The sequence below is a fragment of the Zingiber officinale genome, chromosome 3B (genome assembly GCF_018446385.1).
Source record: "Zingiber officinale cultivar Zhangliang chromosome 3B, Zo_v1.1, whole genome shotgun sequence".
Lineage (NCBI taxonomy): Eukaryota > Viridiplantae > Streptophyta > Magnoliopsida > Zingiberales > Zingiberaceae > Zingiber > Zingiber officinale.
The window spans coordinates 126,336,704-126,480,405 of record NC_055991.1 but is presented as its reverse complement, the minus strand read 5'-3'; the positions used below and the strand labels follow the sequence as shown (position 1 = coordinate 126,480,405).

The following is a 143,702-nucleotide window of genomic DNA, read 5'->3' as shown; positions in this document are numbered from 1 at the left end:
ATGTTCCTCTCACATTGAGATATCCTTTCTCAACCAAATTACAGTAGTAGAAAATGCAAACTGTGTTTTTGATCCAGAGAGAGAGAGAGAGAGACCCATTAATTTTCCCTTTGTGCTGTGAGTTATTCATATAGCCTATCACTTAGCGGCATAAAGACTTGGTTGTTGTTGTGAGTTATCAAAATAATACAAAACATAACTATGTCCCTTCGATGAAGAATTGCCCCTGCCCATATCTTTTTTTGCAGTATTACAATTTTACTAAGAGATACAGACTATGGCAAGTAGGTGGGCCAGATGGAATAAACATTGCTTCATGATGATGATTATGATGACACAGAATCCAGCATAGGTCTTTAAGATTTTAGAGCTTACCCAGCTTTAGATAGATCTTCATCATCGTGTAAACTGACATTTCCAAATTCTGTTGGAAAAGAATTTGTAAGCAAAAAATGATATGAACATACAAATTGGTGTGAACTTCCTTGACAATGAGATAGTAAATTGCAATTACCGCTCATAATTCTTGATTCCAAGTTCTTAATAATCTTCTCCATGCATGTATAGGTAAAATATCTGCAGAAAAAATGATAAATTTTAATTTGCCCCAAAGCAGTCTAAATATGTGATAGTTATGAATCAACAGAAAGTATATGAATTTTCAATCATTGGAACAAATAAGAAAGGAGAAACAGTAATTAAGATATACGAACAAGAAGGGAAGTGTATACTGTCACTCAATGTGAACATTTAAAAAAAACAAATATGTAGACCAATTAAAATCGCTAAATAACAAGCTACAAGTTCAATTGTTACAACATGAAAACAAGTGCAAATCATCACCATCAATATCAAGAACAGGCAAATAATAACCAAAAGGAGGAAAATAACTCTTAATAAATGTACTTTTGACTGTATCTTAAAATTTGTTCCATTTCTCTAATTTTCTTTCAGTACTGGAATAGGGACAGAAAAACTCAAGATAGTAAAGAACCTTGAAAAAAATGTCTTCAAAATATTGTTTCTCATGAGGACCAAGACAAATTTCAAATGACAACCAAAATGAATATGGTCGGTCAGTAACTAAGAGGTTGGTTGACAGACCATTTGGATGATAAGGGAGCGTTTGGTTTGTTTGCATTTTCATTTTCATTTTCCAGAAAACCACATTTTCCAGATTTTTGGAAAGTGACTTTTCTGCATTTTCCATTTTTTTAGAAAATGCTCTCTTTTTCTAGAAAATGAACGTGGAAAATGCAAACCAAACGCATTTTCCATTTTCTCAGAAAATGAAAATAGAAAACACGTGGACAATACAAACCAAACGCTCTCTAAATTTTTCAGCAGTATTGAGGTGAGCACAAACAAAAGTGTCGGCATTGTTGTTGTCTTAACTATATATACAACAATATGAATACATCTTGCAAAATAAGCACGAATGATTATCGTTTATGCTTTTTGAATCTCTAAACAGATGATACATGGTAAAATTCTAATATATGTGGACTTCAGACAACAAATAAGAACAATCATCAGCAAAGCTTAAAGGCTATACCATACCGAATATCTATGTACTTGAAATACTTCGATCCAAGCAAGTCTATTAAAGGGTCAACAGCTGATGTAGAACTTACCTGCAGAGAATTTGAAATTCTAAAAATTAAAAAAGGCTATGTTGGTTAAAAGAGTTTCAAATGATGCAGCTTTGTCAGACAAAAAATGATGAAACTTGAAAATTGGGCACTAGTTAGCACAAACAGTAGACATAGACCAAACTACAGCATAAGAAGTGAACCGTGACAATGTTTGTATGCTTGATTTGACAATCAAAATTCATTCACGATTTAAGAAACCTACCATCACAATGCACGCTAAGAACAAAGTACTACTTAAGTATAATCAAGTTTTTATCAATCAAACTCCAAAAAAACAACCAAATTTTTTATCTTCAAAATACTATAAGAATTATCTTCCAAATTATTCCTTTTCTTGGAATATCACTTGCATGATCTAAGGTATATGTTATTTGGTAAGGCGATACTCAGTAGAATCTTCTGACAATAACCAAAAAACAATCTCATGCTTATTTCTGCTGCTAATTATGGTAAGAATTTCTATTTCAGGCATACCAAACTGAAACTACGATAAGTTCTGCAGGTGAACTTATATTTCCACTCAGAAGCCTCCAGCCTAACTGGATTGAGATGTCTGCAGATAGATTAATCAAGAGAACAGAGGTTATTCAATGTTTCACGTGTGGCATTTGCATGACCAAACCCAGCAAAAACATAGTCAAATGACAAATACCAAGCAAGGAATGATGCAACTTTAGAAATATAACTAGATAAATATTAGAAAAACAGGGAGAACTACCAACTTTCTGATAATTAATCTTACTATGCGCTCAAAGGGACTATAAATTATCTGAGTAATATACAGTTAAAATCAATTTTCAGAAGTGAAGTAGATCAGGGAAACCGACTTACAATTCCATGCAGAAACCTGTTATAAACACCAAGCTGGAATCTTCCGTCCTTTCCCAACTTGACAAAATTCATTATTGCCTCCAAAGCAACATCCTGATGTGAGTCCGCAACAGGAAAAAATCAGACCAAACGCGTTGGCTTCTATACAAGCACTATTTACGTAATCCATATCGAAAAAAGGTGATTACCCTAACGGCGTCTGCAGATTGTTCTGACACGGCAATCTCAATAAGCTTGTCCACGAAATCATCCAACCTCTGCCTTATCCAGACCTTATAAACCGACTCGGGGTCTTTCTCCTCTCCATCAAATGTGCGTGTCTCGGAGCGCTTGCGCAAGACGGACGAGGAGGATGGAATCTCTCGGAGAAGTGGGAGGAAGAAGGACTGCAGCGATACGAGGGACTCGATGGCGAGGTCGAGGGGAGCTGCAGGGGAGAGGAAGGAGATGAGGACGGGTAGGTTGTTGATGTGAGCGCGGGAGGAGAGGAGCTGATGGCCGAGGGCTTTGACGTCGTCAAGCGATAGGGAACCACCGCTACTCGAATTCTCTTTCTTGGATTTCTTCTTCTTCGTGCTCTCGCTCGCTTGGGGCTTCGTCCGCTTCTTCGACGTAAGAACGGGAGCCATGGCCGACGGGAAGAGAAGGAGCACGAGCACCGCGGAAAACCGAAGTTGGGTTTTTTGTTAGGGTTCTACGATACGCTTTGAAGTAATATTGTAGACTGGGTCGTCCCGGCCGCCGGTTTTTTATCACCGGTTCAGTAACTACCCTCATATTTATCACATCCATTTAAAATAAAAATCCTTTAAAATAAAAAATAATATTTAATCCCTTTTCATCAAAAGTCCAATTTAAATAAATTTATAAAAGATAATTATATTCTTATCCTTTTAATTTTATTTTTTTATAATTTAAAAATAAAGTATATTAAATTGATATAGAAAATAATTATATATATTTTCGAGCCTATTTTTTTAATTGTATCCATGTTGTTGTATAGGAGAAATATATATATATAATAAAATAATTTTTTATCCTAAATTATATATTTTTAATAGAAAAATTGGTATGAATGATCTTAGATCTATGATTGATATTGATGCGTTCACTCTCGATGTTTTACAAAACAAAATTTGTCAGTTTAGAATTAAACGTTATCAATGTTATCCTTTTTAATGGTCAAAGTCAATCATGAGAGACTCATGTATATATATGAAAAAATAAAAAAGCTCGAAGAGAAATTTACCTTAGAAAAGAAAATTATACTCTCTGTTTTGAGAAAACCTTATATAATAATTATTGGAAGAAAAAAATAATTATTAGACACAACCTAAGTGACCAAAATATATATTTTAAACTATTTAATTTTATTTTATTTATTTATATAATTAAATATTAATCTTTATATATTATTGAAGATTACATATATTTTATTAATTTTAATTAGTAGAAATTTTAAATTATCTAGAATTAGTTTCTATATCAATAAAAGAAACAGAAGTAAATATAATTATCAATAATTTTTTTTTCTGAAGATTATAAAAAAAAAAGGTAAAATACTAAAATATTACATGATTATATTTTATAATTTTTTTTACATTTGAGTTTGATGAAAGGAGAGTTAAATATTATTTTTAAAATAAAAGGTAAAATAGTAAAATATTACAATAGAAAATACAAAGATTAAAGGTATTTTTCACTTTATTAATTAAATAAATAACATGTCAATTGATCACTAGCTTCAACATTTTGATATCATTAAATTACTTCTTTAAATTCATAAATCCTTTTTAATTTCTTTCTTCCATTCCAAAGTGTTGTAGTGGCTATCCTGGCGATTTTTTTTATAAAAAAAATATTTTATTAAAAAGTGAAAAATTATATATTTTTTTCCCATTAATACCGCGTACTGTAATTGTTCTTATTTGAAATCAACTTAAAATAATATTTCTCTCATAATTTCTCTCACCTCATATTTTATTTCTCATCATATTATTTTTTCTATAACAATCTTTTGACTTATGATATGTGTTCAAGTTACAAGAGTGGATCATTCGTCAGCAATTGAAGCCCACAAAGCCCATATTTAACGAGACATTGATACGATCACTGCCGCAATACAAAATTTATGCTTTGGACGGTAGAAAGCCGTCGTTCCGCTTTATAATGAGTGCTAGGGTTTCTTGTTCTATCTATAAATACCTACTTAATCCTTCAGTATCGTCGTACAACTCGATTTCGTGTCCTAACTTGTTCTGCAAACTAGGGTTTCCGGCTCGGCTTCCTTCGTTCTCGTAGTCGTTATCCTTTATGGCAAGCGAAGTTTTCTCATCATTCAGGTGCAAAGATTTCGTTGTTCTTTTTTTTCCGACTTCATAAATTCGCTATTTTTTCCGTTTGATGATATGGAAGATCGATTGAAGTTATCTAGTGGATGTGATGATCCTTTCCCCAAATGATCGACTGTGAACACAGTGAGCGTCTTAATCTTTTCTGCTCTATTTTGAGTAGAAAAACCAAGCCAGGATTCTGATCCCTCTTCCTAATGCTTCTCCGTCTTTTAATGTTTTTCTCCGATGTCCAGATAATTATAAGATTATGGTGAGATGATGAGCCTTTCCCCAGATGATCGACTGTGAACATGCTGAGCGCTATTTTTCTTCTCCTTTGAGGAGATCAAGCCAGGACTCTGATCACCATATACTTTAAATGAATGAAAATCTTTTCAAATTCGATCTTTTTTTTAAACAAATGTTTGTGTAAATTGTCGATGATCGTCATTCAAACCGAACATCCGCCTTGATTGTTTATAGCAATGTCATTGGGCGTAAGTCTTTCTTTTTTTTTTTTGAAAATTGCACACGTTCATTTAATTTGGTCTCTTTAGACAATAAGACAAAGGACACTATTTGGTGACGGAGGATATTTTTCCGGGTGAAAATATCCTCTATTCGTTGGAGCAAACAAATCATGTTTGTATATTCCAGAGTAAACGTCACATAAAGAGTCTTGGGATGTTGATGGATCTTCCTTGGTTTCCTAGGAGTGAGTTCCTCCCTCTTGAGACGGTCTCATATTCCATCGCCTGGAATAGCAGCGTCGCTGCCATTACTTCTCGGGATTGGCCATGAGACATATATTTCTATCAAGACTCTTTTGTTCTTGGGTTTAAAATAGATTAAGTTTTGCTAAGCTTTTGATGAAACATCCAAGATTTGATTTTCCTTGCCCCTTTAAATTTCTATATTTCTAACCAATTCATACATGCACTATTTTTTCTTTGATGCTTTTGTCTCTGTTTTGTTATTGTCCACCTTGGAAAGATAAAGCCGAGGTAGGCAACAACCAAAATTGATGGAAGAGGTTGTTCTCTAATTTTTGATTCAGTTTAATTTCTCGGTTGTTTGTTCTTGTTCTATGTTCGACAGGGTCTGTAGCAGTGCCTCCATCAGAAGATGAAGGCTTTTGTTAATCAATTCCCTTCTGTTCTCGCTGAGTGCAATATGGAATATTGCTAGTGTCTCACCACCGCCCTCATCTGATGCATGTAGCGTCCATGTCGCCACTCAAATTTCCTGTTATTCTAATAACTACTTACTTGAGTGTATTTTCGAGTGATTTCAAAAAAGTTGTTCTATTTTTCTTTTGACAATTGATTGTTAAATCCTCCATCAATCTAAATGTTCTACTAGAGCAATACACTCTTTTTCCCACCAATTTTACTCAGTTTTTGTGTGTTGCAATAAGTTGATTGTAATGGTAACTATGTTAAACATAGATTCTAATTCCTGAATTGAAGCAGCTTTCAAAGTATAAATTTAATAGTGGAGAAATTTGTTCCCTCCATGGTCTCCAAAAATATAAATAAATAATTGATTAATCTTGCCTACTCGTGTATAATTGTTCAAACTCACCTAACTATGTGTAAATAGTTTAAAAAATCATTGTTAATTAGGAAAGTAATGAAAGAATATGAATTGTCATCTTCAAAAATTATTATTATTATTATTATTATTATTATTATTATTATTATTATATATATATTAAAATAAAAATGAGTAATGAAGCCCTAAATATGGAATTTATCTTCAATTTTTTTTTTAAAAAAATAAAAGGAATAGATTGATTAATGAAAAATAAATATTACATAGTAAAAATGATTTTCTAAATGTAATAAAGTAGGTGATTATCTGAAATTAAAATGTTTTCACATTTTAATTCGTGAAAAAAATATATAAAGTAATATTTTTAAATTTTTACATAAAAAATAAATGATAATTGTATTCATTTAATTTCTTGTAACAACTATCTAACGTTTGAAATTTTTTTTATAATAATATATTTAATGATTTCATTTTAACATGAGTTTATAGTTTGTAGGAAATATTATACTAATTCAATTCGAAGCAAATCAAAGTAAACTAATTTAATAATTTTAATTTTATTTTATTAGGTTTTATTTGATTTTAAAAAATTAAATAAAAAGATTTAGTTGATCTATATTCCATGTAATTCAAGGGTGTCACAATTCTAACCGAGTTGATTTAAAAAATATCGGGTTTAGATTGGAATTTTTAAATTTGGGTAGGGGTGTTTCCAGGTTAACCTAAATTTACGATTTAGTATATTTTTTAAGTTAATTAAATTTTATTTTAAAAATTAACTTGTGCGATAATGATATCTATTAAGATAAAAGTAAAAAAAATACTTTTAATCCGATTATTCAAGTTAATCGGGTTATCCAAATTCATATTTAGAATTTTTAAAGTATGTTCTGGTTTAGATTGAGATTTTTTTATCAAATATTTGTTTCAACCTGACTCAAACTCATCCAATGTATCCGAATTAGTACCCCTATTTATTATGATAAACTGAGGATAAGTGGATATAATTCAAGGATGGTGAACTGACGATAATCTTGAAACTATGGTGTGGCGATAATAATAGGTGTGATATTGAGGATAATCCTAAAACTATGGTATGGTGGTAATAATAGCTGTTATATGCTCAGTAGAAAACTTTTGAATCATCCATTATGATTCATATGTGTTTCTCAATTTATTTTAGTGTCTGTTAAAAACTTTTATATATATCTAGAATTAGTCGGACCCTAATAGCTGAACTTAAAATTTGAATAGAATTAATCGGACCCTAATAGCTGGTCTTAAAATTAGAATTCTAATGTATAAACATGACAATTTAGTGGGTTATGTGAGAAAAACAAACAAAACAATATAAACTAAATTTTTTATATAAAAAAAACCCCCAAAAAACCTAAGACCAATCAGGAACCAATCATTATTGGGCCTGGAATCGTCCTAAAAGGGATGCCTAGTAGGGCATCAATAAATCGACTCCTTGCCCCTCTCCTCTTGTCTCATCGCAAGCGCTCCGACATGGCGAAAAAAGACGGCCGAGTTTCTTCCACCGCCGCCCGCGACACCAGCGTCGACCTCAAAGCCCTAATCGACACCCACTCCCTCTTCTTCGATCGCCTCGTGGAGCTCATCCCCGCTCGCTACTACCTTCCCCTCAACGAGGACAAACCCTGGTTTCATGGCCTCTCGAAGATTCAGAAGGCCGCCGTCAAGGCAGAATCCCGGGAAAACATTAAGAAATCTCGCCGCGCTCGTTTCGACCCCGCCAAGTCCACCACCACCACCCTCGATCACCTAAAGAAGAGTATAGATGCCGCGAATGCTGCTGCAGAAACTAGCGAGGGTGAAGAAGATGAAGAAAGCGGCGAGAGTGAGAATGACGTTGAGAACCCCCGTCCGTCCATCTTCGAGGGTCCCTCCCTCACGTACGAGGAGCTCCGGAAGCGACTTCACAAGCGCATCGATGAGCTTCGATCTGGTCGCAATACCCGGCCACAGCTTCTGATCCAGCAGAGGCCGGATAAGGTGGAGAAGAGGAGCAAAAATAGGAAGAAGGACGAGAAGGAAAATGATTCAGCTTCTGATAGAAAGAAGGAAGAGGCGACTGAGTCCAGCAAGGGGAATACGAAAAGGAAGATGGCAAACCGTGATGGAGGCGCTTGTGCTCCTGATATCTCATTTGGGAAGATCAATGTGGGAGGCGAGGACAATGATAGGAGGAAAAAGAGGAAGCTTTCTAAGAAGCATCAGCTGGAAAAGGCCAAGAAGTTGGAGGAAGCCAAGAAAGATCCTGAGAAGGGAGCAGTGGTCTCCAAGAAGCATTCTTGGAAGGCAGCTGTGAGCAGAGCTGCAGGTGTTAAGGTACATGATGACCCAAAATTGTTAAAAGAGAGCATGAAGAAGGGCAAGAAGAGGCAACAGAAGCATGCGGAGAGCTGGAAGGAGAGGATCAAGATCATGGAAAAATCTAAGGCTGAGAAACAGAAGACAAGGGCAGCAAATATAAAAGAAAGGATCCACCTGAAAAGGACGAGGCGCATCGAGAAGAGGGAGAAGAAATTGATGCGCCCAGGCTTTGAAGGTCGGAAGGAAGGATACATTAATGGATGAGTCCTTGGTGAAGGAAATGGGCGACTACTCTTTAGCCTTCCTTCTTGTATTAGCTGGAGTATAAACATCTTGCAATGTTCCCTTTCTACCGGTTGATATTCATTGTCCATGTTGAAGTGATTATTATTTTCCTGAATTTGACTGCGCCTTCACGGTTCCTCAGTCCTAGATTAATTTGTAGGACATCCGTGGATCTCCATGAGCATTTTGTATGCACAAACATATTTAGAGTTAAAGTAAGTGTTTAAGAAGCAACCTGAACTCTATTCCTTCTGTTAGTTTGGTTGTTTCAGTTTGCATTTTTTTTTGTTTGGACTGCCATAAAATTTCATTCAATTGTAATTCTTCCACTCCACTGATTTAAATTTGTTTGTTTGCCTTTTTTTTTTTTTTTTTTTTTGATTCAATCATATTTTAAATCCACTGTTTGCAGTTAGATAGCAATTTGCTTCAGAAAGTGCACAACTCAGCATACCACCGAAGGAAAATGAATTGAACCATGATTGCAGAAGCAGTGTGTCGATGGGAATTGAACCATGAGTGCAGTGCGTTGATGGAAATTGAACGTTTAGAGCATTCATAGCGGGCAGTGATACTTCTCTTTGTGTTCCCTATTTTTGCATCACTCTTTAAATATTTTACTATTCAAATATCCTTTTACATCACTCTTTAATTTCATAATCAAATATTTCACAAACCAAATATTTATGAATCACGTAACTTACATTTAATTTTAAGAAAAATACAATAGAAGACATACAAATTATAAAATATATATTACTTCATACGAATACAAATATTTTATAAAATTAAAATACAGAGGTACAAATTATATTAAATTAATAAAACATATAACGATAAACCATAGAAATTATAAATTACAATTAATAAAACAAACAATGAACGGATAAAGTAAACGATAAAAATTAACTACATGTTCAATTTTTTTTTCAGTTGTTCACATATTGTTAGATTATTTTGAAGTTTTCATCTGTCAGGACTTGTGTGTCTATTACGAGAAGTTAATGTGCTTGGATGAGTTAATCCACTTTCTTACTGTTATTATACTCTTCCAAATGTATCATTAACTGTTGCACAGCCTGATTCAATTCATCAATTAGGCCTACACTTTATTTACCTTTCCTCTTTGTTGTCTTCTGTCCATTAGACTAGATCAAACTTCTCTATTATCTAGATCAAGAATTATGTTAGGATTAGAAGAGTCAGTATGTGCACCTGATGATTTTGATATTTTTGCTTTCTTTGTAGCTCGTAGCTTTGAGGATTGAGAAGCATATATCGGACTATTTTTCACGATCCTCCACACATGTTCATATTGGAAATTAGTTTTAAAAGTACTCTTGTATTCTTCATGAGCTTGCACCATCATCATTCCATCTGCTTGGTCGATCATTATATCATTTATTGTAGCTTCTATTATATCTATTCACGATCTTTTTAAGCAAAGTCCAATGTGATTTTACTTTCTCCATGATTCACTTTTTTGCTCTCTTATCTCGATTGGTATTGTAGTATATTATCACCCGTTTTCAAAAAGACTTACTTTTCTAGCCATTACCAACTACTGAATCTTCACTCATAATTGTTTAGGCCGCTGCAAGGAGTTTATCATATGCTACTGTTCATACTATTCATTTGCTATGATCTTCATCCGATTTGTTACCCATCTCTGATGTTTGATTTAGAATAATATTGTCAAACCCTATTTCAGATGAGAATTGAGGAAATTGTGAATCGAGGGCTACAAAAAGTATTTTTGGACCTTTATCACTGTCAGTTGCATTAACACTAGTTTTTTTTCAATTCATTTGATTGAATCTCCAGTAATTGAAGCGGATTAATTCCATAAGATGAGACTTGCATGAAATATTAACTACTTTGCCAAAATATTCTGGAGGATATGTATAAATCGGAACTCGAGGGTCACCACTTAAAGAATTTGGATAACTTTAAAAATTATGGTAATATGGCGATGGATATGGAAAAGTTTGGAAATTTGGTGGGTGTTGAGTGAGAAATGGAAATTGAGGATTGAGAAAATTAAGACGAATTCGAGAACTTTTTTCACTAGAATCTTTGTCAATATTTGGATAGTTGAACAAATCCCTAAAATAATAACTGAAATTTTTATCCAGTTCTCTTTAAATTTTTTGTATGCAATGAGTATGGAAATAATGAAAATATATTAAAGGAATGTTGTATATATAGGGGAGAAACGAACGTTGTCCAACGTTTGGAAAAAATGAACATTGATTAACGTTTAATTTGATTTTTTTTTCCACGTTCGATTTTTAATTTCTTTTCCCTCTAAAAATGTCTAAAAATAATAATTATTTTTTAAAAAAAATATGGTAGCCCACCTTTTGGTGGACCCCACAAAAGAGAAATCACCCAATAAATATCCCTTCGGAGAAATATCCTTCCTCTCAAATATCCCCCATTTGAGATGCTCTTAGGAGACTCCATTACCATAGCCTTTAGAGCTGTCAAAGTAGATCCGGGTTAGGCCAATCCATGGCGAGCAACCATTTGGTAGGGTGGAGCGGACCAATTCGTCATTTTGGTAGATTGGAAAATTCTCAACCCAACTCAAGACAAACTGGGTTAGGCGGGTCAACCCGCAGGTCCACCAAAAAATAAAATAAAATAGTCCGCGACGGTTTGGGTTTGCCCGCATGTTGCACAGCTAGTTAAGAGAAAATGTCCATGAAAGAAAATAAATTTAACGTCTATTACTTGGGAAAACGCAAGTTAAAAAAACGTACCATAAAGATGCTTATAAACCAATCTAGTAGTCTCAATTGCATTAATGTACTGCAAAAAGAGCAGTAAGTGTGCTCTTAGTTTTACTCTCAGGGCTATGGTGCAGCGACAGGGTATCTAGGATGTCGCCTAAATACCCATGGTTTGATTTCTAGCTATGGCGAATTTGCATGAATGTTTCCTCCAAATGGGGTGTGCAGCTAAAGGATATTGGACTTCTTGGCCGCTCGTCGTGAGTGCTTTTTGATTTACCCTGGTGGCCGATGGAAAATTTTCGTGGGGTCGAGTCGATCACTCTAATGACGACAAAGATAACAATTCAGGAGATTCAGAGATTGATTTAAATTATTAATGATTTACCATGTTTAGATTGTAAACCAAACCATATTTTTCATTATTTCTATATTTATTATTACCATATTATAATAATATATTTCCATATTTATCATTATATTTTCCATATATTATCTTGACAATATGTATAAATAGGTGAGTTAGCATATGACAATGATCAATCAATAATAAAGAAGCAATTGTCTTTTCTTTTTTTGTCTCTCTTGTTCTTTCTTATGTCTATGTGTTTCCACATTATGTATTTCAACATGGTATCAGAGCCATGATTTTTAATTTCTTCCCATCAATTTCTCTTTTTTTCTTTGCTTAACAACAAAAAATAATTTATTTTTCTCCTAATTTTTCTTCCCATCAATTTCTCTCTTCTTTATACTACTGCTAAAGTATCTAGCTCTTCTTTCTTTCTATATTGTTTCTTTTTACTATAATGCATGTTGCAACCTGTTCTCTATGATCATTTTCTTCACCATAAATTGCAGATCCATACGCAAGTTAGCAACTAGCCGAGGGTGACACCGAGTGTAGCACCCATGGCAACAACTCCTTGTTACAAAAGTCTAGGAGTCACCGTTTTTCCTTAAAAATTCACCAACTCCATCGCTTTCTTCTTCATAGGTTGAAGTTCACTTTATGACACCTCCTTTGTCAGCATCCCCTTCTCTTGGACTTTCTTTCCGGCCTCCTTATAGTCTCTTATGCTTTCTTAGAAGCTTCTTTCTCCTCTCATTCCCTTCCCTCGTTGTTTTGGCTTGTAGAAACTATTTTTTATTTCCCTTCTCTTGTTGTTTCCTTCTCAAAAATAGTCCAAAATTATTTTTCTTATTTTTCCTCATTAATTTTCCCCTTCTTCTTCTTTCAAGTTTTGATAAAAACCTTCTACTCACAATTGTTTTCCTCTTACTCTTTCTTTCCTAAAATCAATAAGTTACTCTAAAGTTCCTCTCTCTTACTCTTACTGTCCTCTTTTATTCTCCTTCCTAACTTCTTTTTAGTGAGGTTCAATTCCTCCTCTTTTCTCTTTCTATTCTTGTTTTTCTCGTAGTAAGAGTAATATTATTGTCCTTCTTAATTTCAAGGACATCAAATTTCATCCCTCTTTATCTTTCTCTCACTTTCTTCTCCTTCTATCTCCTCTTTTACAATAACAAGTTCATTATAACTGTCTTTTCTCCATAACTATTGTTTCTTTTTTAGACGGTCAAATAGCAAGCTATTTTCATTGCTCAGCACATAATAGCATATTTTCTTCTTCTGCTCCAACATATGCAACCACCAAAATGCAGCATTCTTTCTCTGCTGCTTTTATTCTGGAGACAGATCAGATTCCAATCGTCAAACAACAACTTCTCATCTCCTTCTATTTGTTGTTTTCTTTCATCAAAAGCAAAGTTCAACAAAGCTGTCATTTCGTTGATCGTATTGGTGAATTTTGCTCTAGAAGATATGATTGGTTAACAACCAAACTCAACGTTCAAGTATCTCCCTTTGAGTTTGTCGGGGGATAATGAGGACAAAGATAGCAATTCAGGAGATTCAGATATTGATTTTAATTATTGATGACTTACCATGTTTAGATTGTAATCCAAACCATATTTTTCACTATTTCTATATTTATTATTACCATATTTATAATAATATATTTCCATATTTATCATTATATTTTTCATATATTATATTGACAATATGTATAAATAGGTGAGTTAGCCTTTGACAATGATCAATCAATAATAAAGAAGAAATTGTCTTTTCTTTTCTTGTCTATCTAGTTTTTTCTTATGTCTGTGCTTCCGCATTATGTATTTCAACACACCTCAGGGCTAGTTAATGAGACTAACTAATTTATCATACATATAAATTTGCTCTTAGCTTTGATGAATATGAGAGAAGTGTCAACAGACCTCAACGATCATTTAAAGTGCATGAGCGATTGCTTCATCATTTCCTCAACTCGTGGGTCAACTCAAACCCACCGCAGGCTGACTTGCATGAGTTATGGGCCCAAGCAGGTTGGCCTGCCTCGACCTACCTTTAAATGAGTTGATAAAATTTCAATCTAACCCGTTTTAATTGTTTGGTGAGGTAAGCCAACCCGACATATCCAACCTAAATTGACGACTCTAACCGTCTTTAAGAAACTTCTTATAGACAGAGGAGGAGAATGTCAGATAGTGCATGATCATTGTTCATTTTTCATGAAATTTTATTCGACAATTACTAAAGGATGCACATAGGTTTCATAATTGACTAAAAGACGTACTATACTTTTGTATTTATCAAATGATGCACTCAATTTTTTGCTTTTCCCATTTTGCCTCTCTAGTCTTTCTTTTTCCTCTTTCTTTTCTTTTATGCATACAACCTTTTTTTATTTTCTCTTCTCTTCTTTTTCCTTTGTTTTTTGCATGCATGTATAACGTGGTTATGATATAATTCATATTAGGCCCATGGGGTTCAACGTTTAACTTATTATTTAAATAACATCTTAATACATTCGAATAAGTTAAAATAAGTAATGGAGAGTAATGAAGAACTCTCCTTGCAATCTAAAAAAATCCACAGGACCTTAAAATATGTCAAATCAGACTTATTTAGAGGTGCAAATGAGTCAAGTCTCTCATGAACCGCTTGATTAAAATTAGACTCGAGTTTGGATTTGACCGAGCTTGAGCCAACTTGATTAGAAATCAAGTCGAGTTTAAGCCTAATTATTACTGGCTCGTCTAGCCAAACGAGCCAATAATACTAAAAATTTTTTGAGCTGAGCACATAATTACATGTAGAGCTCGAGCTCAACGTTACAAGCTCGAGCTCAAGTCGAGCTAGTAAAAATTGAGTTGAGCCGAGCTCAGCTCGACTCGATTTGTTTACAACTTTAAACCTGTGTAAGTCTATCAGTGAGTTTCAACCATATCTGGCGCACAGGATTTATAGTTTCACTGATTCTTCGAATAACATTTTAACATATTTGATGAAGTCAAAATAAACAATAGAAGACACCATTGGACTGGTCAAGATCCACTAATGAATTTAGATAGATCCAATTAAACCATTTAAGATCCTATGAATTTCTAAGAATATAAAAAATCTAATAATATCCTCCATTATTTATTTTCAACTTAATCGGAAGTAGTAAAATATTATTAAAAGAATCAACTAAATTCTATACATTCTGATAGGGTCAAAGAGAGGTGGGAAGAATAGAAAATTATGTAATATAATATGTTTTTGATCAATTCGCAAACTGCTTACGCCCTTTACTAAATTGACGATTCTTATCACCATTTTCTTTTAAATTCCTGTAATATTTAATTCTTGTTTTCATATATTCTTTTAAATTCTTGTAATATTCCATCTAGCTTATTTATTTACTTGGAAATAAATTTTCTTTTGTTGGCATAGTGGAAGTTCTTTTGAATCATTCTACATCATTTAGCGTGTTACTTATTAGGACTGTTAGTTCATAATCAAAATCATCTATACCTATTTATTGTTCAAACATCTTTATGTTCTTCACCAGAAGGACAACTATTATCCAGAAAGAGACCAATAATTATAGTTTTCTAGCATGATTTTTTTATCACACTTATTAAAATCTTTGGTCGGAATCAATTTTATTAGCTTAATTTGAATGCTATTGCAAATAAGATGCATTTTTTTTTTAAAAAAAATATATATTGCACTTGCAATGGCCATCTAATTTTTCTCAAAGGATTTTTTAACCTTTTCTTTTCTTTTCATTTTGAACAATTTAGTTACAATAATTTATTTAACTTGAATTGAATACACCCTGATATTATACAACAAAGGAATCAGAGAACACTTCCTCCAAAATAGCATTTAGAATAACATCTACTAAATTGTATGGCTGCAGACGGTCACAATGAAGTATAACAGGCAACAATTACAATAAATTTGAGCGCCGAAATAGACGGCAACGGGCTTCAGTGATGGGTGATGGAGACTACCGATGTTGAGGAAAGACGCAACAGCAAATTTCTGCATATTTCACTGAGCGCGAACACAAGCGTAATGATTCAACAAGTGCCACATCTTCTGATGGAGGGATTGTTACAGAGATGATCCAGCTAAACATGAAACAAAATCAAACAACCCAAGGCTCTTTATGAGACCGTCCGCGAAGAGGCCAATGAACATAAGCAATTTTCGAAAAAAGAAGAAATCACGGCCAATGATATTGCTACAAAACAATCAAAGCGGATGTTCCATTTGAACGGCGACCTTCTACAATTTACACAAACATTTCTAAAAAGGATCGAATTTGAAAAGATTTTTTTTTTTCATTTGAAGTATATGGTGATCAGAGTCCTGGCTTGATCTCCTCAAAGGAGACAAAAAAAGCGCTCAGCATGTTCAAAGTCGATCATCTGGGGAAAGGCTCATCATCTCATCATAATCTACTGATTATTTGGACATCGGATAAAAACATTTTTTTTTTTTAAAAAAAAGAGATAGATTAGGAAGTGAGATCAGAATCCTGGCTTGGTTTTTCTACTCAAAATAGAGCAGAAAAGATTAAGACGCTCACTGTGTTCACAGTCGATCATTTGGGGAAAGGATCATCACATCAAATAGACCGCTTCCATCGATCTTCCATATTAACAAACAGAAAAAAATATGACGAATATCTAAATCCAAAAAAGCAACGAAATTTTCGCACCTGAAAGACGAAATTTCGCTTGATGACAAATACGAAAACGAAGGCTGCAAAGCCGGGAGCCCTAATTTGTAGAACAACTTAGAACACAAAATCGAGTTGAGCGAGTATAACAATGGATTAAGTAGGTATTTATAGAGGGAACAAGAAACCCTAGCACTGATTATAAAGCGGAACAACGGCTTGCTATTAGTCCGATAGAAAGCAGATTTGTATTGAGGCGGCGAAGCTTAAAATATGGGCTCCATGGGCTGCAACTGAGGACAAAATGGCCCAATAGATCTCAGGTCCATTATACTAGTAGGTACGGTAACTTCACCGGTGGTCCGACAAGGAATTGGAAATGGAACGCCATCTCAAAGTTGTTTCCCGCCTTCGCATTCCCGCCATTTCCATGTTAGGGTTTCAATCTCTGAATCCCGTCCATCGAATCGCCTGGTAGGTTTTCGATCTCGGCGTTCTCTACCGGATCTCTACTGATCCACCGACCTCGACGATGCACATCAAGGAGATATGCCTCGAGGGGTTTAAGTCTTACGCCACACGTACGGTGGTCTCCGGCTTCGACCCTTTTTTCAATGCCATCACAGGTCTCAACGGTTCCGGGAAGTCCAATATCCTTGATTCCATCTGTTTCGTCCTCGGCATCACCAATCTCCAGCAGGTACGGGCCAGCAACCTCCAGGAACTCGTCTACAAGCAGGGCCAGGCAGGCATCACGAAGGCCACCGTTTCCATTGTTTTTGATAATTCCGATAGGTCTCGAAGCCCGCTAGGCTATGAGGACTCCTCGGAGATCACTGTCACTCGACAGGTTCGTTGAGTCCTTTCGTGCATCTTGAGCTTGGTTTATGCAATCCTACAAACTGTAAAATATGGGCGCTTGAAGCAGCCATCGTGCCCCTTAATATTCTGTAAAATCCATTGTTGACACAGTGGATGTGTAGGTAAGAAAAGCAAAATCCTAATGGCGGCTAGTGCCGTTTATGGCCTAAATTCTTCTCTTCATCAGCTTTAGGAAACTACTGCCTTCCTTTATGTCGGACGCAGGGGGAGCAGGATGAACCTGCCCATCCCATCAGGACGCCAACAAGGGAGCAGTGGTTGTGACTATTAGATGATTAGTTAGAAGGAAGTTTATGATATTCTACAAGAAACTATTAGATTTCCAATTTTTTTATCTACTTTAAGTTCTGTAATTGTCTTGCAGAATTCTACCCAACCCTGACCCTCCTAACATTTAGAGTTTCTATATAATTCTAATTGTTTAATCCATTTTTAATTTATTAAATAAATTGATTTGACTATTTGTAATGGTGGTGGGGCGAGGCAAGCTGCACATAGGTGGCGATGTTGGCAGGTGTTCAGGTGTATATTTGTGGGGAGTGTATGGGAGTCCCAATCTCCGCTCAACCCCACTATCACTAGTATTGTTTTGGTGATATTCATTGACTTCTATATCAAATTTCATTCATCAACTTTGAGTTTTTTTTCCAAACTGTGGAAAGTGTTTTATATGAACTTTATCTTCTAGTTATCTGATTCCCTGAATGAATGATCACAAGCGTGGTCAATAATGATGTACATTGGTTGATTGCAATCTAGTACTTATCACTTTCATGTAACCTTTATCTCATGAGTAAATGTATTTTTGTAACAGATTGTGGTTGGAGGCAGGAATAAGTACCTCATCAATGGACATCTTGCCCAGCCTTCTCGTGTTCAGACACTTTTTCATTCTGTACAGCTTAATGTTAACAACCCACATTTTTTGATAATGCAAGGTAGAATCACAAAAGTCCTGAATATGAAGCCCCCTGAGATTTTATCAATGTTAGAAGAAGCTGCTGGTACACGAATGTATGAAATGAAAAAAGAGTCAGCCTTAAAGACACTTGAGAAGAAGCAAAGCAAAGTAGATGAGATAGATAAGCTTCTTGACCAAGAGATTCTTCCTGCACTTGAGAAGCTCAGAAAAGAAAGGATGCAGTATATGCAGTGGGTCAATGGCAATGCCGAATTGGACTGTCTCAAGAGGTTCTGCATTGCTTATGAGTTTGTTCAAGCAGAAAAAATACGAAATAGTGCTTCCCACGAGATGGATCGGGTTAAGAGGGGGATAGTTGAGCTGGATGAAGTTACTAATAGATTGAAACTTGAGATTCAGGAAATGGAGAACACAATATCCTCCTTGATTGCTGATAAAGAAGCAAAATTAGGTGGCGAAATGAAAGATTTATCTAAGAAGGTGGATACTCTTTCTCGAGATCTTGTGAAAGAAACTTCGGCAATGACTAATCTAGAAGAATCTTTGAGAACTGAGAATATGGCTGCAGAAAAGGTGCTGTTTTTATTCAATATTCCAACTCATGATTAATATTCAATATAACATTCTTTTTGTTATCTTATAATTAGGAGTCAACAGTTAGCTGTTAAATCATGATAAATAATAAATATTTCTCTTGTGGTTCTTTTGCTTTTAATAATTTGTGAATGTTACAGTGTTGTTGTTGCATCATTTAATCTTCTGCTATGACTTTCATTGACAGATCAGTTCAAACATTGAAGAAATAAAAAGATCAATAGCTGAGAAGGATTCTGCTGTGAGAAAATCTGAGGATGATGCAGCTGATCTAAAAAAGAAAGTGGAAAATCTTCATAATGAATTGGAAGTGTCAGAGAGAGAATGTGAGGTACTCTTTTCAGTTAATTTTATTTTATTGAACTTATGAATCTATAAAAGGATTGTCCAACATGGATGTTTTCCGACCTAAGTGATGTAGTTATCTTCAGGGTGTTCTTGCTGGCAAGAGCAGTGGAGATGATGAGAAGTGTCTTGAAGATCAACTAAGGGATGCCAAAGCTGCTGTTGGTGATGTTGAATCAGAATTGAAACAGTTGAAGACTAAAATTCTCCATTCTGAAAATGAACTAAAAGAAAAGAAGGGGCAGCTATTAGCAAAATGTGGTGAAGCTGCCACTGTGGAAAATGAGTTAAATAATCGGAAAAAGGATTTGGAGGCAATTAGATCAGCCATAGAATCAATTTCATTTGAAGAAGGCCAGATGGAAGCCCTGCAGAAGGTCTACATAGATATGACATTCCTCATATTAAATTTCCCCTTGTAGTTTGACAAAAATTGTATATCTTCTTTAACTATTATTTTTGTATTTTTGTCATTAGGATCAATCTGCTCAGTTAGAGGCAATTCAAAAGCTTAAGGATGAAATCAGGATTCTTTCAGGACAACTTGCAAACATTCAGTTCACCTACCGTGATCCTGTTAGGAATTTTGATCGATCAAAAGTTAAAGGAGTTGTTGCAGAACTCATTAAAGTGAAAGATGCTTCTGCAATGACTGCCCTAGAGGTTTTTCTTTCTTCATATTTTTGGTGGCTTTGATTCTTTATTTGACAGTTGTTTCTTTGTTAAATATTTTTTTCTTCTGATTTTTATTATTTGGTTTGGAATGGTTTATTGCAGGTTGCGGGTGGAGGCAAGCTATTTAATGTTGTTGTAGACTCTGAAAATACTGGAAAGCAGTTGCTCCAATTTGGAGAGTTGCGGAGAAGGGTGACAATTATTCCCTTGAATAAAATTCAAACTCACATTGTTCCACAAAGAGTTCAACAAGCAGCTGCTAGACTAGTTAGTTTCATTCTATTTGCTATATTTTGTTTTATCACATGATTTTTAACTACTCAATTCTTTGAAGTTATGGTTACTTGTAGGTAGGTGAAGGAAATGCTCAATTAGCTCTTCTCTTGGTTGGGTATGATGATGATGTAAAGGTAAGACACTATGCATGAATGTTGTTTTGTAGTTTCAATTATGTTAGAATTTGTTTTCTTGCATATTTTGTTTTTTATAGTGTCTAATACGTGAAATTTTGATGAATATGGTCAAATGCTCTTTTGTTAAAGACTTAAAGGTAAAACAACACAAGATGGGATATGTTTAGATGGTTTGTTTTGGGAGGACTCAAGGTGATATGTTCAATTCAAAAATAGTTTTGCTTAGCTAGAACTATATGCATTTTGTAAATACTTTTTAGTCGCATCTCCATTAGTTACTACTACTAATTTTCTTTTGTGATATCTCTTTGTATCATGATTGATAATGGTTCAAAACAAACTATAATATTGATAGTTGTTATCATTTGAAGCGAATGGTTGTGCACTATATAAAGAAATGGCCATGGTGATTGCAAATGGTCATTTTTATATTGCTTTATTTAATCTAGTCATTGTCAGGAATAATTGCAAAAATAGGTTTTTGATGTTGATCCCAGGTTGTCACAATGTATTACATGTTTTTATATTCCTATGCTCTGAGATGTTTTTTGCAACTAAAGTGAAATTGACATAGCACCTAAGGTGGGTATAATACCGCTCACCACTGACATGTCTTTTGTGATTGCAGAATGCTATTGCTTATGTGTTCGGATCCACATTTGTTTGCCAGAGTACAGATGCTGCAAAGGAGGTATTTGGGTGTCATTGTTATTATATTATTATTATTATGTCATTCAATCTACAAGTTTTTGTTGTTCGAGGAAATTCTCTTTTTTACCTCTCAATAATTAAGCAAGTTTTAAAGTTTCAACATTTTATATATATATATATATATATAGTGTTATGATCTGCTGGGCTCCCACAGTAGATCACCTCTCTCTCTTTCTATATATATATGTATATATTGGATTGATAATAAGGAAATGCTAAATCATTGGCTGATTCATTTATCTTATTCTACACCTGTAATGGGTTTCCTTTCTTTTGCTGTTAAGGTGTCATTCTATGTCATGTAGCAATATCAAGATTAGGTCCACTGGCACTTCTTTGTGCAAAAAAGAAAATATGCTTGCCAGAATTACCTTATCGTATATTGTGTTGAATTGAATGATCCATCTCATCACTGTAGTTAAATGTTCATGGAGATAGTACTTCCCCACCAAAAGTTGGAAGTTCATTGCACATCCTATGTTAGATGTAAAACAATACATATCAATATATATGAACCCATATTTAAAAGAATCATGATGATTGAATTCCAATTTAATAGGATTGGACACATTTTTATAATTTTGAAAAAGAAAGTTTGTAAAAGTCCAAATCAAACCTATAAGTAGGGTTGGAAAAAATCCCAAAAATCCCGACCCTTCCCGAATCTCATCCCATTTCCGACCCGAAAATATCCCGACTCAACATTTTCCTGATCTGAAGGTTCGGGATTTTTCCCATCCCGATCACTATCGGGAAATTTTTTTCTCCCGACGAATCCCGTCCCGACCCGATTATATTATAATATTATTTTTTATATTAAAAATATTATTTTTTATATTATTATTTTTTTATATTTTAAGCATCTAACCATTATGTTTATTTTTTTTGTCTCTTCATTTTTCTCATACTTCATCATAATTTTGTTTCTAAATAATTTATTGGCAATGTGTGAAGAAGATAATCAATTAGTTTGTTTTAGCATATGAAAATTGATAAAATGATATAAAGAATAATTTTTGTGATCTTTTTTTTTGTAGGTTGAATCCAAGCATTTCTAAGGACTAAGGTCATCATATCATCAATTCATTATTGATACAATGGCTGACATGATAACTTTTATTTTTGGATTTTCTTGTATTAGGTATAAAGTATAAACTAAGTAGTAGTTTTAGTTTTTTTTTTTTGATTAGTTTTAATATATTTATGATGTCCTAGGAAGATATTTTAGTTTTTAATGGTTATGTACCACGAAATCGTTTTAATTTATTTGTATTATACTAAAAAATTGTTTGAGTCTCCATAGATTTTTTTTTTTAAAAAATATTTTTCGGTATATTCTTACGGGTCCTTACCCAATCCCGAGTATTCGGGATCCCGAACATTCAGGTCCCGACACTTTTCGGGTATGGGATCGGGAGAAAAAAAAAATTTCCAATTCTTATCAGGACTGGTATTGGATAAGGGGGTTACGGGACGGGTCCCGACCCGATCCCACCCCTCCCTATAAGAATAAAATATGAACCTTTTAAATTAAATTTGATCCGTTGGAAGGTAAACCCGACTTATTATGAAGAATTTAAAGGTGATATATTTTGTTACATGATAAAAATAGATAGGGTGGGGAGGATGGCCATCTCATAGTGGACGACAACAAATAATACCAAATCTCATTAAGTGGAGACCTGGGGTGAAAAGTGAGGATTGAGTCGACAAATCTTGTTGTATTGTGACTAGGATTCAATGTATGAGGGTGAGTATCATCATGTCAAATCACCTTCCTCTTTTTCCATGTACTATCAATTTGTATCATGTTGTGTAAACTTTTTTTTTTGTATCAATATATAGTTATAAAATAATATAAAACTATTTAATATTTTTAAAGATGATTTTATATGGTCTAAAGTTAATTAATTTCTTTAAATAATTAAGTTATATGGCACAAAAAGTTATTATTTTTTTGAAAATTCACTAAACATGTTAGGTCATGTCCTATTACTTTCAACTTTCTGAATTTATCTTTGTTAATCATGTTTTGGTTTAAGTTGGGTTGTGTTTTGTCTAATACTAATAGCCCTATTCTTATAATCTTTCACTTTCTCTCGTTTACCATGTTGATGTCATCAATACTTGAAATTGAAATTTGTGTGATGATTGTTAATTGTTCGAGTCACTTGAAGATGATCTATTATGTTTTTTGTTTCATTCCAACATTTTGTTTCAATCCTAAATGAAATGAAATAGTCGTTATCTATTAATTGTTTCTCTTTTCACTTGAATTTTTGGAAAAGATTATGAAACATTTCCATAAAACAAACTCTTAGTTATATTAAAGCTTTTCTTCTAAAAAGTTGAATGGGTGTGACATAAGTGAAGTGAAATTTTTTAAGTATGATCAACCCCGGTTAGGATATTTTCAATTTCCTCCAACTTTGGGGTTAGAGCTTTTACTTCACTCTCCATTCTCTGGATTGGAGTTTCTACTTCACCCTTCAACCTTGGGGTTGTTTCATGTTAAGCTTTTTGAATGGAGTTCATAAGCCCATTTTACTGATCTAGGATGATGCTTTCTATTTGTCAATTTTGGGCTTATACTTATTTTCCACTCCATTCTTCCAAGCAAACACAAGTGCCTTAATTAATTTCTATTTGTCAATGTTGGGTGTGCATGTCGAGGTAACTCAATGCTTTTTGCGTATGATGTTGATCTTTTAACTTGGATGCCAATAGTCAGATTCACTCTTGCGGAATATAGGACATCGGTCTATGAACTTTTGATCTTAAGATTGGAACATAGGACTGTAAAATTCTAAAATTTTATAAATTTTCTTAAACTGAGTATGTTAACATTTCAAACAGCTAGCATAACCGCATAAGTTGTTCACAGATCACTATCCATCAACTAGCAAGCATCAATTTCAAAATTGTCAAATAGCATAAAATATTCAGCAACAATCAATTATAATTTAAAAGTCATCTGTGGCATCATCAACATCCTCATAATCATCTTCTGTTCTTGCTTCTTCTAGCAAGCAAACACAAGTGCCTTTATGCTTTGAAATGCATTTGTGATAAAATCCATCAATTTTGTGGGAGTTTGTATTTCTCTACTAATCAGCAAAAATTCCTGCACCATTAAGACTTGGCAGTCAGGAGTTTTGGTGTTCTCTAATAGGACAATGTTGCATATGAATGACCATTTGCTGCATATACCATAAGAAGACTCGTGTGGCTATACTCTTTTAATTGCTTCATTTATTTGAAACAAAACCCATTTTATTTGAAGTTCATTATTCCTGATCATCTTGTTAGATATGAGAAAACATGCATCATTTTTTCAGTTCTTTTCATTTTATATTGCACAGCTTGAATATTTCAGAATTAAATATGCTCACACATGCGATACATGCAATGTGGACTTCCAACTGTGCTTTTGATAATTGTTTTTCATATCAATTGTCTTTCATTTTTTTTTAAAATTACAATAAGTTTACAACTTGATTTTAGTAGTGGCTTCTCTTGAAGTGCAGCCGAGCCTTAACCCTCAGTGCTTTCTGTACAACCTTGTTACCTTTCCTTCCATACATACTTCCAATATATTGTGTAGTATACAACAACAGCAACCAAGCCTTATCCCACTAGGTGGAGAATTTATTGTGTAGTATAGGATACTTAATTCTATGAGCCATTCTCTGAAAGTAAGTGTTGTTTGCAAAATTATAGGATTTTTATGCTTTGCATCATTTCTATAGGTTGCCTTTAATCGGGAAATTAATACTCCTAGTGTGACTTTAGAAGGTGACATTTTTCAGCCAAGTGGTCTTTTAACTGGTGGAAGTCGCAGGTGTGTTATCTTGTTTATGACAGCCTAGCTGCTTTCCACCATACTAATTTTGTAGTTATGTTGTTATTCCTTTAGAGGTGGAGGTGAATTGTTGAAACAACTTAATACATTAGCTGAAGCTGAATCACAACTCAACATTCACAAGAGAAGGTTGGAGGAAATTGAAAAAAAGGTTGGATATTTTTCTGGTTTAGTTTGTACCTGAATTTTTAAAATTTATATTTCTCAATTATATATTTCTTAGTTGTTAGATTAATATCATGTATTCTTGGTTGGAAAGATAATCAAAGCTATTAATTCATTTGACACTATTGCCTGATTATAACTAGGAAATGAATAGGATATTTTGTGAACAAATTTGATACTTAGCTCGATAAAAGCTATTTATGTTTGTTCACCATAAGAATATATAAACTAAAAAAAGGTTTTAATACCTATTAGCTCAATTTGTTAACTAACAAAACTTGTTAAACACTCGTGAATAAACTTGTATACAAAATGGTTTAGTAATTTTCTCGTTTCTTTAATTTCTATTCAAATAATTAAGCAATATAACTTATATATTAATGATACTATTTGTCTCTATTAAACCACACATGAACAAACGTAAAGCCTGATAAAAGTTTTTTTATATTTGTTCAATATAAAATATATAAACTAAAAAGAAGGTTTTACTTTCTATTCCTAACTTTTCCTATAGTTTGCATGACAGTCGTGCTTTTACTTTCTGTTCTTAATTGCATATGCATAAATTCCGTGTATCTAAATGAATCCTAGTCTTAGCAATTAAAATTGCTACATACTTTGATTAGGTGCAGATCCAGTTGACTATAAAAGGTCAACATGCCCTCAGCCCATTGTTTTCTAACTTCTAATCCTTTTATTGAGGTTCCAGATTGCTGCTCTTATGCCTTTACAAAAGGAGTTTATGCAACTGAAGTCTCAACTTGAATTGAAATCCTATGATCTTTCACTTTTTGAGAGCAGAGCTCAGCAGAATGAGCACCATAAGGTTGCTTCTCTCTTTTTGAGTGATTGCTTTTTGTTCTCCTGAATGTTGATTTTCTTTTGATCAGGTTATCTATAGAAAAATGGTTTTATATACTTTTTAAGTGCTGCTAAATTTGTTTGGCTTTCATATTTAGTTAGGTGAGCTTGTGAAAAAGATAGAACAAGAACTGCAAGAGGCAAAAATAACAATAAAAGAAAAGCAGCTTCAATATAAGAATTCTGTTTTGGCTGTTTCAACACTCGAAAAATCAATAAAAGAAAATGGAAACCAGCGAGAGACCAGACTGAAGAATTTGGATAAGAAGATTAAGTCACTGAAATCTGATATGCAGTCAGCTCAAAAACAACTCAAGGTGGCTTATTTCTCTGTTCTTAATACCAGCAGTTTCTCACTTATTTATACATTTTGTTACACTATCCTTCTTTATACATTTTGCTAGTCTTTACAAGTACTCATTTGTTTGTGTTTTTGTAATGCTACTCAAATGGTGTTTGAGGCAGGCCATTGTGATTCTTATATTTTTTGTCATCATATCATCACTTTTATCATGCTTAAGTTATAATGAAATTAACCAATGATAATTTGAATAATCTGACTTCATGAGTATTTATGGAGTGAATTTGAAATTTATATTGACATTTCTCTAAGTTTTTGAACTCAAATAATGCTCGCGGGAGCAATATTGTCATGATTATCTCTAGATTTTTGCTCCATGTAGGGCATTGCAATATTTATTCATGTTCATAGTTAGGTCAAACACTAAGCATGGTTTCCTTGTGAATAAAATATATCATATAATTTTTGATAGCACACAATGGGCGCCATTTATTGCAAGTAACTAGTTAATGTTTAGTTTTACATAACTTTTGCACGTCTAGAAAAACTGTGGTGAAGAAGCTGTTATGAGAAAGTTGTTAAAATCAGTGATGAATTTGGTAAATGGATGAAGTAAACATTTGATATAGTAATAATGTAGTGCTTTGAGATAATGATTAATGACGTCTTTAACCATATTATTTATTCTCTTATTTTTTATTATTAAATAAATTACATTTCATATGTTCAATTTTTAAGTAAAGCATAACTTAAAACATTATTTTTTTTTAGAGTTTTCTCCATAATTAGAGCTTTGAGCTGAATCTATATACGCTTATCAATTAACATTATATCAATTACTAAAATCATACACGAGATTTATCTTAAATATGATTCTTCTGGTGATTCTTTAAAGTCTTTATAGTCATATTTTCTATAAAGTGTTCATCAATCATATTTTTGTATACCATCAGGATGAACTTATATTATATACAGCTAATATAGCATAAATCTCTACATTTACTTTGCCTATCTTTAACAATAAGATAAGTCCTTGTCTGGCTTTCTCCCTATTTTTACTTTCTAGATTGTCATATTATCACATTTTTCAAACTTTTCTATGATTATATATTTTTATCCTCAATTTTGCCTTCTTCGTTCTTGATCAAATTCTCCTTCTTTCTATAAGTTTCACATGTTGAAACTTATCTTGTTTAAAATAATAGTTAACTTTTCATACAGTTCATTCTCTGGTATGCTTATATATTTTTATCCTCAATTTTACCTACTCTGCACGTGGTCAAATTCTTCCTCTGTCTATAATTTTTCCATATAGAAACTTACCTTTAAACTAATAACTTTTCATACTTTACACCACCGCCAATTACTTTATAGATTACACTTCAACATTTAATCCTGCCATATTTGTAATTCTATTTGCTATTAAAGTCCACGTGACATATATATTATCAAACTCTTCATTTAGAAATTCTTTGTTTATATTCTCATGAAAACTCTTGCATTATTGTCCTTAAAGTTTAACCATCTAGTTCTAAAAATTAGGCAATTCTTTTCTTACAATTTGTAAAAGTTGTTGATGTTGATTAGTTAGCATTCCTTAGGTGTTATCTTATAATTCTTACTCATTATTTGATTTAACTTCTATCTACCAATTCTTATCCTTTATTTAAAATTATTCTTGTATTTCGAGTTGCAGACTTAATGCTAGTAATAATGAACTAGCTTCTTTATCAATATTGCTTATAATACAAAAAACATATGATATTTTGCATTATATCTGAGCGCTAATATGATGGGTCAATTCTAGGAAGCCTCCTATTTCACCATTTGTATGTCAAGGTTAGCTTTACAACAAATACAATATTAGTTAAAATCAAGGTCATAGGTCTTACAAAATTTTGAAATTCATTGTTACAGCCCTTGACCTTTGTATTCGAGCTTGGGATTGCCATTGGTGTTTTTTTCCAAAATATATTATCATTAATATTAAAATGTGTGATATTAATTTATGTAATTTACAACTGAAAATCAATATTAATTATTATTGATAATAGACTTCAATTGTTATTTGTACTAATTTATGAGAAGTATGGCCTCATATTATGTGTAATGTACTCTTCAACTAGCCGTCCAAGTTATTTACGAGTGGGGACATGCAATATAAATTTTTAAATAGCGAAAGGTAAAAGTGTCTTATATTGACTGAAAAATTTTCTTTTAATCCAACCTAATTTATTTGTTTCTGTGCATTTCATTTTGTTCTGATGTGGTTGCTTAATATTTTGTTTTGGAATGGAGCCTATGGGCATACCGGCTTATTATCTTAACTATGTTTTACATAAATTTTGCTGTAATATGCTAGGTTCACGAAAGTGAAAAGGAGAAGATTATCATGGAGAAAGAAACAATTGTACAAGAGCTTGTTATGTTGGAGAGCCAATTTGTTTCTTCAGAAACTCAAATTAACACTCTTACTAAAGATCTGGATGAACGAAAAAGCAAGGTAATTCGTAATTGACGTGAACCTCATGTTCACTATGTTGTTATTTGTGGTTATCTACTGTGGTCCGTGTAGGTATGCTCCATCAAGATGGACTATGATCAAGCAGAGTCTAAGTTGAATGAAAGCCGCTCAAATTTGAGAGAATGCGATACACATATAACTAGGATGACTGCAGATCAACAAAAATTACAACAGAAACTTAGTGATTCTGCAGTAGAGAGAAAGAAGATGGAAAATGAGGTACTTCATTGGAGTTGCGTGCTTCTTTCTACGCTGGTGTGGAAGCTTGATTTTATTTGTACTTATCTCAAATCTAGGTGAAGCGCATGGAGCTAGAACAGAAAGATTGTTCTTTGAAAGTTGACAAGCTACTTGAGAAACATGGTTGGATTGCTGCTGAGAAACAATTATTTGGGAAAAGTGGAACTGACTATGATTTTTCAGCTCGTGACCCAAGTAAATCGAGGGAGGAACTGGAGAAACTGCAGGCTGAACAATCTGGGTGAGTATTCTCTCTCGATACATTCAAATAGTGTCCAATAAATCTTTAATCTCTGGCTAATTTCCTTTTATCATTGATAGGCTTGAGAAGAGGGTTAACAAAAAGGTGATGGCAATGTTTGAGAAAGCAGAAGATGAGTACAATGATCTGATTTCAAAGAAAAATATTATAGAGGTACGTACCAATTTTGAAACTAACTCTTTCTCTGTAATTCTTTCCTTATGTAAATTGGTAGGTTTACTGGCTAATTTTTCCTGTCATGTTAGAATGACAAGTCAAAAATCAAGAAAGTGATTGAAGAGTTAGATGAAAAAAAGAAGGAAACTCTGAAAGTAACTTGGGTCAAAGTAAACAAGTGAGTAACCAACCTTTATCTGCTCTTTGGCATCCTTCGTTTGAGATTGCTATTTCGCTGTCATTCTAAGATTGTCCTACATTTATAATCTCGTCTTGTTCCTTCATGTTGTGCCTGAATAAAGTTTCAAATCGTTTGCACAGGGATTTTGGGTCAATTTTTAGTACGCTTTTACCTGGAACGATGGCTAAGCTTGAACCTCCGGAAGGTTGCAATTTCTTAGATGGGTTGGAGGTTCGTGTTGCATTTGGTACTGTTTGGAAACAGTCTCTGTCAGAATTAAGCGGGGGACAACGTTCTCTTCTTGCACTTTCTCTGATTTTGGCGTTGCTTCTTTTCAAACCAGCACCTATCTATATACTTGATGAGGTACTAATAGTTTCCTTAAGTGCATACCTCAGTTATTATATCCATGGACTTATATTATATATAGATCATTTCTCACATGTGACTTTTCTGCTTGCTGATAATATCTCGTTTCTAATCACTAATCAGTTTGTGCCTGAAGGGTTTTTAGACTAGGAATAAGTCAATACTTTTCACATGATAGTTTGAACTTCAGATTTCAGAATATTCATTTTCATGTGCCTTCTTACTTGTATATGCCAGCTAGTGGTACTAAAAACAGTGAAACACATAACTGCTTAGAGCAATATTAGTAAATGCAACACTGAAAGTCAACTATTGAAGCTCTTAATAATAGAAACTTCATGAGCTCTATACTTTCATCTGTGCTTGGCTGAATTGGCCAAATGGTTTGATCACCTTATTAGAGTCATCATGTTCATTTTTGCCACTAGGTATTTGGCTCTCGTGTAATCATCAACTTTATTTGTGACCAAAGATGACTCATTTAACATTGTAACCTGCTTTTGTGACTTAACAATAATTGAGAATTAAAAGTCTCATCATATTTATCATATTGATACCCAAAACTATAATAAGCATGAAACTGATGGTGACTTAGAAGGCAGTCTTATTAAAGTAATCTTTTATTCCACTTTTCAGATGGTATGGTCATCGTTGATCTTTCTTCAATTGTCTTGAGGTTTTGAGTTGACAACGATTTTTCTCTCTCAAAAGCATTTGAGAATGATACTCTACTTGCTCATTTTATTTCAATTCGTAATAGAATAAAATAACAAGAATTTGCACATGGTAATCATGTGAGATATAAACTTATGTATTCTTTTATGAATCTAACATTAACTTCTTTCATTTGTAAAATATTATGAATTAAATATAACATTATATTATTTTACATATTGTAGTATATGAAATTATTTCAAATAAAGTGGATTTCTATTTAAACATAGTTGATTATTCTATCTGACTTTTATGATTTGATATGATTTATGATTCAAAAATTCTCCACAAAATAATTCACAATTAGAAGTCAGTTTGACAACGTTCATACTGAGAATTTAGATATGTTATGTGGACTTGGTTAAGTTGGTTCCTGCTCTGAGTGTTTTATCTCTAGTGTTTAGAATTACGAAATTGCTCAGTTTCAAATCATTTGAAATTCATGAAATTTCTATATTCTTCATCATACATGATTATGCTTACCCCACCTAGTGGGATAAGGTTTGATGGTGGTTATTGTTGTTGTTCATCATACATGATTATGATGGTTAAATCATGTTTGTAATTGGGCATGTGTTCTCATTCACAGGTGGATGCTGCTCTAGATCTTAGTCATACACAAAACATTGGAAGAATGATCAAAGCTCACTTCCCACATTCACAGGTTTTGCTTTCTTAAGTTGTCTGTTTAATGTTTTTCTTTCCTATATATAGCATGATTTAATATTTCAGACCAAATTTTTTGAGAAAATAAAATTTCACCTAGAAAACTGTTTTATTATCTGAAAGCTGTTAGAGTTTAAAATTCAGATTATTTGCAAAAAAAACAACTATGCTGACTTGGGTAGTACTAGTTCACTAACGTTAGGTTGTATCACATTTTAAATGATTTTTCACTTAATTTTTACTTTTTATATTTTTATCCGTAATTAAGGTGTTTTATACAAGAAGAAAATATATTTATTCATGTCATCGTATGAACTCAGCTATTTTGCTGTGCAGTTCATGGTAGTTTCACTGAAAGAAGGCATGTTTAATAATGCAAATGTCTTGTTCCGGACTAAATTTGTTGATGGTGTCTCTACTGTCACTCGAACAGTTGCCTCGAAACAAAGATAGTTCTCTAATCTGTCTTCATGGCTGGTAAATAATCCTACTCTATATGAAAAAAATTCTATTAAGGAATGGTTGAATCTTGTCTTGTTATTTTGCTGGCTTCATTGAGTTCATATTCGATGACATGCTGTTTCTGATCTTTGATGCGTCAGGTACACTACATTTCTAGCTCTGATATGGCAAATTCTAAGGTATTTGAATTTTACTTTGCTTCTTGAGCTTGCTATCACTTGCAACTCTGTATTCATTTGTATCTCTTGCAAAGCTAGTTAGAACAGGCCCTATATCAAAGACTTTTGGGTGTACTAATACTCGTTAACAAGACTTGTTGTTTGCAGTGTTTTTTCCCTTTGTATGTATCATAATTTACCTCTGATTGAATTTGTTAATTATGATGGTTGATTTCACAGCCTTGCATTCACTATTAGACGATGCAAATTCTAAATAATTTACCTCACAGAAACGTTCCTGGTTCATTGAATTTAGATCTGCAAGCACTTTCAACTTAGATATGTACAAGGTCATACTTTTTCCTGTAAGATTGTGTTTACTTGAGTAGCAAGGTGGAAATTGGAGCGGGAGAAAGAAGGGAAAATAGCATGAAACTGATTTGCTTCATATACAATTTTGTAATCCTGTTTTCTTTTTGTCTGATTCAATTTGAAAATTAACAGATTTTAAAGACACTTTCTTAGATTTTAATGATAGCTGCCCATAGAAGTTTATAAAGGATAGGATTTGGCCTATGGATAGAAGAATAAATATGAAGTGGCAAGGGCAGGGAATGTGTTAGGTTGGAGATTATAGTGCTGTTTTTTTATTCTTTAGAATTCATTATTGTTATTATTTTTTTAATCATGATGGTGGAGTTTGAGGCTTGGTGCTTGTCAAGCGTGCAATTGATTATACTCCGAGTGGGCTACTTGTTGATTCATGAGAATGGAGTGGGAAAAGGTGAAAAACGAAAAGGCAAATGGAGTTCCACTCTTTAAATTGATTTCATAGTGTTAGTCCATTAGGTTATGAGGAACGCATGTATATTTATTTATTCATCTGAAATAGAAAAACACGAGAAAAAGAAGTCATCAATTATAATATTCTTCATGGCTGATGCAGCATTAGTCAATATATTCCTTGTTTTGGTGTTGAGATAAAAATAAAAAACAACGGCAAAAACTAGGATTCAGAAAGAGTGTTAGAGGCAAAGTCAGGATTCAGATTGGTTGACAAATAACATTGGCCATAAGTTATTCGTAATATAAGATCCCAATTGAAACCTAGATATGTCATTGGCAGAGCTTTGTAATCCTATCCACATATATTATCCACTTTGGTTTTCTTTTCACAGCTCAAAACTGGTCTGATCCTCAAATTCCAAATTCTGTTCTTGATACACTTTGTTGAATTATATCTCCTTTGATTATTTAAGATCTTGTGAAAATATCATGAGTTCTCTTTTCCTTCTTTAATCTAGCATACCTTGTGTCTTTGTTCCCACTATGTCCTAATCAAAATTTATTCTCTCCGATTTCTGAAGACTCCTTTGCTTCTGTAATTGCATCACTTGAAGAATTTCACCCGACAAGAAAATCCAATTGCTAATCCATGTAAGTACTTTATTAATGCATCACACCCGTGGAAGGAAAACATAAATTAATTTGATAATTAAGAGCCCTCCTGCACTAATAGTCAAAGATAGTGAGAACCAGTACACTTGTCAATTTGAGTTGCTTCTCGAACTAAAAGTGCACGAAAATTAGATTGAATTGCAAATTATGAAGCATTTTGAATAAGTTTCACCTAACGACAACAATATTTGTACAATGTTTCTTTTTCCTAGTTAGTTATGGTGTGGTAAATAATGAAAGTAGAGGTATTTGTTTGATGGTGGGCTCCCCACCTCAAACCCTAAGCCTCTACGTTTGTGACATGCAAATTCCACTACACCCCATTCACTTTAGGACAGTTGTTAGTTTATTTCCCTCTCCATTTGAAAATCCACTCCCCCAGGTGTCCTAAATGCATGGGAGAGCTTCACAGGTAGCTAAGGTGGTAAATTAATAGAGATTTATCATTTAATATCAAAGGTTGAATTTTAAGGTTGGTAGGACGTAATTTCCTACAATTTATATAACTTATTTTCTCATCAATTTGTCTCTTCAGTTATTTTAATTTATTTTCTCCCTATTAATCTTAGGATGAATTGTTAGGGTGCGGGAAACCCATTACTTCACCTTATTACTACTTAATGCATTGGAGCAAGAACAGAAGTTAATGATCATATTCATGTTTAATGAACATAAATACTTAAGATGAGTATAAGATTGGTTATCTTTAATTAGGTTAAACGACAAGGACAATGCTTATTATATTGTCTATTTATCCCTTAATTTTTTTTTATATACTTTTACAAAAATGCCAATGAACGTTTAAAGAATCAATTTACTTTCTCCATAGTCTAATACTTCTTTTAATTTACCATCAAATAAAATTAATTTTACTAATTAATCGATCCATAGATCTTACTCATTAAAATTTGAACGTGACTTAGATTAGATAACAAAAGCCATACCATTTTTCGTACTTCTCTTATATCCAAGAGAAGGATATAAAAATACATTAACCTTCCTAAATGATTTATCAACTTAATAAAATCTATTGAGGAAAATGGAAATGAATTACAAAAGTTTAATGATGAACAAATTAATAGTTTTGAAGTCTAATTAAGGGGGTATTTTGCTTAGAAAGTTATGAAAAGTAAAATCAATTTTTTTCTATATAAAATCAAGCTTTCATTATCATGAGGTTGATTAATTAACGCAACAAAAAGCTTAAGGAGGCAATTATTCCATTAAGTGGAATATTTTTTTGTCTTCTAGTTCAGCGAACAGTTGGCTAAATAAAGACTTCTTTTATATAATTAAATGGATAAGACAAAAAAAGTACCCTTACCAAAAAAGCATGCACTCAAAATTACTCAATTTTTTTTTAATGAAAAAGGAGAGTTTAATCAAGTTAATCACTAACACACAAGGACGGCCTTTTTTTGTTTACTAAGCATTGTTGACCTATTCTTAATGGCTATATCAACACATGCAAAATTTCATTTTGCCACCCAAAAATTGACACCTACAAAATCCTTCCCAAATTTTAAATCATTCAAAAGTTTTCCACTGAAGTTTTTTTTTAAAAAATATATATATATATACGAAAGATATGTTACCAAACTAGACAAATCTTCTATAGTAATAATATATAAGAAGAATAGAGGAGATTTGTTTTACCTTTGCTTTGCATTGCATGCCAATCTTAACTTTTTGAAGGCAAACCCAAGTTGAAACTCTATGCATGGCATGCCCATTCCCCACTAAGCATGGTGGGAGTGGGCTCTCCATAGGCTTGATGGCGACAACAACTAATGGGTTTCCTACGTGCACACATATGTGTGCAATGGTTGGTAAAGGAGCTTTAAGAACAAGGAGGTATTTTTATGTGGGAATGGAATGGTGTTCAATCAATGAGGTAATTTGTCAACGGAACAAGCTAAGGTAGTCCTTTGGGAAATAATATAGTGATGTTGCTCAAAGGGTTGGCGAAACAAAGCTTTTGATCGATCGAGCGAGCAAGAAGTCAAAAGCTTTGAGGTGATGATGATTCAAGTTTGAAGTAAATGTGAGTCAACCATGGATTGATTGGAGATGATGTTACAAGTGTTTTAAGTTTATAGAGCATGTCTATCTAAACCCGTTCGATATGGAGGGAGATAAATATAGATATACATAGGGGTAGCTATTCGAAACTCGATTCGATAAAAATTCGTTTGAGCTTGTTTAATGAGGCTCGTTAAGATAAACAAACAAAACTTAAGTTTCACAATATTCGGCTCGTTAGCTCATGAGCATGTTCGTTAAGCTCATGAATCAACTTTTAAATAAAGAAATAATAATTTTAATATTAAATTTATATATTTTACACTCTACTTATAAAACATATAGACAAATATATTACATTTATTTATTAGAATAAAATTATAAATTTTAATAAGAATATTATAATTTTCTCTAAGTATATAATTTACTTTTTAATGAATATTTAAATTTATACTAGTGTGATCGTGCACACGTTGCGTGTGTAATATAATAATATATAAATTATTTGGGTGTAATATAATAATATATAAATTATTTGGGTCTTTGAAAATCCAAATTGTTGTGGATTTTCTAGCGTCACCTTTATAAACCAAGAATTAATTATTTAAAAGTAAAAACTACTATAACGGGTTTCCCTATGTAAAAAATTATTTTAATTTAATATTATACTTATCTTAGTAAAAAAAATCAAGAAAAATATATTTTTTTAATATCGTCGGCCTAAAATATTTATAGAAGCTTCTTTGATTATAGTGTTGTCAATTCTAAGATATGGGACTAAAAAGAACTATATTTTTTATATATATAAAACAACCAGAGAAAATTAATGATGAGAAAAATTCATAATAATACGCTGTAGCTGAGTCTTGAATTCTAGATCAGATTGTTTCGCTTGTGGAATTACTAATAAAGTTTGGAATTATTTTTAGTGTAAATAGAAAAAAGGACATTAACGTAAATGCATTTTAGGCTTCACCAAAGTTAATTAGTAAAGGGGGGAGATTTTTAATAAAATAGTAAGATTTAGTAAGTTCGTTTAAACTTGATAAAAGTTCGTAAGTCATGAATATATTCGTTAAATAAAACTCGAATAGCCAAATTCAAATATTCAAAAGTAATATTCCTAGATATACATCCATTGAGTATATGATAGGATAAATTTTAGATTGTCTTTCCTTAAAATTGACCAAATATCATAATGTATATATATATATATATATAAAATCAACCACTTAGTCGACAAGGTGACCTCATGACAACGTTGGCATTGGTGGTCGTCCCTTATTAACTGGCCATGGAGCCCCGGCGAACGTCGAGAGAGCACGAATTGTTAGGAAGCCATATCATATATAGTATCGTTGCTTTGTCCATGCACGCTAATATCATCATGGCTCACGGAGCTCCCCTTCTCTCGCCGTCCGCCACGGCACCGACGACCTCTTGGTGGGAGAATATTCACACAAACCCTTTACGCTGGCCGCCTCAGTCGCCACCGTCGGTCCGTCTCCGCCGCTCGTCGTCGTCCTACGACGAGTCCTCGGTCTCCAACGCCGCCGCTAGCCACTGCACGGCCCTCAGCATGGACTCCTCCTCCGGCGGAGAGCCGGCTGACAACCACCACATGTGGAACCACCTCCTACTGTGAGTCGATCGTCGCGTTCTTTCTAAATTTCATAGTGCAAGACGAGTCAGCAAAATGGTTAAATCAGTGCATGAGCATACTTGAATGTTGATTTAATTTGGACGCTTATGGATTTCAGAAATGGTGGAGAGGCATCTAATTGCCAGGACGATGCAGAAAACTTTGTGGAAGTGTTGAGCTCCAAGAAGCTCTCAGCTGATCAATTTGACCCTGCTTCATGCCATGGCTTGATGCATCCATCCTCACAGCTCAACTTCTTGGGGATGCAATCGAACATCAATAATACTGATAACAGGTGGTCTATAGCTCCTCCAAACTCACACCTGGATCATCATCTTGCTCCTTCCATGTTCAGTGCTTACATGCAATCTGATGTTTCTCATGTCAAACATGAGTTCGATCGTCCAGTTTCACCACTGTTCCCTAACAATGAGCTTCTTCTAGAAAAAAACACTAAAAGGTATAGTATTTATTTATTTGTATGTCTGAAAGTTATTTTCCTCTAAAAATTAATAATTGATAACATGACCAGATACCAGACTATTGGTCGTGTTGAATCTGTACTGGATCATCCTTGGTTTAGCCAAAGAAATTTGATGGATCAAATGCCATTTGGAGGATGCTTGAACAAGCCAGACGCCATGGAGTTCAAAACTTCAGAGCCTTATTTGAAAGGCTCAGATTTGTGTGGTGAAACTAAACAAGGATGCCAGAGTTCATCAGTAAGTCCCCTTTCTTCTCATTGTGTTCATAAATCTCAGATTTCGGTTTCTAAATGGTTGATTCTCCCAAAAAAAAAAAAAACACAAAGCCTGACCTACTTATTGCTTGTAGATGAGAGGGAATGGTAGGTGTGGTGGAACAGCTGAAGGGAAGAGGAAAAGACCTGAAGAAAGCTCAGAGAAGCACTTCAGGAAGAACAAGAATAATAGCCAAATGATCCCATCAAATAAGGTTAGGCCAAGTTTTTCGTTCATCACTTCATCAAATAAGAATCATATTACATTTTTTTTTAAGAACAGTTGCAGGTGCCTAAAGCGAAAGTGGCAGAAAAGATAAGTGCTCTCCAACAACATGTGTCACCATTTGGGAAGGTAATTCAACACATTTGCTCAGGAGAATTAAGATTAAATGAATTAGTCGATCATTCATTTTTTTTTCCCATTTTTTCAGACAGATCAAGCATCAGTGCTGATGGAGACCATCAATTGTATCAGAATCTTACAAAAGCAAGTACAGGTAACACCATCAACCTCTTTATATCTGTATTCTACTGGATGCAATTTAGTTTAATTATAATTTTTTTTCTTTTTCTTTTATGCAGTTACTAAGTGACCCATACCTGAAACCTAGTCTGAACAAGGTATATAATAATCATATTACACTAAAATAAAGAAGATAATTTGTGCAAAATGCATTTTAGTAATTCAGTAGAATTGGTTGTTCATTGTTTCAGGAACGCAATTGTTGGGGAGAAACTGAGAGGAAGGAGAAGGCAGAGGCAAGATATGATCTGAGGAGCAAAGGCCTTTGCTTGGTTCCTGTTTCTTCCATTCCTCAAATCCACAGAGAGAGCATTAGATCTGATTGCTGGATGCCGACTTTAAGAGGTTGTTTCTTGTAGATGATTATTTATTTAGAAGACAGCAATTTAGAATTAATAGACTGCTCTTTCCATGCATTAATTCACTACTTTGAACTGTTTTTGTTTCATGCACAAGTTGTTACAAAGTTTGTTCTACTTATAAGAATCTAAGTTGACCTAGTTAGGGTCTCCCCCTGAGTTGCCTTAACAAATAAGCTGAGTTGACTTACATGTTGAGACTTCTAAGTCAACGGAAAGAAAGATTGACTTGGGTTGAAACAAAATGCAACTGAAGAAGTTTGATTGACTCAGCAAAACCTTAGGTTGACCTAGCCTAAAAGAACTCAAAACTCCAAGAAAAACACTAGATTTATTCTAATAATACAAAAAAAAAAAAGACTTTGACAAACTGTGGAGGTCTACTAAAGTTTCAGTGCCATAAGTCAATCCTAACATCTTACAAACTATGACCTAGTTTATCTATCAGCAACCTTGTTTTAGGTTTTACTGATCCTATGAGATATGCTATCGACCAAACAAACTTTTGGCGTCTGAGATGTGAGAGGTGGTGACCCTGTTGTATGTGGCAACGAGCAAATGCACCAGAGACAGACACTTTCGCTTTGGCATCTTCTCTCCTGGACCAACCAGCAACCCCAAAAGCTAAAGGTAGATGCTTCTTCCCATCGCTCTCTTTGGAGCTTTCCTTCAACCTTTGTACAAAATCCAAAGGAAACAGAGGAGTGCCTGATTCCTACCGAATGCAGAGGCTTACTTTGGCTCCCTTCACAAACACATATGCCTGGAATCTTTGTCTTTCTTCGTGAATGTGTGTTGCAGGGCATGTGGGGGCCCTGATTAATATCAAATTCTCACTGTCACTTTGACTCATCGGCTCACTGCCTCGTCATCGGAAAATTAAAATTGACCATATTTTGGGAAAGCCTTTGACTTAAGCAAAACCATTTACACTAAAATAAAAAATATCATGACTTAAAATATTAAATATTAAATTTTAAAAATAAAATATATAATAATAAATAGATAAATTAAATCGTAGAATATGGAATGATGACACTAAATTAAAATTAGATCGGATTCGAACTAAATTTAATAGACAACAGGTAGACGTAGACAGTAGATTGGTTCAAATTGGGATTGATTTGAAATTGATTTGGTCAAATTACGATGGAATCAAGTTTAAGGTTAATGATTTCTTTATTCTTTTCATTAATTGAAGAAAAGTTGAAAAGTATAAATTTTATTTTATTAAATTTTTAATTAGGATGATAATTTAGATTGGAATGGAGATCTCATAGGTAAAAATATTAAATATTATGAAGAAGCGAGATCGTAAATAATTCTTCGACTTTAAGTTATAGATAAATTTTGAGAATCAATAAATATTATTTCAACTAGAACTACAAATTAAAGTCCAAATTTTTAAATTTAAATTTGTTTTCAGTTCTTAATTTAAAATTTAGACTTTTAAATTGTGAAAATTCATGTATGCTAATGTTTAGAATTTTAAAAAAATTTCAACATATATTTTTTAAAGTATTTTTTAATTTTTAGGGTTGGATAATTCAATTTTATGTTGTATTGATTTTTTTTTTAATTTCTTGAATTTGTCTCTGGTTGAAAATCCTGACTACGTCATTGCATGTGCATACTTGATTTTTACTGAGAGTTAGTACTCAGGTGATATAATTGCTTAATTGAACAATGATCGATTCTCAGAGAGTTTATTCCTTTGAAAATTAAATATCCTCTCACTTAGGAGACCGTTCGATACATGATTTATCTTTCAAAATCTTACAATGGGGCCAATGATAAAAGATACTTTAGATGAATGAAATCATTTTTTGCTTCGTTAATTTTTGGTTGAGAAGTTTATTTAATTTAAAATCTCGGTGTTTATTTTTTTAGTTGGTATTGATATTCAATTTATATCGATTAATTCTGTAGATGATTAACCAGGTCTTACATAAATTTTTCATCAGATATCATGATAAATTAAGACGCAATCACAACGGATGAACTAAGTATGATAGATTTATAAGAGTATGTATTGAATGCTCGAGTCTTGAAAAATCATGAGAAGACTCCCACATAAACAATGATAAAGTAAATAACATTGAAATATACGATCCTACGAAACTTTTTGATCGGCCGCTAAACTCCAAGTAAGAACCTATTCGATATATAATTACTCCCTCTTAACCCTATCTAATTTAGTCCCTACAATCGTGGTAGGGTGCGAGTGGCGGATTTTTTATTTTTATTTTATTTTTTATTTTTAAGAATACAACCTATGCAAATTACAGTAGCCAGCCACATGCGTTCTCCTCAACGCCATTATGACGACTGAACGCGCCCACAGCTTTATCCACCATGGCAGCACATGCACGTCTCTTCCTCCAGGACCCACCTCGATTTTTATAATTATAATAAAACAATCTTTGTATATTAGTTAAATCAGGGGGGCTTCTGTCAAATAAATTGTGTGTTTTATTTTTCTGTTTTCCCCCTGAGTATTTTCGGCAGTTCTATTGCCGTGAGGTGAAAGGTATGCCTTCGAATCCCAGCCCACTCCACTGCTTCAGTCTCGGTCTTACCTCGATAAGCCAATGCCTCCCGCCACTAGATTTCTGCAGTCCAACTCCAGCTTTCTACCGGCGGCCGCGCCGCCGGAGCCTCTCTCCGTGGACTCCGACGTGGTCGTCATCTTGGCGGCGCTCCTCTGTGCCCTCATCTGCGTGGTCGGCCTCGCCCTAGTCGCCCGCTGCGCCTGTCTCCGCCGCTCCTCGCCAGGATTCCCCGCGCCGCCGAGAAAGGGGCTCAAGAAGAAGGCCCTCCAGGCGCTGCCCAAGGTGTCGTACACCGCCGCCGCCGTGGGCGGCAGCCTCGCGGAGTGCCCCATCTGCCTCGCCGAGTTCGCGGAGGGCGACGAGATCCGCATCCTGCCGCACTGCGGCCACGGCTTCCACGTCAGCTGTGTCGACACGTGGCTCGCGGCTCACTCCAACTGCCCCTCCTGCCGCCGTGTGCTCGTGGTCGCCAGCACCGGCTCGGCAGCGACGCCGGTACATTGTCGAACATGCGGGGTGAGATCCGGCGACGGCGCCGACACCTCCACCGCTGCCGTCGATGTAGCGGCGTCGCAGGAAGCTTCAAGGGCTACAGAGCTAGCCGGCGCTACTAGGTTCCTCCCCTAAACCCTCTTTGCCTCCCTTTCTTGTCACTTGTAAATAAATGAAGATGATAATTAGGCTTGAACCAGTGAGTGGATTAGACTTCTTGTGTTGTAACGTGTTGCCTCAGGGTTGCATCTACTGCGGAATTCAAACAAAAGATTCACCTTGTGATACCTTTCATTTGGATCACTGATAATAGATGATCAATCAGTGCTTTTAGTTGAAGAAAGAAAGTAAGGTTGCCACTTTATTTTAACTTTGAACAAGAAAGGCGATTCCTTCACCATTGTCAGAGTTGGAGGTGGGTTTTTGTGATTGAAATAAAGAGAAGAATGAATGGAGTAGCAAATTAGAAATTGTAGGTTGGAGCTTGAGGTCTTGAAATGCCTGCTTGTTTTGGTTTTTGATCAAATTCAATTTTCTTTTCCTTCTGATGAGAGTCTGAGAAAAATGGGCGAACGGAGCATGTTCGAGTAAAGAGTAAGTGGAGACAGTTGAGGGGAGGTATCATCCATCAATGAAGGCAGGTGGAATTTGACACTTTTAGTACTTGCAGTAGGACAGTGTTTATTTTGCCTGTTAGGTTACTTAATGGTGCCGTTTCATAGCTGGGGAAATTATAGTAAGGCAAGTTGCAGAAAGGTGAAACCCTGTCAAATTTCTAGCTTGCAGACCACTTTAGAACAAGACTGAATTGGTGATTAAATATTGCATATTGTAAACAAATAAAATAATTTGCTTAAGTTACTGGGATCAATCTAAAACGACTATCCTTAAAGAGTAAGATCGAACAACTCGCTCATCCTATTTTGCTTGCTGTTTATTGGAGACCTGAAGGTCTGTTTCTTTATGAATGGTTAACTGTGAAAAGGATATCCTTCCATCTCATAAATGCTCAAGGAAAGATGGCATTGAAGGTTAGCTAAATTCATGAGAAATGGTCAAGGCTTATCATGATGAATGCATTTGTGTACTTATCTCAAAGAAGTTACTCTGTTGTTTCTTGCATATATGATTTGGCACTACAGAAGTGATTGTTTTTGATACTCTGTTACGGGCCATATGGTTTGGGTTCCATTTAGATCGATATTTAGGAAAAGAATGTCTGTAATCAGAATTCGATTCTGTCTAGAAGGCAAGAGTTTTTTTGTGTCCTGGTGAATATAATCAAATGGTTCTCAATCTTCATTCAATGATGCATGATTTAGTTAGAGCATGTCTGTTGCAGCAATTCACCATCAAAAAATATTTGATGAATCCATATCCTGTCTTGCCTTTTGTAGTATCCATGAAAAGTGTGACAACTATCTGCTGTAAATCACTGAAAGCATGCCTGCCTTTTCCAAACATCCTGGCTACACTTGTATCTTTCATGGCCCAACCTTCTTCCATTGTATTGGTGTATTTCCAAATTTCCAGGAGAGCAAAAGCTAGGGTGATGTTCTAGTGTGGAGAAAGCAAAAGCTAGGATGATATTTTTGTTAAAACATGGTTGAGAACAAGGCTGGTACTAGAAAATTCAATCAATAGAGCTTTCAAGAAAAGGCCTTGAGGTTTGTATAGCATGCTGAGGGTCCAATCCCTTGCCACAATTTGCTTAAACAATGGAAGTGGAAAAGACGAGAATGAAAGAAGTGCATTCCATTAGTTTCGGCACGAAGGGAACTGCCTTTTTACTCGACAATATATTAAGAAAAAAGAGTTCTTTTTACAGTACAAATAAGAAGAGGTTCAAAAAGATAAATGAGAACAAAAAATAAAAACGTTTTTCTCGACACTAGTTTGGATTGTGTAGAAGAAGATTAAGATCAATCCAGGTAGATCAATATCTAGTAGATATTTTTTAGGATAGGCTTTAATATTCACAACAGCGTTTGGTGAACCATAGCTTTCATGACTTTGATTAATTGGAAACCACATGGCAGTCTCAAGGACATTTGATTAATTTAAGATTTCTTTTTCTTTTCCTTTTTTTTTATGGATGTGCGTTGACGTCCAGGAAATTGTATTTATTCCAATGGAAATGTGTCAATTCTAGCACTAGTGGACGGCTGCTTCCAACTTGGACTCCGTGGAAACGCCAATAACGTAACTGAAACGGAAAAAGCTAAAGAAAGCTGAAGAAGCTGTTCCGGAGATATTAGCAGCAATGAAGCCAACGAGTATATAGAGTATTGTAAGCAATGCCTTAGCAAGTTTTTGTGATATGGAAACATAAGCTTATAAGAGTGAAGCACAAGGTGCAAAGGCCTGGACCCTGGTGGCTAAGGATTTATGCATGCGAATGGAGAGCAATGTAAGCTTGGGTGCAAGGACAAGTGGTAAAAGGTGATTCGTTCGTCCCTAACATCTAGTTAGTTCGTCTCAAAATTAACACAAAAGAGATAAATCATGATAACTAGAGAAGTTAGTGCACAGTGGGAAGAGATATACAAGGATCAAAGAATTACGCCATGACTATCCCGAAATTCGAATCTACGCTCTCAAATGACAAGTTTTTATGCACTAATTACTCCAGCTAAGTCCGTAAAACCTTGGGTGCAAGGACAAGCCTAAAGATGAAGAGGTCAGATCCTCTCTCCGATCTCGAAAAATCTCCTATTTTTCTGTCTCATTTCATTATTATTAAAACTTACGAATGTATAGATTTCAGGATTGAATTATGAAAAATAATATACACAGATAAAATCTATAAAAAAATGAAAATAATAGGTCATAAAATTATGTGGGTATATCATTGCTCTTGAATTATAGTATTAAGTGTATAAAAGTTTTCAAATTGATTTTTTTTTTTTATGAAAAATGGCACAAGTAGGGACGAAACCAGGGGATCGATGAGGACGACTGACCCTTCTCAATTTATAAATATAAGAAATGTAAGAAGTATAAAAATCAAGGATGAAAAAGATACGAATGGGAGATAACGATATGGTTATCTTCCCTAAACATAAATATATATATTCCATCCACTCAATATCAAATTTTTAATTCAGAGACACAAGAATTTTATATACTTAATATTATAATTCAATTTCTAAAGAAATTTTAAAAGGTAAAATTTTATTGGCTGAATGGAAAATTTATAAAAAAAAATTAAAAAAAAACAAACTGAATGGAACAAAGACAGGGGATATTTTGGGACCGAAGATCCGATCACTGGTTGGGCACCTGTTGCAATCACGTCGAAGTGGGGCACTATATCACCCCAAAAAGCAATAAAGTGTAAGGCTATGATTACCAGAGAGGAAAAAATGGGAGGGAAAGGAGGAGAAGGAATGAGGGGGGATAAAAGCATGAGCTATACTAAAGATAAGAATTGATTCGTGGTACTCTTGGACGAGCATTCCGCTGTCTTGCGTTGATGAGCCTCAATGAGTTGTTGGGCCGCCGGTGCTACTGTTGTAGGCTATGCGGCCTACTATGATTCCCAGATTCAATACTCAAATCATATCAAATTTAAAATGAATTAAATTGTTAAAATAATTATTTAAATTTGGAGTGATTTTTTTCAACGATTATTTAAATGTTATCAAACTTAGACTTATTTAATTATTTAAAATTTTTATATTTTTATTTGAATGGTCACGAGTTTAATAATATAAATTTATTTATTTATTTATTTTGAGAATTTATTTGTCTATTTATAAATTTGATAATTTTTTAAAATAAACGTGCTTCATAAACATTCTGTGTAGACATTTGTTTTAGGAACCATTTATAATTTTTATTCATGACTATTCATTTAGTTTAATAACTTATTTAAATTTGTGAATTTAATTGATGTGATATATATTAAATAAATATAAATAAATTTATATTCATTCCCATACTAATTTACTCATAAACAATTAATTCATTTACAATACTATCTATAATGGAAACTACACATTTTCCTTTAAATAGAACTTATAATTAAGGAATACTGGACTTATTAGTCATCTGCCATAAATATTTCTTGATTTATAGTCAGTTGAAAACTTCCGTTGATTTAAGTTGTGCCCTTCATGGTAAACAATAGTTGGATTGTATTAGGACGGGCTTAGCCTATGCTATAGAGCAGTTCAACCCATATGTTGGGCTAAGCAGGACTCAACATACGTGTTAGGACTAATCCATATACTTAAAAATAAAAAATAAAATATATTTTCTTGAAAAATATAATAACGAACAATAATTATAATTATTATTATTTATTTTAATATTATTTAAAAATAGATTTGAGCCTAAGCCCGAGCTAACTCAGGTACGATTAAACTAAGCTCAGGCCTATGCTGGATGGCTGACCTAGAATCCCAGGATTTTTACACCCGCAGAACAAAAACTATATCGGTCGATTGAATCCGATTTATTTTATCCAGGGACGTCTCAAGATTCCTTGAGACCCTAGGCAAAAAAAAATTAAAAAACAAATTTTTTAATATATTATTAATTTTTTTTAACATTTTTCATTTAGATTTGAGACCGAAAATAATAATTTTAAAAAAATATTTTTAAAATTAATTATTAAAAAGAATTAAATATTATTTTTTTTAAAAATTAATTTTTGATATAAAATTTAGTTTCCTGACGGATATTTTGTTAATAATTTTATTTTTTATTAATAAAATTATTAAATTATTTAATCCTTTTAGTTAGAATGTTAAATAGACTTTATTAATTTTAATTTTAAAAAATTAATTTTTGTAAATATATTTTACTTTGTATTTTATGATAAAAAAATCTCTAATTTATATTATTATCAAGAAATAAAAAAAAAGAGCAAGGAAGAAATATTATCGGCAAAGGAAGAGAAGGACGTTCTCTGCGAGTATCATCGGTCAGGAGGGATAAACATGCAAAATCGTTGATGAAAAAAGAAAAGGGCACAATGCACTGATGAGCGAACTATTAGGATTTTTAAGAAATATTGAGGAGAAAAGAATTCATTAGGTTTTATAAGAATAATATTATTAATTGTAAAATAAAATGTGAATCGGAGTAATAATAACAAAAGAAAGAAATATGTCAATTTAAAAATGAATTATATTTAAGGCAGAATAAAATCTCATATAAAATTATGATAGACAACTAATGAGGAAATAAAGATAAGTGAATTAATTGAAAAGTGTCATTAATGAATTAATAAGACATTTATAATTAATTAATATTAATGATGCTAATTTAATTTTTTTAATATCTTTAATTAATTAATCAATGAGCTTCAATAAAATTGGAGCAGACATAGATCTTAATGGACTATGCCTTTTGAGCCGAGCCTGATTTTATCTCTCCATTTTACCTTCCTCTGTAGTAAACAAAGCGAAAGATAAATGAATTATTCTTCATCTATCTATTTATTCATCTGCTCATGCTTATCCATCGATTTTTTTTTTCATGCTTTGAAATATACAAACTCTTGTTGTTGTTACTTGGTCAGCTTTGTTGTGTAGCCAATATATTTAAGGTTGTTTTTGTTGGCGACCTCTAATGTATATAAATTTTTTATAATAATTGGTAGGATTATTTGATGAGAAAATTTATATTTTTTCATTCCCTAATCAAATATAATGAATATTAATTTATCTAATTATCCTTGATATTTTTAGATATAAAAATTTAAAAAAATATATAATTCTTTTTAAATTCAGCACATTAAATTAGAATTTAATATAATTTTTTTTATCAGATTGAACACTACATTTTTTCCACCCGATTGAATGAAAAATATACTAGATTTTTTTTAAATGATACTTAATTGGATGAAAAATATACTAGATTTTATTTAAATAGTGTTATATTTAGAAGGAATTATATGAAGTAAAAAAAAGTAGTGCTAAATTTGATAGAAAATATACTCAGTTGAATTTAATCGAAATTATACTTATTTTTTGACTTTTTGTATCTAAAAAATACGAGGGATAATTTTGATAGAAAATATATTCAATTTTAATTTAAAGTGCTGAATTTAAGAGGAATTATGCTTATTTTTGAACTTTTTGTATCTCAAAAAATATGAGGACAATTAGAAAGTCTTAAAATATGAGGGATAATTTTGATAAAAAATATACTCAATTTTAATTTAAAGTGCTGAATTTAAAAGAAATTATATTTATTTTTAAATTTTTTTACTTAAAAAATTTAAGGAATAATTAAATAATAATATTTATATAAGACGAAGTAAATAAAATTTTATATATATAGAATGAAAATAAAATTTTTTAATATGGGATAGAGGACAATATTGAGTGGCCTTGATACTGGCTCGTTGCCTAGTTAGGCCATGCATCGTGGTCATGCCCAATTTGGCCTGCCTTCCGTGCCGGGGCCATACGTGGCTCGGCTGGCACGACCAAGTCAACTCTGACCAAGTCGGAATGCGCAATTTGATCCAGCTGTCACCCCAATCTGCCGTCCAATTGTTCCCCGTCTCGTCTATCTCACCGTTCACAATTTTTGAAATTATTTTTTCTTCCCTCGGGTATATAATATATTCTATGCGGCTTTTTAATTCTTTTTTCATCAGCACCCCTCCTTATCCCACTCCCCACGGGCCACGGCGTTGAGGAAAGCCATGGCGACGGCGACGGCGACGGCGTCTCTCTCCTCCAGCGTCTTCTCCTCGCCTAAATCCCTTCTCCCCACCGCTGCCTCCTCGCTCTTTCCAAGAGCCCCAAGGTTTCGGCTCGTTCTCCAGTGCCCTCCACTCAGGGGCCTCTTCTCTTCGTCAACAGCAGTAGCTCCCGCCGCCGCCGACGACTGCCGTCTCCGCTTTTCCGCCGCATCCACCGCTGAAGCTTCCACATCATTATCCAGTTTGTACTTCTCAGATCCCCCTCAGTTGCCATCAAAAAGTTGGTCTTTTCGGTTTTGATTTTGTTTTCTTGTTTCCCTCCTATTGTAGAATGGGTCGATTTTGCGCAGCGGGTCTCCGGAGAGTGGGATGGCTTTGGAGCCGACTTCACTTCAGAGGGTGTTCCCGTCGAATTGCCAGAGAATGTTGTCCCGGACGCCTTCCGCGAGTGGGATGTCCAGGTGTTCGACTGGCAGACCCAGTGCCCAACTCTCGCTGATGAAAAAGGTTCTTTTTTGCTAACGTACAAGATGATCAGGCTTTTGCCGACTGTTGGATGCGAGGCCGACGCAGCCACGAGGTATAGCGTCGAGGAGAGGATTGTCGGTGGACCAGACAACCAGACCTCTGCTTTTGCATTTGATTCCAGCGGCTCTTTTGTAGCTGTTTGGGCTTTGGATGGACTGGGTGGACAGAAGATTATAGAATTGGAGCATTGCTTGGTGGATCCTCGGGATAAGGAGGTGAGGATGAGAGTGATTCAAGTGGTTAGAGTTGAGGAAGGGGCGATGAGGCTGGAGAAGATTAAGGTTTTCTTGGAGCACTGGGACGGCCCATTTAGGAATGGTGAGCTGATGGGTGGGTGCGCCATCGGAGAGACTGCATTCGCAGCTTCTGTGAAGGTGGATGTCTCTGAGGTTGTTGGGGTTTGGCATGGCATTACGGCTTCCATTGCTAGATTTCAGAGTGAGCAAAGGGTAAGTTTTTTTGTACCCAGTCTTTCTACTGTGTTTGTGCTTGAACCATGTAGATTGGCAATTGAGTTGCTCTGGTTTATGACTTGTTCCTCGAGTTTCAAATTTTGGTATATTATTCACCGTCATTTAGCTTGTTGCATGTGCTTTGAGGTTTTTAGTTTGGCAATTGTTTTTGAAACTAATGGTTCTCATGATCAGACCATCTAGCATGCATCTGCTCCATTATCAGAGTTGCCTTTTTGTCTTACAATTAGGATCAAAATTTGAATTCCCCTTTATCAATTTAGAGTAGTTTCTTCTCACAACTGACCACATCTATAAAGTTAACATTCTTTCTTCTTCCTCTGTTTCTCTTGCCGAGTGACCTTTATCCATTGCTTCCATTGAACTTGGTGTACTTGGTTGGGGAAATGGGAGAGGGAGGGAGAACCAATGGATCACAAATTGATTGGATAGATAGTAGCTCAGTCATATGCAATTTTGGGTGCTTATCAATCACTTTCGATTTTTGGGCGATTGGATAGATATAACTCTTCTTGCCATTCCATTACTTATCAACCACTTTAGATTTTTCATCAATAACACCAAATTTGAACTTTGTTTTTCAGGAGGCATTTCATGAACTTGTTGTGGATGCACCTACAGAATCTGTCAGAGATCAACGTGGCCTAGTTGCACTACCTAAGAACCTGTGGTCCTTGTCCGAAAGCAACAAAGATGGTGAAGCTTATTGGGAAGTTGGATGGTTGTTGGATCATGGAGAAGCCATAACATCAAGATGTGTTTTCCTTGACAATAGAATAATAAAGGCAAGTTTTTTTAGTTTTAATTTTTTTTACCGATTTGTTTTTTTCTTTATCTTTGATGCTAATATTGATCCTAGATTGGGTCTTTACTTTCGCAAATTGTTTTCTGTTACATGATGAACAAGGTGTTTATATCAAAGCTTGAATCGAGTTTTGTTATCTTTGGTATGTTTTTAGAAATTGTATTTGCCTGTTTGGAGTTTGGAATTTAAATCTTTACTATTGTAAACATTTGATTCTCTTCACCATAACATGAAGATGCTTTTTCCTTGACAATAGAACAATAAAGGCAAGTTTTTTGAGTTTTAACTTATTAAACTGATTTGTTTTCTTTTCATATCTTTGATGTCAATAATGATCCTAGTTTCTTATTACATGATGAAGAAGGTGTTTATATCAAAGCTTGAACCGAATTATGTGTTATCTTTGGTATGTTTTTAGAAATTGTGTTTCGGAATTTAAATCTTAGCATTGTAGCGTTTGATTCTCTTGATTTTCATCTTCAAAGTGTCATGTTCTTAATCTTTCAGACACTTCTTAAATACTTCCCTTTGGATAAATATGCTTCCTTGATTTGAATTTTCCTTGCAGGAGATAAATATTACTCGGCAAATTGCAGAATCGAAGAAGAAATAGGAAGGCCATGTGCATTGGAGAATATGCGATGTGTAAACAAAATAATCGTGTTTATGCACATTAAAATATCAAAGTGGATCTTCATTGGAAATAAATCGTTTTTTTAATATAATGTTTTATGGACTGGTATCTCGGTCCTTAATGAAAGAGCAGGGGAATAGTTCCAAGTGTAGAAAAGCGTTGCATCAGGTAACATGCATTCTTTAATTTGCTAGATGATATCTTGCACAGGACAATGCAATTCTGTCAAACTTTCGGACATCTTAGACTATGTGGGATTCAGGATAATCCCAACCGGCAGTTTTTTAATTAAAATATCGCAATGGATAATAATGTTGTGTCACGAATATCTATTTAATTGAAGAAGAAACATCATGAGCTTTAAGTTTTGTATTTTGTGATAGTTGTATATACTAATTGTTGATATTCTTCTATAATTTGCTGCAATTGTCCGATTGGTTATTTTATGAGTAAATTGGAGAAAAATAATTAAATACAACTTAGAATTTTGCATTTAATCTCCATTTCCAAAAATTTTTTGTTTCCAATCTCTAATTTTTTTTTGTTTCTACTCATTTTATGTAAAATTTTATTTACTTCAACTTCTTCTAAACATTATTATCTAATTATTTCTTGTATTTTTTTAAGTAAAATGTTTAAAAATAAGTATAATTTTTTTTTAAATTTAGCATTATAAATTAGAATTGATTATATTTTTTTATCAAATTGAGTATGATTTTTTTCTTGTTTAATATAATTTCTTCTAAATTTAACGTTATTTAAAAAAAATTTAGTATATTTTTCATCCAATTAATAATTATTTAAAGAGAATTTATTATATTTATCCAATTGAGGTGAAAAAAATCATGCTCAATTTGATAAAAAATAAATTAAATTTTAACTTAATATGTTAAATTTAAGAGAAATTATACTTATTTTTAGACTTTTATATCTAAAAAAATATAAAGGGTAATTAGATAAATTAATATCTATTATGTTTGATTAGGGATTAAAAGATTAAGTATTTTTTTCCACTTAATATAATTTCTTCTAAATTCAACATCATTTTAAAAAAATTTAATATATTTTATTTATTTTAAAAAAATTTAATATATTTTTTATCCAATTAAATATTATTTAAAGAGACAAACACATAAAATTTTAATTGTAATTAGGGAGTATATGCAAATTTCTTATTTTATTTTCAATATGAAAAGAAATATTAAAGGACAATCCTAAGTTTTAAATTATTTTTTGAATTTCATTAATCTCATTCTCTTTAATATGACAGCATAAACATCTTCAAATAAAAAACAAACTGTATCTTTAAATCAATATAAATTATTAATTAGATTCTATCTTAAAAGTGATCTCAAAAAGCAGCAAAGCCAAGTCATATTTTAGAAATTAAGTGATGCAGTGGATTTCCGATGGGAATCTCAGGTGTTAAGCACATCCGTTTGCCAACCTCCCTTTGTGAGAGTAACACATTGATTCACAAATACGATAATTACTAGGAAAGTCGAATATGAGAATTAATGTTAAATCACAACATAAAAGTCACCAAAGCACAGCAGAATAGGAACAAACCTTTCAAATTAGCTAGCATATGTATATCTCAAAATTGAAATACAATTTTCCCTAAGCAACATGGCTGAAACAGTTACACTATTGCTGATTGACTGGCAAATCTACAAGCTGATACAATAATGAAACATAAATTTGTAAAACAAACTAATGATTAAATATTAAAATTGAGATGATACATACATCAGAATTCTTTAACAAAAGGCAAATAGGATACCAGTTTTTCATGACTTTTGATAAGATTAAAAGGGCAGCCTGGTGCACGAAGCTCCCGTCATATGGGATCCCGGAGAAGGATCCATTGTACGCAACCTTACCCTGCTTTTTGCAAGAGGCTGCTTCCAAAATTCCAACCCGTGACCTTTTGGTCACATGACAACAACTTTATCGTTGCGCCAAGACTCCCCTTCACCTTCGATAAGATTAGCTTGATAAATTCACTATGCTATCGTGGACATTTGCAATAAGAGGAAACTGCTTGAAGATCATCAGGATGATTAGGGTTCATGTTTGTGTTCATCATTATTCACTTAAACAACGAAGATAATTGTGGGTGATTGTGTGACTGCACATGCTCAATTTGGCTCTGTCCAACGGACGACTTGCTGTTCATTGTCTCCATGATAATTTTCCCAAGCACAAATCTAATTTCATCAGCATTCCCTTTCTTAAGCAGCTCATAATTGATCTGACATCCTTCTCTTTTGTTATTATATGATTTTATCTTACTTTCCAGGACGTCAAACAGTGTGGCGACATCCTTCCCCATCCTCTTAGAGGTAATTAACTGCAATGAAGAATTGCTGAGATCCAGGACAGTCTGAAAGTTCAATGCATCATGTCTGATAAACAATGAATAATAAAGCAACTTGTTTAAGCTAGAAAACTAATTATGTTACATAGCACTTGGGTATTATGGGTAAAAATAGAATCCAACACAGAAAATTGTCCAAATGATTGAAGCATGGATGTTTTTGTTCGTAACTCTATTGTAAAGAATGATTCCTAAATCTGTTCAGAATGCCAGAATGTTTAGCTACATTGTAATTTGGAAAGATTGACATTGTGAAGCAAGTGGAAGTCTGGAACATACATAATATATAAGTGACATGACATTGAACAACAACGAAGATAATTTCTTCAATTGTACAAAAGAACTATCAGTAATTAGTGAGCAGAAAATGCACCAGTTATAATACAAACTCCACAAGATTCACATACAGACCCTACAATAAGATAGAACTCTGCATAGGCAGTAGAAAGCTACAACCTAATTTGGCAAAATCACTTAAGGCCTCCTTTGTTTGGAGAGAAATGGAAGAAAAAAACTGTAGAAAGCTATGTTGCATGGACTCAGATGCAAGTAGCCAACATGGGTGTGGATCCAAGTGCACAACACAACTATTAAAAAAAAAAAAATCTTACACGTGATTAATGGGAATATTGGGCGCCCAATTGGAGTGTCAGTGTCCTAGTACCAACATCCGATAGAGTACAGAAGGTATAAGATGAAATGTCAAGTATTTAAGGTAGAAAGTATACAAAAGTAAGTTAAACTCGGTATGAAAATAATTGACCTCTCCGTTGTCTTTATTTTCTTTCACGTAAAAACAGATTTTAGAAGGAAAAAGCATGTTTAATGACTGAAGAATACATTTCAACTGACAGTAAGCTAAGTCCACTTACCATTCGTGAAGATGGTGGATTCCCATATCTGCCCAGTGATTTCTCAAGAGCATCTATGCTTGTCAAAGAATTTACAGAAGTTTTAATCAACGAAGCTAGATGAGAGACTTCTTCCAAGATTTCCTCATCAGATTTGGGGTTTATTGATGCATGAATTTCTGGAATAAATTGAACATGATGAACCCTCTCATTTTGTTTTGCAATTTCTATGGCATTATTCCAAGTGCCCCTGTATAGGATAGTAGAAAATGTCCAAACTACAAGAGAATCTTGAGGATTTTCTACTAGTGCAAGATGAAATGCCATTATTGCTGACCTGTAATAGTTGCAACAAAATATGAATAATCAAAATATTAAGTAATTCTGAGGAAACATTACAGAAACAAACACCAAGGGCAAAGGAAAAGACAATTACACAGCATATTCTCAAAAGATGAAAGTTGAATAAAATAGGAAGAGGAAATTTAACAGAAACAATATTTATCTTAAAATTGCTGTAGGACTAGGCATGTGCAAAGACTAATTCAACAGACAGAAACAAGTTTGCGCATGCTAAAAAATAACATGGTAACCATGTGACCAAGTCCAAGAGTAGCACCGCTAAATGATTTGCATAAGACAGAGTTAATAGTACACACACCAATTCAACCAAACTTAAGCATCCATCGTGAGTTTATTCAGGGTTTATATTTTTAAGATGCTTGCCTGGTTTTCAACAAAACCATGATTTCTAATCATTTAGCCATTTTTGATCTCCAGACTAGATCGTATTAATAACTTTCTACGCTGTGATTACACAAACTGGATCAAGACAAATAGAAAAAGTAGAATTTAGGCCATTTTTTGTGTTATAAGAACCAAGTGTTCTTGTAAATTCAAGTGAGTTAAAAAACTACAGGATGCTGCAATACAATATTTTGAGAAGCAGTTCTTTCTTTTTATTTTGAACGGCTACTCATGATATACGATTGCAAACTTTCATAATGAAAAACTGCAGTTTAAGTTGCAAGTAATCAGGAAAACCTGAAATGTTGTCAGATTCTTACCACAATTTGCCATTAGCTGGCCGGTCCGTAGAAAAGTATTTATCAGCAGTAGAAAATAATTTCTGCACGACACAAAATTCAGAGCCATTACAACAGAGTAATTGACATGCATTATGAACCATTAAAATGAAACTCCGCAAAACACTGAATGTTAGTATGCATGAATCTGATAATATATGTTGCCAGAACTAGCCATAAGACTTCCTACTTGAGATTTATAAATGGATGTTATAGCCAAAAGATACCTGATAAAACAATAGTCAGAAATTGTTACCATGATGTGGATTTTTTTTTGAATCTCAGAAATAACCCATGGTCAGATTTTGATTATCTTGTATTCAGACATTATGTAATTGTCAAATCATAACCTAAATAATAACATTACTGGTTCAATAATTGACTGGACAACATGTTGAACAGCAAGAGTTCCTTTCTCTGGGTCTGCTGCTATTGATGCGCACATTGTTACTGCTATTGATGTGTCCGCTGTCATTGATATGAAGGTAGGCGAGAATCTCACATCCAACTCTAGAGAAGCAAAGGACAGAGTAGAGTCATCTTATCTTGACTACATACTAGAAGTCAGAACTCTTGCCGATGCAAGAAATAGCAATCTTTTATGCCCATATACTTTATCACTGCACTCCAGAGGTGTATAGCAAGGCCACGTTTAACAAACATAGGATCATTATAATTGACTTCGCCACCATAGAACTCAACAGCGACACCTACTTGTTCAACACTATACTTTATTCTTCTAAAAGGAACATCAGCTCTCACAATTCCATCTCCATCCACCAAAACCACCGGAAATGTTTCAAAAAATAGTAGGCAACAAAAAGCTCACGCCTTTTGGGCTTCCCCTAAGAAGAAAAAATTGTCATTGAGAAAGCAAAGAACCCCTCTTTACCTAACTTATGTGAATATGAGTACGAAGAGTCTCAATTAAAAACCATATCCATTTGTCCTCCAATTCACAAAATCTATCTCTTCTGGACGTTCACTTTTTTTAACCGCTCAAGGCTGAGTTCTTCCCTCAAACCATTCCAATCAAATTCTGATAGCATGTTCTTGTCCTCAGAATCAAAAGCAAACCATTCCTCAGGATGCCAAAGAACACCTTGAGAATACTGTTCGCCTCTCGTGTGACAAAAAGTCATCAGGAATTGAAATGCATCAAGCTCACAATACAGAGAAGTATAGACACTTTTCTGGTCTAAGTAAATGAGATGAGCTTTGCCTTCCTCCCATTATACTTCTTTATGGAGGGAACTAGTAATGAATGTTAACTGAGCCAAGCTTAAAGCCTATTGGCTTAAGATTCATTAGAAAGAACAGGAGTTTTTTCAAGATAAATTTGAGCTGTTGATTCAAGAGAAAACAAGCAGGGACCAGAACCAAACATACAACTATACCTGTTTCAAAATAGCATATGTATCTATCACTTCCTCCATGTCTCCTTGTCCCTCTTCACCTCCTACACCTGGCATGTTGTCAATCTAGTCCAACTACTCTCGATCATGATTCCTACCAATGGTTTAATCTAAGGATTGCAGTATCGTTCCATGCAAGGTTCAAAACATTGTTTCATGCTAGACTTTCTATCCCCGGGTGGAATGGTATGGTTTGGGCACTGTGTTGTGCTGACACTCAGCACATTTCAGCACGCATCAATTTGCTTAGATGTATTTAAATAAGTTTCACTTCACTCTTTAATCCCCTTCCACAATTTATTTTTTGAAAAAAACGAAAAATGAAGAATGATGTACTTGGTTAACATTGTTAGAAAATCAGACTTTTTCTCATCTTTTCACTTTCTCTAGTAATTCCTCAACAATCATCATCATGTTATCTCATTAAAAAGACAGTTGTTTGTTTTGCCTAATAATAACGAGCTATATTTTCCAACTATGTAGGTTCATATTTGCATATTCATATAACAAGGATGACAATAGGGTATGATGGAGTGGATTTTTGAGGCAAGGTAGAATAGGATAGGACCTAAGTTGAAATCTTCTTCACACTCTTCTCTACTTTTTTTAGAGTTGGGTTTAGAACGAGGCAACAATTTTTATTTTTTTTAAATACATATAATTTCTATAATATATACTATAAATTAGCCTGCATAGGGTTGAGAAGAGCAAATAAAAATGGATCTCATACCTACCCCACCCTATATAACCGAGTTATTTTATATCCTATTCCAATCCCGTTTACATATCAAGGCACAACGGGTAATTGGGGCGAGGTGGAGGTCTTGATCAAGGTAAGGCAAATTGTCATCCCAATCTGATAAGAATATATGAATATGGTTCATATTCATGTCAAGTCGAGATCAAACTAGCAATGCTAGCAATCTAATAGTACTATTAGCAAAAATAGTAGAACCAATTGACACAAGAAATGACATTGTAAATCTTTTTTATTCTTCTATAAATATCAAAATATTCTATATAAATTTATTAAAAAAACAAAAACCAATATACAATAAAAATTTATATATCATAAAACATGTTTCAATACTAATATTCACTCTGAATAGCATCATAAAACATAATAACAATAAACAAATCCATCTTTACAAAGCATAATGTGTATAAACCATGAAGAAAGATCCCAAACAAACAATAAATTTGAATTAACCTAAGATGTCTAGGCCTAAGATGGGTAATATATAAATCATTTAAAGTTATATTTTAATGGATTAATTAATTATCTAGCACAACCTTTACCATTTGTTTTAAATCTAGCACAATATTTAAAATGTTTTAAATCTAGCACAATATTTAAAATGTTTTAAATCTAACACAATGTTCTATTTTTATTTCAAATATAACCAGCACTAACTTTCCATACATAATATTATTTTCCTGTTAAATGATGAAGTGGCAAAATAACATATTGGTACCCACTTTTAATGAATGCCAAAGTGGACGATGGAGAGTTGGATACTTGGATTATTAAAAAAAAGTTGATGATGGAAACACAATCCCTTTGTAGATCTAATTTGATAATTTTGAATACCAAAGATAAAATCTCTTTTTCTGATGTGGCGCACGTCTCTGCTATCCATGTTGGAGTTGATCAAACTTGGATTGAGCTAGATTAATTAATTCTATTTTAATTATGCAACACAGTTTCCATGCTTCCCTAAACACTCCATTATAATTAATTCAATTTGCTTACGTTGTGGATACCATAAATCATCTCGCAAGCGTATATAATATTTTACTCTTATTGTATTAATTGTCGGGGCTACACCCAATTGCTCACAAATAATATTTCTTTTATTTCAATATCTAATATTTAAAGCATTAATTTTTGAATGTGGTGCTCTTTTCTGTACAACACTTTATCCCATAAAACCTTCCAGATAGCATTGATTACAACAAAGGATTACCTTCTTAAACAAATTCAAATACTTAATATTCAGGGAATAGTTTCAAGTGTAGATCAACATTGATCAGCACAGTTGATATTGTTTGAGCAATACAATGTTGACACATATAAATATTTGTGTCATCTGTGCTGAACAATTTAGTAGCATTGATCAATACATGGTCCCGACACAATCAAGAACCAACTGAGATAAAAAAAATATTCTCAATCCATGACTCATCCTTCAATTTCATTTGTTAGCCAGGAAGAGGAGATGAAACACTAATAAAGAGGATAAGAAGGGAAGCACCAAACAGAACACCACTAGTTACAAGGAGTGACATTGTCATCGGAGAAACTTAGATGTGTTCACAATTTGTACTACTACATGCCACGGTACCAATTGTGACAATTGTAATCTTAGTAGTTAACCAAAAAATATTCATGGATATGTGGAGAAGCTGATTTCAATAACATTATTTAATCTGCCCTTGAAAATTTATAGAGCTGACTCACTGGGATACTATAAGAACCTATGCAAAGTACAATCATTAATAAAGAAGTATTTTTGTAACGAGTTAATTGAAGGAATTACAAATTAAAACACATTTAAGTTAATCACAAAAAGCAAACATTCTTCAAAATGTGTCGAAGAATGCAAAGTGTAGGCACAACACACTTTGTTTTTGATAATCCAAGTGTCCGAGCTTTGCCTAACTAATCTTGCAGGTAGACAACCTTCCCTGGTTTGTCTACTGGGTAAATTTGAAGCACAGATTATGCACACTCAAAAGTTGACCTCTAGAATATTCATCCCATTTGGGATTCGAACTCTTGTCCTCTTATTGCTACCATTGCACCTCACCCATGAGGGTAGACACAATGCACTTTTGAAACCATACCATCTTGGTAGGAGACCAAATCTTTAGCATGAGATGATACTTTAGGGTTATTTTACATATGCAAGTTAATACTATGTTGCTGAAATAAAGAAATCTAGAGGGTCATAATCAAGCGGCTAGGAAGCCAAATTACAGAAGCTCACATCCTTAACAAAAGCCCAAGCTAGAACTTAATACTTAATCAGTTTGATTACCATGAATGATCCACAAGGGAAGCGCAATAGCTGAAAAGAACTAGGAAGATTGGTTAGGATAGAATCTCACCATGAGCATGTTAAAATCATGACCAACCTTTTTCCTTCTTTGATCAGCTAGATATGTTGCCTGGAACTCAAATCTTGCTTAGAACAATTATTATTTCTCTAGTATTCATGCTTCAAACATACTCAAATCAGCTGGAATGCCACTCACCTGAATGGGTAATAGGATATCAAGAAGTTTGAATTTTTGAAGTGCATATATAGAGGACTCAGCTGCACCATAGGCTAACATAAAATTCATTTCCAATTGCAGCCTTGCCTGCATAAAATATATTAAGATGTCTTTCTAGGAAAAGTTGAAATAACAGGAGCAATTTTTTTCTCAATTTACAGCATTAAGACTCAGTATGGACGAAGAAAAATCCCGTATAGCAGAGGCAGTCTCCCTAGAAAATTGAAAACCAAGCCGAGCCGCAATTCGTAAGCCACGCAAGATTCTTGCTGCTTGCATAAAACTGGTCCTTTTAAGTGACTATCAAGCTGAGAAACTACTAAATTAAAAACTTGAACATTATAACACAAAACCCTACCACAATCTTCTTCAAATGATAAACCTGCAGGAATTACTGTACGAACCTGGTATCAAGTACACAAAGGATACAGGAGCTATGAGTATCTAACTTAGAAGCACTTGCATTTTCAGATAGATAAAAATTTCACCTTTGATATTCTCAAATCCTTGAGGCCACTAACATAATCATAGATACATTGCCGAATGGGGTCAAAGAATAAACTGTCAATGAAAAGGAGAACTATGAGAATAATTAATCATAATGAGTTTAATTGTCATCCTGCATGAGAAACTTTTGTGCTGGTGAACTCAATACTAAAGTCAGGGTGACCTGTGCTCTTATGATTAAACTACTTAGAAAAACACAGTTACCAATTAATCGTGAAATCACGCCTTAGGCAATTTTTCCAGCGGATGTAGTCCTTGACAGTACACCTATTGGGAATTTGAGAAGGAGCATCTTCGCCATTTTTCACATTGTCATCATCTGTTTTAAAGGTAGAAACCTGCCCATCATATTCCAAATGCGCATTAATACATTTGAAAATAAATTATAAAAGAGAGTGAATTAGAAACATTATTAGGAAGCATGTAACAACCTCAACAATGGAGCCTTTAAGATGAACATGGCATATTGGATAACGACGCCCAACAATTAAACAACGCCGAAATTGTTTTTTCACCTTCATGAGGACATTAACCAAATACAATAAGAAAGAAAGAAAAGAGTACCAAGAAATTCACTGGAAACATAGAAGAATGAAGCTGCACCTGCTTAAGAGTGGCATCGGTTATCACATCAAAGTCTTTTGGGGTTCTTTTCAAACACAAGTCTCTCACACACCCTCCAACAAGATAAGCATCATATCCTGTGTATTATGAGCCCACATAACATTACAACCTTCATTTGATAGCCTCAGTGTTGTTAGAGGCGCGAGGCGCACCGAGGTGCAAAAGGACTCCTAGAGCCCAAGGCGCGAGGCGCGCCCGAGGCGCGCGCCTCTTGAACATGAGGGTGATTACAAAACTATTGACACAGCCAAAAAACACCCTTGTATGAGTCTAAAAGGCAATTATGTTGTTCTATCAACTACTTGGTCAACTACTGACCAAATTGGAAGCTTTTCAATTAAGGTCATCAAATATAGAAGTTCATCCATAGGCTGAAAGCAATAGAAGAAGAGCAAAATGAAGGCATTTCATAAAACTCTCACAAAGCCAGAATAGAATGTGGGGGGAAATAATCCTTGAGAAGCGGCGTTGACAATTGCCTCAAGCTCCTAGAAAATACCATTCCATCGGATTAACAATTAAGGCAACATGCTAGGAAGCATAGCAAAGATCTATTGCCACTTCAATCGGTTAAGGTACATTAGGATTGCTCTAGAGAGTGAACAATATCCATCAAGGCTGCAACATACACCAGGGAGAGTTGCAAGTTTTTTCTATAATTCTATCTATGTTAGGCCACCCTCTTAAAAAGGTAACAGGACTTCTGTCCCATCTATGCCTGGATATTCTATCTATGTCCTCACAGTCCATTACGATGGAAGCATTGTGATTGGGCAAAGATGCATGATTTATATGGTTAGCTTTCTATAAAATGCCACATCTCCTATAAAGGAAACCTATATGGATACATACTAAAAGTTTTTACCAAGCCAAACCACAAAAAGATAGATATGAATTGTAATAAGCACCATGGAAACTGAACTTGTGCTTAGGAGGAGAATCATATAACCTACCACAATTAATTAGTAGATATACATAGAGGAAGTCATTTAGCATGTCGTAGAAGAACTAGGCATTAACCTGCTAAGTTGCTTATCTGAAATTTTGTTGCTATCATGCAAGAAAGAGATGTCTTTACCAGACCCTCTTGGTTGTCATCAGTCACTTTATTTTTCCACAAAGTGATTGCTTAGGGAACTTAGCTTATGATCTCAAGAATGCGCTTGAACAAGGTCTTCTATACTATAACCATGGCTATATAGATGAAGATTTGGCATCTCTCCCATGAAAAGGAACACATCAAGATATTATTGATGCAACATGAGGATTCCAAATTAATACAACATCCAAATCAAAACAAACTCAATTCAAAGAAATTGATGAAGCAAAGAATAATTGTCTCACGCACAAAAAAAAAGTCATCCCGCAAAAATTAAACAACGAGGATTCTATAATTTGAAAGATATTGAAATTACATCTATCTAATAGACCTCGACCTAAAGAAACTAGGAAAACAAATACTTCCTTAAAAACTCATTTTTCTAAAGAGGAGAGCCAAAATTAATCCTCACATATGAAAAATTAAAAATAAAACTAACTGCCTTATTTGCATTAATTGTGTTCTTCTTGGAGGAACACAAATATCTCAAAAAAGTAAGATAAATTGTTGTGGCCTTGTTGAATGTGGAGGCAAAGTATAATGTTACCATGCTTAGTACATGTGAGCTTATAGCTTAAATCACTAAATGATTGAGCTATGTAATGTTATAAGTAATTCAAATATTGTGACAACTAATTTTTCATACACATTGCTTCTAATCGTATGTTTCATGAAAAGACAAAACATATTGAAATTGATCATCATTTTGTCAGAGCAAGGTGTAACATAAGGAGATTCTCGCCTTTTATTATTAGTTCTAATGATCAACTAGTTGATTCAGTCACTAAGTCTTTGAGAAGTCCCAAAAATGAGCATATTTGTAAAAAGCTAAGATGCTACAATGGGGGGAGGCATTGAGGATCAAATTGTAAATAGTACAGGGCTCAGTTATAGATATATTTAAGGAGAGGGATATTGATGTAAAAACAACAACAATAATAATCTATATCAGGCAGAGGGGACTACCTAGGGAGAAGAACCCTAATAATTTTCCTCATTACAAAATATATAAAATCAACTTACAAAAAAAATCAACTTGTAAGAAAATGGAAAGACAACATATGTAAACCTGCTTTCTGAAGAATATTCAGGACAGTCCACGCAAAAGATGGTACAGCTGACCGCTCAATACCAATAACCCTCGAGTCAATAGTCCTCCAAGATAAAGGATCAAAGGAAGAACCTACTTAATCAAAAACTCAAATATCTTAAAAGCCAAAAAAAAATCAAAAGGTCGTTCTACAAGATATCAAACTGCAGTATTCACAATAAAATAACGCGTTTGCATTTCTGGAATATCCACATCATATCAATTTCATGAAAGAATAGAAAGCAGAATGATATTTGACATAGTGTCCTTCTTCTTTAAGAAAAACAAAAACACATCCAAAAAGTATAGATTCCATAAACTGAAGTAGAACTTTGAAAGATGAGTTTCCATCCAAACTACGTTTTTTTTAACCCAACCTCGGGTTCCTAGGACTCTCTCTCAGGACACAAAAATTTGGAAGACGCGCAACGGTGAAACCTCATGCTAATAGAGCCCAATGGAATGACAAAACAATACTTATGAAGACCTACCGAAAGGATGATTCTCTAACCTTGTCATCTCGAAGAAAGCGTAACATAGTGGCCAATTTAAGAAAGAAGTCGTTAGCCCTTATATTTTGTGTGCATGAACAAAAAAATAAGCAAATGTCAAATTAAAATCAACAACCCAACAAACCTGTTTGGCCGGGCGGAAGAATAGAATCGACTGGTACCTTCTCTCCCCGATGACAACTGCATCACCTCTAAAAAAGAGAGACAACCACAAAGTAGTGTAGCGCGCGAAATAGAGCTGTATGAACACAGGACACAGAGGAGAAAGGGAGGAGCGCAAAAAACGGAATAGGAAGAGCGAAGAAAGAGACCTGGAGAGAAGAGAAGTGAGTGAGACGAGGAGAGGGGAGGAGAGAGAGTAGTGGGTTCGCTGGGAAATTGCCAGCAGCCGACACCAGCTCCAGTAAGCAACCAACCAGACCAGGGAAAGGTTGCAAGATATTTGTAGATCAAGCGAATATTTGAAATATAGGTAAACAAGTTTAATTTCATATTTGGGCTTGTAACAGGCTTGCCCAAGGGGGAGTTAAGTTTTTAATTGAGTTTAATTTTTGTAAATTATTAAAGTAAATTATTAATAATAAAATTTAGATCGATATATGCAAAACTAAAACAAATATTATAGCATGAATATTTAGCAAATTTATAAGCAAATTTTTTTATATTTTTTATTTTAAATTTATTTAAAATTTATATACCTGATTTTTAAAATAGCAAAAAAATTGAGGGGCATTTTGGGGGAATTAAAACTTGTGTGGGAAGTTTTCCTTCCATCATTGTTACTGAGAAGAACTGTCCTATAACGACCCGCCCTCTTCTTTGGCCTCCTCCCCCCTGACTTCAAGCTAAAGGCTTTGACAACGGACAAAAAAGGACAAATCCACCCCAGAACAAAAACTGATTGATCATCGATTACCAAGACCAAAAGATCGTCGTCATCGTCCATCCAAAGATTTTGTCCATTGCTCTTTTCCAGTTCCCAGCTCCTGGCCCTGCCGGCTGCTTCATGCCCGTGGGATCCAGTGCCTGCCTGCTGCGTCGAACTCTCAAAGCGGCATGGCTGCAATGGACCTCTTCGACGAGTACTTCAAGCAGGCCGATTTGGATCGGGATGGGAGGATAAGCGGCGGGGAGGCTGTTGCGTTCTTTCAGCGATCCAATTTACCCAAACAAGTATTGGCTCAGGTTGGATTTTTCGCACCCTCGTTTCTTGATCTGTTGGTTGTTTCCTGGCAGATCTTGTCCGATTTGTTTGGTGTTGATGAAATTCGGACGAGGGTTTTGTATCCACTAGCTTTGTGATGAAGATTGGCCTGTAGCTGCTATGCATTTGATTTTGATGTTGGTTGATTTTGATGTTGGTTGATTTTGTTAGCCATGTTATTAGGGGACGAGCAACTCTAGTTCTTTATACGATTGAACCGCGAGTAGTTCAGGAATTTGATATCATGGGTAAAAACAGCTGAAAGTTAATCCAGCAGTAATAGATCATGTATCTTGATGTCAACTCCATATCCAAAAGCAAATCCTGGACTATCCCACATAATTTTAGCCGATGAATCATTTCTGATTTTCTGTCTCATCCAAAGAGTTCCTTGAATTCGGGCTTTGGCATTTGGTTGACTATACAATTCAATTCTTTCAGCACGTTAAACAATCCCAAGAAGATATATTGTAATTGTGATGAATATCAATTCAAACATCAAATCAATATTAACTAATGATACCTGCAGTTTGTTAGTTTGAATAATCTCAGTGCCAGTTCTATGCATACTCATTATGGGCATAGTGCCCATGGTTTTAGGCTCTGATCTTTTCACGCATGTGAAACCATATCAAAATTGACAAATTGTGCTATGAACTTGACAAGTTTGCTTGCCAACTCATGTGCTTATCCTTATGTTGTCCTGGCAGGAAAAGAATTGAGTTACTGTAAATTTTGAAGGCTTGTTCGAGGACAAAGAGAACCTCTCTATCCTTGTTATATAACACAATAATTTGGAAAAAAATAATGGTCAATCACATTGTTTCATTTCTCTTCTAATCATGTAACTTTCTTTTTTTTTGATCTTATCACAACTATATATATTTTTTTCCATTGTTCCTTTTACTCAAGGCTTCTGGTCATGGTTCTACTTTCTCATGTCTGTTTTATGCAGGTGTGGATGCATGCTGATCAAAATCGAACTGGTTTCCTTGGTCGTACTGAATTCTATAATGCCCTGAAACTTGTGACGGTAGCACAAAGTGGTCGTCAATTCACACCTGAAATTGTGAAGTCAGCACTATATGGACCAGCTGCAGCCAAGATTCCTGCTCCAAAGATAAGTCCAGGGTCCTCAACCCTACCCCCGATAAATTCTGCAACTGCACAACCTGCCATCTCAACGAATACTTTGCACCCACCTTCTAATCAATTTAGCAGCATAACACCAAATGCTCCTCAAAATCCTGGTTTCAGGCCAACGCAAGCACCTCAAAATGCAGTCATGAATCAACAATTCTTCCCCACAGCAAATAGTAATTTCACTAGGCCACCTCTAGCATCTCCTATTGTCGCTTCACCTCAAATGCAGGCAGGCAATCTAGGATTAGTGAGAGGTAGTGTTGCAGGACCACGCCCACCAAGCTCAAGCAACTCAAGCTTATCCACTGATTGGCTCACTGTTAAATCAAGTAGACCTTCTGTTGGTGTGACATCTCACCCTCCTATTAGGGGAAGTATTCCCGCTCAGACTCTGGATGGGTTTGGCTTAGCCCTTTCAGGTGCAACAGGAGTGCCTTCTAATGCACAGATACAATCAATACAAGCATCCTCATATATGACAAAACCTAAAGATCAGAACTTACCACCATCTACACCCACACAGCTGAAGTCACTTGTTGCATCTGGAAAAGATTTATCTTCTAATACATCTTTTGGAAGGGATCTTTTTTCTGCAACTTCACAAGTGAAATCAGATGCTCAAGTTAATCCATCTATCATTGCCCCCGTGGCTTCTGGTCCTCAAAGTTCTATTAGGCCTCGTCAACTTGATCCTACTCATATTGTCCAGTCAGTTCTTCCTGTTGGAAGCCAGCTGCAACAAACTCAATTAAGTGTAAAGCAAAATCAGTTTGATAACCTGAAAACCAGTTCATCATTGTCTGCACCTAATGCAGCTGAACTTGCTAACTCTGCTTTAAATCAGGCATGGCCAAAGATAAGTCAAGCTGATATTAAGAAGTACACTAATGTATTTGTGAATGTTGACAAGGATAGAGATGGAAAAATTACAGGCGAACAGGCACGGAGCCTCTTCTTGAGTTGGAAACTCCCTAGAGGTAGTGATCAAATCACTTCTTAAGATTGTGCTACAAGTATTCCAGTGGATTGAGTTAAAAAATCACGAATACTTTAAAGAACATAAATGTTTCCAGAAACTATTCCCATTTTTTAATCGCACTTTTGATTTATCTTTCTCGAACTTCACAGCTCTATGATAAAATCCAACTTGATCTTGAAAGTGTTCTACCTCATCCTGTGTGTCCATGACTATGTTCTAATTTTTTTAAATTTTTTTTGCACTATTTGGAGAATTATGCAAGCTTTAGTTTCGTAATTTCACTTAAAAGGGGCTTCTTACCCCTTGTTATAACAATCAACATTTTTTTTTCATTTCTTGGAGTTTTACTTAGGATTTAACATGCTGGGAGGGTAAACATTGTTTGTGGTTCCTTGCTTTGGAATCTCAAGAAAGCAACGCCTTTATGTGCATGTGAATAGTAGCACTGCAGGAGGGGCTGCTTCTGGAATTTGTGGGTTTTTTCATCTTGCATGTTCCATACCTAATCCTTGTTGATTCTACCCTTTCTTAGTAATGACTGATATACTGGAAACTGCATTCATTTATATTAGTTTCTGTATAGAATGTTAATATACTACTTTATAATTATTGTCTTATTGATTGGTTATACCCTACTAAAAATAGAAGACTTATCAAATTGCGTGTTTCCTCTTGACATATTTGTTATGTTTGCTTATTTATTTATTTTTTTTGGTGCCAGAGGTCTTAAAGCAGGTCTGGGACTTATCTGACCAAGATAATGATAGCATGCTTTCTTTGAGAGAATTTTGCATTGCTCTTTGTCTGATGGAAAGATACTGGGAGGGGCACCCTCTTCCACCTGTGCTTCCAAATTCTGTTATGTACGATGAAACACTACTGCGTGCTGCAGGTATGCCTTCAGCTGCAGGTGTTCCAATGTGGCAGCCAGGTACTGATTTACCTTAGTATTGTCTCCTTATGCCTTGGCATCTTGTGCTAAAAGTTATTATGGATTAGGGTTACCACAGCAAGGGCAACCTGGTCATCGTCCTCCGATACCAACTGGAGTAAGGCCACAAATGCCAAATTCTATCCCATCACAGGCTTATAGTGCGGGACACTTGGTGCAGCAAAACTTAGCAACACCAGGGCCAAACAATAACATTGTAAAAAATCTTGGGAGGGATGGACACACCAGATTGAACTCAGATCATGAAACAACAAATTTGGACAATAAAGTAATTTCTGATTTGAAAGCATTTCCTTTTTTATACCAACTAGCAATGGAAATAACTTTCTTAAGACTAAATGAGCCAGCATATCACAATTGATAATATATAACATTTTAGTCTTTTTTAATCTGACTATATCTTGTCCTAGTATGTTTCTTTCTATTGTTTAACAACAACAATCAAGCCTTATCCCACTAGATGGAGTCGGCTATATGAATCCTTTTACGCCATTGAGCTCTATCTCCTACTATATCATCATCTATACTTAAATAAATTTTATCTTATTTTATAGTTGCTAACCAAGTCTTTTTTAGTCTTCCTCTTCCTTGTTTGTTATGTATGTTTGTCATAGTTTCATATCGCCTAACTGGAGCATTTATTGGTCGTCTGAGTACATGTCTGTACCATCCTAAACGTGTCTTTCGGAGTTTTCCCTCAATAGATGCAACTCTGACTTTCTTTTTAATGCACTCATTTCTTATTTTGTCCATCCTCGTATGTCCACACATCCATCTTAACATTCTCATCTCTGTAATTCTCATCTTCTGCTCATGTGCTCGAGTCATAACCTAACATTCAGCTCCATATAATATAGCAGAGCTAACTATGATTTTATAGAATTTTCCTTTAAATTTTAGAGGTACTTTACAGTCACATAAAACACTCGATGCTCTTCATTTCAACCATCCTGTTTGTATTCTATGTAAGACATCTCTCAATTCCTCCATTCTTATGCAAAAATTATCCTAAATATTTAAAGCTCTCGGTTCTGGGCAACTCGTCATCTCCTATCTTAACAATTGTCTCATTACGTTTAATATTACTAGACTTAAGTTTCATATATTCTGTCTTTATTCTACTAAGCCTAAAATCTTTCCCTTCTAGTGTTTCCGCCAAGATTCTAGTTTAGCATTTACTCCTTCACGTGTTTCATCTACCAAAATAATTTCATCTGCAAACAACATGCATCACGATACTGTATCTTGAATGTGTGTAGTGAGTTCGTCCATAATTAGTGTCTATTGTTTAAAAAAAAATAAAAATATCATTTTCATTATTCTCGAAAATCTTTTCTTGATAAGGAAACAATGTAAAATAAGGAAATCTTGTTTTCCCTCTTTTGAATATTACAAAGAATCAATGAATCCATCTCATGGTAGGATTATTGCTTGACTCATACAACATAGAACAATTGGCGCATGGATATATTGTTGGGAGGTATCAAATTTCAGGTCAGTATTGATGGTGGATATGGTGGCCAGTGCATTAGAGTGATGCTGACTATATATTATCTTTTGCAATGGTGTATATGCACTAATGTGTTATGGGTGATGGCATATGGCAGCACCACACCAAAGTGATGTACAAGTCAAGCTTAGGTTTAATAGACTATCTTCACCTTTTGGAGTTCATACCCGAAGTGGTGCCAATTTGTTTGTTAATCTTTTTATTTGATTAACTAATTTGTGTCTATGAAATTCTCTCATGTTACATACTACAACCATAAGTATTCAAGCATTTAATAGTCTTCAAGTAATTACAAGTTTTGGTTCAGTTTTTCATTAATCAAATAAGTTTATGGTGTGAATGAATGAATGAAAGTGGGTTCAATGCTGGAGTTACTTGGAGAAGGCATGACTGTAATCTGTATACTGGTTACTTGGATAATTGGATTTGTCAGAGATAAATCAGAAATAGACAAACATCAAATTCCTCTTTTATGTTAGATATTAAATTTTTTGTACGTGACATACTTCATTAGAATTTTACTTGTTCAACTCGAATCTTGCTTTGTGACCAAAATGTCACGGATTCGAATCCTGGAAATAGTCTCTTGCAAAAAATAGGGTAAGGCTGCGTACAATGGATCCTTCCCCGGGACCCCACATAGCGGGAGCTTTGTGCACCGGGCTGCCCTTTTTAACTCAAATCTTGCTTAGCTTTCTCATGTATGTTCTTAGAACAGTCTATATGCAAGTTATCTTAGGCCTCAAATATTTTTCTTATTTATCTTTGTTTCAGATTCAACAATCAGAAAAGCAAATCCTTGATTCAAAAGAGAAGCTGGAGTTCTACCGTACCAAGATGCAGGAACTTGTGAGTCTTTTTCTGTTAACATTGGCGAAAATCACCAACACACTATTTATGAAACCATTTTGTATGATACTTAATTATATAGTGTTGAGGACCTTATTGTAAATAGAATAGGATATAAAATGACAAAGGGTAAGACATATACACGGTAGAGGGAACCACCCAATATGAGAATCCTGAATAAGTTCCCTCATTCATCATGGTATTAAGGCCTCTTTTGTCCATAGTTTTTCTGCAATGTTGTCTGTTTTTGTGACTTTGCCATTTTCATAGAGACAAAGTATTGGGTTGCTTTCTGCATTATTTTGTTCTGGATTTGTCACACAACAAAGCTTCTGTTTGTTCCAGATGATTGCTGCTTTCTGCTTGTTTCTCATGTGATTTTAGTGTCATGATTCCATCTTTCTCTTCACTCTAGATCACCTGGGTGGAATCTTGCTGACTCTGGTGTTTTCGCAATCTGGGGGGAAGCTGCTTCTTCCCTGTTCTTCTGAAGAGAACACATATCAGATCTGAGTTCTCTATCCTGCAAAGAATAATCTCTGTTTTCTAAGACTTGGATAGGAAATCTATTTTTTATCTGTTTAAAGATCTGTTGTTTTAAGATCAAGGTTCTCAGCTTTTGGCAGATTCCTGCTTCTATCTATAATTTTCAGTGATGTCTACCTTGCAGCACTAGATTCCACAAGTATGGTAAAATGCTTACAAAATAAAAACACTATATAGTAGGGTAATACTAACTAAATTTAGAAAATTTAGATTACCACTAATTTTTAAATAGAAAAATAATTATACTGAAATGACGTGAGGCTTATTTAATGTTGAAGTTGTCATGAGGTTTGAGATAATGAAGTGTTGCACTTGATCTTGCAATCTGCCTTTTATGAAGTGGTTTGGACTAAATCTCAATCAATCTTTTTTTTTTTTAAGTTACATTTTGCAACGAATCTTGTGCCAATCAAATCTTGGATTGGATCCAATTCTTCTCACTGTTTATTATGAATGGCTTTACCTTTTAGTATGATAGGTGCTGCCTTTATTTTATTTTACTGCTGCAACAGAAAAATTAAGAATGTCTTCTGATCTTGACCTTTGAAGAAGTTGTGGCTTGAAGATCGCGGTTGCCTTTACTCAGGAGGACATCAACTGATGGTCGATGGTTACTGTGGTCGGTGTGCAGTTGGAGGATGTGAGTGGTTGAGCAGCCAATGAATTGTGTCCATTTGGCTGCAAAGGTAGTAGTGAGGGTGCTGGAGCTGGATTGGTGAAGGAGCTAGTGTCTGCAAGGGAGAGTTGTGGAAGACGATCTTTTTTCTCCTGCAGTTCGTCATCCTGCTGCAGTGGGAAAAATGATTATGATTAGAGCTTCAAGATATGATTAGAGCTTCAAGATCAAATAGGAACAAGAGATTGCAGAGTTTTTTTTTTTTTGGTTTTTGTCTTTGGGCATGTAGCATCGTTATAATTATGTGAATATTTGTTTGTTTGTGAAGCCTCCTTGATGTCCTAAGTCAGTTTGTCGACCAACTTCCTCCCTATCTTTTGTTTAGGCTTACCATGATTGTAAGTAAGCTGAAAACGGACCACCAAAGTTCCAGTCTACTAGAGCTTGTTAGTCATATGCTCAATCAACTAAATGAATGTTCTAGGTCAATAGAATGTTTGTTTAAACAAAATAAAGGTTCTAGGTTAATAACGAAGTAATGTGTTTTTTTTTTTTTTTGTTTTGCATTCCCTGAATGGGTAGTTTGAATTAGAATGATCATCTAAATGACTTTTGTTTGATTCATTTGAGGTCTAATAACAGATAGTATTGCATGTTTACCCTAAAATGGTGTATAGAGCAAAGGGTAATTTTGCCCTAGAAGAGAGAATGATTGGAGAATAAATTTATGTTTTTTTTACATTCCCTAAAACTCATTCCAATCTAATCTCTTCAACCAAATGCAAGGAACCAATCATTGTATATGTCATTCTATTGTGGATCCTTTCCCTCGTATCAAATATAACTTTCACCTAGTCAAGACACATCATTAATTTGACAATTAAATGTGACAACACTTTGTTAGCAATGGATAATGTCTATCTTAACCACTCATTTACCAATCAAATAGGCTCATTTAGTGGATTAGACAAACTTTATAACTATAGTACAATTTTCAAGGTTGTATACCTATATTTGTTAGAGACAATTGAAAAAGTAACTACTAATCAAGTAAGCTCATTTAGTGGATGATGTTAGACAAATTTTCTATTCTGTGCAGCAACTCTAGTCTGATCTCTAACATTTACTTATATTTGACAATTCAGAAAGAAAAACCACAATCTTGGTCTCTGTTTGATGTTTGATACTGTTAGATACTAAGTTGAACCTCCATAATTATTGAAGTTATGAATAATGGAATGTAATGGCATACTTTGATTCATTTATATGATTTACTGACTCAGCGTAGTGGAAGAAATGTTACACTTTGTATCACATAAGAAATGTTAGAATCTTATTGAATATATTTTTGATACAGTATAGATATGTTGCAAATACATTGTCTACCTTCTCGCATTTACATTGATCATGTTATCAAGTTTGCTAACGAACATAATCCATTTTCTTTCTACTTACTTTGTCATATATGACCAAAATTTGTTCAATATTCAAATCAATCTTTTTGCATTTTAGGTTCTTTATAAGAGTAGATGTGACAATAAACTAAACGAGATCACAGAAAGAGCATCTGTTGATAAGCGAGAGGTATGAAAAATTTGTCTATTTTACTTAGTTATTACTTGCTCATACTGGAAAGTAATGTTTCTTTGTTTTCACATTGTCTGGGCTTTGCAACTGAAAATTTTCCATATGTAGAAATTGTTTTACTAATCCAACCTTTTTAGTTTACCATTTATATGAAACCATTCTCTTAAGTTTGGTCAGAATCATTTTGCAATGCTGCTTTATCAATGGTTGATTATCGCAAATCACATTTATTGGTCTCCTATCTGCTCATGTTCAGTTCCTTATATCCATCCATGATGTGTTAATAAGCCACACCCTATGATTCTTTTGCATAATACTGGGTCACTGTGTTATGCCATCTGGATTCCAATTTCTTGAATGCCATTTGTTTGTAGGTATGATAAGTACACTAAAGATATTTCAAACCTGTGAACATTTTTAATTTGGAGTCCTTTATGTTAGTCTTAAAACTTAAACTAAACAATAGCTGAATGATTCTAATTTTGATTCCTTTATGTTAATCTGACAAATATGAACTAAAGAATAATGGAATGGTTTATAAACTTATAGAAGCATATTTTTCGAACTAAAGATTTTTCAATCAGAAGCATAATTGGCAATATATTGAGAGAGAAAGAGAGATTGATCTAATGTTATTGCGTGTACAAGTTAACACTTGATTTCACATACATTCATATTCAAATTAAATATTTTTTTTTATTACCTCTTATGCAAACATTGCAGAGTTCAAAATATTGGTGTAGGCCTTAGTGGCTGAGAAGAATGGTAGGTTTTCGGTGATGACCAGAAAATTGTCTCAGTTAGCTGGTGCCAACATGCCAGTCGGTAGGACTTGGCCTTACTTTTACTTGTAGGAAAGAACACTAAAAAATTAATCTTCAACATTGTATTATATACGGGCATATCATAAACTAGACAGTTGTCAGTGACTGCTAAACGGTTAGCTGTCAAAAGTCAGAAATGATGGTGATTATGTTATATGGATTTCCAGGGAAGATCTAGAATTATTTAGCATCTTCAATGGACTCTGTCAGCATGGTATAGTTTCAATTGCTTCTTATTGTTGCTTCACATCATACTCGGCTAATTTTTCAATATTGCTGCTAATTTTTGTTAGTCAATTTCTTAAAGTTCATCATTATGTTTATGTTGTCAACATCATTAAATTAATGCTGACAGTTCCTTTTAGCTTCGCTATAGTTTCTCCTTTATTGAATGATTTTTTTTTAGGTTGAGTTGTTGGCCAAAAAGTATGAAGAGAAGTACAAGCAGGTTGGAGAATTAGCTTCAAAGATGGCATTAGAAGAGGTCAAGTATCGTGACATTCAGGTCAGTCTATCATCATGGCATCAACAAGGGAACAGGAATTTGTTTGTATTGTATTTTTTAAATTTAAACTTCTTTTCAACCACTTGTTCTCTTGATGTTTAAGTTGTATATGGAATTTATCTGTTTCTATTTTATTTCATAGGAAAGGAAGGCAGAATTGCAGAGTGCAATAACTAAGATGGACCAAGGTGGCAGTGTTGATGGTCTGCTTCAGGTAAGCTTTGCTTTTGAAAGTTTCCAACACAACTGATAATAATTATCTATTTGGAACATATACAGGTTCGTGTTGATAGAATACAATCTGATCTTGAGAGTTTGGAGAAAGCTCTTAGTGAACGGTGCAAACAACATGGTGTTCATGTTAAAGCTACTACAACAATTGATCTTCCATTTGGTACTCATTTATATTTGACAGATTACTTTGCTATGTTTTGTTCTTTTGGTTATTTAGAAGCAGAGTGAAAATTCTGGCAATCATAGAGCTAAAAGATGCTGATTGTGTCTAGATGTGTTACAACTGTTGAGGCTGGTAGTTCTGATATTGGAGTTGTTATCTTTGCTCATTTGAAAACAAATAGTGTATTCATCAGTGTATTTTTCTAGTATATGTTTAGAATTGAGATTTTACTGTTTCATCAGTGTATTCTTCTAGTATATGTTCCTTTATCCTTTGTGGGTTGGACCTATATTAGTCGACTTTGGTTACTTCTTTCATAATGATTATTTCAAACTTTAATTTAAAAATTTTGGAAAATTATTCAGTAAAATAGTCCTTACTGAGTTTACCTCTGTTCTTATGAATTTTTGAGGCCAACTTCAAATAGTAATTAGGAATTATTGTGTGTTTCATGGTTTCAAGTTAATCGCTTGGCTGAAATGCATTGCTTTGGCCGTTGAACAGGACTGGTGTTGTATCAGCATAAGTAAATGCCAATATGCTGTCTGTGCCAACACAGTTTTAGTGGTATTGATGGAGACTCTGTCATCCAGTATCATTTGAGACTGACCAAGATAGGAAGATATTCTTATAGTGACTCGTCTTTTGATTTGTATGTTGGTCACTGAGAGGAGATGATGAATCATTATATAAAAGAAAGGGAAAGGGAAAGGGAAAGGGAAAGGGAAAGAGTAAAAGCAAAGCACCAAAAACAAAAAATAGGAGTGACCAAAGTAGGAAGAAATGAGATATGGATACATTCTACAGCCATAGATGTTCCAGTTCTGTTTGTGCTAATTCAACTTGGATATTAGAAGGATTATCTAATTTGGGGTTTGGAAAAATATAAGAGTGATCTCACTAGGATGCTCCATGAATTATCAATTATAATTATTTTAATATTAGTAAGATATAATCATTAGATGCTTATTATATCATTGTAATTTATTTGCTCTAAAATTTTAATTCCATTAACTTTCTAATTGCTATATAGTAATAAATAAGCTAAATAGAAGAAGGATATGTAAGAAACTCATTTGAATTGACCTTGACCCTCTTTGAAGTGTGTAGGGGGTGTTGTCACGGTGTTGTACCAAGACCATGCTATTTGGATTGGAGATTGAAACTCAGCATGACATCATACTTTAAACTTAGTATCTAATAGACGGGGAAAGCAGTTCTGTGTGCTTATTGAATTTCCGATTAGCTTTTTCCTAATCTTTTGTCAATTATCTTTATAATTGCTTAGTTTTTTTCTTTCATTTTAAGGTTGGGAATCTGTACCAGTGGAGGGGGCAGATCAATGGGATGAAGATTGGGACAAATTTGAGGATGAAGGTATTTTCATTTGCCCAAGGACAAATACTCATACTATGATTTTCAAAGGTTACATGACGTGGAAATTGTCAATACTGTCATAACCATTTGAATTTTCATATTTCTTCACCATATTTTGATGTACATATGTACACAATGATCCTTTTTAACGATGATAGATTTTTGTTTTAGATTTATGCTTTTTTATTCATAAAATATTTAACACATCTATTTCATCATGATCTTTGATTAGTATATTCACAAATATTAGGTGAAATATTCAACAGTTTATGTTAATTGTAGTATTTGGTAATCCAAGAGCATGATTGACTAGATCCTCTTATGAGTCAGACAATTGCCTAATTAACTGTTACTTTTTTTTTTTCTCTTTTCCCATGTTTTGTTCTTACATGTTGATGCAGTATTTTGTTATTCTGTCTAATCTAATGCTTTACATACAACATAATTGCTTCATTGAAGCGAGATATCCTACCCCACATTCCCATTAGGACTATTGTTGGGGAGACCTATACAAATGACCACAACAGAGTATCCTCAGGAAAATTATTTGTCTTCAACCGTTCAATGTGTGAGAATTTCTCTGATAATCATCTTTTTCTTTTACAGGGTTTACAGTCACAAAAGAACTTACCTCAGCAATTGTCAATAGTGTTGTTAATGGAGAGCTAAACTCCCCTACGATTTGGAGTGACAAAGCCTCTACTGAAGATAATTCTCCTATCGCATCTTCTTTCAGTGTTGATGGCAAGATTGAAAAGCTTAATGGTATCCATGAACACATGAATGGATCTGCCTATGATAACAGTGAGGAAGGATCAACAAAAAGCCCCACTAGTAGTCCTGGAAGAAGTACCTTTGAAAGTCCATTTAATTCCACACAATTCAGAGTAAATGAAGTTTCATCCTACAACAATGAAACTCATAGGTACTTTTATTTTCTTCTCTCTTCATTTTTCTCTTCTTTTTGTAATCATGAAGCAATTTATGCTAAAATTTAAATCTTTGCAGTGAATAGCAAGAACTTCAATTTTATGTTTTATGCGGTTTGGTGAATTTTCCATTGCACACATATTAACTTATTTATTGATGATATTCATTTGTCTTCTTGTGCATGTTCTAATTTCTCTATTATTTCTTTATTTGGGTTTTTCCTATATACCTTGAACCTTCATTTCAGAATAAATTCTGTAAAATTGTTCATTGTAGATCTTCATGTTCTGCTTGATATGGACACAATTTCTGATGATTTTTTCTAATCATGTTTTTTTTCCCTCTTCTGAAATGCAATTTCATTGTGTGCTTGTCATTTCTGTGGTCAACTTGTATGAACTGTCAACATGAAAAGGTAGCTGGTTCACCATGTATCAACATGAAAAGATATCACCATGAAAACACACGATATCTTCTTAGTTCCTAGTTGAGGATGAAGGATAACAAATATAATAGGAGACATTATTTTCATATTAAAACTTGTTTAATGAATATAACTGATGTAAAAATATAACATATGTAGCCAAGTTCTGTAACTTGACTAACTCCTATAAAATTGTTTCCCAAAATATTCTATTAGACAACTCTAATACCTTGGCAATGGTGAAGCAAACTATCTTATTATGATTGTGACACAATGATTTCTTCAAATGAAATCCAAAATATAATTTAAATTAAATTAAATGCATTATTCCTTTTCTCTAGTGATGTGAAGTCAAGTTTGATTGCTAACAAACTTGAGAAATACATAACATCATTCCTCTCTAGTGATGTGAAGTCAAAAATAATATTGAGATATCTCTAGAAGGTTCTTGGAAAAGACATCTGGATTTAAGTCTTGGCAATAAGTGTTGCATATATCTTGAGTAAGTTAAAAGTGACGTATCAACATGGGGGCCTCCTTTGCAAGTTTAGAGTTCATGATGATGATGATGATGATGCAGTATGCAAAATTTTTGTTTTCGTAATTGAGGGAGTGGGACAAGGGAATACTGTTTGTTCCTTTACTGTTATTTGATTTTGAAAAGAGTAGAACTTCTGATTTTCAGATAGGGAATGGAGCTTAGATTTGTTTTAGAGTGGAGGTGAGGGAGAGAGGAGAATGTTTTTTACTGGGTTTTCTAGTATTGATTGCTAATGCGGGAATAAATTGATAGTTGTGGGAGGAGAACGAGAATTTTTTTTGGAGTTCAAGGGCGAGGTGGAAGGTAGCAAATGAGGATGGGAGATGCTTGACGAAAAGGAGGATGATAGGAGGAAGTGCATGCGCCAAAGTTTTCCTCTTCTTGACTTTGTACTTCTTGTGTTGTCTTCCAGTAGGTCACTTAATGTTCATAGAATTGTTTGAGTTTAAATGAGCTGCTTTGAGAATCTTCCAGGTGATGAGAGTTGCTATGGAATTGTTTCAGTACATAAAAGGATCAAGTTATGACGATCAACATTGGTTGGGCTAAGAATGCAGGCGCCCAAGTGTCTGTGGTGAGAAGAGAATACCAATCTGCTTAGATTGTTTGAGAAAATAAAATCCAAATTTACTTGGAAGAGGATGGACGAGAGAGGATATAAAGTGAGATTATTTCAAGATAATTTCAAAATAAAGTAAGATTAAATTAACTGTATTTTTCATTAACGATCAAGTCGATTGTTGATATAGTGATTGTTTTTCATGTGGCATATAACGTTTTCTGAGATATCGAATCCAAGTTCACAGTGTGTAATCATAGAGAGAATACATTCTTCCTATGCCAACTAGCAATATTGTTTGAACTTATTGTATCATTGTGCATTAGCTTAATGATACAAGTATTAAACATTCGGAACCTTTGGCATCTTTTGATTAATTCCTTTATTTTCCACAAGATATAAGCTTTAATAAGAATTAAAGTATTGCTTAGACTTTTACATGTTTCAACTACTATCCTCACCAATCTTGACTCTTGACTCTTGACTATGCACTTGTTGGAAATAATTGTTGCAGTGATCATGCTGATGCTGAGTCCTCTATTTCTGGAGAAAAATACAATGATGATCCATGGACCTTTGATGATACTGCTTCAGCCTGGAAGGTAAATTACTGTCTGTGTGTGTATATGTTTTAGTTCCTTCAAAACGAAGGCATAAACAAAGCTCTTCGTCAGTGGATTCATTAATTAATATTGCTGTCATTACTTGCAGGAGAATGATTATGAGGGCGGTAGTAAGAATACTTTCTTCATGTCTGACTTTGATTCAGTAAAAGCAGACTCTCCAAGTGCTGGTAGCGTTTTTGAAAAAGAGAAGAGGAGCTCATTTTTTGACGATTCTGTTCCAAGTTCTCCAATGTTCAACTCTTCCTCATCAGCAATGTTTAATGATGGGCGAGATGGTTTCAACTTCAACAGTTTTAGCAGATTTGATTCTTTTGCTACACATGATAGTGGCTCTTTTCCTGCACGTGAGAACTTTTCTAGGTTTGACTCCATCAGCAGCGCACAGCCTGAAACTCTAGCACGGTTTGACTCAATCAGTAGCAATACAGACTTTGGTCACAAAAAGGGGGCCTTTGAATCCTTTGATGATGCTGATCCCTTTGGTTCAACGGGACCTTTTAAATCTTCTGGGGGGAATTCTCCGAGACAAGGCTCTGCTAATTGGAGGGCTTTCTAGGTCTTCTCCGAGGAAGAACTTTTTGAATAGTGTATGATGCAAAGTTGTGCTATTGTAAGCAAAAATGTTGGCTTCGTGCTCTACATATTCATGCCTCAGTTTGGTTGTAAGATTAGTTTTGCAGTTGCTCGTGTGCAGTATATTTTGTTTCCTTTCTTTTCTGTTGTCTATTTTGGGGGCTTAAACTTTGGAAGATTGTAATTTTGGTTAATCCTATGTTAAGAGTTCGTTTAATATTATGTATTAGATATTTCTTAGAGCATTCACATCAATTTCTCTATCTAAAATATAAAATTTAGGGTTAAAAAATTACCTGAATATCTATTTTTTAATAAATTATATCAACTTCTCTATTCTTCTTTAGAGAATGAAATCTATTCTTTAAATTTAGAAAAGTATTATTTATAAATTTATAATTTAAAGAATGTATAAAAGTATTATTTATAAATTTATAATTTAAAGAATGTATAGAGTAGTTGATTTCTTCTTTAGAGAATGAAATCTATTCTTTAAACTTAGAAAATTATTATTTATAAATTTATAATTTAAAGAATGTATAAAGTAGTTGATGTAAATTTTTTTTAATTATTTTAATAAAATTTTAAGATAAAATTTTTAAATAGGATATCTGATATGGATGTTTTTATGATTGGGTTCAGTCTCTTGTTATTGAGTCAACCCATTGGCCAGTCGGAGAGTACTGCTGAGATTGTGGAAGTAAGCATTTCAAGTTGTATCAGCTGGAATGAGTCGTGATGTGGAGAGAAAACGAAAGCAAAATTTTGCAGTTAGCTGCTACGGGAAAAGAAGCTAGAGATGATTGGGCTAAGTGAGAAACAAAAAGGGAGCTGGCAAAGAAAAATTCATCTAAACTTGTGCTAATTGTCAACGTCGTCTTATTATTGAGTCAACCCACAACGATCGCTTTGAAAGCTTGCTAAATTATGAAATTTGGTAACCTGAAAGGATAGTGTATGCAATTGCATTTATAAAAAGTGTTGATATATGAATCTGAAACCATCGCCCCCACATAAATGATCACCTCAGTTAACCGCAGCTTCTATATTTTTCATTTATTAATTACTTTATCCTGTGGACAGCCAAAGCATATACAAACTGATCCTGCGTCCGGGCGCTGAATCGACAGACGCTGGGGATGTGACGTTCTTGTTGATGGCGTATGAATTTTCGACTAGTGTGAGCCCCCGGTGAGAACCTGCAAACACAAAACCGAGCCGGGAAGGGGTTCCCGGCGATGACCCTCCGATGCTCAAGTTAGCACTGGCGAGAAGAAATCGAAACAGCGTAACGAGGCCAAGAGCTACAGTAGATGAGAATGCATACCTCCGTCGAAGGTTGGGGGCCCTTATATAGGGCTCCCTGGAGGCGCGTGCACGCTCTTCGAAGCGTGCACGCTCCTCAAAGCATATCTAGAAATGGTCGTGTCAGAAAAGTGCGCTTGACGCCATACCTCAACCGTCCGAGCATATCTCTGACGTGATAGTGGAAACTTCCATCGTACGATTCTCTGTCCGGTTTGGCTGCCAACCATGCTGTTTGTCGACGACTCATGTCTCGAGAGGGATATCACCGGCTGTCTCCTTTGTCCTTTTCTGCTCCTTTTTGTCTGTTGCTAGCCTGAGCGGGAGAGATGCAAGGACCCACTGCCGTCCGGGAGGGGACGTGTATTGGTTCGAGCGGGGAGGCTGCTCAGCCACATGCTCGGACGGGAGTCTTTGTTGATTCGCAACTCGTCCGAGCGAACAGGCCGCTCGGCGCCTCAACTTTCCTAGGCGGACTCATGAGCGTCGGATACCCGGCCCGCGACCGAGCTGTTTCTGCGCCGCCTCGGGCGCGGTCGTGGCCGATTGTCTAGGTGGCCTTCCGGTCGACCACAACTTTTGGTTGACTATCTTGGCTTTTACCTCCGTGTCATTGACCTCTATCCCGCACGGGACTCTACTCTTACTACCGGATCACGTGTCTTCCCCTCAAGTCTAGTCGAAGGAGGCTGAAAGTCCGACTGATTGGACTGCCAGTTTGGTGGTGTACCGGCCATTTGGCTACCATACAGCCGCCCCGCGGCCTACCCGCTAGGCCTTAGGCAGTTTTGCTTGCCGCTGATTGCCTTGCCAATCCGAGGACGATTAACGTTGATGTCTACCGGATCTCCTCGGAATTCATGCCAATCCTTGCCATTAAGGCTGAGCACGTGCCCACGCTCGAGTAATGACGTTCATTAAATGTCGCCCCCTAACTTGCCGCCATGTGGCACCGCCGCCGTCATCGTACGACGAGGGCGTCAGCTCCTATGGGACAGGCAGCAGTTTAATTCGACGGTCAGATGCCAACTTCGCTTCCGATGACCTGGATCGGATGGCTAAGGTTGACCGAGCCCCAGGTTTATAAAGCACCGGCGTCAACTCCTATTCCATCGTCCCTGCCTCCGCGTGCTTCTCCGACTTCCCTGGCCTCAGTGCTCCGGCGATCTTTTACCTCCCTCTAGGTTCTTTTGTAAGTTTTCTGACCCTCTCTTGTGTTCGTATTTACTTCCCTTTGTTTTCCTCGGAGTCTCCTCTATCATTGCTCTTTCCGTCAACCTTTTCGACGAACCTTTTGTTTTCATTCTCTGATTATGGCCAGTTCTTCTGCCCTCTCTCCCGGCCTTTGGTATCAAACCATGGAGAGTCGGTTTGATTCGGGGGATGCCTTTAAATTGATCAATACATATGACATCCCTGCTGACCACAAACTCACTCTGGTCGAGTCATCCGACCGACCTCATGACCCGCCGACCGACACTGTTACCTTCTTCCGTGACCAATTCGTAGGTGGCCTTAGGTTTCCAATCCACCCATACATCATAGAAGTTTGCAACTACTTTCGTATTCCGCTCGGCCAGCTCGTGCCCAATTCCTTTAGGTTGTTGTGCGGCGTAGTTGTGCTCTTCCGAGTGCACAACATTCCCCTTAAGCCTCAAAATTTTCATTATTTTTACTACCCCAAGCAGTCCGAGCTGGGCACCTTCTTGTTTTAAGCTCAGATCGGCTTAGTTTTCTTTTATAAAATGCCTACCTCCAACAAGCATTGGAAGGATCATTTCTTCTTTTTATGTTTTCCCGAGCCGCCACCCTTCCGAACCCAATGGCAAACTTCGTTGCTGACTCCCCTCGACCTGAAAAGGTACCAGACTGAGCCCGCTTTTATACACGCAGCTAACTTGCTGGCTGGGTTGAAGCTGGACATCCATAAGTTGCTGCCCGAAGGGATGATGTACCTATTCGGTTTAAGCCCGATCCGAACGACCCTGGTAAGAAATAACCTTCTTTCCTTTTCTTTGAGTCTAACTGATTTCTTTTCTCTTTCTTGCAGCTGAGACCATGATGAAATCGGTGGTGTTCGGCATGCTGAAACGCAAGGTAGCCAAGATAGAGGCGGCTGTAGCGCAGGAGGCGGAGAAACTTGGCATCACCCCGATCGACTCACATGAAGTAGAGAGTGAAGAGGCGCAGACGGCGGGCGAGGCGTTTGCTGCTCGGACGGTCACTACTGATGCAGCCAGGGAGACCGCCCCATCGAGTGTGCAACCGGCCACTCGGCCTGAGGAAGCCGAGTCTACTGATGATGAACTTTCGTTGGTTGGGCGTAAACGCCGCCGAACGGGCACCCTAACCCGCTCGACCACCTCAGCCGTTCACGTGTCTGAACAGATGGGCGATCCTCCTCTAGCTCCAGCGTATGTGGAAGCGCTATCGTCCGATCGGATCCTATCTCAAGGAGACTGGCCTTCCGACCCCATCGCTGCTCAGCCCCTCAGCTCCCTCCCTCCAGCTCGCCGGATAATCAAGCGATCTCTTATTCGCTCTGAGCCAGTTGGACAATCTTCTACCCCTTCCGCGTCCTCTCAGTCTACTCCGGGCCGGCACAGGACTATCAAGGCTTTGCTCCACCTACCGACAAAGGAATATTTGCAGAAGGCCGAACAACCGTCGAGCCCCGAACACTTAATAACCATTCGGGGACCCCTCACAAAAGTCTGGGAGGACGCCCGAGTGCGTGTGGGCGTGATGCCCCCTGGGTTGCTCGGCAACAACTATCTACAACAAACCACCGAGGTAACTCTCATAAGCCTTTATTTCTTCTCCCCCGTTCGGTATTGATTATTTTTTATTTATTTATTTTTTATTTTAACCGAATTGCAGCATTGGGTGGAAAGTATAGCGGTCTGCCACCGCTTAGCTTTCCTTGAGGAGGAATTCAAAAAGCTCAAAGTCTCTGGTGGGACCCCCCTTCAAGGCCCCTCTTATGCCGAGCTGAAGGCCGATCTGGATAAGACCAACAAACTACTGGAGGCCAAGCGACACAAATCTTCGGGCTTGCAAACTATGGTGGACCAGCTCGAGACCCAGGTCAAAACATACGACAAGAAGATCACTTTGGCCACCAACAAGAAGAATCAGGCCATCACCGACCTGGAGACGAAGAATGCTGAGACTCGGGCGCTTGAGGTGAAAGTCAACGAGTTGACTGACCTGCTTACTGCCGAGAAGAATGGACGTTCGGCAGAGGTGGCCACTCTTCAGAGTCATCTGAAGACCCTTCAAGACGCACTGCAGGCCTCCCGAGCCGCCCTCCAAGAATATCAAGAAGCCGAGCCGAGCCGAGCCGGTTTGCTGTCATGCAGCAGAACTACATCCGCTCAGAGAAATTTGTTGAGAAAGCCTGTGATCGGCTCATCCATGCGTTCGAGCTCGCCATCACCGCCACGGCTGATTACCTGAAGACAAAGGGTCGTCTTCCAGAGGATTTCACTATTCCTGTATGTGATCATGCTGATCTTCTAACAACGATTTTGGACGAGCTTTTCAATTATCTAGAGTGAAGTCATGGCTATGTACTGATCGTTCGGTCTCTTTTATTTTATGTATCCGTCGCTCGGCTTATTTTGCTTAATGAATCTTTGGCCTTTCACTGTTTGCTTTACGTGCTGTGTATGTCCGAGCGAGTTGTCTGATTCGTGCGGGCCTTCATCCCCTACCCTTTGAGCTATCGTTCGGCAGTTGAATACTAGACCATGACTCTTTCGTAATTCCCCTTTGGTTTACGCGGTGACAAGGCTGAACGTTATGACCAGTGAACGGTCTTCGGGCCGGGGGGTTTATAGTCGCCGGTCCGACTCTAGAGTTTAATGTCGCCGCTCAACAGTCTTCCGAGCGGGATATTTATGGTCGCTGCTTCGACCCTAGAGTTTAACGTTACCGCTCGACGGTCTTCCGAGCGAGATATTTATGGTCGCCGCTTCGACCCTAGAGTTTAACGTCGCCGCTTGACGGTCTTCCGAGCGGGATATTTATGGTCGCCGCTTCGACCCTAGAGTTTAACGTCGCCGCTTGACGGTCTTCCGAGCGGGATATTTATGGTCACCGCTTCGACCCTAGAGTTTAACGTCGCCGTTCGACAGTCTTTAGGCCGGGGGTTTATAGTCGCCGGTCCGACTCTAGAGTTTAAAGTCGCCGCTCGACGGTCTTCAGGCCGGAGGGTTTATAGTCGTCGGTTCAACTCTAGAGTTTAACGTCGCCGCTCGACGGTCTTCCAAGCCGGATATTTATGGTCGCCGCTTCGACCCTAAAGTTTAACGTCGCTGCTCGACGGTATTCAGGTCGGGGGGTTTATAGTCGCCGGTCCGACTCTAGAGTTTAACGTCGCCGCTCGACGGTCTTCAGGCCGGGGGGTTTATAGTCGCCGGTCCGACTCTAGCTCGGCCGCTCAGCCATAATTTTGTGAAACCTTTTTGATTTCACTTCCTGCGGTCGAAGGAAATAAGAGAGGATAACAAGTATATCACATATTACATTGGCGCACCTTTCATCCAGCTCGGTATGGCTGGAGGTGGCTTGCATTCCACGGTCGCTCTAGCTTCCGTCCGTCTTCGTCCTCGAGGTAATAGGCTCCCGACCGGAGCTTTTCTACAATCTTGAAGGGCTCGGCCCAAGGAGCTCCCAGCTTAGTGACATCGCTAACCGGCTTGACTTTCTTCCAGACGAGGTCGCCGACCTGAAAAGATCTAGGAATTACCCGCCTGTTGTAATTTTGCTTCATTCTTTGTCGATATGCCATTAGCCAGACGTCAGCCTTGGCTCACGTCTTGTCCACCAGGTCCAGCTCCAAGTGCCTCCGCTCGACATTGTTCTCGTCGTAGTGTTCGGTTCGATCGGATTCTATCCCGACCTCCACTGGGACAATGACCTCTCCACCATACACCAAGTGGAATGGGGTCATGCCCGTTCCTTCTTTGGGCATTGTTCGGAGCGCCCACAATACACCGGACAGCTCGTCTACCCAACTCCCGCCGTCGTGGTCGAGCCGAGCCTGAAGAACTCGCAGGATCTCCCGATTGGCGACTTCAGCTTGCCCATTGCTTTGGGGATACATGACAGAGGTGAAAGCCTGCTGGACGCCGTACCCCTCGCACCACTCCTTGAGTTGTTAACTAGAGAACTGCCTTCCGTTGTCTGAGATGAGTCGCCGCGGGATGCCGAACCGACAAATGATGTGCTGCCAGATGAATTTTTTGACCATCTGCTCGGTTATTTTAGCCATTGGTTTGGCCTCGATCCACTTAGAGAAATAGTCGACCGCTACTAGTAAGAACTTCCGCTGTCCGGTCGCCATTGGAAATGGTCCCACAATGTCCATGCCCTATTGATCGAACGGGCAGGACACTGTGAATGTCTTTAATTCCTCCGCGGGACGATGTGAGAAATTGTGGTACTTTTGGCAGGATAAGGACGTGGCGACTGTCCGAGCGGCGTCCTCCTGTAAAGTTGGCCAAAAGTAGCCAGCCAAATGAATCTTTATCACCAACGAGTGGCCGCCCGGATGCCCGTCGCATGAGCCTTGGTGTACCTCTTGCAGAATATAGTCCGCATCCTCCGGGCCAACACATTTAAGCAGAGGTCTGGAGAATGCTTTTTTGTAGAGCTGGTCTCCAATGAGGACGAACCGACCAGCTCTCCTTCTGAGCAGATGCGCTTCTAACCGATCGGGAGACATTGCTCCTAACTTCAGAAATTCTGTTATAGCCGTCCGCCAGTCATTTGGAAATGTGAGCCACTCCATCCGATCGATGTGGGTGACCAGAGATATCTGCTCGATTGGCTGCTAGATGACGATCGGTGATATCGAGCTGGCTAGCTTAGACAACTCATCCGTAACCTGATTCTCCGCTTAGGGGATCTTCTGGATGAGCACCTCTCAAAAACTGGCTTTCAGTTTTTCGAAGGCCTCCGCATAGAGCTTGAGCTTAACGCTACTTATCTCGAAAGCTCCCAAAAGTTGCTGAGCAGCCAACTACGAATCGGAATGAATTAAGACCTTGCTGGCTCCCACATGCCGAGCGGCCTGCAGGCCTGCTATTAACGCCTCATACTCAGCTTCATTATTGGTCGCTTGATAGTCCAGCCGTACGGACAAATGCATCCATTCATCGTGGGGAGAGATCAATAGCACTCTGATCCCGCTTCCTTGTCGAGTGGATGATCCGTCCACGTACACCTGCCAAGTGGCTTCGGGCTCGGGCTCTTGTACCTCCGTGACAAAATCTGCTAATGACTATGCCTTGATGGCCGTCCAGGGCTGATACCATATGTCGAACTCGCTAAGTTCTGTGATCCATTTAATTAGCCGACCGGACGCCTCTGGATTGAGAAGGACCCTCCCTAGGGGGCTGTTCGTCATCACAACGATCGGGTGCACTAGAAAATAAGGGCGGAGCCTTCGAGCGACAAGTACCAGCGCAAAGTCTAACTTCTCGAGACCAGTGTAGCGGGACTCAACATCCTTTAGTATGTGGCTCAAGAAGTACACAGGCTGTTCTTCACCGTCCAACCTCACAAGAGCCGACCTGACGACATATTCAGTCGAGGACAAGTAAACTCTAAGGGCTTCCCCGGCGACCGGCTTGGCTAACACAGGTAAAGAATTGAGGTATACTTTGAGCTCTTCGAAGGCTTTGTCACACTCTGCGTCCCATTAGAACTTAGTGGCTCGGTGCAGAATCTTGAAAAAGGGCAAGCTCCGGTCGGCAGTCTTCAAGATGAATCTGGATAGCACGGTTATTCGTCCCGTAAGGCGTTGAGCTTCCTTCAGATTTCTGGGAGGCGGCATGTCTTGCAGCGCTTTCACTTTACTGGGATTCGCCTCTAAGCCCCGCTCGGTCACGATGTACCCCAGGAAACTCCCACTTTTTGCTCTGAACAGACATTTCTGGGGATTTAGCTTGATCCCGTATGTCCTTAGAGTCCCAAAGGTTTCCTCTATATCTGCACAAAGGTTGACCGCTCGGATTGATTTAATGAGTATGTCATCAACGTATACCTCCAGGTTTCGCCCAATCTGCTTCCGAAACACTTTGTTCATGAGCCGCCGGTATGTAGCACATGCGTTCTTCAGTCCGAACGACATCACGTTGTAGTAGTAAGTGTCGTCCGCAGTTATGAAGCTTACTTTCTCCTGATCATCACGGGCAAGCTGCACTTGATGGTACCCCTGATATGCGTCCAGCATGGATATCAGCTCGCACCTAGCCGTCGAATCCACCATTTGATCAATCCGGGGTAGAGGGTAAAAATCCTTCGGGCATGCATTGTTCAGATCTCAGAAGTCGATGCAGACTCTCCACTTGTTACCTGGCTTGGAGACCAGCACCACATTCGCCAGCCAGCTCGAGAATTGCACTTCCCATATATGGCCGGCTTCCAGAATCTTCTCGACTTCCGCTCGGATGATGACATTCTGCTCCGCGCTGAAATCCCTCTTCCTCTGCTTTACGGGTCGAGCGTCTGGTCGGACATGAAGCTCGTGCTGTGCGACGCTCGGTGAGATGCCTGGTAGCTCGTGTGTTGACCACGTGAAGACGTTATTGTTGCACTGTAGGCATCTGATCAGCTCCTCCTTCGGGCCAGCTTCCAGGTCGGATGCAACGAAGGTGGTGGCCTCCGGTCGGCCATCCTAGATCCGCACTTATTCTTTTTCTTCATAAACTAAAGTGGGAGGCTTTTTAGTTATAGCATTTACCTCGATCCAGGGAGCCTTTCGAGCGGACCTTGACTCGGCTCGGATCATTTCCATATAGCAGCGCCGCGTTGCCAACTGATCTCCTCTGACCTCTCCCACTTGGTTCTCGACAGGGAACTTGATCTTCTGATAGAATGTTGAGACGACATCCCGAAATTCATTGAGGGTTGGTCAGCCCAAAATGACGTTGTACGCCGAGGGCGCATCCACTACAATGAAGTTAGTGGTCCGCGTCCTTCTGAGCGGCTCTTCACCGAGCGAAATGACCAATTTCATCTGGCCGACCGGCTGAACCTCGTTACCAGTGAATCCGAATAGGGGCGTTGTCATAAGCAACAGCTCAGCCCTGTCGATCTGAAGTTGGTTAAACGTCCTCTTGAAGATGATGTTGACCGAGCTCCTTGTGTCAACAAAGATGCGATAAATAGTGTAGTTTACTATTACCGCTCGAATAATGAGGGCGTCGTCGTGAGGCATTTCAACTCCCTCGAGGTCGCCAGGGCCGAAGCTAATCTCGGACCCATTCGCCTTCTCTCGGCTGCACCTTACGGCATGGATCTCTAACCGTCGGGCGTATGATTTGCGGGCTCGGTTGGAGTCTCCGCTGGTTGGCCCTCCAGGGATGATTTTGATTCCCCCCCGAGCGGTGTTGCTTCTATTTTCTTCCTCCTGAGCAGACGGTCTGGCTCGCTCTTGGGAGGCTCGGGGGTTGCTTCTTGGTTGGTGTGGACGTCGCTGCTCGGGTGACTGTTTGGCTATTCGCCGACTGGCGTTCTGATGATTATGATGCCGGTCAGGCGAAGATAATCATCGGTGATAGTTCCTTGGCTTAGTGACCGGGGTGAGACTCCAACAATCGCGGGTGTTGTGGGTTGCCGACAGATGAAGTGAACAATGTTGGAACCCCAAGGTTATTTTGGTGTGATCAACAAGTTAAGTTAGGTCCTGTGTGTTTCTAACCTTGTGGCTAAGTGTGAAGGAGCTTAGGAGCACAAGTAGTTGAGCGGAAGACGCAGTCAGCGAGAAGAACAACACGCTGTGCGTCCGAGGGACGAGGCGCTGTGGAAGAGTATACCGGCGGACGAGAAGGAAACACGCGGTGGTTCTGAGGTACGAAAGCCGGAGCGGAAGACTACTCGAGGAGCAAGAGACACAGCTAGCGAGAAGGACGACACGCGGTGCGTCTGAGGGACGAAGACTACGGATGAGTATGCCGGCGGACGAGAAGGAAACACGCGGCGATTCCGAGGGACGAGAAGCCGGAAGGAAGTCCGCTCGAGAAGACTGGAACTTGGGTTCAGGTGAGCCCTTTTCCGGATGGTAGAGATCACCCAAGCAAACGGATCCGGAGTTGAAGACCCGGATCGAGGCGAACTGAACCGGAGCAGTGGTCCCCGGATGAAAAAGTCAACATCGGTTGACTTTAGGCTCCGGGGAGCCCGGAACAGTCCGGGGCGCCTGGAGCAGCCCGGGGTGCCCGGAACAGTCCGGGGCGCCCGGAGCAGCTCGGGGCGCCCGGAGCAGCTCGGGGCGCCCGGACCAGACTTGTTGACCATATCACGTCAAACGCGATCTGAATGTTGGGGGATAAAGTTTTATCCCCCCAGGGCGCCCGGAACCCTTCCAGGCGCCCCGACCAAGGCTATAAATATAGCATTGGTCCAGAAGCTTTTCATCAACTCAATGCATTCCATTTCCAACACTTGTACGCTACTGTTCTAGATTAGCTTCTCTATTTTACGCTTTCACTGCTGTAAGAGGCTTTTCCGCCTGAAGGAGATACTAGTGCTACATTCCTTGGATTAACAACCTCTTTGGTTGTAACCGAGTAAAAACCTTCTGCCTCTTTCTTTCTGCTTTTTATTTACTACTTCAATTTTATACAAGTGTATTGTTGAGAGTTCGAGAAAGGGTTGTCTTATTTTTGCAGGCTATCCAACCCCCCTTCTAGCCGACCGTAACAGTCCTGCAAGTGGTATCAGAGCCGAGACGCTTCAAGAGGATAACCGTCGAACGAAGTAACGAGATGGCCGGATCTAACATCTACCCGCCAAAATTCGAGAGGGACTTCGCAAGCTGGAAGAAGCGTATGGAGGTATTTTTTGGTACTGATTTCGATTTATTATTAACAATGAAACTCGATTTTGAAGCTCCCGAAGGCAAAGTAAAATATCAATGGATGAAGAAAGAGCAGGCCGACTACGTAGCAAACAAGAAAGTAGAATTCCATCTGCTAAGCGTACTTCCACCACAAGAAGTCAACCGTGTCGGCACCTACAACTCGGTAAAGGAGCTTTGGGATAAGTTCCTTGAACTACACGAAGGAACATCCGAAGCTAAGCTTGCGAGACGGGACTTACTTCACAACCAGCTCACCAACCTCCGTCTTGAAGAAGGTGAAACAATTGCACATCTACACTCGAGGATACAGGAGCTCATCACCGGACTTTCGAATCTCGGAGAAGAGGTAAGTAACCGAGATTCGCTCAGGTACGCTTTAAATTTCTTTCCGAGAAATCCAAAATGGGCATCACTAGTAGATGCCTTTTATATTTCAAAAGACCTAGAAAAAATTTCTTTAGAAGAATTTCTCTCGACATTTGAAGTGCATGAATCAAGATGCGCAGGTTCGAAGGAGCCCAAGAACAACATCGCCCTCAAAGCATCGAGAGACGAACCTGAGTCGGAATTTTCTCTCGACGACGAGGAAATGATAATGATGGTAAGACGATTTAAGAAGTTATAAAATTCTAGAAAAACTAACAATCCACAGAGTAGAAAGAAAAGAACGATCCGCTGCTACCATTGCGACGAAGAAGGGCACGTCAAGGACAACTGCCCCAAGCTAAAGAACAGGGATAAAGATAAAGGTAAAAAGCCTGTTCAAAAGCGCAAGGCCCTAAAAGCGACGTGGGACGATACATCGTCCGAATTGGAAGTCGAAGCATTCTCCGGACTCGCACTGATGGCGAGTCATCAAGACGACGACTACGATTCAAGTTCCTCCAAGATGAGCATCGAAAGCATCGATGAAGGGGGAGCTTCGTCGGAAGAAAGGAGCAGTTTAGGGGGAGACACGAACAACGAAATTAACAAGGTAAGTTAGGACGTTCACTTCCTCACGATAAACTTTTTAAATTTATTAAATTACTAACTAAAGACTGCTGCAAGTTAGAAAAAGAAATTAAAAATTTAAAAGGAATATTAGCTGAATCTTGCCCGTTAGAAATGTTAGACAAATCAAAACTAGAAAATGAAAAATTGAAGTTAGAAATTCAAAATTTAAAAATTCAAGTAGAAAACTTGAAAAACCATACATGTCCATCTAAAACCAATTTTAGAAGATCTAATAATTTAAATTGGTACTTTAAATATCACCTTGGACAAATTAGGAACATTTCAAGAAAGTATGCCCCTAAAAACTTTTTAGTTAATCCAGTAGGCTGGAACCTTTATTGGGTTCCTAAATCTTGCTAAGTCTAAATATTAATAAAAATTGGCACTTTCAGTGAGAAAATTAAACAATGAATTTCTCTATGAAGCTTTGTCAAAGGAAGTGGTTGTTGCTCCAATAACCAAGAAGGCCTAGTGCCTCACCACGACTTGGAAGCTAAAATATTGAAATAAATGTTTAATTAACTTTCTGTCAAAGCATTAAAATTAGAATTAATTAATGCTTTCAAAGTTTTTCAAACATTTTTTTTTCTTAAAATATTTTTTTACTTAGAAAAATACTTTTTTAGTATTTTTCCTCTTAGAAAATTCTCTTTAATACTTAGAAAAATTCTCAGTTAAAGGTTGTTATGAAATAGAAAATTTTTGCTTAAAGTTTTTAAGATTTTATTAAAAATGTTTTTGTAAAACTGTTTAAGTTAGAATTTTCTTTATAATTTCACTTAGAAAATTTTATTAAAATTTTACTTAATTTCTTTTTAGAGACTGTTTATGTGAAAATTATTGTAAATATTTAAGGGTTTCAAAATTTTCTAAGTCTTTAACCCTTAGATTTTTTCTTGAAACCCCATTTTTTTGTGATCAAAGGAGGAGAAGGATTAGTATAAGTCTAGGGGGAGGTAGACCAAAATTTAACTTATTTTATTTTTTGTACTTAAATGCAAATTTAGTTAAGTTTATTTTTATTTTTAACCCTAGCTTAACTTGGATTGATCAGCTAGCGAGAAGGATGACACGCGGTGCGTCCGAGGGACGAAGACTGTGGATGAGTACGCCGGAGGACGAGAAGGAAACATGCGGCGATTCTGAGGGATGAGAAGCCAGAAGGAAGCCCGCTCGAGAAGACCGGAACTTGGGTTCGGGTGAGCCCTTTTTCGGATGACAGAGATCACCCAAGCAAGCGGATCCGGAGTTGAAGACCCGGACCGAGGGGAACTGAACTGGAGCAGTGGTCCCCGGATGAAAATGTCAACATCGGTTGACTTTAGGCTTCGGGGCGCCCGGAACAGTCCGGGGCGCCCGGAGCAGCCCTGGGTGCCCGAAACCTTTCCGGGCGCCCGGACCAGACTTGTTGACCAGATCACGTCAAACGCAATCTGAACATTGGGGGATAAAGTTTTATTCCCCCCCAGGGCGCCCGGAACCCTTCCAGTCGCCCCGACCAAGGCTATAAATATAGCCTTGGTTCAGAAGCTTTTCATCAACTCAGTGCATTCCATTTCCAACACTTGTACGCTACTGTTCTAGATTAGCTTCTCTATTTTACGCTTTCACTGCTGTAAGAGGCTTCTCCGTCTGAAGGAGATACTAGTGCTACATTCCTTGGATTTACTGCTTTGGTTGTAACCGAGTAAAAACCTTCTGCCTCTTTCTTTCTGCTTTTTATTTACTGCTTCAATTTTATACAAGTGTACTGTTGAGAGTTTGAGAAAGGGTTGTCTTATTTTTGCAGGTTATCCAACCCCCCTTCTAGCCGGCCGCAACGGTCCTACAAACAAAACATGGGAGTCCATACCTTTCTTCTCGGCTTAGGCCGTTCGGCCTCCACGTGTTGGACAGCGTGCGACCTTGATTCCTGATACGGCCTCATCCCCTCAACCCGGGGTCCTCTGGATGGTTGATGAATGGTTTGAGGCCTTCGTTCGACCGGTGCTGTTGACTCTGCTGGTGTTTCCTTTTTACGAGCCACTTGTGCCTCCTCCACGTTGATGTATTCTCCACGTTGATGTATTCGCTCGCCTTTTTCAACATATGGTCATAATCACGTAGCGACTTCCTGATGAGCGAGCGGAAGATGTCGCCATCCATCAGCCCTTGGGTGAAGGCGTGCATCATGGTCTCGGATGAGATTGCGGGAATATCTAGAGCGGCCTGGTTGAATCGCTGGATCTATGCTTGGAGAGTCTCTCTGGCACCCTGCTTCATGGAGAACAGACAGACGCTGGTTTTTTGGTAGCGCCTGTTGCTCGCAAAGTGGTGGAGGAAAATAGTTCAGAAATCCTTGAAATTTCGAATCCATCCGTCCGGCAGCATCCGGAACCAACGTTGTGTGGAGCCGGACAGGGTGGTGAGGAAGACCCTGCATTTTACTCCGTCGGTGTATTGATGAAGAGTGGCGGCATTGTCGAACTTACCGAGGTGGTCGTCCGGGTCGGTTGTCCCATTATACTCTCCGATCGCTAGCGGAGCGTAATGCTTTGGGAGCGGGTCTTGTAGAATTGCCTTAGAGAACTGGCGATTGATCCGCTCGGGGGATGACTCGGATCAAGGCGCCTTTCCTTTCCTAGCATCCCGCATGGGCATTTCATCGGATGATCCTTGGTTGGCTTGGGCCAACTCGGACGGAGTCTGGAACAGAGCCCGATGGAATGGAATAAGGGCAGTGGGTGCCTCTTCTAGCGTGCCGGTCTGCCCTCTATTCTGCGCCCACGTAGAAAATTGCTTCGGTCGGTCTTCTAGTGCCGCTCGGCCCCCTGATGCTGAGGTGGCCTGCTGTGCCAACCGCTCGGCGTGTGTCTGTTCGTTCTCCGCAAGTGTATGGAAATGTCGCAAGTAATATAAAAGATTATCGTATCCACAGGGACTGGAATAAGCATTAGAAATGTTTCAACACTAGTTAGCAAAACAACTAATCAATTAGTTTCCAAAAGCTAAATGTAACTAATGAAAAGTAAACATAGGAATGAAAGATCAACAAACAAGATTATGGGCTATGATAAAGGAATGTTCTAGGAGTTTTGGTTTCTTTGTAAGATTCCTCAATGTAAATGATCTACCAAATCCTATTTCTCAATTGTCCAACATTTATAGAAGGTTGCCGATTCGCTCTTGCAATAGACAACCGACCTAGGATTGAAATCTATACCTAAATGTGATCAAGTAGATATGAACTTATGTTGTCCTTACACGAGCTTGTTCCTGTCACGAAGATCCCTTGGATGATCAACACAAGATCATGCTCCTCAACCCATAAGATATAAAGATTAATCCCTAAATCTATCCTACCCTCTTGAATTATCCTCCTTTTCCCTAAATCTTATCCCTCAAACGTACTTACACGAGCTTGCACCTTTCGCGTGCTTCCCTCGGAAAATCGAGTGGGGGATAGTCTTTATAAGATCCATAGGACATTCAAATAATCAATCAAGAATATGAATTAGGTCCATATCACAACAATACATTCAAGATTGAATTGTTACAAACAGGACAATATCATAGAAATAAGGAAATGACAAATCTACAAGAGTTTACATCAATTCATCATACAAATACTCCCTCATCCTAAAACAAGAGATCTACTCCATGAATCGAAGAGAGAAATCCGAAAATATAGAGATTACAAGCATTTCTTGATCCCCTAATCCAAGAAGAGGAGAGAAAGAAAACTTATCTAAGATGAAGCTTGGTCTTCGGATCTAATCCACACTCCCGGAGTCGATTCCGTTGAAGATCCGCCTTTAGATTGCCAAGAAATTCTCCCAAGATTGGAAGGAAAGCCCCAAATCTCGCTCTCTCCCAAGGGAGAGAAGATCCCCTTTCAAATCTTGAAGAAGGGTTTAAATAGAGGTGAGGTTTGGGCGCCACACGACCACGTGGCACGGCCGTGTGAGGTTCACACGACCCTGCCCATTCTCCTCTCTGCTAGCCTTGCACGGCCGTGTGTGAGACACGGCCGTGGCAAACATCTCCAATATCCCCTTTACACGACCGTGTAGATTTACACGGCCTGAACTGTCTTAGCCTATGGAAATCTGGCACGGCCGTGTGATGCACATGGCCTGCCTCTTTCCTTGCCACTGAGAACCCCACACGGCCGAGGCTTCTCCTTTCTCTGGAAAACTCACATGGCCGTGCGGTGCACGCGACCTAGGCTCCTTCTAAATCTGGGTTCTTTGGATCCTTGCATGGCCGTGTGAGGTTCACACGGCCATGACCTCTTTGTTTCCTGCTGCAGCTTTCTAGCCCGTGATCTCCACACGGCCTGGGCAACCCCCAGAGCAGGGCAGTGTGTGGTTCAAGTAGGGCACCTTCTTCCCTTTGCTTTGCTCACAGATTTGGCTTCAAACACGAAATCTTCACCAATTTCGGCTCCTGTGTACAGAAAATGCACAAAAGCAGATCTTCGAACAAAGAGAGTAAATATGCTAAAATGGAAAGATGAAAGTACGAAAATGCATAGATCAAACATGCTCAAAGTATGTGAATGTGCGTTAAAACATGCCAATAAATGTATACAATCTACGCACATCAGTGTCTTTTGCTACTGTTCCACTATCTTCGCTGCTCGCGCCTGGATGAGCGCGTCGAGCTCCTCTTGGGAGAGCGTCACGATATGTTGACGTCCAGCTTCTTCCATCTTCTCCGCTCGGATTTAGGTGCGTTTCCACAGACGGCACCAATTTGATCCTGTTCGGGCGCTGAGTCGACAGACGCTGGGGACGTGGCGCTCTTGTTGACGGCGTATGAGCCTCCGACTGGTGTGAGCCCCCAGTAAGAACCTGCAAACATAAAATCGAGCCGGGAAGGGGTTCCCGACGACGACCCTCCGATGCTCAAGTCAGCTCCGGCGAGAAGAAATCGAAACAGCGTAACGAGGCCAAGAGCTACAGTAGATGAGAATGCATACCTCCGTCGAAGGTTGGGGGCCCTTATATAGGGCTCCCCGGAGGCGCGTGCACGCTCTTCGAAGCGTGCACGGTCTTCGAAGAGTGCACGCTCTTCGAAGCATGCACGCTCCTCAAAGCATACCTAGAAATGGTCGTGTCAGAAAAGTACGCCTGACGTCATACCTCAACCGTCTGAGCATATCTCTGACGTGACAGTGGAAATTTCCACCGTACGATTCTCTGTCCGGTCCGACCGCCAACCATGCTGTTTGTCGACGACTCATTTCTCGAGAGGGATATCACTGGCTGCCCCCTTTGTCCTTTTCTGCTCCTTTTTGTCTGTTGCTAGCCTGACCGGGAGAGATGCAGGGACCCACTACCGTCCGGGAGGGGACGTGTATTGGTACGAGCGGGGAGGCCGCTCGGCCACGTGCTTGGGCGGGAGTCTTCGTTGATTCGCAACTCGTCCGAGCGAACAGGCCACTCGGCGCCTCAACTTTCCTAGTCGGACTCATGAGCGTCGGAAACCCGGCCCGCGATCGAGCTGTTTCTGCGCCGCCTTGGGCGCGGTCGTGGCCGATCGGCCAGGTGGCCTTCCGGTCGGCCACAACTTTTGGCTGACTATCTTGGATTTTACCTCCGTGTCATTGACCTTTATCCCGCACGAGACTCCACTCTTACTACCGAATCACAAACCATCTTACAATCTCCCCACGGTCTAGCGTGGGGTTAATTTTTAATGGGTGTGAGATGTTTAATTAGTTGTCTCAACCCCTTCTTATATGCACTGTTATTGTTAGGCGAAAACTCCTTCTTATATGCACTGTTATTGTTGGGCAAAGTCTTCCATAATTTATCTTCCTTCCAGACAGTGGAAGGGGCCGTCCTAGAAAAGTCCTCGAGGTGTCAGTTTCACCTTTTACTGCCAATGAAAATATCAAGTATCACCCATCGTCATGACACAACGGTAAGATATTTGATGGATTAAAATTATGGATAGATTTCCAACTGGATCATGTGCAGTCTCTTAGGGGCATACGTAACTCTACAATGAATGGAAAAAATCATGGAGGTTGGCTATTAACTAATTGGGAGCATTTCTAGATTTATCCGATGGCCAAACTAAGGGGAAGACAATCTTGGAGGCCCGTGTTTGCATATCTAGATTAAATAATAATAATAATAATAATAATAATAAGCATCAAATGACAAACACACATTCGATGTCGCAACGACTTGACACAGTTGGTTCATGCAAGGTATCATTATCAATTGACTTGGGTTCGATTTTTAACAGGTGTAAAATATTGTGTTGATTATCTTAACCTGTTCTTATATGTGTCGTGGTGAAGCTTCTTTCGAGTTTATGATTTCACCTTTTTACTATTGACAAACACACATTTCGATTCTAAATTACAAGTGCCCATAGGTCGTAGTCATCCAGGATCCTTTGGACCATAACCTTTGGTCCGTTCTTGGATCAAGGGTCGTTCATAGGAGGGATTTCATAGATCCCATCTGTATAATAGGTGAGGTCTAAAAATTTCACCTATAAGTGATGTGGTCCATCCTCTGAATTGCACTTTATGATCCAGAGGACCTCTACCCGATCGTAGCACCACATGTCCCAGACATCTTGTGGAGTCACCTTCGCCACCTTCCCAAACGTTATACCCATTCCGCTGCTGGCGTGGACATCACTTGCCTGTGAATTATCGCAATGAGATTATATTTAAACTAGTCGCAAATAGGGATATATGGCTTAATAAAAGATATATTATCTATTGCAAACTGATACCTGCAATTGTAATTTAGAAAAAGGAATTCTTTTATCCTTTTTCTTTCCTCCGTCATTTCTGCCAAAGGAAACACTTTCTTGAATAATCTTCTTTTGACATTTTTTGGTTTCTCCTAGTTAAGGATAGCTACTAATTGTATCCTCTCCTTAGTCAAAGCTAATCTTCGTGTTACTTAGAAGAATATAAATAGACTCAAAAACTTAAAATTTTTAGGCCAATAAAAATAAATTTTAACCTAATTTTTACTTAGACGAATAATTTTCATATAGCCGATCTTAAATGTTTGAGTTAAATTGTATTGTCCCCGCAACAACGGTCCAAAATTTGAAATTTTGACCGTTAGAGCCGCAGCCTTCCTAATATTTAAAGCCGGATAAAGTAGAAGTCCAAGTGGAAAGAATTAGACGACAGACAAATCAGCCAAACCCTAATCGCTTCGTGCACTCCGAATGGATCGCCCGCCGCTCGCGCTCTCTCCCCGCCGCCTACGCCCACGCCGCCCTCCGCCGGGCGCCTTCGCCCTCTCCGCTCACCTCCCGCCAGGTACGCAAACCCAAGAACCTCCCTCTTCCTCCCTTCCTCTCTCGATCTTGATCTCATCCGCTCTCCTTCCGCCTCGCAGCGACCTCTAAGAAACGGCCGCCCTTGAGTCGCTCCTCCGTGTCCCTTTCGTCCCCGCCCCGCCCCCCGCAACCTCCGATCTTGGAGGATCTGACCTCGGTTGTTGACATCGTGAAAGAACACTCCGCGATCGGCTGCGATCAAGTCGCCGCCGCAGTCGTGTCCCCTTCCCGCGCCGGCCCAAAGAGCCCCCTGTTCGAGCGCGGCCGCTTCTACGACCTCTACTCGGCCCGGCGGAATGAGCGGCTCAAGAGGAAGATCTGCGAGCTCTCGGAGCCGGCAGTGGCCGCAGCAGAGGACCCCGGCGTGGCCGTGGAGCTGGCCAAGAGGCGAGTCGCAAAAAAGGTTGAATCCGCAAGGAAATCGCTGCCGGATGACTTCTCCGCCAGACGAATGGGCACCCTGCGCTCCTCCTTGAGGAGCAGCAAGGAGATGAAGAAGGCAGCCTCTACGCTGGCTGCTACTGACTGCTCTGCTGCGGGCGTGAGTCGAACCGGCACTCGATCGCTGCGAAGGTTGTGAAGTATAACTTCTTTCTGCCAGATGCTAGTTTCCGTACGTGTAATTTAGACCATATCACAATTTGCTCGACGAAATGGGAGTGTTAGCAGTTAAAGATTTGATAAATTCTGCCCTATTGTTTGACTTGCTTTTTAGTTTTTCTGCTTGAATATCATGGGGTGTTTTTGTTGCTTCTTAGCCTTTGTTAATACGTTGTTTGTGGCAAAAAATACGCAGAGGAGACCTATAGCTGCGAATACTATTGTTTTTCTTTATTTCACGAATAGTTTTACTTTATCGTCTTATGAATCATATGTTCCTTAGGTCATCCTATTTGAGGATCGAAATATAAGTGATCGAAATCTAATTATGGTTGCAACTAAACTAAACTCTTGTAAGCAAGTTTAGTGTCTACTTGGTAAAAATTTATATATCTATATATACAAGGAATCCATTTAAAATGAAAGCTAATTAAGAAAAAGTTTTCATTTTACTTTCTAACCAATTGATCATTTGAAAAATCTAATTATGGTTGCAAGTAAACCAAATGCTTTAGAGCAAGTTTTGTGTCGACTTGAAAAAAATTTATACACACACGAAGAATATATGCTCTGCATCGCGCGGTGCACAATATTTTTTTTATTTATTTTTATTTTTTTCAAGCTCCGGGTTTAGCAATATAGGGGTTTGTCCTTGTAATTTAGGGGTTAGGAGATATATATATATATACACACGATTCTGATATCCTGCGCGCCTGCACAGTGCGCGACTGTGCGCGGGCGCAGGATATCAGGTTTTAGTTTTTTTTTAAATTTTTTTTTGAATTAAAATAAATAATTAAATTATTTTTTTAAAATTTTATTTTTAGGATTCAGGCTTTGGGTTATAGTATCAAAGTTATTTTTTTTTTAGATTTTACCTCTAGGGTTTAGGCTTTGGGTTATAGTATCAAAATTATTTAGGGTTCAGGCTTTGAGTTATAGTATCAAAGCTATTTTTTTTAGATTTTGCCTTTAGGATTCAGACTTTGGGTTATAGTATCAAAGTTATTTTTTTTTTTTAGATTTTACCTCTAGGGTTCAGGCTTTGAGTTATAGTATCAAAGATAATTTTTTTTAGATTTTACCTCTGGGGTTCAGGCTTCCCAATTAGATTATAGTGTTTGGTTTTAAAAAAAAAAAAAAAAAATAAATTTAAGTATTTATTGAGTATTGTAATATGTTGAATGGATATATTAATGTATTAGAAATTTATATAAAGAAATATTATTTTTTTAATTGATTTTTTTAATTTAAAATATTAAAAAAAATCAAAAAATGAAAAAAAAAGAAAAACAAACCTGTTGATATCCTCACGACGCGCACAATCGCGCATTGGCGCAGGATATCACGGTTATATATATATATATATATATATATATGTATATGGTGTCCGACTTCACTTCCACACCTGTTTCCGTGACTGAAATGACTTGGGCCACCTAGAATCACTCGAGGCGCTTCAAGTCATCTCAATCGCGGAAACATGCACAGAAGTGGAGTCAACACTATATCATCTCCTTATATATATAGATTTTTGATATGTTGCATCCCTTACGCCGTACACCCCATGAGCACCTAAAAATTTTTTTGTTTTGAATTTTCTTTTGTGCTTAATACTATAACTAATCCCTAAACCCTAAAGGCAAAATCTGATTAACATAATACTGGGTGATAATCTTGGCCCCACGGAAGTTTTCCATTGGCCACTAGACTAAATCGAGAAGCACTCGCAGGGGCGACTCAACAACCCAGCGTTCTTAGGTCAACTATCTATTAAGAAAAATTCATTCGTTAATTTGCCTAAGCTGGGACTCAATCCTTAGGTGCCTAGAAAACTAAGAAGATGCTCTGTCGCTGCACTATTGCCCCTGGGGCAAAAATAAAAACCTTAAATAATTTATTAAATTAAATAAACAAACTTAATACATTTGTGTCCAACTAGTTATGTTTGGAAGATATGAGCTCCACGGATTGGAGTAGTTGGTACTTGCATGTATATTTACTTCAATAGGAGTTGAGGTCAATTTTCAATGGGTGCAAAATGTCTTGTTAAGTGTTGTCCTCACACATGTAGAAGACTGCTGCACTAGGGTAAAATGCCCTTCTATGATTTACATGCATGTATCCAATGATACTGGCCATTTGGGGTAAACAATATCATCTTTTGCTCCAATGAATAAAAATTATGCTCACGCCTCCTGTCTAGGAAGGCCGCTCGACTAAGGCTAAATAAACCCATATGATTTACCCTTTCTAGAGTATGTGGGGTCACCCTAGAGGGGCTTTTAAGGTGACAACTTCACCTTTTGCCACCAATAAATAAAAATTATAGCCCCCATGGGATAGTAGAGTTAATACTTGGGTGAATAGTTGCTCCAATGGATCTCAGGTTTGAATCACGGTGGCAACAGTGGAGTTGTCCTGTGTAGGCCACCTCCTTACCAAGGAGACTACTCGGCAAGCCAAAAGACCGTCCATGATTTACCTCCCTTCCACATGCTATGGGGGCCAACAGTGGAGGAGGGGTGCTTGGGGTGAGGGTAATCACCTTTTGCTCTAATGAATAAAATTATAAATTATTTATGAACAATATTGATGAATAAAATTTGTAAATCATGTTCATTAATAAAGCTCTTAACAAACTTGTAAATAAATAAATAAATTTATAATAATATCTAAATGAATCAAGCTAGAACTAAACTCAAGCTCATAAAAAAGAAATCAAATCAAGTTTGAAATTCTATCTCAATGGCTCAGTTCATTTTAAAAAATATGGAGCCGCCATATCAGCGGGCCCCCTAGAGCTGCCCCCATGGATGTGGGGCTCAGTTCATTTTAAAGCTTACTTGGTTGGTTAACTTATTAAACAAGCTTATTAAACAATATAAATTTTTTGCTTTAAGGCTTGAATTACCTAGAACTGTAACTGGAGCCCTTGCAACTTCCAGAGTTGCTTTACGTGTAAGTGCAAGGAACTGATATTCTATCACTAGAATTAGAAAAACAAAGTGAGCCTTACTAAGTTGGGCTATATTAATATTGGTAAACAAACCAACAATAAGGAAGAAAAAAAGTTTTCAGGTAGATCTGGAAAGACTATAGTTAGAAATTCTCATGTTCGAAGGGTATGTAATCAGATAGGGCTCTTGCACTTCTATTCTCATAAAAATCTCAACCTGGATGAGACCCCAATAGTAGTAGAAGCAGGAGAACTGGGAACAAGCGAGAAAACTTATAGTGCTATCGCACATATAAGGTATATAGACATGAACTTAGAACTTCGACTTACACCATTCAATGCTTCGTTTGCAAGAAATGTTTTTGAGTCGAATTTACCACCAATAGAAGACTTCTCGTTTGATAAGTTAGGGATTAGATCAGATTGGCCAACTTCTGGCTATTGATATGTGATGCTTGGTCTACTATCTTCTTCATATAGAATTACGAGTCGGGAGGGATACCCATATGTAAGGCGTCATCTTGGCCAACAAATCCCAAGGGGGGTAATACACTCCGAGTTTTCATCCGCTTCTAGGGAGGGACCAACATCTAATATGAAGGATTCTCTGCTTCGAGATGGGACTGAAGGGAAGAAAAGAAGGATGATTATTTAGGGTTGCCACTCTTAAAGATTGACTATGTATTGGGGAAGCTACTATACCTATAGGCGGGAGGGGACCAGAAGAAGGGGTAGTTCAATCAATAGCACAAGTTCGGTTCCTTTGAGATTGGATGGGCTCGGCTACTCGATCCAGATATCTAAAAACCTTAGATCTGAAATGAATAGGAAAGCTTATTCAACTACAGCAAAGAGTATATTCTTGTCTGGAATCGATGCACTGACCTTTATTCGGTAGTAGGTGGGGGATTGTTCTTGTTGGAAACAATATTGAGGTCCAGTGTGACAATGAATTTTAATGTTTGGGCAAAAGGTTTAAGTTAGGTTTACCCTTGTATTTAATATATGTATTTGAGTTGTGCAGGTTTGTAGGATACACATATTACTTAGCTTGATGACTACAGGTCTGGTGAAGGATGGAGCATCTGAGGGACAGTAAACAAGGCAACAAGGATAAGCCGAGGGAAGTGCTCTTCTAGGCACACGTGAAGGATGACATTGGGATAAGCCGCGGACTTGAATGCATCTGAGGGACAAGAGTCAAAGGAAGGAGGCTTGAAGGCAAGAGGTCAAGGCTGCAAAGAAGAGTTAAGTGAGTCGTGAGGGTCCGAGTGTAAAAGAAATGTACTCAAGAAGGGAAACCTTAGGCTTAGGGTTTTACTAGTCGACTGACGTCTGGAGCAGTCATCAATCGACTGGTAAAGAGCTGTTGGCAGAATTGCGCGTTCTACAGAGGATCGTTGGCCAGCACCAGTTGACCGATGCAAGCATCAGTTGACTGGTAATGCTTGATTGATGAAATTAGTGGTGGTTAACCCTAATTAGAAGTCTCCAAGTTCTCCAAGTGCTCTTTGTTTTCCAAGTGTTCTTAGTTGGTGTTGTGGTGAGGTTTCTTCACTCACAAGGAGACTTGAGCTAGTCGGAAGTTTTTCAGGGACTAATCCACCGAAGGATAGAGATCGCCCACCTTATAGACAGCAGTAGAGTAAGAGCAAGTGGTATCAGAGCGAGGAGTGCTCAAGTGCTAGAGGAAGAAATGGAGTCAGAGGGAGCACCAAGAGTGGATATCCGAATCCCACCTCCATACGAGCAAGGAAACTTCAACTATTGGAGGATACGATTGGAGACATGATTCTAAATGGATTGGGACCATACAATCGCATTGGAGGTACCTTTCAAAGCTCCAACGGACAAGAAATGAAAGCACCTCCGACCAAGATATTGGAGTGAGGAGAAAAGAAAACAATTAGAGGTGAACAAGGAGGTAATCAAAATGTTAGTAAATTTATTGCCTCCTAATGTGTTGTCTAGTGTAGGTGCATACAAGGATACAAGTGACCTTTAGAAAAAGGTAATTGCACTTCATGAGAACACCTCACAAACACAAGAAGTGGAGGAGCCCAAGGAGATGAGCTCATTGGTCCAAGAAGTAGAGAAGGACCAAATGGATGTAGACATATGCTCTACATCCAAAGAGGAGAAAGTAGAATCGTTCACATCTTCGAGGGGAGAAGAAGAAGAAGAGTAACTTGAGATAGTGGAGGTCTTGGAAGCTCAATTCTCAACCTTATCTAACGAGAAGAGCAGGAAAGCCCACATCAAGTGTTTTGAATGTGGTAAAATGAGACACTACAAGAGGAGGTGCCCATTGCTCAAGAAGGTAAAAGAGATAATTCATATACTCAATTCAATTCTTTTAGAATCTAATTTGAGTTGTAGGAAGAAGAAGGAGAAGGAGCACATTAAATGCTTCACGTGTGGGAAGAGAGGTCATTACCACACGAAATGTTCAAGGAAGGGAGAGTTCAAGAAGTTGGAGCATTTGAAGAAATGTGAGAAGAAGAAAAGCTCAAGTCAAGGGGAGCTTCAAGGGTAAGGGAGGTAAACCCTAATTTGAAGGTTAATTCAAATTTAAATTCCTCCATGCATGCTAGGATAAATAATGATAATCATCATTTAGCAATAAAGAATTTTGGTTTTAGATATCATGATAGAAGTAGGGTTAATTTTAGAGTTAATCCTAAGGTGCTTATGCATGATAAACTTAGACAAATTAGATTCTCATTACCTAAGGAGAAGAAGATAATGGACATTCTAGGCAAACATTTCAAGAAAGGGAGACATATACCTAGAAAGATGGGTAGGTCTAGGAATGTCCAAGGTGGACAACAAGAGTCTAGAATTAGGAGTCTAGAAAAGGAGAATCAAGCTTTGAAGGCAAAGCTTGATAATTTGAAGAAAACCCTGGAGAGATTTAATGTTGGATCTAAAAGATTAGGTATAGTGTTAGGTAACCAAAAACCCAATTATGATAGATTGGGTTTAGGATATCGATATAGTTCTTCAAGGCCAAAGGAGATCATATGCTAAGGAAACACATAATAATGGCAAGGGAGAGTCATCCAAGGTTAATGAGAAGAAATATGCAAGGGTTGCATATAATTATGGCAAGGATGATGTGTCTAAGGTTAAGAAGATAAGGAAATCTTCTAAGGGACATCATTGTGATTTAGCCACAATAGATGAGTCACGTAGGGAGGTACCTAAGGTTAAGAGCTCTAAGAGGAGCTCAAAGAGTTAATTTGAGATCCATGACCAATGGATCTTAAATGAATATTACTTGGGAGTCTAGATAGGTCATGGAATGTGTCAAAATAGTTTGGAGACGGACTTAAGTCTCAAATCAAGGAAATTGACACAATTGAGTTAAGTTCATGCATGGAAATATGACATTGGGAGTCATATGGTGTGAAAATTAGTTTTTGATGTATAGATGTTATATAAACTAATGCTAGGGATGTATTATGGTTTAGTATGAGCAAATACATCAAGAGGAAGCCAAAACTAGGACTTTAGGTCAAGGTTTAATTGAACTATTTAGATAGTTTTGGATTTTGTGTCAATCTTGGGATCCAAGATATGCACATTTTAAAAAATATTTTTTCTAAGTAGACACAGGTAAAACAAACCTCTCCACAAAATTTGAGAATTTTTAGATGTCTATGAAATTTTTAGTGCATTTATAAAATTAGGTCAAAAATATTATTTGGGCTGGAAATAGGGTGTCAATCGACTGATGCAGATATTAGTCAATTGGTAACAATATTTATTGAACACAGAATGGTTCTGTGCGTTTGATTCGATGAGGGCAGTCGACTCGGGGTCTAGGGCAGTCGACTGGTATAAACCTGAAACTATTTTTCAACATTGAGTTTGATCGGGATAACTTGTATAGGCATATGAGATCCTTGGGGGATATATACATGATTTTAGGATCAATTTGGATGATCAAGTTTCAACAATTGGGATATTGTTGGAAGCTTTTTGATATTAGGCAAAGGTGGAGAAGCAAGGCTTAAGTGTTTAAAACCTTAAATACCTTTTCACTAAGAAATTCTTAGCTCAATGGGGAGCTTAGGTGTAGGGGGAGCCTTATGATATGTTCTTAAATATCCTCGTGATAAAATTCCTAGCTCAATGGGGAGCTTAGGTGTAGGGGAAACCTTGTGATGGGTTCAGATGCATGTTGCATAATTCATTAGTATAGTTACCCCCTGGGCAAGGTTGAGTTGGCTAGTACGGAGTAGAGTTGCTACCATAGGGCGAGAGTTCGAATCTCGATAAAGTCGAGAAAAAAACCCTCCTCCATACTGGCCAACTACAGCTTCCCTATTTACCTCCTCACAAATGGTCATGGGGCTGATCGTGTGGGGGTGCTGGGGTGTTAGATTCCATCTTTTGCTACCATACTTCATTAGCATAGTTGATTGCTATTATGTGTTCCCTAACTTAAACATATTGCTAAACATCAAAAAAGAGGAAATTATTAGAAGCAATCTTGAGGTCCGGTGTGACCATGAGTTTTGATGTTTAGGCAAAAGATTTAAGTTAGGTTTATCCTTATATTTGATATGTGTATTTGAGTTGTGCATGTTTGTAGGATACACATATTACTTAGTTTGATAACTTCAGGTCTGGTGAAGGATGGAGCATCTGAGGGACCGTGGATAAGGCAACAAGGATAAGTCGAGGGAAGTGCTCTTCGAGGCACACGTGAAGGATGACATTGGGATAAGCCGTGAGCTTAAATGCATCCGAGGGACGAGAGTCAAAGGAAGGAAGCTTGAAGGCAAGAGGTCAAGGCTGCAAAGAAGAGTAAAGTGAGTTGTGAGGGTCTGAGTGCGAGAGAAATGTACTAGGGAAGGAAAATCCTAGGTTTAGGGTTTTACTAATCGACTGACGTCTGGAGCAGTTGATAGGGACAGAGCACAGAATGCTTCTATGCCCGATGGCTAAAGGGATCAGTTGACTAATGATGGTACTAGTCGACTGGTGTAAGCATTAATTGACTGGTAACGGTAAAATTAGCTTGCTAATTTTTCTAAGCTCTATATAATGAAGCTTGGGGTGATTGACATTGATTGATAAAATTAGTAGTGGTTAACCCTAATTAGAAGTCTTTAAGTTCTCTAAGTGCTCTTTGTGTTCCAAGTGTTCATGGTTGGTGTTGTGGTGAGGTTTCTCCACCCATAAGGAGACTTGAACAAGCTAGATATTTTTCAGGGACTAATCCACTGACGGATAGGGATCGTCCATCTTACGAACAACCGTGGGGTAGGAGCAAGTTATCTCCAACCACATAAATCGTCGTGTTGTGGTTTACATTTCTTTTCTTGTCTTTAGCTTTCATATTCGTATTTATATTGTTTGTACTCCACTGTGTTAACAAATACGTAGGAAAGCAATTAATTGGGGTGATCGTCTATTAAACACCTTTCTAGCCGACTAAAGATCCTCAACAGTTCTTTCAGTCTTATTCAAGCTGGGGTGAAAGAACGAAAAGTCATATCAAAGGCAATTCCATTGTGTTTTGGAAAGGATGGGAAATTGACTAGTATTCAATCAATTAGGCCACTCTTACTTAACTTAGCTTACCTTCCCATCTCTATCTCAATATCATGAACCAGGGCAAGCGGTCCACAAGAATTTCTTCTCTTCCTTGTGTAGGTTCATGAATTACTGATTGGAGAGTCCCCTCGGGACGGTCTAGTGGCTAGCACATAATGTGTTGCCACCATGAGGTCTGGGGTTCGAATCTCGGCAAAGCTGAGGTAAATGCCTCCCTTATGTGCTAGTCACTATTCCAAAGGCTAGTAGCCGCCCGTGATTTACCTCCGTGTTGGCTCTGGGACATATTGGCGGGGGCACTGTGGGCGAGCGTATTCACCTTTTGCCACCATGAATTACTGATTGGAGGCCTTACCACAATGGTTCATAAACAGATTACCGAGGCAATCTCAAACCTAATCCCAATAGTCAATGTTCTCCAAGAATCATCATCTTCTTTTCTTCATCCTACTCTCTTCTTCTTACCGCTTGAGTATCTTTTTTCTATTCTTAGCTTCATATCTTTCTTAGTAAGAATAGGTTTGTTTTGAAGAGAAGAAGTTGTCAGAATGCAATGCCTCTCAGTGATTCAAGAATGGACCTAGCAAGTGCTTTGTACTATAGAGAAAGATGGGCATTTATCCTTTCCTTCCCTATGATTGATATAAATTCTTTGCTTTAAGATTCCGCTAACCCTTATGCTTATGCTTTCTTTAACTAGCCTTAAACAAAGGAGAGAGATCTGACTTTACTTATTCTATAACGACCCAAATTTCCTCATTTGGAGTCCTACATAGTGTTTAAAAATATTTAGAAATGCTTTAGAAATATTCTGGAGATTTTTAGAAATTTTTAGAGTATTTTTATGTAATTTTTGGAGGTCGTTTGGTATTTTTACTAAACGAAAGAAGTTTCAACAAAAATAATGTCCAAGCCGAGATTCGAACCTGCGACCTCCGGCCGAACCAAGTCTTAAGCGAATCCGGCTGACCAAGTGCCCAAGAAAGCTGTGCTAATTAAGGAAAGAGCGAAAAATATTTATATGGTAATAGTTAATAGAATACCTAGTTATAAAGAGAGGAACTTAGGTAATTGCCGTGACCAAAACCTAATTTCCTACTTCTCCTCTTTTCCCCTCGCGAGCGATGGTGGTGTTGGGCGGAAACAAAGAACGAAGCTGAAGCTTCGTCTCCGGCGGCCGACGAAGGGCTAATCCTGTGAGTTCCTCGCAGAGAAGAGACCTCCTTGCCGAAGAGGACCCGTGGGCATGAAGAAGAGCCGGGAACTCAAGCATCTCAGAAACCCTAGGAGTTTTCTTGGTCGGTTGTGAGTCCAAGAAGAAAGGTAAGTGCTTCCTCACCTGTAGTAGAGTAGCTTCGGATTCGTGTTGGTTTCTTGTTTTTGATTTCGAAGCATATTTTTTAAGGAGCTATGTTTTGTGCTTGCTGCCGTGTATTTCAAAGGAAGAAAGAGGATGATTTGTATAGCTTGAGCATGTAGTTTGAATCCTTTCACCTTTATGATTAGTACATCAGATTTAGACATGTTTGGATTGGTTTATATTTGAGAACATGGAAGCAAATTAAGTGTGTGGAATATTTCATTTCTTTTGGTTTCCTGCCGTGCCACTGAACAGGAGTTGTTACCTTTGGCTTTCGGATTTGGTTGTAGAGAATTGTGATTTTAGGGATTATTAGAATAGATTCAAGATGGTACTACGCCTGGGCCCAAGAGAAGTTGATTATTATTTTGAAGTATTAAAGTATAAGTTTTAAACAAGTGAAATAAAAGAATAAGTTTTAAACAAGTGAAATAAAAGAATAAGTTTAGAACAAATGAAATAAGTTTCACTTTGTTTTAAAATCAGCAAGTTTAGTTTTCTTTTATGCTAGCATGTTATTTAGATTAGCTTACTGTTATTTGCTAGTAGGTGAGCATGAGCAGCTTTACATGTTTAGCATTTCAGTTTATTATGATTCCTTTACTATTAGATGAGCATGAGTAGTTTTCAGTAAGCATTCAGTTAGTTTATGTTATAGATATATGTACATGCATATCGAGATTTTGTGAGTTAGATAGCGCTTACTAAGCAATTTTGCTTATAGATTGTATTTCCTCTTACTGCAGATAAAGGAAAGGAAAAGCTATAGTCAAGGAAGGCGACAAGGAGGTGCGGATGGATGTGTGATGCCTGAACTATAGAAGCCTTGGGACTTAGTTTAAGAATTTGTTTAGATTAATTCTTTATTTAGGTTGATAAGAAAATTTTGGAGTAAGAAGTTGTATGTCATTATGTTTCCGCTATTCATTACTTGCATGATCTGATTTATTAAACTGCGTGGATGGTGTTATTTTGCTTATGTATATATGCTTATATTGTCACCGGTACAGGGGAGATGCTGCTGGAAATTTTTCGGTAGGAACTTCTCTAGGGGCGTGACAAATTTAAGTGTTGCTAATATTAGCATAAGTAACACTAGTGAGTAGAGTTAATAGTTAAGTAACGGTCACCTTAGAGAGTAGTAAGGAAGGTGGGTCGTTACATGTTCCGTATTCTATTTCCTCTTTAGTCTTAGGTTCATTCACATTCAAAGTGAGATGCTTGCTAGATTGATAAGCCATAGAGGTAATCGGGCAATTATTGTTGAAACCCCAAGGTTGTTTGGGTGTCATCAACAAGTTAAGTTAGGTTCTGTGGTGTTTTAATCTTGTGTCTAAGTGTGCAGGAGCTTAGGAGCACAGGAAGTCGAGTGGAAGACGCAGCTAGCGAGAAGGACGGCACGTGGTGCGTTTGAGGGACAAGGCGCTGCGGAAGAGTACACCAGCGGACGAGAAGGGAGCGTGCGATGTTTCCGAGGGACGAGAAGCTAGAGCGGAAGACTGCTCGAGGAGCAAGAGACGCAGCTAGCGAGAAGGTCGACATGGGGTGCGACCGAGGGACGAAGAGCTGCGGATGAGTACGCTGGTGGACGAGAAGGAAGGACGCGACGATTCCGAGGGACAAGAAGCCAGAGTGGAAGCCCGCTCGAGAAGGCCGGAAGTTGGGTTCAGGTGAGTCTTATTCCGGATGGCCGAGATCACCCAAGGTAGCGGAGCCGGAGCGCAAGACCCAAACCAAGGCGAGTTGAGCCGGAGCAAAGGGTCCGGACCGAAAAAGTCAATAGGAGTTGACTTTGGGGGTCCGGGCGCCCGGACCCATTCCGGGCGCATGGACTGAGATTTTATCTGGATCGTGGTCAAACCATGATCTGTGCAAAAGGGATAAAATTTTAGCCTCTTCCAGGCACCTGGAACCCTTCCAGGTGCCTGGAACCCTTCCAGGCACCCCGACCAAGGCTATAAATATAGCCTTGGTCCAAAAGCTAATCATCGAACAAGAATTATGTATTCCAACACTTGTGCGCTTCCCTGTTAGTTTAACTTCTTTTTTTTTGCACTTTCACTGCTGTAAGAGGCTTCTCCACCTGAAGGAGATACTAGTGCAATAACTTTCTTGGATTAACAACCTCCATAGTTGTAAACAAGTAAAACCCCTTTGCCTCTTCTTTTACTTTCTGTTTAGTTAATTTATCTTATGCAAGTGTTTATTTGAAAGTTCAAGAAGAGTTGCATTTTTATTTTTGCAGAGCTATTCAACCCCCCTTCTAGCTAGCCCAACGATCCCAACAAGTGATATCAGAGTCAAGACGCCTCAGAAGGACTAACCACCGACTGGAGCAATGAGATGGCTAGAGCTAACATCTATCCACCAACATTCGAGTGGGAGTCTGCTTTTTGGAAGCGACGAATGCAAGTTTATTTTAAAATCGATTTTAATATGTTATTAATAATGACATATGGTTATGAAACTCCAAAGGATACTAAAGTAGAAGAACTTGAGGAGCATCAATGGACTGACGAGCAGTACGACGAATTCATGACAAATGGTAAGGCTGAGTCTTGTCTTTTGAGCGTACTACCTACCAAGGATCTCGACAGAGTCGAAAAATATAAAAGTGCAAAAGAATTTTGGGAAAAGTTCTTGAAGCTCTATGAAGAACTAGTTGAAGTCGAATCCAACTCCTCGATAGACACCAAGTCACTGTCAGAAGAGTCCGAGATCGAGGAAACTGTTGGGACAACCCTAACAGCTGAATTCCATCCCAAGGACACAGAAAGCTCATCATAGATGAGCATCAATGAAGGGGGAGAGTCTTCGGAAGAAAACAACTCGACAGGGGGAGAATCAACAGCCAACAAGGTAAGTCAGGTATGGTCTCCACCTCCTGAACAATTGATTAAGTCAATCAAAACGTTGCCGGAAGATTTTTACGAATTAGAAGTTATTTTGTCGAAAGAATTTTGCAAATTAAAACCTAAAAAATTATTAACTAAGAATAGTGAGTTAAAAGAAACTCAAGCAATATCTTGTCGATTAAAGAATCTCGACAAACTATTAATAGAAAATAACATGATAAAGGAAAGAATACAATTTTCTACATGCTCAATATTTTTTGCTTCAAATTTAAAAAATTATGATTTGAGAAATTATAATAGACTAAAATAGAAATTTAGATATCATAATGATATTAAAGAATGACAATAACTTGAGAATGAATTTTGTTTAAATAAAAAAAACTAGTATTATTTTTTTTACAATTTGTTAAACTATGAAAATTTTGTTTGAGTTATCCTTGCCTACAAAGGTTTTTTTTAAAGGGTTAAAAAGAATTTTTTTTATGCTTATCTAAATGCAATTTGTTTTAAATCTTGAAAATGCATGCTCTATTTTTCAAGATCTCAAAAATTGATTTAAAAAGCTATCAGAAAATTCGTTTGGTTTCCATCTTTCAAAATATTTCATATAAATATACTTTGCTTATTTCAAAGGTTTTACCGTTAGATTTTTTGGAACCTTATTTTTTTATATGATCAAAGGGGGAGAAGGAAAAGTATAAGTCTAGGAGGAGGTAGATTGAATTAAAATTTTTAATTTTTACACTTTATTGCAATATCATTTATTTTACTTTTATGTCTATTTACCCTAACTTAACTTGGGTTGCTCACATCAAAAAGGGAGAGATTGTTGGAACCCTAAGGTTGTTTTGGTGTGATCAACAAGTTAAGTTAGATTATGTGGTGTTTAACCTTGTGTCTAAGTGTGTAGAAGCTTAGGAGCACAGGAAGTCAAGTGGAAGACGCAACTAGTGAGAAGAATGACACGCGGTGTGTTTGAGGGAGGAGGCGCTGCAGAAGAGTACACCGACGGACGAGAAGGGAGTGTTCGATGTTTCCGAGGGATGAGAAGCCGGAGAGGAAGACTGCTTGAGGAGCAAGAGACGCAGCTAGTGAGAAGGTCGGCATGGGGTGCGACTGAGGGATGAAGAGCTGCAGATGAGTATGCTGGCGGACGAGAAGGAAGCACGTGATGATTCTGAGGGACGAGAAGCCAGAGCGGAAGCTTGCTCGAGAAGGCCGAAAGTTGGGTTCGGGTGAGCCCTATTCCGGATGGCCAAGATCACCCAAGATAGTGGAGCCAGAGCGCAAGACCCGGACTGAGGCGAGCTGAATCGGAGCAAAGGGCCCGGACTAAAAAAGTCAACAGGAGTTGACTTTGGGGGTCTGGGTGCTCGTAGCAGTCTGGGGCGCTAGGAACCCTTCTGGGTGCTTGGACCGAGATTTTATCTGGATCGCGGTCAAACCACGATATGTGCGAAAGGAATAAAATTTTATCCCCTTCCAAGCGCCCCGACCAAGGCTATAAATATAGCCTTGGTCCAAAAGCTAATCATCGAACAAGAATTGTGTATTCCAACACTTGTGTGCTTCCCTGTTAGTTTAGCTTCTTTCTTTTTGCGCTTTCACTGCTGTAAGAGGTTTCTCTGCCTGAAGGAGATACTAGTGCGATAATTTCCTTGGATTAACAATCTCCCCAGTTGTAACCAAGTAAAACCCCTTTGCCTCTTATTTTACTTTATGTTTAGTTAATTTATCTTATGCAAGTGTTTATTTGAAAGTTCGAGAAGAGTTGTGTTTTTATTTTTGCAAGATTATTCAACCCCCCTTCTAGCCAGCCCAATGGTTCCAACAATTGGTAGTCAGGGTCAAAAACTCATCTACTTTGCTTGTAAATTCATAGTGTAATACTCACTCATAAATGATAAAATGATTGATTGGCGTCAAAATTTCTCACAGATCAGGTGTGATTAGTTTCCTCCATGAAAGAATTTATCATTCCTCTTCCAACCCATCCCGGAATGAGCATTATGGTAAAGAAGAAGAAGAAGAGAAAAAGAAGGAATTTGTCTAATAGTCACAAATGGTGCTTCCACAGGTTGACATCCGATCCAACCTAGTAGTAAGCGATCCGCCAAAAGCAACCAAAATATTCCTTGGTAAATCGGGCGAAAACTTGAACTATGCACATACATATTTTTAAAAAAAGGTAAAGCTAACAGAGATATAAAAACTGGTGCTATTGCGGCTACACCTCCCGATTTCTCAAGTATATTGCAAAGAATGACATGGATCGGTAGGAAATACTATTTGTTAGTATTAGCCCTAGTACCAATTATGAGATGATTGTAAATGACTCATTTTATATCATATATCATTACTAATAAAAGGCAAAGTTGGTTATTATATTTATTTCAGTTTAGTACCAATTGAATAAATATAATAATGTCCTTGGATAGTAGGTTCTTATCTACAATATATCAATTGATTGAATTGATAGTGAGATATTGTAGAGAACACTACTCTTAATTATTCCTAATCGAGCATTAATATACAAGGATAATATTAATGCGTTGAGACTAGCATGTAGGTTAACGGATGACTTGATCTCACAAGTCATGGATATGTGATATCAGGTTGACACATGAGTATATATTAGAGAATATATACTGAATGACCCGCCATGAAAATATTTCATGGATCGTTGTATGAGTGTCATAAATGTTCTCATGTGACTATTGGTATGAATAGTCCTTAGACCTGAAGTCACTATGGCTCCCTACATAAGGAGTTGTATATTTTGGTATCGTCAAACGTCACCCGTAACAGGGTGGGCTATAAAGTCGATCACTGGGTATGCAATAAATTATGTGGAGGGATGTGAGTGATGTAGATGGGATCTATCCCTTCTATATGACGAAAGCGATATCTGTGGGCCCCTTGATTAGTAGGACACAAGAAAGCATGACCATGCGTAAATGAGTCAATATGAGATATTGAGCTCACTTGTTTGAGTGTGTCTACTTGGAGATCAAGAAATACAAAGATTGATAATAGGATGACACGGTCTATGTCTCATTGATCAATCTAGATATCAAGGATAGAGGGACCAAGTCATACAAGATAATAGCCACAGACAGGTTAGGTCGGATCTTGACTTTCTTGTCACTTGGGTAGCAATGATGCCTTGCTAGATGCCACTCATTGTTTATGTATCACAAATATTGATTTGGGTACATTGCCAATGTTACGAGAACCTATAGGGTCACACATAAAGAACCAAGTTGATATGGAGATGGGTTCATGTGATGAATCATTGGATTAAGTGTAATCCAAATTTGACTCATTGAATTAGACATAAAGGGATCCAATTGTTGGATTGAGTCGAGTTGCTTGAGAATCAATGGGTTGGACTCATTGGGTGAACTTGAGTTCACCAAGGAAGTTGAATGGTTAAAATTGAACCATTGGATTGAATGGTTAATTTTGAGCCATTGGATTAGAAGATGAAATGGTGGAGACTCTTAGTATTCATGTGATGAGTATAAATATCATTTTGGATGATATTTTTCATAATGTTGAAAACTTGAGAAAGTGAGAAGTCTCTTGTTTTCTTCTTCTTCCTCCTTCCCCCTCTCTTGGCCGAAACTCCTAGTTGAGGTTGCTAGCACAACCTTAGGCATTTCTTCTCCATCTTGCTTTGTTTGTGAGATAATCAAAGGCAAGGCTTGTTCGTGTGGATACCATAGAGGCGCGGACATGTGATCGTGCTGAGATTTGAGCCGTCGGGAGATCGCGTGCACGCATCAAAGGTATAATCCTATAATGTAACTTAGTATAGATTATTTTCAGAAAATGTTTCTTCCTTTCGCATGGATCTGCTGGATAGAGGACCTAGTATTTTTCCGCTACGTTTCCGCGTCTTTGGCGCGCTAGATCCCAACACCATTCCAGCATAATATGAGGCGAGATGGACATCAGATTAGCAGTTATATAATTGTCGGGATGCCCCAAAACATTAGGAGCATAAAAAATCTAAATGGAAGAAAAGATAGCAGAAGCTATCGACCTACTAGATCCTTTACATAAAAATAAGGGTAAGAAGCTATTTTATCCATCTTTGAATGTACTGTTAGAGTATATACTAAAAGCCTAGCTTTTGTATAAATATTTATTTAGAAATACGAATCACATTGGTCAAGTATCTACATTTATATATACTGAGTGTAGTCATTCAATTAATTTATATTGTAGACAACACGGTGTGTGGTGTCACACACAGGAGATCGTGTTATCGGTTCTTTATAAATTATAAACAGTAGCTCACGACTAAGATTGAAAGGAACAAATCATTGGAATAGTCGTAGTGTAATTAGGTATTAGTTTATCTTGACTAATAAATTACACTAGTACACTCTAAGTGTATTGAGCAGGACCATTTAAGGAAAGTTCTTTTTATACTGACTTAATAAAAGAATAAGTCCTTAGTTATTATGGAAGTGTGTGCTCTTAATCCTAATATAATAATAAGTACATATATTTAGTATTCATTTCTTTAACTTATCAAAGGGTGAGATTTAGCTTGATAAATCAAAAGGCCCGATAAGTTGGGAAATGATATTACTTATAGTGTGTGTTGTTTATTATAGAAGGAAACTGTGTCCTAGTAATCTAGGTTGATAATACCCCCAAGAGGAGCTCATAAGGATTGTCATGTTAAACCCTGCAGGTGAACTTAGTCCGACATGACGATAAAGTTGAGTGGTACTACTCTTGGACTAAGATATTAATTAAAGAGAGTTGTCGGTAACTCATTTAATTAGTGGACATTCGACATCTTAAACACAGGGAGACTAACATACTCATAATAAGAAGGAGCCCAAAATATAATTTGGGATTGGTGCGGTAGTTCAATAATAATTCTTTAGTGTTATGAATTATTATTGATGAAGTTAAGTTGTGTGTTCGGGGCGAACACGGGAAGCTTAATTTCATCGGGAGACCAAAACCAATTCCTCCTCTCGGTCCCTATCGTAGCCTCTTGTATATAGAGATTTATACCCACCGCATATCCACTCCTTACCCAACCCAAAGGGGCCGGCCAAGCAAGCTTGGAGACCAAGCTTAGGCCGACCAAGCAAAGGGTTGAGCAAAGATGGAGGGGCCGGCCAATGCTTGGAGCCCAAGCATGATGCGGCCGACCCTAATAAAATTAAAAGGATTTTATTTAAAATCTTTTCTTATGTGGATAACATGGTTTTATAAAAGAGAGTTTAAAATTTAAATCTTTCCTTTTATAGTGTCTACAAAAAATTAAGAAAAGATTTGAAATCTTTCCTTATTTGTAGATTGAAAGAAGATTTTAATTTTGATAAAGCTTTCCTTTTTTGTAACCATGTTCATGATTTAAAAAGAGAGTTTTAAAATTTAAAATTTTCTTTTATAAGTATCTACAAAAGATTAAGAGAAGATTTGATATCTTTCCTTATTTGTAGATTGAAAGGAGATTTTGTTTTTAGATAAAACTTTCATTTTTGGAAATCATCCACATATTTAAAAGAAAGATTTTAATTTATAAAATTTCATTTTACAACCCACTATGAAGGGAAAAATTATTGGAGAATTTTTTTTATAAATTTCCGGAAACAAATTAGGAAGTTTTAATTCTTGTGTTAATTAAAACTTTCATTGTTTAAGAGCTTGTAGGTGGCCGGCCATGTTTATAATGAAAAGGAAATTGTTTTTAAATTAAATAAATTTTCTTTTTCATGGCAAAGGAATTAAGGAAGTTTTTATTAAAATTTCCTTATTTGCCAAGACCAAGGATTATAAAAGAGGGGGTAGAGGTGCCTTCATGGGTAACGGCTCTATTCTATTTCTTCCTCTCTTTTCCTCCTTGGTGGTGGCCGACCCTATTGCTTTTCCCTCTTCCTTTTCTTTCTTCTTCATTGGCCGAACCTTATCATCGCTTGGAGCTTGAAGGTGGCCGGATTCTAGCTTGGAGAGAAGGAGAGAAAGGAAATATCCCTTGAAGCTTGGTGGTGGTGGCCGAACCTCATCTATTCTAGGAGTACTTGTGGTGGCCGAACCTTGCAAGGAGAAGAAGGAGCTTGGGTGGTTCTCATCTCGGTAGATCGTTGCCCACACAACGTCTGGAATAAGAAGAGGAATACGGTAGAAGATCAAGAGGTTATTTGCTTACAAAGAAAGGTATAATTAGTAATTGTTTTCCGCATCATACTAGTTTTTCTTTGTATGAATTCCAAACACAAGAGGCATATGATTCTAGAGTTTCGAATTTGTTTCGAGTTTGTGTTTTTTTGTTTTTCAAATTTGTGATTCGATTGTTCCTTTTGGTTAAACCTAATGTTATTTTAGGAAATTAAATATTTAATTTCGTTAAGAGGTTTTGTCAAGGTAGTGGTGGATGCTCCCATACCCAAGAAGGCCATGTGCCTCGCCATGTTTGTCTTGGGAACTAATTTTTAAAATAGATATTTAATTGAATTTGTAACATAAGTTGATTTGGATCAATAGTGTTAAGTTTCGCTTGCGATCCAAGTCTAAACCACTAAGAACAGATAAATTAAATTTGGAATCAATAATGTTAAGTTCCGTTTGTGATTCCTAATTTAATTTCTAAAGAACACAATAGGTTGTTTAGGAAAGGTTCGACACTTGTACAAAATTTTTGTACAGTGGAACCGGTATGATCTTCCTAGGACCAACCAACATGTACACCCAATGAATTATTTGATCCATATTGATGCAATGCGACTAGATGAAGAAGATTGGCACCTTCTAAAATAAGGGGAGTAAATGATGGACACTAAAAAAATAATTTAAGGTGACATTATCCATGGAGAAAGCATCCCAAAGCCAAGTCACTATGGTATCTCCTATTACAGGTATAGCGCAAGCTAAGCTTGTTATTACAGTAACTCCCCAAAAGCTCATCTGACCCTAAGGTGGTACATATCCTATAGAAGATGTCACAATCATTAATAGGAATATGAAAATTTCGAGACACAGAACAAATTTCCTAGGACTGCAATAACTCACATGATATAGACCATGAAGAATATGAAGGTGAACCATAATGAGAAACATACTTGCCCCATTAGCATGAATATAATGGAGCAACCAGCCTCCTTCAACATCTCTCATAATGCGTTCTACGCCGTTGGAAGCTAGATCCACATGAGGTGTGTGATGCATAGCTAAAAAAAGGCTAGTCATTATCTGAATGACTAAAGAAAGATCAACTAATGGATCAAACCCCCACCAATAACTAAGATTGCTCGGGGTTAGATAATCTCTCAAATGCTGGTTAAGTGTGGAGGATATGGGTTGTTTAAGAAGAGAGAATTGTTGGTTTCTTATAGTCATTTCTCTTTTCTATCGTGACAGCTCTTCCCCCTTATCCCTTGCCTTGATGGAAATTGGCTTCGTAGTGCCCTGCCTAATCAAAAAGCTGCATGAGAAGATTCATCTCATTTTGGTGAGAGGTACGAGCATCGCGACGTGGCGCAAGTCCATTGTTAACTGTTGTTCGGGAGGGCTACAAATTTCTCAGTTAGTTGATTCTTGTGTCATTTGGAAAAAAAAACAAAGAAACTGCTGCTTTCTTAAGGCTTCAAACAAATGACTAATCATTAAGAAACCTATGAAAGATAAGCAAGGAACTCCTTGAATGAAGAAGTTTAGCTTGCGTGCAAACTACCTATCCCTTTTCAAAAGAATGTCAATTTCAATCTCAACAGATGAGGAGAAAATTAAAGCAACATTGCTTGTTGTTTTATTACTCTAGCTTTTTGCCTAGTCAGTGGAGCTTTTGAAAGGAGGGAATTTGAAGATAAAAGGAAACTCTAATTAGGACAAGGGAGAGGGCTGAGGACAAGAACATTTTATAGTTAATATTAGGGTAAGAGTGAATGGTCTAAAATTATTCATGACTATGGTTGACGTATCGTCAGATAACTTGCTTTAATTAAGTTCGAGATAGATCAGATTAGTTGGAAAGATCTTTCATAGTTTTGAATGTCATTTACACTGTAATCTTCTGGGCTCAACCAATCTTATTTGGGAGAGAGAGAGGGTATTTTCGATAGGCTTGAGCAAGAGAGGGTATTTCCGATAGGCATATATTCGACTGAGAAGGGTAGATCTTTTATAGTTTTGAAGCCATTCACGCTATAATCTACTTGGCTCGACTATAAGAATAGTTGGTAGAGTAAATGGCCTGAGGATAGTCTACAATTGCCTTTGGGGCTGCTAAATCATGAATGAATTTGGGCCATTCACTCTACGCTTCCATTAATGATTCAGAAGAAGGGGATCAACCTATGATATTAGGGAGATATATGAACTGAGAGCCTCATTTTATAGTTAAGGGTAGATCTTTTATAGTTTTGAATGCCATTCATGTAATATTGTAATCTACTTGGACTGACAAAAATCATAGTTGGTAAGTGAATGGTCAGAGGATAGTCTACAATTGCCTTTGGGGTACGTATCAAAATCATGAATGAAGGGCTTCTTTAGATGGCTCGACCATTAGGGTAAAGCGAGCCATCTAAAGAAGCCCTTTCCATTCACTACCTTGGGGCTCGAGCACATGCATGCAAGAGGATCAATGAATAGCTCAAAATTACCATAAGGGATAGATCTTTCTATGTTTTGAATGAAATACCATACATGACTGGTGTTGGAGAGAGAGAGTCTTATATATGTTTCTATTTATGTTTCTGTATCTTGTTATAGAAATTTCCTTTTGTGAATCTTCTGTAGGCTTTGAGAAATACCATGCATGACTTGTTGGGGATCGACCAATGATATTAGGGAGATATAGGGTATTTCCGATAGTCTCGAGCGCATGCGAGAGGGGCGAGTGAGAAAATCAAATAAAGTATTTGATGCGACATTGGTTCTACTAACAAAACGAAGATTCTTTTGGTCTTTCTCATTCGGAACTTGGTTGTATTAGTAAGAGGGCCCACACTCAGACTCTAACATCAATAGTGGGCTTAGCATGTAGGCATGAACATGAAAAAGAGTTCTCTTACAAAAAAAGAATTGTTAATAGTGGTCGATCCCTCGAGAGTGACCTGAGTGACTTTAGAACTTGTTCATGCGGTGATCTTATATCTTTCCAAGAGTACTACCCTGTACGAAGTCAATGTTTGGGGAGACAGGTGAGGCATAGAGTTTCCCCACTTCTATTCCCATCCCGTTAGCATCTTTGATCTGAGAGTTGGGATGACTCCATTAGGTCTTTTCGGTCTGGAGCCGGACGGGACCTAGAACCCTTGCGGACTAGTAGCAGAGATCACCTTTGTTCTATTGGTTTGGTGGTTGCTACCAAGATGATTTCTTTATGCCCATCAAAGGACCTCAAGATGCTAATCCACAAAAAACAATATGAGAAATTCTAAAGAACTTATATACAGAACAAGGGCGACCCGTGGAAATACATTGGTTTCTTACTCGTGCAAAGGAACTCTTTCTTGGCAACTTAGACAACTTATAATGATGTTTGTGTTGGTTGCTATTCAGAATATCGTACCGGTTCCCTTGTATAAAAATTTTGTATAAGTCCTGAACCTTTCCTAACAACCTATTGTGTTCTTTAGAAATTAAATTTGGAATCGCAAACAGAACTTAACATTATTGATTCCAAATTCAATTTATCTGTTCTTAGAGGTTTAGACTTGGATCGCAAATGATGCTTAACATTATTGATCCAAATCCACCTATGTTACAAATTTGATTAAATATTTATTTCAAAGTTCGGCTTCCAGGTCAAACGTGGCGAGGCACTAGGCTTTCTTGGGTATAGGATCATCCACCACTGCCTAGACAAAGCCTTACAAAGAAATTCAATATTTAATCTCCTTATAGTAACCCTAGATTTAACCAATAAGAACAATCGAATCACAAGTTCGAAAAATAAAAGAAACACAAAATCGAAAACATAAATTCGATAGCCTAGATTCATTAGCCTCTTGTATTTTGTATTTCAAGATCTAAACAAAAGGATGAACTAGTTATGATGCGAAAACTAATAACTAGTTATACCTTATGTAGCTTATAGACCTCACGATCTTCTGTCGTATTCTTCTTCTTATCTCGGACGTCATGTGGGTGACGATCTACCGAGACGAGAATCCACTCAAGTCTCCTTCTTCTTCTTGCAAGATTCGGCCACCACAAGAACTTCAAGAGAAGATGAGGTTCGGCCACCACCACCAAGCTCCAAGGGATGCTAGAAACAAAGCCTCCTTTCTCTCATTCTTCTCCAAGCAAGATCTGGCCACCACAAGAACTCCAAGAGAAGATGAGGTTTGGCCACAAGAAGAAGAGAGGGGAAGGAAGAGGGTCGACCACACCAAGGAAGAGAAGAGAGGAATAATAGAAGTATTGTTATGAGGTGAGACACCTCTACCCTCTCTTTTATATTCCTTGGTCTTGGTAAGTAAGGAAAGTTTTAATAAAAACTTTCTTATTTTCCTTGCCAATGAAAGAAAAATTTAAATTTTCCTTTTCTTGTTTCTATTGGCCGGCCACCTCAAATCCTCTATACAAGGAAAGTTTTAAAATTAAAACTTCCTATTTTATTTTCAAAAAATTTTAAAATAAAAATTTCTCTTTAAAGAATTCCCTTCATGGTTGGCTATAAAAGGAAACTTTTATAAATTAATATCTCTCTATTAAAACATGTGGATGATTACAATAAGGAAAGTTTTCTCCAAAATTAAAATCTTCCTTTCAATCTACAAATAAGGAAAGATATCAAATCTTTCTTTTAATCTTTTGTAGAAATCTATAAAAGGAAAGATTTATAATTTTTAAAACTCTCTTTTAAAACCATGAGTATGGTTACAAAAAAGGAAAGTTTTATCAAAAATTAAAATCTTCCTTTTAACTACAAATAAGGAAAGATATTAAACCTTTCTCTTAATCTTTTGTAGAAAGCTATAAAAGGAAAGATTTAAATTTTAAACTCTCTTTTAAAACCATAGCTTCCACATAAGAAAATATTTTAAAACTTAAAATCCTTTTAATTTAATTTGGACAGCCACCTCAGCTTCGGTTCAAGCTAGGGCCGACCACCTACTTGACCCATCTAACCTTGGTTTGGCCGGCCCTAGCTTGGGCTCCAAGCTAAGCTTGGTCGACCACCTTAAGGTGGGTAAGAAGGTGGATATGGGTGGGTATAACACTTTATAATTAAGAGGCCACGACAGGGACCGAGAGGAGAAATTGGTTTTGATCTCCCGATGAACTTAAGCTTCCCGTGTTCGCCCCGAACACCCAACTCGAGTTCATCAATAATAACTCATTCCACTAAAGAGTTATTATTGAACTACCGCACCAATCCCATATTACTATATGGGCACCTTCTTATCATGAGTGTGTTATGTTGGACCCCGTGGTAGTTTTGATGTGACCAACCAAGTTGGTTAGGTCCTGCTTTGTGTTTGATCCCTGTGTCTGAGTGTGCAGGAGCTTAGGAGCGCAGGAAGTTGAGCGGAAGACGCAGCTAGCGAGAAGGACGGCACGGGAAGGGAGCCGACGGGCTCAGTGCGTCCGAAGGACGAGAGAGCTGCGGAAGAGTACACCGGTGGGCGAGAAGAACGTGTGCGGCGTTCGAGGGACGTTAAGCCGGGAAGGAAGACTGCTCGAGGAGAAAGCTGGGAATTGGGTTCGGGTGAGCCCTATTCCGGTTGACCGCAATCACCCAAAAGAACGGAGCGTCGGAAGCTGAAGAAAGCAAGTTGGAATTTGAGCTGCCAGCTTGGAGGCGCCTCCTTCAGGCTTGGAGGTGCCTCCAGCTTGAAGGCGCCTTCAGCCTTGTTGAAGGCGCCTTCAACAGGTCAAACTGACCGTTTAGAGCTACGGATAAAGTTTTATCCACTCACTTCTTGGAGGCGCCTTGGACCCCTATTGGAGGCGCCTTGGACCCTCGAGATCAGATTTCCAGAGGCTATTTAAAGGCCCCTGGAGCTAGGAATTCAATACAACTCAAACATTCAATTGTATAGTCTTTCCTAGCAATAGTTCTAAGCTTTCAAAGTGTAAAAGGCTTCTCCGCCTTCAGCAAAAGGAGATCTTCTACTGCGCTTTTGTCACTGTCCTGGATTAACAACCCTCTTGGTTGTAACCAGGTTAAATTCTTGTCTTCTGCTTAATTTCTATTTCTTTATTCGTTATTATTTTTCTATTATTTTTCTGAGTTGAAATCCGAGGAGGGTATAGTTTATTTTTGATTTCAGCAATTCACCCCCCTCTTGCCGGCCTCTGCTGCACCTACAAGTGGTATCAAAGCCTGATCGCCTCAGAAGGACTAACCGCCAACTGAAGCACTACGATCAAGACGATGGCCGGAGCGAACATTTATCCCCCGAAGTTCGACGGAGACTTCGCCACATGGAAGCGCAAAATGGAGGTATTTTTTAAAACTGAATTTGACATTCTTTTAATAATGAAATATGGCTATACAGTTCCGAAAGATAAGGAGGAAAACACCCGGATGAAAAAGGAGCAAGCAGATTTCGTCGCCAACGGAAAGGCTGAGTTCCACCTACTCAGCGTTCTGCCGCCTCAGGAGGTAAATCGGATAGGAAGCTACGACTCGACGAAAGATCTATGGGAAAAAATCCTGGAGCTCCACGAAGGTACCTCCGAAGCGAAGCTAGCGAGACGCGACATCCTCCGGAACCAGTTGACGAACCTCCAGATGAACCAAGGCGAGAAGGTAGCGCAGCTCCAAGCAAGGATCAAAGAGCTGATCATGCAACTAACTAATCTTGGAGAAGAGGTAACGAACCAGGACTCTATCCGGTACGCGCTCAACGCCTTCCCCAGAACTCCAGAGTGGGCCTCCTTAGTAGATGCGTACTATGAACCAAGGCGAGAAGGTAGCGCAGCTCCAAGCAAGGATCAAAGAGCTGATCATGCAACTAACTAATCTTGGAGAAGAGGTAACGAACCAGGACTCTATCCGGTACGCGCGCAACGCCTTCCCCAGAACTCCAGAGTGGGCCTCCTTAGTAGATGCGTACTACATCTCTAAGGATCTCGAGGTAAGTACTTTAGAACAATTATTTTCATTCACGAATCTCGAACTTCAGAGCCCAATGGAGTAGAGAAGACCAGTTAGAACATTGCCTTAAAGGAAAAAATAAACGGTTATGACTCAGAAGCCTCGGTCGACGAATCTGAAGCGACACTACTAGTAAGACGCTTCAATAAATTTTTTAATACTAATAAGTTTAGATCGCAGAGGCATCAATGAAAGAAAAGGATGATTCATTGCTACAACTGCAATGAAGAAGGGCACATCAAGGAGGACTGCCCAAAATTGAAGAGCAAACAGAAGGGTAAGGAAAGGAGCAAGAATCCAGTTCGACCCAAACAGAACCTAAAGGCCATGTGGGATGATTCGTCGTCCTCCGAATAAGAAGTTGAAGAATTCTCGGGAATAGCACTGATGGCCAACCAACAGCTAGAAGAAACGTCTAGCTTAGAGATGAGCATCGATGAAGGGGGAGGAACATCAGAAGAAGAAAGCAGCAGTGAAGGGGGAGCGTCACCGAGTCAGGTAAGTCGGGTACGAAATCTAACCCCGACTCAGTCTTTTCGCTTTATTAAATCGCTTTCTAAAGACTTATTCAATTTAGAAAAAGAAAATAAAGAATTAAAAATGAAATTAGCAAAAGCATGTCCACTTGAGATGTACGATAGCATAAAATCAGAAAATGATAAATTAAAATTAGAAATTGAGAAATTGAAATATCATGATGCATGCTTAAATAAATTTCCTAAATCAAAATTAAGAATTTATGAAAAATGAAATTGGTACATTAGAAAACACCAGGGTCAACTTAGAAAAGTACCCAAAAATCATGTACCCCCTAAGTTTTTGACTAACCCCGCAGGAATGAACCTTTATTGGGTTCCAAAATCTTTGCTAGTTTAAATTTCTCTTTTAGTTAAAAGCTTATAGTGAGAAAATTAAACATTGAAATTCTTTATAGAAGCTTTGTCTAAGGAAGTGGTTGTTGTTCCAATAACCAAGAAGACCTAGTGCCTCGCCACGACCTGGAAGCTAAAGTATTGAAAGAAACTGTTTAATTAACTTTCTGAAAAAGCATTAAACAGAACTAAATAATGCTTTAAAAGTTTTTCAAACATTTTTTTGAAAAATTCAAAAAAAAAATGGATTTTGACTTAGAAATTATTGTGAAAAAGTCATAGATTTTTTTCTTAGAATTCTCTTTAAATCTCAGTTATTTTTACTAAGAATTATTTTTAAAAGTTAATTTTTCCTTGAATTTTTTTTTGAAAAATCCAAAAATTCATTTGACTTGAAATTTTTTTAACATTCAAAAATTTATTTGACTTAGAAAATTTTTTCAAAAACCTCATTCTTAGAAATTTTTTGAAATCTTATCTAAGGTTAAAAATTTATTTTCTAAAATATTTTTGAGTTATCATCCCGTTTTTGCTGTGATCAAAGGGGGAGAGAAAGGTTATAAGTTAAGGAGATATGGACAAGTAAAGGGGGAATTAGAATGTTTAAAATTTTAATATTTTTTCTAAAATATGTTGCAATTTTATTTATTGCAAAACTTATGCTTAACATGCTAGAATGGTTAAAATTTTAATATTTTTTCTAAAATGTGTTGTAATTTTATTTATTGCAAAACTTATGCTTAACATGCTAGTTTAGTAATTTTTCTTTAAAATTACTTTTTGTGTCTGTTTTTACCCTAACTTGAACTTGGGTTGATGCACATCAAAAAGGGGGAGATTGTTAGACCCCTGGTAGTTTTGATGTGATCAACCAAGTTGGTTAGGTCCTGCTTTATGTTTGATCCCTGTGTCTGAGTGTGCAGGAGCTTAGGAGCGCAGGAAGTCGAGCGGAAGACGCAGCTAGCGAGAAGGACGACACGGGAAGGGAGCTGACGGGCTCGATGCGTCCGAAGGACGAGAGAGCTACGGAAGAGTACACCGGTGGGCGAGAAGAACGTGCGCGACGTTCGAGGGACGTTAAGCTGGGGAGGAAGATTGCTACAGGAGAAGGCCGGGAATTGGGTTCGGGTGAGCCCTATTCCGGTTGGCCGCAATCACCCAAAAGAACGGAGCGTCGGAAGCTGAGGAAAGCAAGCTGGAATTTGAGCTGCCAGCTTGGAGGTGCCTCCATCAGGCTTGGAGGCGCCTCCAGCTTGAAGGCGCTTTCAGCCTTGATGAAGGCGCCTTCAACAGGTCAAGCTGACCGTTTAGAGCTGCGGATAAAGTTTTATCCACTCACCTCTTGGAGGCGCCTTGGACCCCTATTGGAGGCGCCTTGGACCCTCGAGATCAGATTTCCAGAGGCTATTTAAAGGCCCTTGGAGCTAGGAATTTAATACAACTCAAGCATTCAATTGTATAGTCTTTCCTAGCAATAGTTCAAAGCTTTCATAGTGTAAAAGGCTTCTCCGCCTTCAGCAAAAGGAGATCTTCTACTGCGCTTTTGTCACTGCCCTGGATTAACAACCCTCTTGGTTGTAACCAGGTTAAATTCCTGTCTTCTGCTTAATTTCTATTTCTTTATTCGTTATTATTTTTCTATTGCTTTTCTGAGTTGAAATCCGAGGAGGGTATAGTTTATTTTTGATTTCAGCAATTCACCGCCCTCTTGCCGGCCTCCGCTGCACCTACATGTTAGTCTCCATGTGTTTAAGATATAGAATGCCCACTAATTAAATGAGTTACTGACAACTCACTTAATTAATATCTAGCTCCAAGAGTAGTACCACTCATCCTTATTGTCATGTCGGACTAAGTCTACCTGCAGGGTTTACATGACAATCCTTATGAGCTCCTCTTGGGGGCATCATCAACCTAGATTCCTAGGACACAGTTTCCTTCTATAATCAACAACACACACTATAAATAATATTATTTCCCAACTTATCGAGTCTATTGATTTATCAAACTAAATCGCACCCTTTAACAAATTAAAGAAATAAATATTAAGTATATGTGCTTGTTATTATATTAGGATTAAGAGCACACACTTCTATAATAACAGATGTCTTGTTCTTTTATTTAGTTAGTATAAAAAGAAACTACCTCAAATGATCCTGCTCAATACACTCAGAGTGTACTAGTGTAATTTTATAGTTAAGATAAACTAATACCAAATTACACTACTATTATTCCAATGGTTTGTTCCTATCCATTTTAGTCGTGAGCTACTATTTATAATTTATAAGGAACTAACAACATGATCTTCTGTGTGTGACACCACACGCCATGTTATCTATAATATAAATTAATTGAACAACTATACTTAGCTTATAAATGTAGACTTTTGACCAATGTAATTCTTATAAATGTTTATATAAAAGCTAGGCTTTTAGTATACACTCTAACAGTTTATCACGCATATGAAATGAAAGATTAGAATCTTTACAAAAAGCTTTATAAAGCTTTCATATCAATTCATATTTAGCCTCAAGCAATCTACATTTGTGCTCTTGTATATTTTGCTTCTTCGACATCTTTCTTATCTTACTGAGTTCCCCCCTCATCTTTTTGAAAAAGCGGCTACATGGTGGTACAGTTGTTGGATCATAGAGTTCGCTAGAGGGGGGGGGGGGGGGGAATAGAGATCGTTGAAGCTTAATTGAGTAAGCAGCGAAAATAGAAAAATAAGCACAATGCTAACATACCAAATTTTTACTTGGTTCGGAGCTTTTGTCGACTCCTACTCCAAGGCCTGCCCTCGTCGAGTGCTTTCGCTGGGCAATATATTAATAGTTCATAAAAATAATTACAAGATTAGTACAAGAACTATAAAACTAAATTACCAACAACAAGAAAATTAAAATGGAGTCGCAGGTTGTCGGAGGAGCTTCGCAGTGTCGCAGGAGAGTCTTTGGAGCAGCGTGAAATAGAGCAATCGTGGAAGAAGAGTTGTGTTTAATGCTCTGGTGGAAGGCTCCTTATATAGGTAGCTCTGGGCACTCGGATCCCTTCCGGAAGCTTGGATTGTGACGTCGGCCCAGCCAATCAACGCGCTCCACATTTGCGACGAGATAGACTTTTGCATTCTGGGCGCTCGGATCCCTTCCGGGTGCCCAGACCCCCTTTTCCAGCAGCTCTTTTTTTTGCAAGAAAAGGTTAGTTCGAGGCAATAAAAATTATACTACCCTGCAAAATAAAGTTAGCACAGTATAAAAAAATAGAGTAGTAATTAGATTCTGTCTCTTTGAGACCAGAATCTAGTCAAGATCTCAACTTAAGTTTCCAAAATAGATCTAAGTTGGATCGACGCCTACTGTTCCCTCAAACGGAGAACACATCCTCACCAAGTCGCTCTCCTCCAGTGACTTACCTTAACTTACCATCTTGCCAGACATCGGGTCAGCCCATTGACCTATCTGGACTTCGTGCCGGCTATTCGGTTGGCTCGTTGACCTAGCTGGATTTCATGCCAGATATCCGATCAGCCCGTCGACCTTTCTGGACTTTGTACCGGCTATCCGATCAACCCGCTGACCTAGTTGGATTTCGTACCAACTATCCAGTTAGCCTATAGACCTAGCTGGATTTCTTGCAAGATATTGGGTCAGTCCGTCGACCTATCTGGACTTCTACTGCACACTCAGTTAGATCGTTAGATCACAACAAACCTAACTTATTTTGTCATTCATCAAAATACTTGAGTTAGACCATTAGTGCTAATCGCAATAACAATCTCCTCCTTTTTGATGCAATGACAACCTGGGTTAAGTTAGTAAAAAAAATCATGCAAAAATGACATGGTGACATGGTTTTTAAGTTAGTCTTATTTTAATGTTATGCTATGGTTTGGTATTTTGCTAACTTAATCTACCTAACCCTCCCCCTTTGATATTCATCAAAAACAGAAATAGAAAATTCATTGAAGAATATCTTGACAATAGACAATGGTTAGGATTACTTGGGGAGTTAACTTATAAAATAAGTTAATTAATTTGAAAGATATCTTATAAAGTGATAAAAGTAAAAATTTTAAATATAAGTTTTGAAAAGATATCTTATATTTTTTGAAATGGTTTTTAAAATCTACTAAGTTTTCAAAATCTACTTTAAATATTAGAAAATTTGAAATTGTTTTTAGAATTTAGTAATTTTTTATAAGGTTTTCAAATGAAAAGGTTTTGCAAAAATAAAAAAGTTAAAAAAAGAAATCTTTTGAAAATAATTTGATAAACTTTTTCAAAATTAAAACTTTTTAAAAAGATATAAGGCAATTTTTCAAAAATGGTAAAACTGAAGTTCAAAACTATTTTTTTTAAAATCAATATTTAAACAAACTTAAACATTTGTCAAATAGATTTTTTAAAAGTCATCTTTTAAAACACTTTTGAAGTTTGTAAGATTAAAACTTTACAACTTTGAAAATACTAAAGCTGTAAAGTTTTATTAGTATTTTCAAAGTATTTTCAAAGTTTCAAAGTATAAAATTGAAGCAGTTTTAATCTTTGAAGCAGTTTACAACTTTGAAGCAGTTTTCAAAAATATTTAAAGTTATTAGTTCTTCCCCTGAACCTGACATTGTTTCTGTAACGACCACCCTTCTTACTACTACTACTACCTAAGAGTGACCGTTACTTAACTACTAACTCTACTTAACCGGTATGATTAAAATCACAAGGAAACCCTACCGAAAATTTTTGGCAGAGTCTCCCCTGTACCGATGACCTTAAACTGACATACATACATAATATACACAGCCACAGGCGGCTGGAACATGTAACAGACTCTCACGCAGTTTAATAAATCCAAAACAAAAGAGAACAACACCAAAAATCATCACACAAGATTACAATTCTTCTACTATGTCCTAATCATATCAAAATAACAAATACTATCTCAAATACTCCTAACATAGCAAAAGACAGTGGGAACTAAAATAAAACTTCTTTCCTAGTCCCAAGGCTTCCATAGTCCTGGCATCACACATCCTTTGAACACCTCCTCGTCGCCTTCCTTTCTATATATTTTCCTTTCCTTTATCTGCAGTAAGAGGATGCAATCTATAAGCAAAATTTGCTTAGTAAGCGTTATCTAACTCACAAAATCTCGATATGCATGTACATACATCCATAACATGATCTAACTGATTACTTATTGAAGACTACTCATACTCCTCTACTAATAAAAGAACAAGACATGCTGAAATGCTAAACATGTAAAGCTACTCATGCTCAGAAAATAGCAAAGAACAGTAAGCTAATCTAAATAACATGCTAGCATAAAAGAAAACTCAACTTGCTGATTTTAAAACAAAGTGAAACTTAATTCATCTGTTCTAAACTTATTCTTTAATTCACTTGTTTAAAACTTATTCTTTAATACTTTATACTTATGTAAAACTTGCTTTACTTGTTCAAAAACTTATACTTATAATACTTCAAAATAATAATCAACTTCTTCTTGGGCCCAGACATAGTACCATCTTATGCGCGTTCCCTAATAGGTTGGGGTAGCGAGCCACCAATCCTAAAAGAGCAGACCTCGGTCTACCAGGGCCAAGACCTCGGAATTGGACACCTGGATTTGTTTAACGACAACCTCGGAAGTTAGGTACTAGCCTCTTCTTAAAAGTAAAATACTTATAATCTTAATTACTTCTTCTTTAAATGCCTTGGCATTTTAATAGGCACCTTGTGTGCCAAAATCCCTAAAGTCTTGACTTTTGGGATCTACTTAAGGCCTTGGCCTTTTCTTTCTTTTCTTTATCTTTCTTATACTTTTCTTAAAAAAGAATGCCTCTTACAAAACTGAAATGTTTAAACAAATTCTAACACTGAAATGCTTAAACAAAAATCTGTATACAAAGCTTAACATAAATCTGCATGCAAAGCTTAACAAAAATCTGCATATTAAGCTTATTAAAATTTGCATACTAAGTTTAACAAGATCTGCATACTAAGCTTATCTAAAATCTGCATACTAAGCTTAACAAAATCTGCATACTAAGCTTATCTAAAATCTGCATACTAAGCTTATCTAAAATCTGCATACTAAGCTTAATCAAATTTGCATACAAGCTTAATCAAATATGCTCACTACACTAACTAACTTCTGCACTTGAAAGCCTAATAAAATTCTGCACTTGTAAACTTAATAAAATCTGCATTCTAAACTTCATAAAATCTGCACTACAATTGGTGGATCCCAATTAGAAAAGTCTACATCAGAAATCTATCCGAATTTCCAATATAAAGTCTGAAGAAAACAATTCACCGACTCGATTAATCATCTTCTTCCTCCCTTTGTGGTTCATGGCAGCAGAAACAACCAAAGTACAAATCCAAACTCAAACCTCCAAAGAAAACTCACCGTCTACTAAATCCTTCTATAAAAATGATGTAAATCTTGTTTTCTTATTTTTGTTTCTCTGCTCTGATGTTCCATTGTTACAAAACATAACTGCGATATCTTTGTGACAATCCGCAGAAAGTTAACAAGTATAGGACTAGTCTTTAGATCAATCAAGCTGGCATATGCATTAGCAGGTCTGACCAACTTCGGAAATGGAAAACTTTCAAGACTCTATATAAACTGATCTGCCCATTAAGGTAACAAAGAAGTCTATGTTTGAAAAGGTAACTATAAGGGATGCTCTTCTTTCTTTTTTTTTTATTGCAGCAAACCCAGAATCTAAAATCTGAGGTGCTACACCACGAAACTAAACTACATGCCCCACTTAAAACCAATAGCAAGTGAAAATCTGCATATGCTCACAACAGCTAAGGAAAACCAAAACAAAGAAGTCAATGCTGCACCACCAAAGGAAACTCTATACAGCAACTAAAAACAAATCTGCACAACATGTTCTCCTTCTTGTTATAGTACGTACCTTTCCTATCAGATTTTGCTTGATCTATAGACTTGTTACATGTTCATTACGTGCAAAAATGCTCCGATCCCTTCTTTTATAAAACTTCATATGTACTTAACTCAAAGCCGAACCACTCATCTTGATTTCATATGTTCCAAAAGCAAAGAAAGAGGGCTAAATCCCTAGCAACTAAATTCTGTACACCATGTTCTGAAAGCAAGGAAGAAGAACCAAATGCTTAGCATCAAATTTTACAACATGCTTCGAAATTCAAGGAAAACAAGAATCCGAGAGCTACTCTTACTGCAGGTGAGAGCACTTACCTTGCTTCTTGGAGTTCCTTGACTTACAACCGAAGGAGAAAACTTCTAGGGCTTCGGAGAACTCGATATTCCAGCAACTCCTCTGTCTACGCGCTCTCCTCACCGAGGAGAGCTCGGATCTGTGAAGAACCCATGGAGCCTTGCCTTGGCCGACCGCCGGAGTCGAGCCCTAGCTCCGTCGGCTTCGTCTTCGCTCGAGCCGAAACGCCGTCACGCGCAGAAGGGAGGAGGAGAGGGGAAAGGTTAGGTCACGGGAGAGGAAAATAATCCCTTCTTATAACTTAGGTATTGTTCTAATTCAGTTATGGCTTAAGATTATTTCACTCCTTACCTTTTCACGAAATACTCGCGGAACCGTTAGTTGGTTGCGTTTCCGCCGAACCCTTGGTCATGGGTTCAAATCCTCAGCCGAGCCTTTTTCTTCCTCTTTTATTTTAAATATTTCTAACTACCGCATAAATATAATTCGTCCCTTATATGATTAGTAATGACCGCTTGCCCACTTGGTTAGCTGGGTTTTGACCGGGTCAAGGGTCGCTGGTTCGAACCTCGGCTTGGATATTTTTTTTGTCAAAACTTCCTTCGTTTAGTAAAAATACCAAACGACCTCCAAAAATTGCATAAAAATATTCTATAAATTCCTAAAAAACTCTAGAATTTTTCTAAAGCATTTCTAGATTTTAATAAGGTCTTTTAGGACTCCAAATCATGAAATTTTGGGTATTACAGTTTCAAAATAATCAACTAAAGAGTGTCTAACCATTTGTTACTTACTAACTATCAGAAAATAGTAATTTTCACTTGGTTAGTCAGGTTAAGTTAATTTATTCAGTTAGTGTTTAACTAAGTTAAAAAACTTAACTTGATTACTGTTAGTTTGACTTTTAACGTCCAGACTTGTATTTGTTAGAGTGTATACTAAAAGCCTAGCTTTTTGTAAACATTTATGAAATAAAAATCACATTGGTCAAGTGTCTACATTTATGTTAAATGTAGTTGTCCATTTAATTTATATTGTAGATAACATGATGTTTGGTGTGACATAGAAGATCATGTTATCAGTGCCTTATAAATTATAAATAGTATCTCACGACCAAAATAGAAATGGACAAACTATTGGAATGGTCATAGTGTAATTTGGTATTAGTTTATCTTGACTGTAAAATTACACCAATACACTTAGAGTGTATTGAGTAGGACCATTTGAGGTTGTTCTTTTTATACTGACTTAATAAAAGAACATAACCTCAGTTATTATGAAAGTATGTACTCTTAATCCCGATATAACAACAAGTACGTATACTTAGTATTTATTTCTTTGACTTATCAATGGGTGAGATTTAGCTCATTAAATCAAAAGGCCCGATAGGTTGGGAAATAATATTATTTATAGTGTATGTTGTTGATTATAGAAGAAAACTGTGTCCTAGGAATCTAGGTTGATGATGCCCACAAGATGAGCTCATAATGGGTATTTTTTTTGTAGTGTTAAATCAATAGACCCGATAAGTTGGGAAATGATATTATTTATATGGTGTATTATTGATTATAGAATGAAACTGTGTCCTAGTAATCTAGGTTGATGATGTCCCCTTGAGGAGCTCATAAGGATTATCATGTAAACCCTGCAGGTGGAGTTAGTCTGACATGATAATAAGGTTGAGTGGTATTACTCTTGGAGCTAGATATTAATTAAGTGAGTCGTCAGTAACTCATTTACTTAGTAGGCATTCAATATCTTAAACACAGAGAGACTAACACACTCATGATAAGAAGGAGCCCATATTGTAATATGGGATTGGTGTGGTAGTGCAATAATAACTCTTTAGTGGTATGAGTTATTATTGATGAACTTGAGTTGGGTGTTCGGGGCGAACATGGGAAGTTCAAGCTCATCGGGAGACCAAAACCAATTCCTCTTCCATGTCCCTATTGTAGTCTCTTATTTATAAAGTCTTATATCCACCAAAACCCAACTTTTTACCCACCTCTTGGTGGCCGGCCAAGCCTAGCTTGGAGCCCAAGCTAGGACCGGCCAAACAAATCAAAGAAGGAAGCCAAGTTGTGGCCGACCCTAGCTTGGAGCCCAAGCAAGGGTGGCCAGCCACATTAGAAGGAGTTTTTAAATTTTAAATCTTTTCTTATGTGGAAGCCATGGTTTTAAAAGAGAGTTTTAAAATTTTAAATCTTTCCTTTTATAGTTTTCTACAAAGGATTAAGAGAAAGGTTTGATATCTTTCCTTATTTGTAGTTAAAAGGAAGATTTTAATTTTTGATAAAACTATCCCTTTTTGCAACCATCCACATGTTTTAAATGAAAGATTTTAATTTATATAATTTCCCTTTTACAACCAACAAGGGATTTAAAGAAAAGAATTTTTTAATTAAAATTTTTTACCTGAAACAAATAAGGAAGTTTTAATTTTATGTTTAAAACTTTCCTTGTTTGAAGCAATTGATATGGTCGGCCATGACAAGCATAAACGGAAGTTTTAATTTTTTGTTTTAAAGCTTTACTTTTTAGTCATTGGCAAGAAATATAAGGAAGTTTTAATTATGTTTAAAACTTTCCTTTTTTGCCATGACCAAGGAATATAAAAGAGAGGGTAGAGGTACCTCACCTTACAACACATCTATTATTCTTCCTCTCTTATTCCTTGTGGCCGACCCTTCTTCTTCTCCTATTCTTCTTCTTTGTGGCCGGTGGCATCAACTTCTTGGAGAGACTTTGGTGGTCGGATTTTTGCTTGGAGAAGAAGAAGAGAAAGGAGGCATTGTTTCCTAGCATCCCTTGGAGATTGGTTGGTGGCCGAAACTCATCATCCTTTGGAGGTTGTTGGTGGCCGAAACTTGGAAGCAAGAAGAGAAGGCTTGGGTGGAATTCATCTTGGTAGATCGTCGCCCACACGACGTCCAAGAGAAGGAGAGGAATACAATAGAAGATCAAGAGGTCTATAAGCTATAAAAGGTATAACTAGTTATTTGTTTCCGCATCATAACTAGTTCATCTTTTGTATAAATCTTGAAAAACCAAACACAAGAGGCTATCGATTTTTAAGTTATCATTTTTGTTATTGATTTTATTGTTCGATTTCATGTTTCGATATTGTGTTTCTATTGAGGTCTCTATAGTTAAACCTAGTTTACTGTGAGAAGTTTAAATATCCGATTTCTTTGAAAGACTTTGTCTAGGAAGTGGTGAATGATCCCATAACCAAGAAGGTCTAGTGCCTCGCCACGTTTGACCTGGAAGTTGATCCTTGAAATAGATATTTGATCAACTTCTGTAATTTGGTTTAACTTAGGAAGATCACATCGGTTAAACTTGAAGTAAGAATGTTAAGTTTCGTTCCTAATTCAAGTTTAAATTCTGAAGGACAATTTGGATTAATAATGTTAAGCATTGTTTGCAATCTAAATTTAACTTCAGTAGAGCACATGGGTAGCTAGGATAGTTCTATGCTTGTACATTCTTTGGATAAACTTCTGGGCTATGGTGAGTCACCTGGATATCATTAGAGTAACCATGCCTTCAAGGTTTTTCAAATAGTCCTATCCACTAAACTTAGTACAAAACCATGATTTAACTAGTTAGGATTCGTAAGGTGTAGCTTCGGTTAGTTCCATTAAGTCAAATGCACCAAGTCGAAGTCATATCTTCCTAGACATGCATAGATAGAGTTTCCCTAACCTACTATCATCTAAAACTTCACCAATACATTTGTCAAGTTAAACTGTTGTCCCTATTTTAGCTAGTCCTAATTACCCAGCCGGGTAAATTATTATTTTGAAGGTGCCAACTAATTTGGAGCCTCCCCCTAAATTGTTGAGTTTAATTTTTAAGTTTTCGGGTTGTGTCGATTACTTTTATAATTATAGTGGAATTGATAATAATTTAATTTGTTTGATTTTATTTTATCTTTTGGATTTAGGTTTGATTTTGTTTTGTTTTTAAGTTTAGAATTTAGTTTTGAAGATTTATTTTGGTTTAAATTTAAGGTTTTAGTTGGATTTGATTTTGTATAGTGGATTTCATTTTTAGGTACATAATGTTGGTTAATTTCTACTCGTGTGGTTAGACATTCTTTTGGAACCCAAGCTTTAGTTTGGGTCTTATTTTGCTTAACTAACAATATAAAGGATTTGTTGGTTGAGCTGGACTTGTATCTGAGCCCGAACTTATTGTACACAGCTCTTTATGACCCAAGTATCATGTCGAGGTACTTGGATCTACTTGTGAACTTTTATAGTAATGCTTTTAGTTCAATTATTTCATTTTTTAATATGAAATTATCCTCCTCAAGTTTTGCAACTTGAGTTGGGATTTCAGCTTGAATTGGTTCAATTGTGAACTTGATTTTAATTGTTCATTAAGTTTGTTATTTTCTTTTGTTAGTTCGTTTATGTAATTTTCAGAGTTAGTTAATTTCTTATTTAAACATGCAATAATTTTAAAAAATATTTTACTTAAAGTAAAGTATACCTCATCAGAACCTTCGGAAATGAGTGTAGACTCGTGGCTTGATTCGAGTTCGGACCCGTCTTCCGATTCGGATTTGTAAGCCATCAGTGCGAGGTAGTTGGTGTGCTTCGATTCTCCACCATCTGATTCATCTCCAGATGATTCATCCCACATCACTTTACGGGCCTTCTTTTTCTTCAGATTCGAGCAGTCATTCTTGTAATGTCCATTTTTGTTGTACCCAAAACATATGATGTTCGTTTTGTTGCTATTTGATGTTGAGTTGATCTTCTGAAGGTCCGTTTTTGAGAAATTCTTCTTTCTCCTAGTGAACATTTTTCTTACTAAGTTCACCAGGTGTTCTTCATCATCTGAGTCTTAGTCAGTCTCAACTTCTGATTCTGGTTTGGTTCTGGTCTTCTCTTTTGACGTTCCTACAATAAGAGCAATATCTTTCTCGATTTTAGCGTTAGTTTGTTTGTGTAGCTCTAATTCATAAAACAATTCATCTAATTTTAATTTAGACAAGTTCCTCAAAATCTAATAGGCATTCACGATGGATGCCCACAGTGCATTTCGAGGAATCGCGCTTAGAGTATACCTTATTAAGTCTCAGTTTTCCATTTGATGGCCGATTGTATGAAGCCCATTTAGGATATATTTTATTCTTGCATGTCGTTGACTCGCAGATTCTCTTTCCTGTATTTTTATATTAAATAATTTATTCAAATAAAGGTCCCTTTTTGTTACCTTTGCATCGCTGGTTCCCTCATGCAATTCGATGAGTTTATCCCACAGCTCCTTCGCATTTTCATGTGGGCTGACGCAGTTTAAGTTCTTTATTCGTTAGCCCGCACTAGATTGTGTTGAGATCCTTGAAGTTGATCTAAGCCTTCTTTTGTATTTTCGGATTCCAATGTTCCGTGTCCATTGGAATTTCGGCGTTGTCGACGGGAGCCTTGTAGCCTCTGGTGATCACTACAACAAAAACTGCAAACGACAACGAATATTATCCGTTGTCGTAGGGTCAAAAAACCGTTGTAACTGAGGGTGTTGTAGAATGTATTTCCCTACGACAACGGTTTTGAATCCGTTGTCTTTGTAGACATTTGACAACGATTTTTATCCGTTGTTGTTTATATGCCCAAAATTTGGCTACGAAGGATACGACAACGTTTTAAAACCGTTGTGATAGATAATTTCAACAATAGAAATAAACCGTTGTGGTAGACATTTTTTACAACAAATATAAACTGTTGTAGTAGATAATATTTGACACGTTTTGTTTTTTTACAATAGTTTTAATATATTTTACAACGGATAAAACTGTTGTCTTTTATCACTTTTTACAAAAAAAATTCGTTGTGATTTACCTAGTTTTTACAACATTTTTAACTGTTGTCTTTAATGTTCATTAATACCAAACAACCAATCTTATTTGACTATAAGCAAACCACCAATACAAAACTAAATATTTACTACATTATATCCAAAATAAACATCCATATATAATTCATCTTGTAGCCACATATACAAAAATATACAAAATGAGTTGTTACTCATCAAAATACACATGTTTTCCATTACTCTCCATATACATTAAATCACATATTTTCCATTTGCTGTTCTCCATATGACTTTTAATTTACAAATTAGCAAGGCAAGCTACATCCTAACAAATCTCACTTCTTGCATCAAAAAAACTCAAGCCTCACGAATTGCCCGACCTGCAAGATAAAAATTTAACAAAACTTATCAAATTCCAGAATTCCAAAAGGAGAATGTAATTAACCAATCTGTAGTGCATAGAAGGCAAAAACAAACCAAATGAAGGAAACAAAAAGAGGTGTTTATTAGAGAATAACAGTACATGGAATCTACTAGGAGCAGTGATACCTAGCTTAACATAGTTTACTAAATAATTAGCACTGCATGCAGCTAACATTATTCAAGTGAACTATCATCCAAGATCAATAGAATCCATGCAAAGCGCATTACATCCATTAACATCTTGAAACAAAATATTCATGTAATTTTCTGTGCCATTTTCCATACTACATTACCTTTGAGACCTGGTAGGCACAATATACTTTTCCATTGTGCAAGTAACAAGTTGCCAGGAGCTGCAAATTGATCTGCAATAAACAGACCCATCACAAAAGCATAAGTGAAAGTAAAAAACATGGGTTCAAAATCTTCCAATTAAAACTTGAACCAAAAGAATTGGATCATCATGATGAGTTATGGTAGGGTGAATTATTTGTAGAGCTAAAAACAATTCCACAAATTCCTAAAAATAGAAATCACATACACACATCTTTAATAATTACATAGGACACCTAAAAGAGCCAAAGTGTCAATCAAATAAGTGTAGATTAAGAGCTATAACATTCACTACATTCCATCTGGAAAAATAGATTTTTCATTCCCATTTCCTTAATACAAAGAGAAAATCTAACAAATTTAGCTGCAATGCACGTGCAATTCATAGGTAATTTACACTGCTCGTCCAAGCAAAAGTATATAGAGCAAACTATTAAGAAATTAAACTGTAGTATATAGATGTTTTGTATATCAATATACTATGGATCATACACGAAATACCTTTACAAGCTCTTCATTTCATTATTCTCAAGCAATCACTAACATGAATATAGATTAACATAGTTGTGCTTGATGAAGCATCATAATTGTCATTCGCGATGATACTTGCAAGGTCCAACAAGATGGAAGTAGGTAAAAATTTGTCATCAACAATGAATTTCGAATGTACTTTTGCCACAGTAGTATTATGCTCAAGGAGTCATCAACAAAGTATGTAGTTCAACATAGTAAAAATTTAAATGCGATTGTAAAAAGGAAAAAAATAAATTATAGGAGGAAAAATAAGATTAACTCATGGCATATAGATGAAAACCATAAGGAGAGTACAAACAAGAAATTTGTAGAGCAACTCATAAGATACAAAAGGTCATCATCTAACAATTCACAAAGAGATAACTTCCACATTGTCAGTCCTTGCATAATTCGGAAACAACCAAATAAGCTACTCACACAACCCAGCCATTATTAATTTTAGACCACAAAGAGAGGCAATAAATAAGGGAAATGCCAGCTAATTCTGCTCATGGTAAAAATGCAAGAATAAAGTATTGAGCAAAGGAGATAGCTAGCTGTGAATAAACAAATTATTGGCAGTAAGGAATCAAAATCAATAAGTCATGGAGTCACAAACAAAATGTTCAACCATCTTTTGAAGTCTAGTAATTTATACCTAGTAATGAATATAGTTTAGTACGCAATCCACCCATTCGGATCGCACTTCGTCGATTTCTTCGTTGGAGTAAATTGTTTTCTTGAACTGTTAACAAACCCAAATTAATTTAGTAAAAAAAAATCAGTAATGAAGAAGCAAAGTCAAATAAAAGAAATTATTTGAGAAAATTGAGAATATGTCAAATATTACCATTGAGATAAGTGAATCCTTCGCGCTGGTAATATTTCCTTCAATAATTTCTCTCCTAAATTTCATCACATAAAATTCTCTAGCTTTCATCGTGGAAATTATATAAAAAAACATTAAAAAGTAATTTGGCACTTGGGTCATAACTAGGCTTATTGGGTCTAACAGATGGCTCAATCCATCTTTTATATATTTCATTCATTTTATCAACAATTTATCAATTCAGGCACTTAACTTTAAGAAATACTCAAACAGTGCACCTAATTTCCATATTATTAAAAAGCACACTTAATTTTCAAAATTCCCTTTAACCCATTACAGCCGTAAACCAAAGTAAACAAATTTAATTTTCTTACTTGAACTAAACCGAACCAAGGCAAAAAAAACTTAATTATTTTATCAATCACTTTCATCTAAAAGTCATTAATGATCCTAAAAATAATTATAAATGAGACCCTAAAAATTTTATATTCACATCATATTAACACTGTTACACTCCTAGTGATACCCTCAATCTATCCATTTTTTTTCCTTCAAAATTTTGTGTCTTTTAAGTTCACTAAGTTTTGACCAAAAAGTCATATATGCCCTTAAAAAGCTCATATTTATTTTAAATTTACACCATTGCACTCCTAGTGGTCTCGTGGACCCATCTATATATAAAGAAATGAGGCTTCTTTTGTGCTAATAATGAGTAGACAGTGTGGTGCCCGAATGAGTAGGAAATTTACTTTATTTTTCATCACTACCTAATGTGCAGGCCAAGCAACACGGGTCCCTATAACGTCACCAATAGTATCACATCCATCACATAAAATCCTCATTTGGGCTTGGATCAAAAGGGAACAAAGAGAGCATTGGTGTGGGGTTGTGAGCTTTCTCTACTAACCATTGAGCTAAGTTACCAATTGATAGCACTGAGGGGTAATCTAGAGATCACTGACACAATGAAGGATTTCTTATACTTGGGGGGGGGGTTTGGAGTTTGGTAGTAGCCCTACTATCCCAACTAAAATTTAACTGCTCCAAAAATGAAAGAGATGAAACAATTATACATGGCACGTACCACATCCATTAGTAGCAGCTAGTAGTTGGTCAGAATGATTGGAGTTTGTCCTCAAGGTCACAGTATCACCAGTGGAGTCTATTCTGTAAATGAGACTACTATTAGCCACATTTCAGAAAAGAACAACAATATTTCCTACATTTTATAACCGATTGTTGACTGTCAGAGTGAAACTACAATGTGTATTGAAAAGAAAGGTTATATGATGAATTACTTTCATTGGCAAGACCATTGATGTAGGTTTGCTTTATGCTTTACAGCTTGGACAATAGATCTTTCGATGTACTATTTGGGTTGGAGAGATTCATCCAGCTTTTGCTCATTAGATAAGATGTCGATGACTGGTTTTATTGAAACAACTCAAGGTGGAAAACATGCACATTAGATTGGGATGAGCTTGAAATGGTGGAAGTTTATCAACCTTAACATCATCTCCACTCTGATAAAGACCAACCATGGATCAGCTCAGTGTAGTAGCATTAGGTCTTCAATCTCAAATTCAACAGTAGGGAAATAAAAACAAACCCCTTCAAACTGCAGCTTCCCCTCTCTTTTTTGTTGCACGTAATCATCCTGAAATGCCCAAACAAACAAAATAGTTACCA

General features: G+C 37.0%; 9 protein-coding genes, 3 long non-coding RNA genes, 2 other non-coding genes and 2 pseudogenes across 14 annotated transcripts in view; 10 read left to right on the top strand and 6 right to left on the bottom strand.

Annotated features, from left to right (window-relative positions):
• LOC121967626 (protein NUCLEOLAR COMPLEX ASSOCIATED 4-like) overlaps positions 1–3,191 on the bottom strand; it is a 10,516-nt gene extending 7,325 nt beyond the window's left edge. The window contains exons 1-5 of the mRNA XM_042517956.1: positions 2,675–3,191; positions 2,487–2,579; positions 1,561–1,634; positions 515–576; positions 376–424 (exon numbers count right to left, since the gene is read on the bottom strand). Of these exons, the coding sequence (XP_042373890.1) occupies positions 376–424; positions 515–576; positions 1,561–1,634; positions 2,487–2,579; positions 2,675–3,115 (719 nt within the window). The 5' untranslated portion in view covers positions 3,116–3,191. The remainder of the gene's footprint in view (positions 1–375; positions 425–514; positions 577–1,560; positions 1,635–2,486; positions 2,580–2,674) is intronic.
• A 1,443-nt stretch (positions 3,192–4,634) lies between these two features.
• Positions 4,635–6,264, top strand: LOC121967625. The gene is made up of 2 exons (XR_006107813.1): positions 4,635–4,828; positions 5,918–6,264. It is a non-coding gene; the product is annotated as an uncharacterized LOC121967625 (long non-coding RNA).
• On the top strand, positions 4,920–5,027 carry LOC121968963 (annotated as a pseudogene).
• LOC121968961 lies at positions 5,090–5,187 on the top strand. Its single transcript, XR_006108466.1, has one exon. It is a non-coding gene; the product is annotated as a small nucleolar RNA Z103 (small nucleolar RNA).
• Positions 6,265–7,826: 1,562 nt separating the features above from the next.
• On the top strand, positions 7,827–9,232 carry LOC121967624 (surfeit locus protein 6-like). Its single transcript, XM_042517955.1, has one exon. It carries the CDS (start codon positions 7,886–7,888, stop codon positions 8,975–8,977), a length of 1,092 nt encoding a protein of 363 aa, XP_042373889.1. The 5' UTR covers positions 7,827–7,885; the 3' UTR covers positions 8,978–9,232.
• Positions 9,233–15,852: 6,620 nt separating this feature from the next.
• On the bottom strand, positions 15,853–16,990 carry LOC121968591. Its single transcript, XR_006108227.1, has 2 exons — positions 16,794–16,990; positions 15,853–16,200 (listed from the first exon to the last, which is right to left on the bottom strand). It is a non-coding gene; the product is annotated as an uncharacterized LOC121968591 (long non-coding RNA).
• Positions 16,429–16,525, bottom strand: LOC121968962. The gene has a single exon (XR_006108467.1). It is a non-coding gene; the product is annotated as a small nucleolar RNA Z103 (small nucleolar RNA).
• Positions 16,598–16,705, bottom strand: LOC121968964 (annotated as a pseudogene).
• Positions 16,991–17,155: 165 nt separating the features above from the next.
• LOC121967623 (structural maintenance of chromosomes protein 2-1-like) lies at positions 17,156–32,468 on the top strand. Its single transcript, XM_042517953.1, has 21 exons — positions 17,156–17,604; positions 18,451–19,131; positions 19,340–19,483; positions 19,584–19,874; positions 19,975–20,160; positions 20,275–20,439; positions 20,523–20,582; positions 21,214–21,276; positions 25,046–25,137; positions 25,213–25,309; positions 26,033–26,149; positions 26,283–26,501; positions 28,848–28,988; positions 29,061–29,228; positions 29,306–29,490; positions 29,571–29,664; positions 29,757–29,845; positions 29,989–30,214; positions 31,521–31,595; positions 31,934–32,074; positions 32,200–32,468. Exons 1-20 carry the CDS (start codon positions 17,287–17,289, stop codon positions 32,048–32,050), a joined length of 3,528 nt encoding a protein of 1,175 aa, XP_042373887.1. The 5' UTR covers positions 17,156–17,286; the 3' UTR covers positions 32,051–32,074; positions 32,200–32,468.
• A 4,502-nt stretch (positions 32,469–36,970) lies between these two features.
• On the top strand, positions 36,971–39,562 carry LOC121967621 (transcription factor bHLH111-like). The gene is made up of 8 exons (XM_042517951.1): positions 36,971–37,338; positions 37,458–37,799; positions 37,872–38,061; positions 38,174–38,293; positions 38,362–38,433; positions 38,513–38,578; positions 38,664–38,702; positions 38,796–39,562. The coding sequence occupies exons 1-8, from the start codon at positions 36,992–36,994 to the stop codon at positions 38,961–38,963; spliced, it is 1,344 nt and encodes a 447-aa protein (XP_042373885.1). The 5' UTR covers positions 36,971–36,991; the 3' UTR covers positions 38,964–39,562.
• Positions 39,563–40,690: 1,128 nt separating this feature from the next.
• Positions 40,691–42,404, top strand: LOC121967622 (probable E3 ubiquitin-protein ligase ATL44). Its single transcript, XM_042517952.1, has one exon. It carries the CDS (start codon positions 41,555–41,557, stop codon positions 42,140–42,142), a length of 588 nt encoding a protein of 195 aa, XP_042373886.1. The 5' UTR covers positions 40,691–41,554; the 3' UTR covers positions 42,143–42,404.
• A 6,213-nt stretch (positions 42,405–48,617) lies between these two features.
• Positions 48,618–51,199, top strand: LOC121967620. Its single transcript, XM_042517950.1, has 4 exons — positions 48,618–48,912; positions 49,002–49,648; positions 50,257–50,457; positions 51,046–51,199. The coding sequence occupies exons 1-4, from the start codon at positions 48,672–48,674 to the stop codon at positions 51,088–51,090; spliced, it is 1,134 nt and encodes a 377-aa protein (XP_042373884.1). The 5' UTR covers positions 48,618–48,671; the 3' UTR covers positions 51,091–51,199.
• A 1,612-nt stretch (positions 51,200–52,811) lies between these two features.
• Positions 52,812–64,961, bottom strand: LOC122055209 (poly(A) polymerase I-like). The gene is made up of 14 exons (XM_042616585.1): positions 64,870–64,961; positions 64,078–64,133; positions 63,421–63,534; positions 61,232–61,329; positions 61,060–61,143; positions 60,833–60,966; positions 60,610–60,682; positions 60,480–60,525; positions 60,281–60,390; positions 60,101–60,208; positions 59,954–60,013; positions 55,410–55,471; positions 54,364–54,679; positions 52,812–53,497 (listed from the first exon to the last, which is right to left on the bottom strand). Exons 1-14 carry the CDS (start codon positions 64,959–64,961, stop codon positions 53,204–53,206), a joined length of 1,647 nt encoding a protein of 548 aa, XP_042472519.1. The 3' UTR covers positions 52,812–53,203.
• Positions 64,962–65,004: 43 nt separating this feature from the next.
• Positions 65,005–80,324, top strand: LOC121967619 (epidermal growth factor receptor substrate 15-like 1). The gene is made up of 13 exons (XM_042517949.1): positions 65,005–65,138; positions 66,113–67,277; positions 68,001–68,210; positions 68,279–68,499; positions 70,516–70,590; positions 73,265–73,336; positions 74,570–74,668; positions 74,811–74,882; positions 74,948–75,062; positions 76,374–76,442; positions 77,049–77,367; positions 79,411–79,498; positions 79,608–80,324. Exons 1-13 carry the CDS (start codon positions 65,010–65,012, stop codon positions 80,076–80,078), a joined length of 3,105 nt encoding a protein of 1,034 aa, XP_042373883.1. The 5' UTR covers positions 65,005–65,009; the 3' UTR covers positions 80,079–80,324.
• Positions 80,325–99,403: 19,079 nt separating this feature from the next.
• On the top strand, positions 99,404–100,327 carry LOC121968590. Its single transcript, XM_042518911.1, has 2 exons — positions 99,404–99,555; positions 99,635–100,327. Exons 1-2 carry the CDS (start codon positions 99,462–99,464, stop codon positions 100,153–100,155), a joined length of 615 nt encoding a protein of 204 aa, XP_042374845.1. The 5' UTR covers positions 99,404–99,461; the 3' UTR covers positions 100,156–100,327.
• A 31,565-nt stretch (positions 100,328–131,892) lies between these two features.
• On the bottom strand, positions 131,893–134,378 carry LOC121968589. Its single transcript, XR_006108226.1, has 3 exons — positions 134,107–134,378; positions 133,802–133,993; positions 131,893–131,952 (listed from the first exon to the last, which is right to left on the bottom strand). It is a non-coding gene; the product is annotated as an uncharacterized LOC121968589 (long non-coding RNA).
• Positions 134,379–143,702: the final 9,324 nt, after the last annotated feature.

Excerpts from the sequence above, each read along its gene's own strand:
- LOC121967624 (XM_042517955.1), top strand. The coding sequence starts at position 7,886 with ATGGCGAAAAAAGACGGCCGAGTTTCTTCCACCGCCGCCCGCGACACC.
- LOC121967623 (XM_042517953.1), top strand. The coding sequence starts at position 17,287 with ATGCACATCAAGGAGATATGCCTCGAGGGGTTTAAGTCTTACGCCACA. Across the intron at positions 20,583-21,213 it reads GGTATGATGATGATGTAAAG|AATGCTATTGCTTATGTGTT; the intron begins GTAAGACACTAT and ends TTGTGATTGCAG. Across the intron at positions 26,502-28,847 it reads CAGCTCAAAAACAACTCAAG|GTTCACGAAAGTGAAAAGGA; the intron begins GTGGCTTATTTC and ends GTAATATGCTAG.
- LOC121967621 (XM_042517951.1), top strand. The coding sequence starts at position 36,992 with ATGGAGCCCCGGCGAACGTCGAGAGAGCACGAATTGTTAGGAAGCCAT. Across the intron at positions 38,294-38,361 it reads AAATGATCCCATCAAATAAG|TTGCAGGTGCCTAAAGCGAA; the intron begins GTTAGGCCAAGT and ends TTTTAAGAACAG. Across the intron at positions 38,579-38,663 it reads TCTTACAAAAGCAAGTACAG|TTACTAAGTGACCCATACCT; the intron begins GTAACACCATCA and ends TCTTTTATGCAG.
- LOC121967622 (XM_042517952.1), top strand. The coding sequence starts at position 41,555 with ATGCCTCCCGCCACTAGATTTCTGCAGTCCAACTCCAGCTTTCTACCG.
- LOC121967620 (XM_042517950.1), top strand. The coding sequence starts at position 48,672 with ATGGCGACGGCGACGGCGACGGCGTCTCTCTCCTCCAGCGTCTTCTCC. Across the intron at positions 48,913-49,001 it reads AGCTTCCACATCATTATCCA|AATGGGTCGATTTTGCGCAG; the intron begins GTTTGTACTTCT and ends CTCCTATTGTAG. Across the intron at positions 50,458-51,045 it reads TTGACAATAGAATAATAAAG|GAGATAAATATTACTCGGCA; the intron begins GCAAGTTTTTTT and ends TTTTCCTTGCAG.
- LOC122055209 (XM_042616585.1), bottom strand. The coding sequence starts at position 64,961 with ATGAAGCAGCCGGCAGGGCCAGGAGCTGGGAACTGGAAAAGAGCAATG. Across the intron at positions 63,535-64,077 it reads TCTTCCGCCCGGCCAAACAG|GTTCTTCCTTTGATCCTTTA; the intron begins GTTTGTTGGGTT and ends TTGATTAAGTAG. Across the intron at positions 60,526-60,609 it reads AGGATTTGAGAATATCAAAG|GTTCGTACAGTAATTCCTGC; the intron begins GTGAAATTTTTA and ends ACTTGATACCAG.
- LOC121967619 (XM_042517949.1), top strand. The coding sequence starts at position 65,010 with ATGGCTGCAATGGACCTCTTCGACGAGTACTTCAAGCAGGCCGATTTG. Across the intron at positions 74,669-74,810 it reads TCAAGTATCGTGACATTCAG|GAAAGGAAGGCAGAATTGCA; the intron begins GTCAGTCTATCA and ends TTTATTTCATAG. Across the intron at positions 77,368-79,410 it reads TACAACAATGAAACTCATAG|TGATCATGCTGATGCTGAGT; the intron begins GTACTTTTATTT and ends TAATTGTTGCAG.
- LOC121968590 (XM_042518911.1), top strand. The coding sequence starts at position 99,462 with ATGGATCGCCCGCCGCTCGCGCTCTCTCCCCGCCGCCTACGCCCACGC. Across the intron at positions 99,556-99,634 it reads CTCCGCTCACCTCCCGCCAG|CGACCTCTAAGAAACGGCCG; the intron begins GTACGCAAACCC and ends TCCGCCTCGCAG.